Genomic DNA, 101,871 nt, shown 5'->3' with positions numbered 1-101,871 from the left:
TTTGACCCTCAGTTTAAACATCTGAGAATTGGGTATTGTTACTACCTCTGAGAAGGACTGGAAGTATTAAATAAGACAATGCATGTAAAGTATCTAACACAGAGCCTAGCATATAGGGAATGCTCAGTAAAAGTCATTTCCTTTCTCTTTCTAAAGTGGCTTTAATGAAGACAAATTGTAGCTGCCCTAGATAATAATTCAGAAATCTGGCTGGAGTTGCTAGAGCACATTCCCAAGGAAGCACTGTAACTCTCATGGGAGTGGCAGGTAAGCAGCCAGAACCCCGTGGGCAAGATGAGGGAAATTGATAGAGTGGGAAATTGCGGGAACTAAGACTATCTGTAATACTGTATTTCAGAGCAAGAACTCTGTTCAAGATCTGCGTTGGGCTCCTGACTCCAACTCTTACTAGCTATGTGATCTTGGACAAGTTACTTAACCTCTCTATGCCTCAGTTTCCTCATTTATAAAAGAGGAATAATGATGGTATCTCCATCACAGGGTTGTTAGGAGGATCAGGTGGGTTAATATAAACAAGGTCCCTAAAGGGCTTGGCACAGTCAAGTGCTGTTTCAGTGTTGGCTATTGTCATTAGCACACAGGGCTTCCCTGATGCTGAGGCAGCCCAGCAGAGTGATTACTGGCCAGGCCCTGGAGAGGGCCCCTTGGGTACACATTCTTTCTTGCTATGTGCTAGCTATGTGGCCTGGAGCGATTTATGTAGCCTTCCTGTACCTAGATTTTTTCATCTGGGGAAAGTGGAGGTGATAATAATGGCAGCTCCCTCAGAGGGCTGTTGTTGGGACTAAATGTGTTAATACATACGAAGTGTTTAGAAAAGTGTCTGGCTTATATTAAGCACTGAGTAAATGCCAGTTATTATTATTCCCTGGCTATAAGGAACCCTGAAAATGAGATGGTTCCTATTTTATTTTTTAATATTTTTTTCCTTTATTGATTTTTTTAGAGAGGAAGGGAGAAGAAGAGAGAGATAGAAAGTTGATGAGAGAGAACATTGATTAGCCGCCTCCTGCATGCCCCCCACTGGGGATTGGGCCCACAACCAGGGCATGTGCCCTCACCGGACCTCTTGGTGCATGGGTCCATGCTCAACCAGTGAGCCACACCAGCTGGGCTGGCTTCTATTTCTTTAAAGAAACATTGAATCGAAAAGATTTTATTTTCTTTCCTCAGTTTTTAGATTATTTATTTCTGAATTTTAGAAAGGAAGGTGTGCCAGCCAGATAGAATTCTTTACCCCTTGAAGACAAGAAAAATATTTAGGTACCTTTTTGACACTCTCCTCAAGTCCTGTCCTCCTTATAATACAAGAATAGAAAAGGACCCCCTCCCCAGGCCAGGTAGCCCACACGACAGCTTCCAGACAGGGCTGCACTTACTACAGACAGCATTTCTAACAGAGGACCATGATGCTACCATATTTTCCTCTGCCATTTTGGTAATCATCAGCTCAAGGCAGAGTGGCCTGCTTTACATTTTATCTTGCTTTTGGGATTTTAGGGGAAAACTTTAGAAGTGGTCCTCTAAAGGGAAACAGAAACCTTCAGGCTTGGGGCAAGAGACTTGAGAACTTATATGCATATGTGCACAACCAATCAACATGACATTAGGTTGGGGAAAGCAGGAGGGGGGTGGAAGCGGGAAGGAGGGGGTCAATGGGGAAAGAAGGGGGACATCTGTAATCTTTCAACAATAAAAAATAAATTTAAAAAAAGAGAAAGACTTGTTTTTCTTTCTCCATGCTGTTTATCTGTAGACACACTGCAAATTGAAGAACAAGGGGCTAGTTATCCTACTGTGATTAAGTGAGTTTTGCTACTGCCAGAGGACAAAGGCTAGATTGACTCTAGATGAGTGTTCCAGAGGGCAGGTCTATCTTTTTGTTATCTTTTCTAGTCCCGTTTCTCTCCTGGAGGAGAGGGAATGGTACATTAGAACACATGCTGAACAAAACTTCCAATGTAAGCAATGTTCTTAGGAGGAAAGACTCAGTGTACTAGACAAAGAACTTCTAAATACTGACACTTGCCTCTTACAAAGGTAAAGTAACAAGAGCAGACAGGGAATAGGGTGGTGATGGGAGTAGGAAAGGTAAGTCACTAAGAAGGAAAAACAAAAGAAAAGAAGAGGCAGAAAAAGAAACATCATAAACACTTAACAAGGAAGCAGTTCTGAGCCCAGGAGTCAGTCTGGCAAGATAGGTCATCATGAGTTATACCCACACATTTCAACGCAGAGCCAAGGTGCCTGGGCCCAGGGCCTGAACTCTCTGTCCAACCCAAGCTCCAAATTCTCAGAATCACAGACTGTTAGAGTTGGAGCAATCCTCTGAGTTCATCTATCCCACCTAGTGCACTAGCCCCTCAGCACTTTCCCCAAATCTTTCTGTGTAAATGTCTCCCGTGACAGGAGACTCATTATATTTGTTCACTGGGGCACTCCAAACATTCCAAAATCCTTCTGAACACTATACTGAGGTAAAATCTGCCTCCCTGTCACTTCAGCCAGTTTTGTCCTCCACTGGATAAATGGGGTTCGAATGATATTTTCTGGTGGTTTCCTGAGCAACAGAGGCATCTGCTAGATCTCCTGCCTTTGGGTTTTTCCAGGTTCAGCAACCTGCAAGTTGTGTGTCTATTGGCAAGTTACTTAATCTCTCTTTGCCTCAGTTTCTTGTCTATAAAGTACGGATAATAATTGCAGAAACCCCTTCAGTGCTGTTATTATTAGGACTAAATAAGGTAATCTGTAGAGAATTATATATGACATGAACCGGTCATATATTAAATGCTCAGTAAATTTCAGCTGCTGAAATTGTGCAATAGGTTGTGGGTTTCTCCAAAACACAGACTGGTTCATATCTATCTCTGTAACTTTTTTGCCTACTCCAGGTCTGGCTGAGTATTTGTTACAAAAAAAAAAGTTTACCGAATGACTAAATAATTAATTGACAAGAGCTTTATTCTGGCGTAAATCCCTACATATGATGTGTTGTCTGTGACAATCTTCTCATAAAAATCCATCCCCCAACTCTTCCTATGCCCCCAACTTAGTCACTATTTGTTACTGGTTAATCCAGAAATACACAACTTCGATTCCCAAGATGAGATGAAGAACCTCGGCTAAAGGCAAATGTCACAAGAGTCACAGTCTAGGTATCAAGTCCAACCCCGTGGAGAAAGTCCTGCACTGTGTCCTTGTAGGTAGTTACAAAGTATGATTGATGTATTATGGCTTATTTGGTAAGGACATGTGGCTCCATGGGCTGCAGGCCTTCCAGAGGGCTGGAGCCTGAGATAGATTTAAGCAAGAAGGAGTATGAAAGCTCTTCTGCAGAATCTTGATCAAACAGCAGATAAATGAGAAGATATGGGACAGGATGAGGGCAGACAAGCTGGGGGGTTGGAGGGTGGGGGGAGGATGGGAACCTAACCTGGGCCCTGAGTCTAGTTGAAAAGGAAAGGTAGAGCCTTCAGGGATGTCAGCAACACCCTGAGAGCACAATTGGACTAGGATAACACCTCCTGTCACCAACAGAAATGATGTTTTCTGGGGAATGAAGAGAAGCATTAAGGGAAAACTTTACTGGAGCTGGGGCCAATAGCAAAATACTTTACTAGGAAATTAGATATCATGGAACTGCTTGTTAAAATGCTGAGCACTTTTCCACCCATTAACTCATGTCTACCCCAGTCTCTTGCAAAATCAATAATAGCACATGCCTGGTCAATCCTGAGCCCAGGACCCATAGTATTCCAGGTTCCTTAGGTGAACTTCCATCTTTCTTGTGCTATACACTACTGACCAAGTGCCTGCTTGCTCTGTTTAAGATACACAAAAGTGGAAGCAGAAAAGAAGGTGGCCAAATTTTGACCTAAAAAAAAATTTCCCCCTAAAAATACACAATGCGTTCCTATGGTGGGGTCGGGGAGCAGCCCCAGAGTTCGCTACCTTGGGGACCCCTTTACTAGGGGCTCTGTCCTAACATTTGGCGTCTTTCCACCCCACCGGCAGCACACGGGGTGAATGGCAGGGCACGCCGGCAGAACAGAGGTCCCTCACAAGCCCCAGCATCCTAGAGGACAGCAGAGAGCCTTCCCGCGGTCTTCACAGGAAGGGGTACGGGGTGGGATTGGAGGGTGGGGGAGAGATGGGAGAGGATTGCTTATTTATTTGTTTCCTGGAACACCCTGTTAAGAATCTCAGCAATTGCAGTTAGCGCCGGATCGTTTGGCAAGCAGAGTAGCTTCTCGTCGTTCCCAGCTGCACGGGATCTAATTCGCAAATGCACCATCTTACATTCAACACTTAAATGGAAAACAAGCAGTCCCGAGAGGGAGGCAGGCAGTCTAACTCTGCAAGCCCTTTTCGGAGGGATTTATGTTTCTGGGTGGATTGAGTGGATGGTGCTGTCCCCAGAGAGGATTTCATTGAGACCCTCTCTCATCTTGGATCCAAACCCCACTCTGGCGGAGGTTATAAACTGCAATTAAACATGGGGAGAAAACAGAATTTGGTTCGGCCTTAGGCCTTGCCGGTATAAAATAGTAACTAAAATCTGTTTGAGAGCTGCGATTTTTAAAGGGAGATACTGCTTATTCTTCCCCCACTGGAAACCTGGTTAAAGGAAATTAAGGCCTCTCTTAAAGGTAACTAAGATTAGAGGGCTCGGTTTCCGTTTTCTGTGTTTCTGTGGGCCGAACGCCCAGGTCGGTCAGCGAGTTTCTCTCCGGGTGGAATGACAAATTCCTCTCGCCTGAATTCTAAAATGATAATTTTGCTTGGTGCCGCAACTGTGAATGTCTGTTGCCCAGCGGCCCAATCCTGGCGGTAGCGTTGCTAGTGGGAGAAATGGGTGGATGGGGAAGAGGAAAGGGCCGTGCCTCTGTGAAAAGTTGGGAGAGCTGCGAGGAGACAAGTAACCGCAGTTCCTCCGGGCCTCTGCCCCTTTAAGTGCTTCACTGACTCAGCTAAGCGTCCCCCTCAGGTCGTGTTTTTTATGAATGAAAAACGTCCTTACATTCATTATATAAACAAGCCTGTGCTGATTGGTCAATGGCCCCCGGTGCATAGATTATGTAAAACAGATCCCTGAGGGGTGGGGAGGGACGCGCCGTTGGCCAATGAGAGACAAAATTTATGGGGCGGCTTGGCTGGATTTGCCCACAGACAGGGTAAACAAGAGGTGATGGACAGCTGAAGGTGCAATCTTGGGCCAATGGAAACGCGGCAGGGCTAGGGCTATGGGCCAATGGCGGCGGGCGGAGCAGCGGACCGCGGGGGGCCGGGCCAGCGTTCTAGCCTGGCTGGCAGCTGCGGCGCAGAGTCCAGAGGCTTGTGTGCGGAGCGGTTCACTGTCCCCAGAGCGGTTCAGCCCAGCCATTTGCTTAGGCGCCCAGGCCCGGTGCGCGCGTGCGTGAGCGCGCCTGCGCCCCGGGGCCGCTGCAAGGCAAGGAGAGCCACCGCCTCAGGTGAGGGGGCGTCGAGGGAGCGAGGGTGGGGGTGGGGGCATCCGAGGGGGTATCCAGGAACGGGTCAGAAAGGCCCTAGAGTTTACGGGCTGATTCAGAATCTTCAAATCGGGGTGCACTTTTTATTTGGGTTGAGCCACCCGGGGCTGACCGCCCTCTCCTTTAGCGGCCCGGTCCGGTTCGGTTTCTGGGAGGCGTCGGGCGGGGGCGGCTAACGGTTCCGGAGCGTGTGGAGAGCGGGTTTCCGCAGGTCCCGGGGGAGGCGCTCGGGAGCGCGAAGTGCGGGGGCTCCTGGTGGGGATGGGGGGCGCGGAGTTGCGGGGCTTTACAGTCTCTGGAGATCTGAGAGACCCGAGGGGACTTGGAGGCTCGCGAGAAGAGACGCTCGGCGGAGCCTTGCAGTGGGGAAGAGGGGGTCGAAAGCAGCTTAAGGGGAATATTTGAGAGGTGATTTCCCCAGAGCACCAGGAGTTAAGTGACATTAGGCTTGTGCAGCTTGCAGGGTTGGGGGTCGGCTCGGAACTTATGCAGGCCCTGCAAGTTTCAGGTTGTGGAAAGTGGACATTCAAGCCCCCAGTGGACTGAGAGCGTCAGGCTGCACGGCGATTCTCGAGAAATCCGGGAGCATCAGAACAGCGGCCTGGGGATGGAGGGGAGAAAAACGGGTGCGGTGGGGGGGATGGAGAGACGCTGGAGCCTCACGCAGGATTAGGGATCTAACCTCATTTTTAGAGGAGAGGTGACCTCTGCGGGAAACAGAACTACTGGTTGGGGAGGGGTGCCAAGGAGGGATATTTAGAGGGTCTTGAGGGGTGGGTAGGGGAAGAACGGGGGGTTTGGTAGCGTCCGGCACCGCAGCTCGTTTTTATGAATGTGAGTGACTTTATGAATGAAGCGGGTTTCTTTCGTTGGCTCTTTGATCCCTGTGGCTTTTTTTGTTGTTTTTTTTTCTTTCCCTTTTTGTGAATGAAGCATTGAGCGTGCTTCCTAAAACGCTGGGGTGAGGGGCCTGCATAGGAGGCTGGGCGTGCGTTGGGAGTGGGGGTGGGGGGTGCATCTGAAGGAGTTTTCATGAATGGAGAAGGCTGGGAATTGGGTGGAAGTGTGTCTTGTTTTGTGAATGGGGCCCAGCGCGAGGGATCCAGTTACAGCCTTTACCTGATGTGGCTGCTGCGGCTCGCTCTCCCATTCATAAAACCAGGCCCGCTGTGCGCCGTGCGGGGGAGGGGCCTCAATCGCTCCGCTGCGTTGTGTTAAAGTTTTCCTGGGGGCACCAGGAAGGGCGGGAGGGGCGGGGGAGCGCAAAGGAAGCGGTTTAAACTCCTGGATGAACTCAAGCCTTTCCTTCAGGTTTAAATATATATACTTTGAACACGATTTTTCTAGCCCTTGAACTCTGCGGGCTGCTTTAAAGATCCTCAGTGTCTCTTGGATTCGCTTATGGCACCTTCTTTCTTTTAATTTAAATATATATATGTATGTATATATATGTATATATTCTTCATAGTGAAGTGTTTTGCAACGTATTTAATCATGAGACTAACAATATCTCCCCCTCCAATCTCCTACCCGTTGTCCCCTTCCCCAGTAGACACTTACAGAACTTATAAGATCACGATTTAATCAGACAGGTTTTTGAAGGGCACAGAGGATTCGTTTCAATGCTCATGATTTTGTATACGAGTTGGTGACATTCGAGAAAGGCTTTATTCAGAACGTTTTAGCTCTACTTGGAAGGCACGCAAGCAGACTAGCGGGAGTGTTTTAGTAGGAAATTATGAACTGTGTGTGCAGTTTTGCTCCTCTCCCTTTCTTTCTTTCTTTGACTTTGAAAATAATCTGATTACTTCGGCCAAAGCTCTGAGAGGAGGCTGGTCGTGGAAGGTTTGCTTGCATCCTTCTTGCTCACCAAAATTTGATATGCTCCACAGTGTGAAAAGCAAATTGGATGGAATTGTCCACTGAGAAAAAGTTCCCTATTTAAAATTTACATACAAGTTAAATAAAAGAATTAGCCTTAAGCATTTTACATTGTTTAAAGCTGGAATGAATGGAATTGTTTTCCCCATTTTGTTAACTGTGTTATCTTATTTGGAGAGTAAAACAAAGTGTTCAGTAAGATGGTACCTTCCTAAAATTGTTATTTTATTCCTCCCAAGTTAGAAAAAGTTTCCTCCTCTCTATTTTGACCCCCAATCTCTCTTCTCAGCCCCAAGACTTGACAGTACTGAAACAAGTTTAATTTTATTTTTTGGCATGTTTGGGAAAAATGGACATCACTATAAGGAAAAAACTGAATTTTTTTCATGTATTTTTTGCTTTTTAATGCTTTTTAAAAAGATCTGTAGTAGCGATGCATTTAAAATGTGTGCAGTGGGAATTTAGTTTCCTTTATCAATTACTTTTCATAGCCATTTTATTCTTTTAGATATCATAAATATCTCTGTAAGTTGCCATGGAGATTTGTGACATTACAGACACTACACCTGTTTGGACAGAAGGTTAAGTTTTAATAAAGAGAGTGTGAAGATAAGTATACTTCTGATCGATATATTCATGGAACTATATATAGTGTTTTACCACTGACCTACAAAATACTTTTAGAAACACTATGTATGTCATTTTCTTAATTGCCAATAATTTGGAATGCTTAAACCCAGTTTTCTACTTCCTGTCACTCTACTGTTGAAATTAAATTATGTCAAAAAAAAAAAAAACCCTAACACTACAAATGCCCTGGAGTATCTTTTATTGGAGAGAACTTGAAATCACACTTTCATAATGAATAAGGGCCCCCCTTTTTTAATAGGGGACAGACGATAGCAAACCTATACTCTAATGGTAGAGAGAGAGAAAGAAAAAGGATGAGTAAATGGATTTGGCATTAAGTCCACTGTGAACCTTTGATGCCCTTAAACCCAGCGTTAGTCTGTAGAGCTAACACCTTGAGTGGGCTGTAAGTGCCTCAAAGAAAGGTAGTGATTTACATAGGCCCTAAAGAAAGAACAGTAAAAAATTATTTCATTTCCCTTTTTTCCTTCAGTTTAAATCTCCTAAATTTGTATTACAGGAGGACCCCTTTCCCTCCAGAAATTACTCAATGCTGAAACCTTTCAAAGTGATATTAGAGACGTTGGAAGCACCATGGATGGGTTTTATGACCAGCAAGTCCCTTTTATGGTCCCAGGGGTAAGTGTATGTGGCTTTTGCTTTGTTTTGTTCTCCCTCTTCAAATTCGAGTCTTCTCCTTATTGATTTAGTAATACCACCCCCTTTCAAGACCCCTTTGTTACACTTGAGTCTTCACTGTTTGCCTTTTTCAGAAATCTAGATCAGAGGAATGTAGAGGGCGGCCTGTGATTGACAGAAAGAGGAAGTTTTTGGACACAGATCTGGCTCATGATTCTGAAGGTAGTGTAGCTTTCCCCTTTGTGTTGTGGCTTCCTCAAATGGCCCCCAGTGAAAGCAAAGCGGAGACTCTTCCTCTTCTCCCTAGCAAAGGAATTCTCATTCTGGTGTCTTCTGTTTTCAATTCCAGAGTTGTTTCAGGATCTCAGTCAACTTCAAGAGGCTTGGTTAGCTGAAGGCAAGTTTCTTGGCTGTCCTATTTTCCATATAAAACATTTTACTGTGCTTTTTAATAAAACTTAAAGGTCTAAAATAAAAATCTCTTTTCTAGCACAAGTTCCTGATGATGAACAGTTTGTCCCAGATTTTCAGTCTGATAACTGTAAGTACCTTTCTGGTGGTGGCTTATTTGCTCCAAATTGTTTGATCTTGGATTGTCCGTGTCTAGATTACTCTTTTCAGCTATAGTCAGCATATTTGGACAGTAGAATGCATTTTGTTTATTTTAATAATTCAAAGTTAACCCCAAAAACATTTGTTTCATTCCTTATTGAAATTATTTCTAAAGTACTTTTATTCGATTGCGGGTAAGATTTACTGAACATAATTTAACCCTAAATTTGTTTTTCCCTAAGAATATTGCAAATCTTCAAGCTCAAAGTTATAAATTAATTGACATTGTATGCAAATATTGGACCAAATATCCATTAACCAGACATTATCTTACAGTGTTTTTGTTTGTTCTATAAATTAAATCTTTGATGCAAATCATGAACCTGACATTTTATTTTATTTCAAAGGTGCAGAAAATAGTTAATGGAAGATTCAGTTAATTGTGGCTTCACCTAACTTGCCAATTTTGTTTCTTCTTTAAATTGAAAAAGGGTAGTCACAGGGTGATCTAATTTATTTCTAATTTCCATGTAATTGTCAGGACTTGATTGTTCAGAGAAGAGTTAAAAACTTTTTTTTTTAAATGGTCATTAAGTGCTCATGTCGTTGAGATAACAAATGTAGTGGCAAGCTCAAAAGACAGCTCTCCAGCCTTGCAGGGGTGTGGTGAGCTCTGCACTGATCTTTCCGAGCTGTCCTCAACAGGTTTGGGGAGCTTTTATGGTCCAGGCAGAGCTATCAAGGACAAAGCTGGCTGATGAAATTTGAGCAGCACAGGGCAGCTCTAGAGAGCATTAGTCACTGGCGAATGAGCAGGTTTAAGAGAGGCCTGGAGAAAATGCTGCCTCTCTTGAGAGTTGCATCATAGAGAAATTCATGTCTCTTAGTCATAGTTTATAATAGCAAGCACCTGAGCCAGGCAAGGATTCGATTTCTCATTCTTCCCAACAAATTCTTCCCAGCTTTGTTTGAGAGAGAAAGAGAAAATGAATGACATAGAGAAAATGCCCTGGGAGAGATGGTGTCTTTAGGTCTCAGTAAAATCTGGGTGTTCTAAATCATTAAATAAAAGATCAGAGGTGCCAGCTAAACATTATTTAATGATAGGTCTCATATTCAAGATCCAATGCCATAAGACTTTAAAAGGGAATAAACTGTAACCCACAGATGCATGATTACCTTAGCTTTGTCACAGCTTGCTGTGGATGATTTCTTAGGAAAATAAATGATGTTCATTTTTGCCCTTTTATTGCTTTTAAGTGATTGGGAAACTTGCCACTGAAAGACTAAATAAAGATAACCCAAAGTGTTCGTGTGTGTGTGCTGTGCTTGTGTGCATGCATGCGTGTGTAAAATAAAAGCAGGATTTGTAATCCCACTCTGTTCTGTGTTGATAATTTGGCCCAGCCTTTCCAGTTCTTGTTCAGAGCAGCATAAACTGCAGTCTGTTTGGGAGGTGGCTTTCTTGGCAGAGGTTCATTGAAATGCTTTTATGACACTTTTGTTTGTTTCACTATAACCCAAAAGACTTAAAGAGAGGTGAGATGACTGCATTCAGATTGATTTCATGTGCTGAAGCAGAGGTATGTTCTTTAGAGAAAGATGTCAGCAAATAGGATTTATATTTGGAGAGATATTTATCTGCAGGAATAAGCTAAAAGGAAGGAATCAATAAATGGGTTTTGGCTCCTTAGAAGTTATTTCTACTCAGTGAATAGAATGTGCTAAATTCTTTAATTAAATTGCCATACCTAAAATGGAGGTGCTTTGGGAGATATTTCTGCTTACCAAGTGTGCTATGTTTTTTACTTTGTTTGCTTTTTGCTTTAACTTCTTAAGGTTGAGCTTTTCTGTCTTGTAAGGATAAAACAGATGATTGAGTAGCCTCAAAAGGTATTTTAATAATTCTTTTCTACTTTCTGACTGTTATTTCTGGAGATGGAGCTTCAAGAAGAATAGATTTAAAATAGATTCACGTGGCCCTGGCCTGTTTGGTTCAGTGGTTAGAGCGTTGCCTCAAGGACCAAAGAGTCACAGGTTCAATTCCGGCCAACAGCACGTACCACGATTGTGGTTCGTCCCTGGCCCTGGTCGGGTCGTGCAGGAGGCAACCAGTTGATGTGGCTTTATCATATCAATATTTCTCTCTGTCTCTCTCTCTCCCTCCCTCCCACTCTATCGAATGATAAATGGAAAAATATCCTCGAGTGAGGAATAAAAAATAAATAATAAAATAAAATAGATCCACTTGCCCTAGAGGTTAGGGAAGAACACAAATGTGGGATGGTATATCAGTCACCCATTTGTCCTTGTTGTTTTGTGTGACTAGTTTGACTTCTGTTGAAACTGACAATATAGACCATGAATGCTGGCAGAGCCCAGGACTGGGCCCACTCTTGTCTGGGTGCATCTCACAGCCTTGGGCTGAGGATCAGCTTCTACTCCTGTCACCTTCTTGAAGAGCCTTTGATTATTCCAGGGGAGGCAGAGAAACTCATTTAGAATTAATGAAACCTTATAAATTGGCTTGAATCCACCAATCTAAAACTATAAAACAAACTTACACTTGCCTGGTAAAGCAAACCTTTACCCTACAATAGCAGAAGCATTGGAAACACTATTCTGTGGCCTCCCACTTATAATGGTCTACCTTTCCTGTTAATGCTGATTTGATTAATTTTCTTTTTAAATTTTTTTGTTCCTTTATTGATTTTGGAGAGAAAAGAAGGGAGAGGGAGGGAGAGAGAGATAGAAACATCGATGAGAGAGAACATCGATTGGCTGCCTCCTGCATGCCCTCCACTTGGGATTTGGCCCACAACCTGGGCATGTGCCCCGACCAGGGAATCGAACCAGCGACCTCTTGGTGCATGGGTCAATGCTCAACCACTGAGCCACACCAGCCGTGCTGATTTGATTTTTTATCATGCATGTGTGAGAGTGTATGAGAGAGAAAAAGAAATATTAAGTAATGTGGGTAATTGTTTTCATTTTAGAATGTCAGTTTTGGAGATTATGGCATACTTTTTTCAGTAAGCACTTATAAGGTCAGCTTTTAATGTGATTATATTTTGTAAGTGTTCCAGATTTAAGTTTCTACCCATAGGCATCCATCCATAAGTGTGATTCAAATAAATGAAATCATTGTTCTTAGGTTTTATATAAATGTCCAGCTTACTTCTAGCTGCGTAGATTCCACCTTACCTCACAAATACATTAGTAAAGTATCTCCCATCTAGAAACTCTTAAAGGTCAAATTCAAGGGAATAAAAAGTACAACCTATAGCCTATGGACTTCTGCCATTGCCCCCCAATGACCCTTGGTCTTGAGAAGTAGCCCTAAAGATCCCAGATTGTTTGAGCTGGAGGTTCCTTGTAGAGAAAAGTCTTGTCCAACCCCTTCATTTTACAGAGGGTATAATATAAGGTCTGGATAGCTGGAGAGATTGACTAGTGATAGCGGCAAACAGGACGGGTTAAGTGAAAGGAGAAGAAGAAATGATGAAATATGTCCTTAAAGCAGCTCTCACAAAGCTGCAGAGGCAGGGGGTACTGCGTGTTCGGGTGTGCTCAGGGCTTTCCCTCATTATTTCAAGTACCTTGAGATGGCCCTCATGAAAGCCTTAGGGAAACTGTCAGCTGCCCGGTTCAAATCCCCAGTTCTCTTCATTTTGTGATCCTGAGAAACATATTAAATATTTTGATGCTTTGAGTTTTTTCCATCTAGGACTTGGAAGACAGAGAGAAATTATAAAACAGAAAAATTATGAAACTGACATGTTTCCTAGAAGACATATTAGTGTGTGTTCAGATAAAACTATAAATATACATATATATATTATAAATGAATATGTATATTATAAATGAATATGTGTATGTGTGCCTATCTATATAAATGCATATGTCACTAAATATGTGAATTAACACATAGAGCTACCAAACCAGGGAATCTGGGTCAGTAGATAGACGTGTACACATTTTTACTACACATTTTCACAGAATTAACTACAAATCAAAACCATAGATAATATTGGAACTCAAAATCCTTAGATTTGTGGTGGGGTAGGGGTTACGTTCATTTTTCTGAACTGAGTGCTTGGGCACTTAAGAGTATTACTGGATTTTAGCATATATAAATAGTTGGGTTCTTTGATGCAGATTTCAGGTTTCTTAAAATCTTACTCATTTATTGCAATTGTGATATTGTGAATGTGTACCAACATCTCAAATGACAAATATTTTATGCTGGGGAGAAGGCATGATAAACTCTTATTTTAAATCCATGGCCCCCATAACCAAATATAATTTAGAGAATGGTTTTAAAATCCAAGTGACTTTATTACCCCGTTGAAATGTTCTTTTGAAATATGTGTTTCAAAAAGAATGACTGGATTGGAGAAAGTATGAGTAGCTTTCTAAGGACTGTCCAATTAACTGATGAAATTGACTTTTCATAAATACATTGCAGTAGATGGGTAGGAAAAGAGGATTAACAGCCCTCGAGCCTAAAACACATTGATCTTCATCCTGTTTCAATATGAGATTGTTCAGTTGGATTTTTTTTTTCTTTTTTACTTTGTATGAGGTTGATATAGTAGAGGTACTGCCTTCCTTTTGGAGAGGATACGTCATTTTGGACCCAGAGGTGCTGTAGCAAAACCCTAGATTTACTTACTCTGTGGGCCATTTTGATTTGAAAGGATCATCCTAAAGTCTTTTTTGTTATAGAAGGTAAGAAAGGAAACTGTAGGCACTTTAGAAAGAAGAGTGTTGAATGAGTCGAGGCTATCAGTATATCCTTTCGGGAGCCAGGGTTGGGAAGGGGGAGAAGGAAAAAGAGTGCTGAAGAGAGCCGGGGAAATGTGGGGAGAGATCCTTTCACCCCAGGTTCAGAGTGTACTTTCAGAGTCTCTGAGCCAGCCCACTACCTGACCACCAAGAGGGTGCTAAATGATTGGAAAGTCTTCCTGTTTTGATAGCCTCCAAGATCCTTAGACCCAAGACTCTTGAGAAACCAAGACCTAGAGTTCCCACTTAACTAAAAGAGCCATATGTTTATACAAAATCTGTTTTCCTCTAACTAATTCAGTTAGGTTTATTAAAAAGGATGGATTTTTCACCCAGGCTGGTATGGTTTAGTGGTTAGAGCATCAGCCTGTGGTCCAGAGAGACCCGGGTTTGGTTCCCGATAAGGGCATGTACCACAGTTGCAGTTTGTCCCTGGCCCCGGTTGGGATGTGTGGGTGGCAGCCACTCGATGTGTCCCTTTCATGTCGCTATTTCTCTCTCTCTCTCTTCCTCTCCCTCCTACTCTATCTGAACAACAACAAAATGGAAAAATGTCCTCGGGTGAGGATAAAAAAAAAAAAAAAGAATGGATTTTTCTCTGCCTCTTAAATGTCTTTCTGCTCTTAGGCCTCTAGTAAAACCTTTCCAGTCCTTTGTGTTTGGTGAGAAGGACTTGGGATGGGAAATTACATCTGGGTCTGCCAGGTAGGTCACTTAGGTAGATTCCAGGGGAAACAAAATCCTGGCATCAAGTAAGAAATTCCTATCTATCCCCCATTTTTTCATCTTTCTTCACTTTTACAAGATTAAGACAGGTAGCGTGATAAAGCTGAGAATTTGTACTATCTGCCATTTCTACCCTCTAGTAGTTTCAGTGGTGGTGGGGTTAGGTGGGGGTGTGATTCTCTACCAAGAAACTGTTTCCTCCACATGTTTCTCAGGTTTCAATAATGGTAAAGTACATCCAGGCTCAGAGGCTGACAGCCCCTGTTGGGCACATGGCTGCCCTTGAGGCAGCTTGGGCCCCATCTGTGCCCTGGCACACACACAGTGCTTCTCCACTTGGAATCCGAGGAGCTGAGTCTTGTCATGTTGCAGCTCCCAGCTCTTGGACAAGTGCCAGGCATGCTGATGCCAGTACCGGATTAGGTTGCTTTTTTAAAAATTCATTTTGTGAACTCATCAAGCTCATTTATCAGAGACTTTGGTCGTCAGTTTCTATCATTGTCCCATCCCTCTTAGAGGCTCAGCTTAAAGGAGGGGCAAAATAGTAGGCCCTAGTGTGTATGTGGGTGGGCCTGTGTGTGAGTGTAACCATAATGTAAGTACACCTGTGGGCGTGGCAGGTAGATAATGGACTAGCAATTCTTCTCTGGGAGAAGAGCCCCCACACAAAAGGACCCTGCATAGTAAATAAAGGAGGCCCCCCTGCCTAGAAGAAGGAAGCATTTAGGGGAAGTTAAGGCAGAGTGCAAGATGCCAGGGAGCAGGATAAGATCTAGCTTTAAAAAGGCCAGGTGTTTGAGACAGATCCGCAGAACAGCCAAGGCATTGAACCTTATTCTGTGGTCAGAAAGACTTAAGAGAAATGCTTCCCTAGTCACCGCCTGAGTTCACTTGGGGGTGAGGGTGGCGGCAGCAGTGAGAAGAGGTATAAACATAAGACATTTGAAATAGCCAAATATTTTATAAAAAGAGGAAACAACTACAATTTACTCCCTGGATTTAATTTTCACAAAAGTAGTATGCTTTTTCTTGAAATAAAGTCTGGTTGTCAGACTGGCTTCATCAGATCTCTCTCAGGGTGATTATTGAAGGTTTGAAAAAATTTTTGAAGAAACCAAATCAATTTTTAGCCTTGTACTTTACATTGTCCTTGGAGTAGATTTCACCCTGCAGCCCTAGATCTCCACTGCTCTTCCCTTTTGATGTCTCATGGGCATCAGGGGAATTATAGACCTTACAGGCTGGATGCAGAGGCAGGAAAAGGAACTGGGAATCTTTTGGTAATAGGTAGCTTGCCTCCACCCCCTCTGCAGCCAGAGAATCTAGTAGTGTCTCCAGAGACCCTCTCCCTTGGGGAGGAAGCCAGGTGGCTCCTGATGTAGCAATTGGCAATGAATGTAAAAGCTTAGGAGTCTGGAAAGGCCAGCTTCCAGAGAAAGCTGTCCTCTAATACAAACCAGCTCACCCCCGGGGGCAGGAGAAATACCACTGAAGTCTGTTTCTCTCAGCTGGTAGCTACAGTTAGATTCTGAATCAGTACAAGACAGTTTTCTTTTGCCTTTCCCCCTTTGCCAAAGGGCACTTGCCGACCCCACTTCGAGCCGACTTGCACACCCTTGCAGATTTCAGCCAGAGTCTTGGCCATCTGAAAATTAGGGAGGGTGCGGAGCAGGCAGGCGCCTGCAGTGTCTGAATTTCTTACATAAACACAGCTCGATGGGCGAGCAAGCATCCTGCAGCGACAGCTGGGCTCTGCTCAGCCCTGTTCGGACTGCCCCAGTGAGCTGAGCAGCAGAGTCCCCCTTTTGCTGAATGGAGCATTCCAAATTGGTTGTGAATGGAGGGCGGGGCTCCCATGCAGACTTTTTCAATGAATAACCAGACCCCATTGTGTAGCCTGTGGAAAAACAACCAACTCAAACAACACTGGGACTGTTAGAAATATGCTTGTGATTGGCAGCTTGGAGAACCTCCAAAATTAGTTTCCTTTGGCTTCCCTGCTGCTCCCTGTTCTCTGAGCCTGGGCTTAATGGGGTTTAAGTTTTCTTTCAAGTGCTGACTTTAACCCTCCAACTGCCAGGCTGATGGCCTCAGTTCATGGGGGAGGGCTACTACTGACCAATTCTCCCCACCCCCTATCTTGGTGTCCCATTATAGACAGTAGCTGTCTAAAGGGAGTGATAATAGGAGAGAGTGGTTTAGCTTCCCAGGAGAGAGAGGTGTTGAGACTTGATCTGAGGATATTACCCTTTTATCTCCTGCTTCCCCCCCGGGGCTGTGGCTTTAGCTTCCTATTGAAGATCCCCGCCTGCTCTTCTGCAAGCTCTGTCTTTCCTCCAGGCCTGGAGACAGGCCGTCAGCCTGCACAGTGCAGGTACTTCTTGTTCAAGCTTACACTTTAACATGGTGGGGACAAAGCGGTACTTTCTCTACGCCTCGGACTTCCTCTTCTGTTTAATTTCCCACTGTGGTCAGATATGTGTCATTTTAAAATGACACTTCCCAGACCCATACTCAGCTATAGGGGAGCCTCACTATGGCTGCAACCCTTCCAAAGGGTACTCCTCAAATGTATTGCTTCTTCAAAAGAACATCCTGGCAAGTACCAGAAAGAACCCAGCCTCTGAGCAACCCCAAAACCAGAGTAGCCCCACCCCAGAATGAGGCCAGATTCTAGGGGTACACTTGCCTCAGCAGCACCCACCCTAAACATTCTCCAGCATCTTGGCTAACACCTGACAGACAACCCCAAGGCTGAGTGGGCTAGACCAGGGCTGGATGATGGGCATAAAAAGAACAACTGGTTAAAAAGCAAAACAAAACTTAATAGTAATCCAGTGCAATTTCCTTAGCGTTTTTTAAAAGAGCTCTTCTTAGTCCCTAATCCTTATCCTCACAACCAAAATCAGGCTGTTTGCATTTGTGTTTTGCTGTGGGAGTTTTTTTCTGAAGTAGTTCCTTTGCTATAAATTGGTCCTTCCCTATTAAAAAAAAAAAAAAAAAAAAAAGAACAGGCCTGGACAGATTGTCCTTTTGTGAGAGAGTTTGAAACCTCTCAGGAGGTAACCCTAGATATCAGCTGTGTAAGAGGATGCTGATATTTGTGCTTCACCCGAGGGGCTGAGGAGGACTTCAGCTTACATAAACACTTTTCAGCCCAGTGCCTGGAAATGCTTTGTAATTGCCTGAAAGGACACTTAATGAGGGTCTTTTCTACTTTCCCCATAGAAAAGGTAGAATAGAAGAGGGAGGAGGTCTCTGCTACCATGTGGCCATCCACAGTAAAGACCAGATCCGGGAATGCCTACCCTAAGTTTCCTAATCTGAATTTTGATAGAGAATAATTTAGTGGTCATAACTTCACTGCATTGAAGGGATACCTCGAGCCAGAACATTTCTGCTCCTGCTCAACAACACTTTTTATTCCTTTCCTTCCCCACCAGCCATGGAATCTTGTTTCTTGAGGAATGAAGAGAAAGCAGCATAGGGTTTTAATGTGCAGTATTCGATATTTTGACAAATGTTAAACTTAGTCCCTACTTCCCGATTTCCATTCTGTTTGCATAGGAAACAATTTCTCTTTGGCCTAAGTGTCTGCAAAAGCAGAGAACCCCTGCCTTATGTTACCTAGGTCTGTCTCAGACATAGCACTCTGCTCTGCACAGAGCCAATACTTGGTGAATGTATTTTGCACCCCACCACATTCTCTTTTATGTCCCCTTCCCAACCCATCTTTCAACAGCCGCCAACACCAGCCTCTAGCTGCCAGGGAAGTAACTCTGCAGAGGGTCTCAAGACCTGAGTTCTGAGAGTCCTTGGGATGACCTTAGAGATAAATAAAAAAGAATTAGTTAGGGCTGTTTCTCATTTTTTGATTCCTCTCTGAAACACACACACTAGCCAAGTCTTCCTGGGCTGCATTTAGACTTTATGCAGCTAATGCTATGTTTCCCAGAAAGAGCATGTGCTAGAGAACATACCACTGTTTAGGCACCCTTGACATACTTGCTCAGTGTCTGCTTTTAGGAGGAAGGCTATAGATAGAAGGAATGGTCCTCCAGAGACGCCGATTTCTCTAGAGTTTGGATTTTCTCCTGTCAGATTTTAAAGATGAATTTAAAATTTTCTGCAGTGCTTACATCCTATTTCAAGTATTGTTAACACTTCCCTTTAATGCCAGTTTAAATGAGAATTATATAAATTGGAAATAAGTTATAGAAGGGGTGTTAGAGGTTTAATTTAGTATTTTTTCCCCATTCAGGAAAAATGCCCTGTTGCTCCTTTTCCCGATGGCGTATTCCACAATGAGCAGCCCTTCGTGGTAAAATCAACGGTTGACGTAGGGCCCATAGTAGAGGAGGCCATTCTGTCATCTGAGTTGGGTGGACAGAGCTCTCGGTAGACCTTTCTCAATTGTGAAAATTAAAATAGTTGTCTATCATATTGGTAAAAATTGAATATTAAAATTTTTTGAATAGCTGCCCCAAGGAAGTAGATGGTATGAATGATACTCGGATCCTCCTTTTGGCATAATCAGGTCAGTCAGTCACCGTTTCATCCACCAGTCTCTTAAGCTAGAAGGTAACTAAATGCCCCAGGTGGAAGCAAGGTCTGCAAGCGGTAGATCTAAAAAGATCCACCCTGTGTATTCAAAACCAGAGGAACCACTTATTTTTATCTCGCCTCGCCTCACAGTCAGCTCTGCACACTCAGACAAGCCTTTCACTTGACTGTCCAATGCTTTGGTTTCTCCATAGCCCACAAGTTTGGGGATGTGACATCTTACGCAATTAGAAATATTCATTCTGTACAAACTATTTTTATGAAAGAGCCCCATATCTATTAATACACAAGCCCTACCTCCATCAAAGTTGGGCCAGTTCTTTTCTAAGCTCCTTTTTCTCCCTTTAATTTCTAACCCTAACATTCAAGGCCTTGGGTTTTTTGTTGTTGTTGTTGTTGGTTTTGTTTTTTTTTTTTTTTCAGAATTCTAAAGTAGCAAACCTAAATTGTGAGGGTAAATGAGTCCTTTGAAGAAAAGGAACTGCAAAAATCCAAGCTGTTTCAAAAATAATTCTGAAGTGTGAAGAGAATGTGCACTTAAAGGAAGTAAATCTGAAACTAGTTTATCTGGGTCAAACCCCCCCCCCCCCCAAACCTCCTACTATCATTAGTATTACATTATCTTCTTTAATTGATAACAGAGATTTTCTGTTTGGAAATGACTATTTGAAAGAGTTGCAGTTTTGTACCAAGAATAAGATTCCATGGTAGACACTCGCTTTTACTCAGTTCCCCATCTGTGAGTCAGGACATTCTGATTTGGTACATACGTCCTAGTTGAGCTTCTCTTGCTAACACGACCTCTTCTTTTGGGAGGAGGAGAGAGGAGCATTAATACGAAGAGTCTCTGTCTTTCTATTTTAGCCAGACTTAGAATAGAAACCTTTAAAAATCACCCATGTCATTATTGTTAGTACTGATAGAGGTGAAGAGAGGACAAGGCCAGTATCCCAAATTCCATTTAGCAACTGGCCCTCCTAGTTGATGACCGAGGATATGACCAGCCAAATTCTTTACCCCGATAGACTTGTCCTTGAACCATACGTCGGCCTTGAGGACTCTTCTGCTCCTACAGCCTACAGTAACAGGGCAATCTGCCTCCCTGTGCCTACACCTGTTATCACCCTGAGCTCTTCTCAGGGCCCTCTTAGCCTTTGGTGAGTGGGAGCAGCTTCCAGCTCCTTGCAGCTGAAGAGGTAGTAAATAGTCTTGAGGACCACTTTTGCTCTTCTTAGCCAAAGCTATCCCATCACTGTCCTTTAGGACCTGGTCATCGTCTTCGAGTTGGATCACATGTTCTCCTCTCTAGATGGGGAGTGAACAGGTAGGGGAAGCCTTGAGCTCCCACGGAGGGTAGGATACTCCTCCCACCTTCCACATTTCAAGTGGTCAGTTGGAGTGGTACTATCCCACCTTTTGGGTTGTAGTTGTACATTATACAGTGACTTCCCAAATTGACTTTCATGGGAAAAATTTAGTTTCTCACCTTCTGACCAATAGCATTTCAGTTGGTAATTTGATTTTGAGATACCATGTCGTGGTTCTGCCGACCAGCTGCTGCCAATGTTGAAAGAGGCAATGGAAGGAAGAGGGAAGGAGGGAGGAAATTATTTGTGGGGTATTGTAATCATTGAGCTGGGACTAGCAGAAGCAGACCTCTAAATCACCTCCTCTCCTCCCCATCATATGAAGCTACTAAATAATAAAAACATTATCCTGTAGTTCAAATAATATGATCCTGGCAATGTAAAAAATGCCCCCAATAAAGCCCTGTAAAGTATAACCCCTTGTCAAGTCAATTCCCCCTTCCCACAGAGAAATTAAAATCCCTTTATAAGTGTAAAACCATTATTTTCATCTTTTACTGTAGCCAGAAAGACTTTGTTTTGGGGTCTAATGGAAGCTACAACCTGGGGGGCCCTTAAGCCAGAACTGCTAATGTGCTTTGTCATCTTTGGAGCTGGATTTCTCCATCGTTGAGTCTATCTTGTAGTGTATATTCCATTTCAGAGAGCAGTAAGGGCATAAAATACTGTAACACCAGCCCCGTGCAAACAAAATTTACAAACACTTCCCTCTCCAGAGCCTATGTGAGCACTGCAGCATCTTGTCATCGAACCACCAATCCTGTGTACTGCTGGCATTTCCCCAGAGAAAGCAAAGTTCTACAAGCCCGGTGCATTCATTATCTGTGGCTCCACCCAGGCCCCTGTTGCTGCTGTCAGCTCGAGCCGAGCCTGTAGCAGAGATTTGGGGTTATCCGAGATAAACAGAAAATGGAAGAGAGGCTTACAGAACACAGCCTGGTGGTTTTAACTTCTCCATGGTATCAATTCTATTGTCTAATTTAAAACCCAGGTGGGAGAAACTCTATCAGTAATTCTAATTCCTATATCCTCAGGGAAATTCCACTGCCTTTGCAGGTAGCCTCTTAGAGATGTTTCAGATACCACTCTCTACTAGAGCGATTTATTCAGGGGTTGGCAGAAGTAGGTTTCTGGTTGTGAGTATGCAAAACACAGTGTTTGTTCTTACATTATTATTTATATACTTATTGTAATATTTGTCTTATTATTGTTGTTATTATTTTTATTCTTATTTATGATTTATCTTTTAGGTAATATGGCTGGTAATTTAATCTACTTACACTTGCCCCCAAATATTTTCAACATTGGACCCGTTTTTTTCTAAGCTCCCTCTCCTCCCTTTAATTTCTAATGCTGTATTCAAGGCGTCTGGGTTTTCATTTTCAGAATTCTGAAATAATCTTCTGATGACCCTGCTAAGCCCGTTTTTCTACCATCCCCTTTGTGAATTGAGAGAGGGCTCTCTGGAGACACAGTCTCCACACTATCAAGTAAGTGCCTATCGTTTTTAACAGGAGCTCACCAACGCAGTATTCCTGGGCTTGCATCCTGGAACAGGCTCCAGCTCTTGAATTCCCAAATACTTGGTATAATTCATCTACTCTTATGGGCAACAAGGTGTCTACTTCCTTACCTCTTTTCTCACTGTACCAAGACCTGGCTCTAGTCTCAATGGTTATTATTTCACCCTGGTATTTCCCAACCATTTTTGTGCAGAGTCATCAAGACTTAAGTCTCACCCTGGCCGGTTTGGCTCAGCGGTAAGAGGGTCTGCCTGCGATCCAGAGAGACCCGGGTTCGGTTTCTGCTAGGGGCATGTACCACAGTTGCAGTTTGTCCCCGGCCCTGGTTGGGTCATGCAAGTGGTAACCACTCGATGTGTCCCTTTCACGTCTATGTTTCTCTCTTTCTCTCCCTCCCACTCTATCTGAACAAAAAATGGAAAAATGTCCTCGGGTGAGGATACAAAAAAAAAGACTTAAATCTCACTCTTGGGTGGGGCCTGTTTCTATACCAATGTAACCCTAATCCTATTTGTTGGATCTGTCTTTTCCCATAGTTTATGTCATAAGTTCAAAGCCGTTTTTCTTGAGCTAATTACCTTACCCCAAGTTACTAGCTCTGAATCATAAAAAATAAAAATAGAGTGTTTTGTTGTTGTTGTTCACGCACCAACTCCTGAAGCCTCTCTTCTGCTGACTAGTTTTTTTGCCACTGCATAGGAGAAATCTGAGTCCTGGGGCAGGAACTAGCCTTATCAGCTGCTAATTTGGCTCTTCTGTTATTTATTGTACAGATGATATTGACCATATAGGAAGGACTTGTACAATTGTTAATTAAAGAATACTGCTACCTCATGGTTGATCCTAAACCCTAGGGCCCTGAAATACACCACTAGGATGATATTCAGTCTTTTGGTCCTTGCCGAGAAACAGGACAAGTAGGAAATAACCTGGAGTAATCAACACCATAACCCTACCAATAATCTCAAACTCTGAATACTGCTGCTGTGTCAATCCTGAAGAAATCGTTTCCTGTACTTACTGATACCAAATTCTTTCCCAGAGCAGAAGCCTTGCTTTCTTCTTGTAGGACTTTGCCCAGGACAAATTCAGCTATTCTTGTAGTTAGAGATTGTAGAATGAGCCTGCGTGGACATCTCCGCCCCTGTGTGTGGTATATTCACCTGGGGATTGGCTGCACCAGATGTTTGTCATTTCCCAACTCTCTATGAGTTGATTCTACACCAGAATCCTACTGCCATCCTTGCGTCCCAGAATATAAACGTACAGAGGATTCTCCAAGCCAACATACATTCTTGTTTTTTTTAATCCTCACGGGAGGATATTTTTCCATTCACTTTCAGACAGAGTGGGAGGGAGGGAGAGAGAGAGAGAAATATTGATGTGAGAGAGACACATCAATTGGTTGTCTCCTGCACAACCCCAATCAGGGCCAGGGATGAAGTGCAACCAAGGTATATGCCCTAGACCGAAATAGAACCTGTGACTTTTTGGTCCGCGGGCCGATGCTCTAACCACTGAGCAAAACCAGCCAAGGCCAAGCCAACATACCTTTATTGACATGATGTTGGTTTCCAACTCCACATTCTTTTTGATCTCCTAGCCTGTTAAGCTAGATTGGACAGGTTGGAGCCATCAGAAACTCTTGCGACATTTTTTCCTAAGGCTCAGAACACCAAAAACCTAGGTCACCAATTCTGAGCCTCTGGCTGTGGCCCTGTTCAGCCTTTATGAGTGGAAGGAGCCAAACCAGCTGCTCTGGAGGGAAGAGCATGAAGGAGAACCTCAAGGAAGAGAACTTTAATTCTTTTTAATTTAGCCAGCCTTCACAGGTTAGGACTTTGGGAATGAACTATAACGAGTTGTCTAGCTGTTCGGGTAATGTTCCAAACCTGTTGTGCATATATGCTCACAAGGAGTAAACATGTTTTAGTTCCTATTATATGTATATTAATATCTATATGGAATCACTGACAGGTTTCAGTTTTGTTAATATTTGTACTCGTATAATTGCCATTGTTTTACCCAGTCAGTGGTAGAGGAGGCAGTGGGCACTAGTCATAGTGATAGGAGAAGCAGTTTTCATCTTGCCCCCTCTGGGTGTTCCCTTCTTTCTAGGTGGGCCAGAGCCAAAAAAAAATTTTTTTTTTTTGAGAACCACTGGCTTAGATGTTAGAGTATGACAAACATTATCCCCTGTGTAATTTTAGATTCCTGAGGCTCTGTTATCCAAACATGGTAAATGTGCAGGATAAACAGGACAGTATCTCTTCAATTTGGTAATAGGCCAGGGGTGACTTTCCTCACGGTTTGGAAGTTCTTTGCAAATCTACTTTCGACCTGTTGAGTCAATCGTAAGGTAGAGGGATTTTTTTCCTCCAGGTATTGCGGAGATGGGATATTACATCTGTTTTACTGATTTTTTTTTTTTTTTTCATCCTCATCCAAGGACATTTTTCCATTTTTTGTTCTGATAGAGTGGGAGGGAGAGAGAGGAAAAGAGAGAGAGAGAGAGAGAGAAACATCGATGTGAAAGGGTCACATCGAGTGGCTGCCACCTGCACGACCCAACCAGGGGGCTAGGAACAAACTGCAACTGAGGTACGTGCCCTTAGTGGGAACTGAACCTGGGTCTCTCTGGACCGCAGGCCGGCGTTCTAACCACTGAGCAAACTGTCCAGGGCTTACTGATTTATTTTTAAAACATTGCTACATTTGCTTCATTTCTTTATATATAATTTTTTTTTCCCTTTCTGGATCGGTTGAACTCAAGTTTCAGACATTTTGATATTTCACATCCAAGTACGTTAGTGAGTGTGCATCTCCAAAGATTAAGAACAGTCTTCTACATAGAAAACTAACTTTTATTCATGAATATTCAGAGTTCCCCATTTGTCTCCAAGTGTCTTTTATTACTGGTATTGATACTGTTTTTGATCTAGGATTCAATTAAGAACCACGCATTACATTTATTGTTATGCCTCTTTCATCTTCTTCAATCCATAACAATCTGTCTACCTTTTTTTTTACTTCCTAACATTGAGGTTTTTTTAAGAGGCCTGGTCAGTTGTTTTGTAGTTGTTGACTTTTTTTAGAGTACATTTTTAAAGGCTATGTAGAAATGCAAACAACATACAGGAATGTTAATCTTAGGTCTGGAAATCTGTTGTCAATTCTCTCACATCTAATGTCCCTGTTATTGGATTGACCTTAAAACACTGATAAAAACAGAGTGAGACAGATGGAGACACATGGGTCAGAAATCATTGGTGCATGCTTGAGGAGCGGGCTTTTGAGGGACTCATTAAAAAAATGTTAGCACAACTTGCTAAATAGTTGATTTTATTATCTATGTATGGATGGTTTTTGAATCTATGCTTACAAATCTTAGCTGTGTCAGATATTAAAGAAAATGGCACATTCCCCTATACCTCCTCCAAGTCTTCTTTTAGAACCTGTTTCCCTAACTAAATTTGATAACACTTCAAATTTTTATTTTTGGAAACTGTTTCCAGGCAGAATCAGTGTTAACCATTCAAACAGGTTTGAACATGTCTCGTATTTGGTTTGGAAATCCAAAAGGCATTTCCTTTTCCAGATGTTCTTTTTCAAGTTCCAGAACCACTTCATCTTCCGTGAACCTCCTTGTTTCCCAGAACAGGGCGTCTTATCCTTGCCATTCACTAGTAGTACTGCTATAGCAATTACAAAGAACATCGAACTATTAGGAATATACTTATGCTTGAAATGAATTTCTAATCTTCTCGACCCTAGAATAAAAATATATTTCTGACCTCTACTGGTAATATGGTACAACTTAAAAAATAAGCTTCAAACTATCTACCTCTTTTCTCTTACTAACGAGCTATTTGAGCTTTGTCTCAAAATGTGACCAAACAAGGGCTAGAGCCAAGGGAAGGCAGCAGTGTGTTGAGAAGTAGTCCTTTTGGCTTTGTTGTACTCTTCAAACCGAAGAACCCAAGAGACACTGCAGCTGGTGACTTAAGCCCTTGGATCTCTGGCAGTGGGTTACTCTGACAAGTGAAGGGTAAATCAGGAGAGAAGCCACACCTACTTTCCGAGTGACTTCTTCAGTACTGTGTTGCAAGTGTCATTTTTATTGTTGTTAATCCTCAGCTGAGGATAATTTTTAGAGAGAGAGAAATGTCGATATGAGAGAGAGAAATCGATAGATTGCCTCCTGTCCTCGCCCTGACTGGGGCTGAGGATCAAACCTGCAACCCAGGTATGTGCCCTTGACTGGGAATCGAACCTGAGACCCTTCAGTCCACAGGCCGATACTCTAACCACTGAACCAAATCGGCCAGGGCAACCAGTGTCATTTTTATATTCCCATGTCCCCTCTGCTTGCTTGATTGTCTTTCGTTCTGCCTTTCTTCCTCATGTTCCACTCACTGCCATAACTAAAGAACGGTATGGGCAAATGTCTTAGCCTAGGAATAGACCTTCACTTTAGGATTAGGGCTCTGGAAGCCTGAGGAGTCCGTGACCATGACTACATACCTTCCACATCATGTTTGTTGAGAAGTGTTGTGAGAGGTCTGGAGACATACGTAGGCTGGCCACCTGAGACACAGCCTCATGGACATGCCTTTCTGGTCAACTTCCGCATGAGACACAACTTTCCATGTAAAGTAAGAAGATCATGGCTGTCGAGTGTGACCAAATAAGGTCCTCCCTGAGGTCAGGCTTGCACAGCTGACACGGGAAAGATGAGTCTGCCCCAGATGAAAGTAATGAAACTGAAGAAGAGAGGAGGAAAACCCCCAAAGTCTGAACAACCACAACTGGTGGAAGGTAGGAAAGCTTGTGTGTGAAGCAGGAGAAATAAGGACGGGCTTAGTCTTCCTCCCCTCAGACCGCAGTATAACTGATTGGCAACTGCTTTAACGCTCAACAACTGCGTAAATGTTGTACATACTTACAACAACGTCTGTGGCACATTGCAACTTAGATGGTTATGAAGCACCAAGGAAAGGTTTATTGGACAAGGTGGTGGTTTTTTGTTTTTTTTTTGTCTTTCTAATCAAAACAATTTCTTTGACTTAAACTGTTGTTCATCATAACATTCAACAAAAGTGTTTTCCTTTGTTTTGATCCTCGGTGCTGTAATAGTGAAGTTCTCCAGCACTGGCATGGGGTAGCTTCCTTATTCCACAGGGCTGTACTTGTGGGCAGGAAACAGATTTTGTCAGCAAAGGGAATTATTATTTCTCTTGAATGGGCCAATTTGTCTATTTTTCTCTTTTAAAACAAGTGGGTTATTTCTTTGGAAGATTGCTCCTATGCCATCACAGAAGAAAGATTTGCTAAAATTTTAGACATCTTAGTAACTATTAACTCAGTGATACTATTTGACCAGGATAGGACTCCTTAAAACAAAAAGAAAAAAAAACTTTATTGAAATAATATATAGCAATCATAAGTGTACAGCTTGGTAAATTTTCACAAACTGTATAAGCGTTTAGATCAAGACCCAGAACTTACCAGAATACCAGAAGACTCCTTGTGCCCCCTAAACAGGCACTACTCCCAGACCTAAGAATAACCTCCATCCAACTCTGGCCGGTTAGTTCAGTGGTTAGAGCATGTGCCAACAGACCAAAGAATCTTGGGTTTGATTCCAGTCAAGGGCACGAACCTCGGTAGTGGTTCAGTCCCCGGCCCTGGTTGGGGTAGTGCAGGAGACAACCAACAGATGTGTCTCTCTCACATCAGTGTTTCTCTCTTTCCCTTTCTCTCTCCCTCCCTCCCACTCTATCTGAAGATAAATGGGAAAATATCATCAAGTGAGGATTTAAAAGAAAAAAAAAAAAAGAATAACCTCCATCCTGACTTTAAACACCTTAGATTAGTTTTGTCTCCTTTTGAATGTTATATGAATGGACTCATATGGTATGTACCCTTTTGTGTCTAGCCTCTTTTGCTCAACATATTTATGAAATTCCATGTTGAGTGTAATTTAAATTTCATTCTGTGCTGAGATTTTATTTGTGGTTACCTTGAGCCTATACATACATTTGGGGGAGAATTGAGAGCTTTATAATCAAGTTTTCCAATCCATAAACATGCTATATCCTTCTGTTTATTGAGAGTTCTTTCATTTTTCTTACTGTTTTGTAGTTTTCAATTTAGGTATTACACATTTTTTACTAGATGTATTCCTAGGTATTTGATGTTATCTCTTGCTATTGTAGATGTATTTCTAAATTTTCCTGTTATTTTAGTTACAGTGTATAGAAACCGTTCTTTTTATATATTGGCCTAATTATCTTGATAAATTCAGTTACTGACTCTTATATTTTTATACTTTTTATGGATACTTTTATATTTTCTATGTACACAACCAGGCTACCTATGAATAATAACCATATAGTTCTTCCTTTCTAATTAATCCTCCTGCTTTTCATTTATTTTGCTTTACTTATTGCTTTGGCTAGGATCAGGCCTGATTTTTTATCAATTTGTCAGATAGAAAAATCTTCTATGGAGTTCTCTAGTAAAAAAGTAATTATGAAGTTAAGTTGAATGGTTTGTGAATATCATATCTAAATTTAAAATGGTGTTATGGTGGCCTACAAAGCGATACATTGTACTTTGTGGTGCATATCCACAGATACAGATTTAAAATCTTGTCAGCCAGCCACCTTGGTTTTTCTTACCCTGACAAGAAGAGTGTCTCATTTGTATTTGTGCATGGGTCCTCAACAGAGTTCTGATAGTCAAATAGGGGTCCAGACAGCTTACCAAGAATGTTCTTGCCTCAGAGATGGCATTAAGAGAGTATTGTCAAGAAGCAATTCAGGAAGGGCAGGCATTTGGAGAGGTGGTATCCATGGCAACAGTGTGGTGTCTAGCTAGTCAGTGACTGGCTGTAGAAGATACTGAGTCTTCCAAATTGCCTACAGTTTGTCTAAATGAGCAGAAGACTTTGGTCAGCTAGAATGTGGAAGGGATCCTGGGCACTTTGATGGCCTAGAGATAGAGTGGAAGTCCTTGTGTGGATTCAGGTGTATCAGGTGTACCTCCAACTGGAGAGTGCAGATTTAGTAAACGAGGCTACAGACTCCGAGAGTTGGCAGAATGTATTCTTCCACTCTCTTCTTGGGTGTTGTCTTCCTTTTCTATCTCTTTCCCTATTTCTTTTAATACCTTTTTGATGTAGTCATTTTCTCTCAGATTCCTTCCAGGAGGCAATATGACGGATTGACTAAGAACTGTTTAGGTAGGAGTCCTGACCACTTATAGCTATGCACCCAGGGCAGATTACTTAACTTTTTAAGCCTTGGTTTTCTTCCCTATAAAATGGAGACAGTGGAAGTAACTTTCTTTCTTTCTTTCTTTCTTTCTTTCTTTCTTTCTTTCTTTCTTTCTTTCTTTCGTGGAAGTTGCTTTCTTATTGGATTGGGAAGGTCAAATAAATAATGTGTGTAAGAGCAACTTCACACAAAGTAAATGCTGAGGGGCCTGTCTGGCTGCCTCTTTCTTAATCTGTCCACCTTCTTCTTTACCAGAGGTATTAGTTCTTACACATTTCCCTGTTGTTCTGGAGCATTTTCTTTCTTTTTTTTTTTTTTTCTATCCTCACCCGAGGACATTTTTCCATTTTTTACTCAGATAGAGCGGGAAGGAGAGAGAGGAAGAGAGAGAAACATCGATGTGAAAGGGACACATTGAGTGGCCGCCACCCACACAACCCAAGCAGGGCCGGGGACAAACTGCAGCCAAGGTATATGCCCTTAGCGGGAACCGAACCTGGGTCTCTGTGGACCGCAGGCTGACTCTCTAACCGCTGAGCCAAACCGGCCAGGGCTGGAGCATTTTCTTTCAACTAGGTATAATGTAGTGTTTTTGTTCTTTTAGTTGAAAAAATATTTATGTCCTCTACATTTAATGTACAGAGTGGGTGAGTGAAATACCTTCCATTTCTGTCAGTGTGGTAGATTACCAAAATGGGGAGTTCTTGCCTTTTCCTCTCTCTTCTAATAGCAACTGCTCCAAGACCTTGAGCAATTCCTTTGGGCCCCAGGGTCCTTATCTATAAATGTAAGAGCCTAGATTAAGTGGACTGTGAGGCCCTAGTCTAACTCTAATTGTATCTATGAGAAGATGCTAAAAGTCAGATTCCTCACTGAATTATACATGCCTTGAACAAACATGTTTGTTTTGCTTATCTTCATATCCCCAGCACTTGTAGGATGCCTGGCCCATAGAAGATGCCCAGCAAATGAATGACTGAAATGTTTACAACAAGGAAGGTGGTTATATTCACCAGAAGTTGTTGTCAGAGCACCATCGGCTTTGTGGGCCCATCTTCTGTAACTCTGAGCTTAAACTCAAAATTTCTAATTGTAGATAATGCTTATTAACTCAACTAGTCAACTTTTTTTAGCATTTCTTTTTAAACTTATGTATTTAAACTGTATACATTTCTTAGGAGTTCATGATCCTTTCTCAATTTCAATTTGTTGCCATGCTTTATAGCCCTAGGTCTCTGTCATCGTTTAGTAAGTCTCCTGTGTGAAGGTAAAGACTATTTTTGAAAGCACAGTGTATAATTACACAACATCATAGCACCATCTGCAAAGGTGCTGTGCCATTTTCCTTCTTCCTCAAGGCGGCATCACATATCTCATTTTCCAAAGGAGGAGACAGACTAACGGCAAGGAGCATTCCTTGAGCTTCTTCGTTCCTGTTTTAAATATGCATCTCTCTCTCTGACTAACCTGTGCCAAAATCAGGCTCCTTTACACATCCTCTGGCCCAGCAGTCCCTTTCTTCCGCTCGCAGGGCCCCTAGCGGCTTTCCTATCAGTGATCTGTGAAACTTTCAATTCTCATTCCTGCTGTGTTCTACTCTTTTTTTTCCCTGTAAATGGTTGATTCCTGGGAAGAAATATTTATGACTAACATTGTGCCTAGCCTTGGAGGCTAGATGTGGTTAAGAATTCATTGAAAATATAATCCATTTAGTCACTGGTTGTCTTAGTCCATTCAGGCTGCTGTAACAAAAATACCATAGATTGGGTAGATTAAAAAAAAAAAAAACAGCCCTGGCCGGTTTGGCTCAGCGGTTAGAGCGTCCGCCTGCGGTCCGGAGAGACCCGGGTTCGGTTTCCGCTAAGGGCGTGTACCTCGGTTGCAGTTTGTCCCCGGCCCTGGTTGGTCATGCGGGTGGCAGCCACTCGATGTGTCCCTTTCACATCGATGTTTCCCTCTCTCTCTCTTCCTCTCTCTCCCTCCTACTCTGTCTGTACAAAAAATGGAAAAATGTCCTCGGATGAGGATTAAAAAATAATAATAATAAAAATAAAAAAACAGAAATTTATTTTCTACAGTTTTAGAGGCTGAAAGTCTGAGATCAAGGTGCCAGCATGGGCTCTCTTCCGGGTCTAGAAAGTTGGCATCCTCATATGGCTCTGCCCTCATTACCTAATTACCTCCCAAAGTTCCCTCACCTTTTAATATCATCACATTGGGCATTAGGATTTCAACATATGAGTTTAAGAGGGACACAAACATTCAGACCATAGCACACATCAGATATTTCTTGAATTACTCCTTTGTGTAGAAAACATAAGATTCCAGGTATAATACACTTTGGAGGTCATAGAAAGTATATAATTTAGAGCCTAAATGGTGTAGTACACAGTAACAGTATTGTGTAGAGTTAAAGAAATCAAGACTTTGGAATTATCTGGCAGTTTAGATTCTCCTAAAAACAGGGGTACACTGTTCCTGGAGCCATTACAAAGTTTTTCTTTTCGGGTAGCTTTGGTTTACCCTCTGATGTTAGTCTTATCAGTGCAAGTAATTTTTATAATCATGTGAAAATGTCAAGACATTCCTAAAACCCAAAATGAGAAAATTGAATCGTGCTATAATCATTTACTTTCTGAACCTAGGTAAAACAGTGATTGTAAGTTATTTTCTTCAGATAAAGTAAGAAAAGTAGACTTTTCAAGGACACAGAACCTTTGTTCACATTGGGACATCACCTTTCCTCATTCTTTTGCCAAAACCTTGATGGTAGAAGACTGGTAAGAGAAGAGGCAGTGATACAGGGGCAGTGCTGAGAGGCACCAGAGCATCCGCTGCGTTGGGGAAATGTTTTCTGTGTCAAGTTGTCTGACTCTCCCTTCTCATTTACTAAAAACATGCTAACAACAACAAGCCTAGCCATTTTCTGTGTCTGAATGTCTGACAACATTTGATAACAATTGAGAGTTGGCTGCCATGATGTCACCATCAAAAAATCATGAGAGAGACTCTAATGACTTCTAAATATAATCTGCCAGTTCTGAACTCATTTCATGTAGTCAGGAATAGCAGTTGGCATTATGCAGGAAAGAAATTCTGAAAACCTGTCCTTTCCAGTCAGTCACTGGCAGGACTTTGCTTTATAAACTTGTCATGTGTGATAGACTCATCTGTCTCATTTGTTCACTCTGAGACCAGAATTCAGGGTTGGAGGAGGCATGGAGAAACCAGTTGGCCTGAAGATTGTTCAGTCTTATCAGACAGAAAAGGGATGATTATTTAGCTGTAAGTCTACCTAGTTTAGTTACAGAGAATTTACCAAGCTCCTGAAAATATTTTAGGGAGTAAACATTGAGTCAAACAAAATTGTGGTGGGTTACCAGGGCATTGACTATGGTTAGCTATTTAATGAGACCTTTGATACATTGGAAAGAGGCTGACACAAATGCTTACCTCATTCTCTTTCCCCACCCTCCAGGATAGCTGGACAAAGTAGCAATTCTGACCTATAACTAGAAGAAAACAGCCCTCCTAGTGCAGCTTTTAGAGTTTGTCCTTAAACTTTGTGTAAATTGCCCCCTCTGAAGTGAGTTAGCACCTAGACAAGACAAAAAAGGCAAACCTGGTTTGGTTTGGTTTGGTTTGGTTTGGTTTGGTTTGGTTTGGCCACTGTATGTAAGTCACCCTGATTTGAAAACTCTTGTTACTTTGCCCTCTCAGAATCACATATGGAATACAGTATGCAGTTGACTTCCAAATGTAAAGCAACAGCTCTGTGCACTATTTTGTCAATTCAGGAAAAGTAACTGGCACCATCTATGAAAGGATTAGTTATAAAAACCTGCCCTTCCTGGTTGGTCACTAGGAAAGGCAGACATAAGCACAAATTTTCCAGGACATTTCCTGTATAGAGTTAGCTTTTCCTAGGTTGTGGTTTGGTCCTTTGTTGTATTCCTTTGCTTTTAAAATTTTTGAAATGCCCCTAAAGTTGAATGTCTCCTACTCAGTTTTAAAAAGTCATGTATTTAATTTACAAATATGCCTCTATATATGAAATATATTTGCCAGAGGAATATCAAGCCTTTGATAAGCTAATGTATAATATCTACCAATATATTTTTGGAGTTTAGTCCTTTTTGGATACAGAATTCTTCATGCTTGAAATTCTTAGTTTTCTATCACACCTGCATTTGGGGGTGGGGGAATCATCACCTGCAGGACTTTTAAGGGTTTCAGAGCCTCTGGGAAACAGACTCAACACCAAAGAAATTTGGGGAAAACACTTGGCTAATAAAAGTGTCAGATGATGGCCCTGGCCAGGTGGCTCAGCAAGTTGTAGGTTCCATCCCTGGTCTGGGCACATACAGGAGGCAACCAATTGATATTTCTCACATCAATGTTTCTCTCTCTTGCTCTTCCTTCCTGTCTCTGAAAATCAATAAAAACATATCCTTGAGTGAGGATTAAACAATAATTTTTTAAAAGTGTCAGAAGATGGATGATTTCTGAATTTAAAGAACTTTTTATTGGTTTTGTCCTTGGCCGGTTTGGCTCAGCAGTCAGGTTCGGTTCTGGTCAAGGGCACTTATCTGGGTTTCGGATTTGATCCTAGCTCCAGCTGGAGTTGTGTAGGACACAACCAATCAATGTGTCTCTCTCACTTCATTGTTCCTCTCTCTCTCCCTCCCTCCCTTTCAGTCTCTCTGAAAAAGAAAAAAATAAATAAATCAATGGAAAAATATCCTCTGATGAGGATTAACAAAAAAAGAACTTTTCATTGGTTTTAGATGGAAGGCTCTATATTTAAGTGCTTAGCTTTCTCTGGCATGTGACTTGACATGAGTTCCAAGAACAATCAGCTCATTTCAGGGTTTGCAGAAGAAAGCATTGTGCTCCCTGTTAATCTGCTGTCCTCCCTCTTCTCATTTCAGTGGTGCTTCATGCCCCACCCCCAACCAAGATCAAAAGGGAGCTGCACAGCCCCTCCTCGGAGCTGTCATCCTGCAGCCACGAGCAGGCTCTCGGTGCTAACTATGGAGAAAAGTGCCTCTACAACTATTGGTAAGTGGAGCCAGAGAAGGCTGACCAGAAGGTAGCTTTCAAGCTGACTGTTTCAAATACTATTCAGCAGACACTCGGGATACCACACCTCATCTTTCCCAGCCATGTAATCCTGTAGGTGTAGGCCAGTTCAAACGGGGACTTTGTGCTGAACATGAAATGCAAAACTGTTAAACCAGCTGGAGGGGTGGGGACTGAGTTCTTGGGGTACTGAGCTCCCTAACAGGAAAAACCTTGAATACTGGGATATTTGATCTGTGGCTTCCAGGGAGGGAATATATACTTCTTCGTATCTATCATATGTTAATGTGAACTTTAAGCACCAAAAGAGTAATCTTTAAATCAGAATATATGAAAAAGTCCTGATGCTTGTGCCCTTTACTTAAGAATATCCAGGCCCCAGGAATGAAACTTTAATTTTAAATCATTCTTTGCTCTAGAAGATAAACATAGATCTGCCTGAAAGGGAGGAGGAGAAGTGTTGTTAATTCAAGCAATGTTAACCGCAGAAATTAATCTTCAACAAAGATTTTGACTAATTTCTGGAAATCCTGGGATACTTGGGAGAGGGTGTAGAAAACTCCTCCCAACGCATAAATGCTCCCCCCATCCATCCACCTCCACACACATGCATGGAGAATTTTCTGTTGGAAGGGGGGAAAAAGGAAACCGGAAGCAGAGGCTAAAATTATCTTTGAGAAGAATCACTAGAAGTGTTAAATAAGTCCCTGTGACGCAGTGTGTTTGTCACTTTTCAGAGGTACAAATATTCCCTCAGGGCTGCCAGCAATTTAACTATGTTAATGCTGTCATTTCCTGGCAACCGAGGGCTGCAGCATTCTGCTGGACCTGGTGACCAAGTTGATGGTTTCATTGCAGCTTAATGGTTCCTTCTCTTTTTCTGTTTACAGTGCCTATGATAGGAAGCCTCCCTCTGGGTTCAAGCCATTAACCCCTCCTACCACCCCGCTGTCACCCACCCATCAGAATTCCCTATTTCCCCCACCACAGGCAGCTCTGCCCACCTCTGTGCACCCTGCTGCAGCTGGCCCAGCACAGGGTGTGGGCCCTGCCCCCACCCCTCATTCGCTTCCAGACCCTGGACCACAGCAGCAAACCTTTGTGGTCCCCCGGCCACCACATCAGCCCCTGCAGATGCCAAAGATGATGCCTGAAAACCAGTATCCATCAGAACAGAGGTGGGTGCTGATCTGGGCTTCCTTCGCTGCCTGCATTCCCCTCCCCTCTTCCTCACTGGGAGAGGGGAAGCAGTTAGTCATATTTACCAGTATCTATAAAGTTCTCAATCCATTGCGGCATCGTGTGTGGTAAGACTAATAATGATATGAATATGACCTATTTATGGATCACCCTGTCCCTGAAGTACTCCAAATAGATATTAAAACATCCTTATGAAGTAGGAACAGGGAGCTAATTAGTACTATGCACCCATTACAGAGCTAGGGCAAGAGTGACTTTCCCAGCATACACAATCTGTTGACCCTCACTCAGGGCAGATTTCCTGGCTCCTCACTGGATTCTAGAATTGAACCTTGGTTTATGCTACCCATAAATACTTTACTTTCTTATTAGGCAAGCTTGCTGATAGGAAGTATTATTACTCATCTGATTTTAACAGATTTTAGCAGTAGGTGAAGAACTAGGGACTTACTTATAATTACCTACTTTTGAGATAGAAATCTCCTGGTTTCACTCCAGCTAGTTCTACATTTCTAATAGGGAAATGAAGGTGCCAGGAGTAAGTCGCCCAGAATCATTTATTCATCAAACAAACTAATGTGTGAAGGGAACCTACTCTGCAAACATCAAACTTAGGTCCCAGCCTCCTAAGCCTGTTATCTGCCGTGTTCTAGACTTTGGGGTGTGTAAGGCCTTCCTTTATGTAGGGCATCTTGGGGGCCTGTCTTTTTTAGTTCAAGTCTCTGGGATAAGGAGATAATGTAGGCAGGAAGTTGTCAGTGATGTTACCAAGGGCTACAAGATGGTGCCATTGTATTTCCTTTCTGTCTTTCTTGTTCTGCATTGAGTGGGTATGAGGGCAAGAGGCAGGAGAGGGAGACCTATGAGTAAACTTTTCCCAAGCCTGGAGCAAAGCAAATGCCTCCTAGTATTTATTCACAGGTCACTTTCTTTATTTCCAGGTAAAATGCAGAAAAACATTAGCACTCTTTCTTATCTGGTTCTGATCCCCTTACCCCCTTGCTGTATAAGTCACCATAAAGAACTACATAATTTGGCTGGTTAGTGTTTATTCCCCTGGTGAGGCCAGATGCCACAAACACCAGTGATACATAGGGCCCAAGGGGTGAGTATTGACTGGGGGCTGGCTCGGTAGTGGGCCTCCATTTAGACAGAGAACTCATCTAAAGGAAGCAGCCACTGCTAAGCTCTTGCCAATTATTACCTTGTTAACAGCCTTGCACTTTTTCAGGAGAATTTGGAAACTTGGGTTTTTATGTAAAAATTTCAGGTTGCCTTTTTTAAAGTTGGCAACTAATTCAGATTAAAAACAAGAGCAACACTTTGCAGACTAAACAAAACCTCTCTGTGGGCAAAATTACCCTGCAGGCCTGCCAGTTTGCAAACTCAGACCTGGATACCATTTTTATTCCAATAGTTTTTTGTGTTTTTAAACAGTATCCTCCTGATTTTCTGCAGAGATTATATATATATATATTTTTTTATCCTCACTCGAGGACATTTTTCTATTTTTTGTTCAGATAGAGTAGGAGGGAGAGAGAGGAAGAGAGAGAGAGAGAGAGAGAGAAACATCAATGTGAAAGGAACACATCGAGTGGTTGCCACCCGCATGACCAACCAGGGCGGGGACAAACTGCAACCGAAGTACGCGCCCCTAGTGGGAACCGAACCCGGGTCTCTCTGGACCACAGGCTGATGCTCTAACCACTGAGCCAAACTGGCCAGGACTCTGCAGAGATTATTAATTGAGGTGGAGGGATGGAGTGGAGCCTATACTCAGTATTTCAAATACTTAATAAACGCTGTATTTGTTAATACCATGTGTAAAGGAAAATTGCCTCATGTTAAATCTCCTTTATTTATGCAGTCTTGCACTGCTCAACCACAGATATGTTCTGAGAAAGTTGATTGTACGAACATCATAGAATGCACCTACATAAACCTAGGTGGTATAACCTACTGCGCACCTAGGCGGTGTGGTATAGCCTATTGCTCCCAGGCTGCAAACCTGTACTGTGTGTTACTGTGCTGAATATTGTAGGCAGTTGTAACACAATGGCATTTGTGTATATAAACATCTAAACGTGGAATAGGTCCAGTAAAAATAAGGTATATAAGATTAAAAAATGGTACACCTGTCTGGCACGTACCATGAATGGAGCTTGCAGGACTGGGAGTTGCTCTGGGTGAGTCAGTGGTGAGTGGTGAGTGAATGTGAAGGCCTGGGACATTGTCGTACACTACTGTAGACTTTATAAACTGTACACTTAGGCTACACTAAATTTATAAAACAACACGAGATTAAATCCAGCACAAGAAAAATGGTGCAATCCAGAGGTGTGGTGAACACAAGATGTATGAAGCTGCTGCTGGTGTGACACAGCACACTGTTTCACAACTAACTGCTTTCTTATAAGTAGGGTACACTCTGAACTAGGGATAAAAAGTATAGTAAATACATAAGCCAGTAACGTAGTCAGTCGTCTATCGTCATTTTCAAATCTTACATACTACGTAATTGTAGGCACTATACTTTTATAAGCCTGGCAGCGCAGTAGTTCTTTAACTCCAGCATCACCACAAACATGAGTGATGTGTTGCACTGTGGCGTTACAATGGCCACAGCATCCCTAGGTGATAGGTCTTTTTCAGCTTTATTATAATCTTAAGAGATTGTCATCTTTTGTGTGGTCACATACCTTGTTGACGACATTGTTATGCAGCTCATAACTGTATTTCCCCCTCAATCCCTATTTCTTATCAGATTGTGTCAAAGGTTAAGTGAACTGAGGGAGAAATACCCTAATTCTGCTGCAAGTTATTTGTCCTCAGGCAGGCCTGGCTACCCAGCCTCCTCCCCAAAGGAGGAGGTTTGATCCCTGAGATTTGTAAGTTTCTGCCCTCAAGTGTCCAAAGGGAAAGAGGCAGACACCAGAAAGTAGGTATTTCTTTTGGGGGGTGATTCCTCCCTGAAATCTGTCTGTCCATTTTGGACTTACTTCTCCTTCCCCTCTGCCATTAGAAATGGTGAGTCTAAAATAAAAAGACCTCACACATACTGGGTGATACAGAGATCCTTGAGATAACTGGGGTAAAGGTGAAGTCCTGAATCAATAAACAAAATCAACACTGGGGCGCTTGGGCTTATACCCTAGAGCACTGTAATCTCAAAGCTGAGAGTACACAGGAATTCCTACAGGGGCTTATTAAAAATGCAGATTCCTTGCTGCACCCCAGAGATTAACTTGGTGGGTCTGGAGTGAGGCCTGGATATATTATTGCCACACTTTGAGAATCATAATTCAGCCCTCTCTATTATCCTACTCCAACTCACTTATTATTATTATTATTTTTTTTTTAATCCTCACCCGAGTACATTTTATGTTCAGGTAGAGTGGGAGGGAGAGAGAGGAAAAGAGAGAGAGAGAGAGAAATATCGATGTGAAAGGGACACATCGAGTAGCTGCCACCTGCACGACCGACCAGGGCCGGGGACAAACTGCAACCAAGGTACATGCCCTTAGCGGGAACCGAACCCGGGTCTCTCGGGACCGCAGGCTGATGCTCTAACTGCTGAGCCAAACCGGCCAGGGCTCACCTGTTTTTTTAAAGCATCAAGTACTCATTACTCGGAATTTTATTCTGTTGCCCTTGTCTATTACTAATGAGATAATGTGATATCTGTGTGGTGCAAAATACATTTTAAAAACAACAAATATTTTGTTTTTAAATACTGGTTAGCACACAGAAAATGAGACAAACTGAAATCCCTGGTCTGATTTTGTAAAAGTAATAGTAATTGCAATCATGTATGCTAACAAGCTTAATAATCACTTATTTATTAACTTTTATGCCTGCCCAAAAGTGGGGCGGATTACTCGTTAGTAACTGTAGTTTGTTCTCTGCTAACTTTTTATTTAAATTAGAGGGAATATTACTTCAAAAACTAACCCTCTTAACAAAAATACATGGTATTTTGTGGAATAGAAGGAAATGCAGGGTTATTTGAGCCTTTTAACAGATTTGTAAACAAGAGTAAAAAAATCTATTTTACAAATAAGAAAATCAGGCCGCAGAGTAGCTAAAGGACTTCCTAAATGTCCTATAGCCAAGTGTGGGGTCCTACATTTAGAAACCAAAACATTAACTTACAACTACGCCATATGTTTTGGTTAAGATTTGGTGGTGGTGCGAGGAGGTTGCTAATGTCTACAAAAACTGAGTAAGTGGCCTTGAGAAACTGATCTAACCTTGAACTTGATCCATCTCTTAAACTACCATAATGTTAGCCATCTCTTAAACTATAAAATCCTACTGAATTCCTCCGTCACTTACTGAACCCATGTTGTAACACAGGTGTCTGTTTTGTTTTGCTCATGGTGTGCCTTAACGCTTCAGTTGAATAGATAAACCCTTTGAAGTTTAAAAACCATGATTCTGACCTTTTTCTTTAGACCACACTTAGTCCAGTATCTTACTTGTCTTCAATGTGTTTGCTAAGATTATACTTTAAACAACTAAAATATAATCTAGTCAAAAGTATATTCTTAATGTTTTATACAGTCTTAGTATATAATTCTTCACAACTCAAAGTTTATTTTTAGAAGATAAATACTTGTTTGGAAACATGATTTATATTCATGATTTCCTCCCCTCGAGGGGGAAAAAAACCCATGTAATTTGGCATGTTCAGACATGTTCCATTGATCCTTAAAGGCCACAGCTTCTTGGAGAGGAGGAAGCTCTTCGTCCAGCCACCCCAGTCTCACAAGATTTTCTGTGGTGCTGTTTACCATGTTACATGAACTAGGTGCTGGAACTCAAACAGTATCATACGTTATGCCCACAGTACTGGCCAGATGCGTTTTTGCCTTTTACTGTACCATTTCTCATTACATCTTGAGTTAAGGCTTCACAGTCCAACTGAAGAAGCTCAACTGAGAAATGTATTATCTAAGAATCTTGAAATACGCTGCTCTCTCGCTCATTTGACATCAAGAAGCAAAAAATCTCAAGAAAAGACAAAATTTTTTTAAAATACTACTGCTGGTGGGAAAAATCCTGTTTCTTGAATGTTCTTCCAAGGGCATCAGTATTGTAATAGGCTATACTGCTGGAACTGATAGTCAGAATACAGTGCCCCAGAGTCTAGAGGATCAGTAACGTGTAGCACCCTCTGACGGATGAATGGCCTAACCTGCTTACGTTTTCTCCCTCAGTGGTTATGATCAAAACTTCAGAGCTTAAAAGGATGAGCTTAAGTTTTCTGGAATTGATTTACTAGGTGCTAATCATTTTCTTAAGATGCTGGATATTAAGAGAATTAATATATTCTGCTAATCATTTTCTTAAGATGCTGGATATTAAGAGAATTAATATATTCAAGTTTTTCTCTTGTCTCTGCTTCCTCTCTTGAAGTCCATCCCTAATCACTTGCTCTTCATTTTTGTCCCTCAAACTGTGTAGCTTTTAGAGAGGGAAGAACTTGGCTGTTAGTCACAGTTGTAGCCTGGACCGGAATGAAGTGAATGTGTCTGATGCACCTTTTCCCTATGCACTCCTGTTAATAGCATGTTACACACGGCAGCACAAACTCACTTGGGATCTGAAACTGAGTTTCATAGATGCTTAATGGAACCTTCTTTAGCAGACTCAATAATGTACTTCTAATGGTTAGAGTGTGGGTGTTTTTAGTTCTGAATCTTAAGAGAGCTTGTTTTCAGTGTTTCACCATGTTTACTGTAGGTTTTTTGTTACCTTTTAATCAGGCTACTGGAAATTTCCTTCTATCCCTAGTTTGAGAGTTTTTAATAGAATGGATATTGACTTGTATCAAACACTTTTTTTCCCTCTGTTCCGATGATCAAAGGAATTTTTTCCTTTAATTCCCTAATGTGGAGGGTTATGCTGATTTATATGGAACCAACCTTGTATTCTTGTGATAAACCTAACTTATCTACTATGTATTATCTTTTGTACATTGCTGGACCTGGTTCTCCAATATATATTTAGGACTTCTGCATCCCTATGATTGAGAATAACGTATACTTTTTCTTATATTGTTGTTGTTGAGTTTAAGCATTGAAGTTATATTCATCAAATGAGTAGAGGGTGTCCTCCTTTTTATATATTCTGGAATAGTTTGTGTAAAATTGTCATTCTTTATTCCAAGAATTTTTGGAAGAATTTATCAGTAAAACCATTTGGACTTGATTTTATCTTTGTGGGAAGATGTTTAATTACGGATTTATTGTCTTACCTTTTATAGTCTTGCTCTGGGATTTCTATTTACTTGAGTGAATTTAATAAATTATTTTTTCTAGGAATTTTTCCATTTTGTATGAGTTTTAAAATCAACAGACACAAAAGGTTTTATAGCATCTGTAGTTACCCCTTTTTCACGTTTGATATTTATCTAGATCTCTTTTTCTTTCTTAGTCTTGGCAGAGAATATCATTTGTCTTTACTACAGATCAACTTTGGCTTTACTTGTCCTCTTTATTGGATGTTTTCTATTTCATTGATTTCTGTTTTTACTAAAATATCTTATTTTTATTTTCTTTTAGTTTATTCGGTTTTTCTATTTCTAACTTATTTGGTTGGAGGATTAGCTCATTAATTTGTAGCTTTTTTTCTTTATAATATAAACATATAACCAAATAAAACTTCTCCTAAGTCTGGGTGACCATACATTTAGTTTTTCCTGGGTCACATGTGGTTCATGTCTTGTCTGAATGTAATTGCTAATAGCCTCCCTTTTCAGTCCCCCAAATCAATTTTTCATCTCCCTACTCAAATCCCGCTTAAGCTGTACCCCACAAGTTCTCATTTGTGGTAGTTTAAATTTTTAATTCCAACTGTTTTCCATTATTTCTTTCAGTCTTGGAGTTCTTTAAAAATAGATTTCTTAGTTTCCAAACATATGAGAGTTTTCTAGTTGCCTGGACTATCTGATTTTTATTTAAATGTCATCAAGATAGCATTTAAAGACAATTATAGAAACAATTGTAGAAATGGTATAGGCCAATTGCTCTGAAGTTGGACAGACAGACCTGGGATTCAATCCCAGCTGTACTACTTCCTATCATATGACCTCAGGCAGGTAGTTAACTTCTCTAAGTGTTGGTTTCTTCGCCTGCAAATGGAGAATAGTAGATACCACATAGTCATTGGGTGGATTAAAAGAAAAACCATACTGGCACATAGAAGGTACTTATTAAATGTTAACTTCTATGACAATTTTACTTTTTAAAAATCACTTTTATATTTCATAAAGGAAACTATATTTTAGGAATCTTCCTAAAATCAGGTAGATACCACAATTTTTAGAAATCGCAAGTTTTGAAAATAATAAAAATATTCTATTTCTAACCTTTTCTCTTTCTCATCAGTTGTACATATAAAACTAATACTTTCACTATTTTATATTGGGGACATCTCATATTTATATCACCTTTCTTCTTCCATATTTGATCTTGAGAAATCAGACAAGCATCTAGGCCTTTAAAGTTTTATCACTCAATGTTTTATCACTGTTTAGATGGGCCAATTTGAGTCTAAGCACAACTGACAGGCCTCACAGAGCCCTGAGAGCTGTTTCAGAGTTCTGGTGTGCTTTTAGGCAGTGTGTTTGGGTTTTGTTTTGCAACCGTGTCTGGCTCTTGGTATATGGCAGGAAAAATAAATATTAAGGTAAAGTTAGGTAGCACATTGCCACCCAGAATATAAATCAGCCTTCTCTTTCTGATAAAGGAAACTGGATATTGGATAGGCAACTAGTGGACTCTTACATTTTGTGTGTATGATAATATTCTCTCCCAATCCTTAAGATCTTGCCTTATATTTGCATAACTTCTGAATTTGGCTTGTTTTGGGCTGAAAGAGGAGGTGGCACAGTTTTGGTGATGTTTGAAGGTAATCTATGTCAAGAACCTAGCAGAGTGCAGGGCTCTGTTTCATGCATTATCTTATATAATCTTTACAACAGACTTTTGGGACAGATATCCTGGTTGTCCTTATTTTACTGATAGGGAAACTGAGGCCCAGAGCTGTTACATAACTCGGCCAAGGTCACACAGCAAGTAAGTGGTAAAGGTTGGATTTCAGCCTGGGATGTTCCGACTTCACAGCCAGAGCCTCTTACCCAGCTATGCTGCTTCTCTGTTTCCTATCTTCTCAGCCTCAACGGAAATACTAAGTACTTCGTGTCTTGGCTGATCTCATGTGTCATCCCTCAGGTGACCTCTGAACCATCACTGCTTCACCTGGCTCCCACAGCCGCTGTGCAGCCTTCATAGAATCCACACTGTTCTCCTTTTTTCCTCTAAGCATTGTGTTTACTCTGTGTGTTGGCAGCAGAAACCGAAAAGGAAATGCAGAAGAAGCATCTAACGGTTTTCATAATGTAAACCAAATGTTGGTAGCGTGGGTGAGCTCTTGGGAGGAAAGGCGCTATATAAATCTGACAGATAAATAAATAACTGGTTCTTTAAATAAACTGGCACTGAAAAAGCCTTAATCTGTAACCTATTGAATTTAGGCTCCCTCGGTAGTCAGAATTCTCCTTTTGCTCACCAACTGTGAGTTCACTGCCGCCTGAGCTCTGTTTGGATGTGAGTGTGGGGGTGCGGGTTCTAGAGGGTGGGGGTGGAGGTGGGGAAGAGATTTGTTAGGAACCAGGCCAATCTCTCATTGAAAATGACTGCCTGCCTCAGTAAACAAGAGGCATCTTTGTCATAGCTGTATTATGTATACAACACATTCTTAGATACTTCAAAAGGATTGCGGAGAGGGGGAGGGGGTTCAAATGAAGGTCAGTGAGTAAAGTTCACAGAATGTATTTAGAGGAGAAGAAGTGAATTACGTTACTAATCTCAGCTAATAAAAGCCATTATCAGCAGCAACCTATGAGAGGATCTTTCTTCCAAATATGTTGGCTTTGTGACCTCCCCTTAAGATCCCCTTTGTCACTTCCACTCCCTCAAAACAAGCCAAGACAGAACAATCCCAATTATAGAATCTGTCTGCAGGTCCCAGGCTCCTAAGTTTTGTGAATCCTTAAAGTGATGCTGGGGGGAGGGGTGGGAGTTGCTGGCCGGTGTCCATATGGAAGTACCTTGCCTTAAGGGGCTATACCAGGACAGCTCTAGAGTTTCATCCTGGAAGGTGAGAAGATGAGCACCGAGCGGAAGCGGAGTGATTGGGCCTGCCAGCTGCAGGGGCTCTGGTTACAGAACTGAGTGGTTTGTGCCATCTCGGAGCCATCAAAGGAAGTGGTTTGTGGAGGTCACCTTTGAAGGTGATAAGATGGTGGCAGAAGGAAAAGATGGAGAACAGTGCCCTTATTACTGTTCCTTCCTGCTGCATAAGGTCTGGCTGCTTTATAAAAACAAAGCCTGAAGACGATCTTCATCTTTCCTTTCAGCCCGTTTCTTCAACTTTTTCTTCAAAAATTCAGGTTTGCAGTGTGCTGCTGGTGCCTATATTCTGTTTCTTTTCTTTTTTATTTTTATGTCTGTATTCTAAATGTCAAGTCTAACCCCAAGTTTTAAATTCACACTTCTTCAAAGACTATACAAGGCTTTCCTTAAATAAGACCATCCTAGAAAATCTCATTCCTGATGAAGTTACACTATAATGCATTCGGTACCTCAGTGAAAGGCTCTCAACTCACTGAACTTTATATAGTTTATAAAACTTGTTTAATACATTGGCCAGGCAGATTCTCATGCATTTAGTATCTGGGATGAAAGGATGAGTAGATGTAAAATTGTTGGTGATCTTTATGTTATAAAATGATCTTAGGGTGCTGCTTTGATAGGGTAGTAAAGACTCAGAGTGAGAACCATGCCATATCCTGATCTAAACACTGCTTTATCTGCACCCAATCTCTTCCGTTTAAGATTTTAAATCTTGATGTCCTCGAAGACTGTTGGCCACCTGTCGGCATGGATTGATTCAAATCAAGTTCAAATCATTTGATTAAAGCTATGAATAGGATTCAAGCTAAAACTAGAGTAAGATCTTAATATTAATGGGTTATATTGTTATTTTAAAAACTTACTGGCCCTGGCCAGTTTGGCTTAGCAGTTAGACCATCGGTTGGCAGACCAAAGAGTTACAGGCTCCATTCCGGTCAAGGGCACGTCCCTCAGTTGTGGTTCGGTTCCTGGCCCTGATCTGGGTGTTGCAGGAGGCAGCCAGTCGGTGTATCTCTCTCACATTGATGTTTCTCCCTGTCTCTCTCTCTCCCTCCCACTCTATCTGAAGATATAATGGAAAAATATTCTTGGGTGAAGATTAAAAAAAAAAAACTAACTGAAATTAGTTGTTCTAAAACCCTTTATTTTCCCCCTGAATCTTGGCTTGTATTTTTTTTACCTGAGGGCATATATTCACAAGTGCTTTCCTTTATACACATAGATGAGCGCCTTGTGCCTGTTTCATGGATTGAGGCCTCACATTGAGGGTTCCCATCTAACTTCTGCAGCCACCCTCCTGATTTCTACCCCAGTCTGCCCGTGACTACAGCTGTGCCAGAAAACCATGCTTTTGTAGACATGATTTTATTTCATCATTCCAGTAGCATTTGGATGGCTAATACACCCCCATGTTACAGACGAGGACACTGAAACCAAGAAAATTTGTCCTTTATCACTTCCCGAGTAAATAGCTTCAACACAGGACCTCAGGCTTCCGCCTTTACTACTCTGCCTTCCCAACAGGGCAAGGGCAGTTGGCACTCCTCGGGATTTCTCTGACAGCTAATGGATGTTAATAATACTCATTAAATAGCAATAACAAAAGGCTTTCATTGTTCTGTCTTATTATAAAATAATACATATTTATTAAACTGTAGATGAACAAAAAAAGAAAATCACCTAAAATCATAACCACCCAAGGATAAGCAATGTGAACATTTAGATGCAAACCTTTCCAGGATTTTATATAATACTATAAATACTTCTCTTATTTTTGCATAAATGTGATGCTCTTTTTACTCTTTCACAGCCTGCCTTAAAATATCAAAAATACCTTTGCAGGTGCTTACATATTTGTCTATTACATCATATTTTATGACTCCTTTCAACTAAATGGCTATATGACCACATTCTTAGCCAGTTCCCTTGTTAGACATTTGTATTGGTGACCATTTGTAGCTAAATCTAACCATATCTATGATTTCAGTGTTTTTTACGTGCCAGACACAGATTTATTAACTGCCTGCTTATCCTCTAAGTAATCAGGAAAAACTGCTTCTCTCCTTATGATTACTAATGAAGTTAAACTTTTTATTTGTTTATGAGTATTCATATTCTTTCTTTAGTGATTTTCCCAATTTGTATCATTTACCCTTTTTTCTGTAGGGATGTTATCTTTTATTGATTTTTAAAAGCCCTTTCTGACAACAATATTAACATTGCTATATTTTTCCGAGAATCCCCCCCCCCCCCCGCCTCATTAGTTTAAATTTGGGGTTTGTTTCTGGTGTTTTCTGACTGTTACAGATTTTCCCCCTAGTTTGTTGTTTCTCTGTTGATTTTGTTTCCCGTGTTTTTTGACTTATAGAAATTTATACAATAAGGTGTATTCATATTTACTGTGATGATTTCTGCTGTTGGTGTGATGTATAAAAAGATTTTTATCTCCAACATTATATGTTTTCATGTATATTTACTTTACTATTATGGTTTCACATTTAATCTTTATTCCATATGAAATTTATTTAAGCATATGGTAAAAAACAAAAGTTCAACCTTTTCCCCCATTGATTTTAAAATGCCTACCTTAACAAGTAGTAAATTTTGGAATATATTTGACAGCATTTGACTTTCCATTTGGTTCCTTTGGCATGCCTATCTTTCAATTCTTGTATTCCTGTTTTAATTATTCTGGCTTTATAATATTTGTCAGTATCAAATAGATCATTATTTCTTTTCATAAATTATTTAATTTTTAAATAAGGTTTAGGATATTTTTGTCAGGTTGGTTGGGAAGGCATTGCTTTTAGAATAATTTTCAGTGAATTAACAGATTCAAAATTGTAAATATTTTTTTTAAATTAGATCTCTCTTTTTCTCAGAAAACAGGTATAAGGTTTTATTTTTATATGGTTTACACATTTCTTGATTATTCCTAGGGATTTTATATTTTTTATTATTATATATAAGATTTTTAATTTTTTTATTCTTACTCGAGGACACTTTTGCATCTATCTCCAGACAGAGCGGGAGGGAGAGAGAGAGAAACATCGACAAGAGAGAGACACATCAAGTGGTCGCCACCCACACAACCCCAACTGCGGCTGGGGACAAACTGCAACCTCAGCGAGAACCGAACCCGGGCCTCTCTGGTCCCCGGGCCGACGCTCCAACCGCTGAGCCAAACCGGCCAGGCCTATATGAGATTTTTTAAAATGATATTTTCTAACTGATTAATTTATATTCTTTGGTCTCTAAAAATTAGCCTGGCTGGTGTGGCTCAGTGGTTGAGCGTTGACCCATGCACCAAGAGGTCGCCGGTTCGATTCTCAGTCAGGGCACATGCCCAGGTTGTGGGCCCAATCCCCAGCAGGAGGCATGTAGGAGGCGTCCAATCGATGTTCTCTCTCATCGATGTTTCTCTTTCTTTCCCTTCCTCTCTCTCTAAAATCAATAAAGAAAAAAAAAAGTAATTCTGTCTACAGGTGAGAAAATGAATGAACTAGTGAAAAAAACCCATATACGTTAGATCCATTTGCAAGTGATTGATTTTATATATTCAGATATATAATGTGACCCCAGATACAGCAGACTGTGTATGAAATAAATATGCGGGAAATAAGAGGCTATCATGTCATTGCTCTGATTGTTTTTTGCCAGTCCCTCACTCAGGAGGTTTGAAATATGTGATATAATTTTGGGATGAGGGTAAAATATTCAGAAATAAATATTAATAAGTACTTTGCAAATAAGTTCATTCATCTGACCATCTAACCTTCAGTGCTAAATTATAGTATGTATTCGTGATGTCCTTAATTAAACAATATAACTACTTTCTTTTTACAGATTTCAGAGACAAATGTCTGAACCCTGCCACCCCTTCCCTCCTCAGTCAGGAGTTCCTGGAGATAATCGCCCTGGTTACCACCGGCAAATGTCAGAACCTATTGTCCCTGCAGCTCCCCCACCCCCTCAGGGATTCAAACAAGAATACCATGACCCACTCTATGAACATGGGGTCCCAGGCATGCCAGGCCCCCCAGCACATGGGTTTCAGTCACCAATGGGAATCAAGCAGGAGCCCCGGGATTACTGCGTTGATTCAGGTTAGTATGAAGTCATGCCATAATCATGCCATTTCCTTCTTCATTCTCTCATTCATCTCTCTGGGCCTTATTTGAATGTCTTCTATGTATAGGGCTTTGGGGAATAGTTTTATAAAATTAGCCCTCAAAGAACTTAAGAGCTAGTAAAGCAGACATGTTTATGCATAACTGAATACAAAACAAAACATGAAAGCCATGCAAATGGTAGGAAGTACTGGAGGCATTCAGAAGTGCTGGGGCAGTTTCAAGATGGCAGCGGAGTAGATGGAAGCTATGCTCACCTCCTCCCAGGACCAAACTGGAATTACAACTGAATTAAAAGTGGTGCAGAGTATACATCTGAGGCCAAGCCTGAAGATTGCTAGGGTCTAGTATTGGTGATACTCTTTTTAAGACCTATTATCTTAGGGTTGCTGGTCACAGGCAATATTATTTCTGCATTTTAGTCTTGCCCCTATTTCTGTGGCTTTCTTTTCAAATACAACAGACTCATATACTTTCAATATAAGACGGAAGGCAGCCAACATGTAGGATGGGATTCTTTCCATTCTTGAAATGAACGGTGTTCTGACACCTGGTGTGTCATAGCTCTATGGGGTGCTGGGTATGCTGTGGAAAAGGTGTCCTGTTGTTTGCTTCATGGGAGTTGCTGCTCTATCGCAGTGCTTTCATCTGGAAAAGCTCCTGTGTCCTTCGGTGGCTGCTGGTGTGCACAGGGAGAGGTATAACACAGTAGGGCACCTAATATTTGGTTATGAGTTACTCTTGTCTAGAACCTGAAGCATATTAAGAGTTTAAGCTGTGCTTGGGGGCCCTTTCCTGTCCCCCCCCCCCCCACACACACACACACACAGACTCGTTCACTGACTACGCATCTTATAGACCAGGCTTAGCCGAGTAGATGAGATCTTAGGGGAAAGGAGGGTGGGATTGCAGCTTGCACATTTAGAAACTGTTCCTTCCTCTTCATTTTTCCTTCTTGCAGAAATGACTTAAGTTTTTTCACTCTTTTGTTTGCAGTTGGTGCTAAAGGAATTTTGGGGTTGGTGGGTAGGTTTTCAGCCTTCCCGGAGCGTGCTTTTCTTGAAGACCCTAAGAAGGGGTGGGTGGGGTGGTATGTACATGAATGGCTTTTGCAAATGGAAGAGGAAGTAGAATTTACTCTTGGCCTTTTGTGAGATAATACATAGGTTGCTAAATTCAGGCAGAAATTGGTTATGGAAAAGGCTGGGGAGGTAAGCCGAAGGGAGACATCTGTTTCTTTATGATAGGAAAATCACCAAGTGTAGGTATCGATAGCTTGTAAAATTCCCACTGGCATTCCTCCCGAAGCTTTGATGTATTATTCCCAGGAGTAGGCATGACCAGCAACATTTTTTCTTTGGGATTGACATTTTAATTTGTCCTGACGAGTTTTTCACCCTACCCCTCTCCCTTAAAGCAAGACACTGAGCAGATGTTACCATATCTGTAATTCTTTGATCTGAGTGGTGCTCCTGGTGCGTAGGCTCATCCCGCATGGGCAAAACTCAACTCGCTGTCTTTTCTCTCAGTGGAAATCTTGAAAACATGATGCCAGAAGAAGAAATCACTGTGCGTGGGTTTCATTTTAACAGCTCCAGCAGGGTGAAAATATTCTTACCAAACCTATTCCTGCCAGTTCTTGTCCTAGCTTCATAGCTTCAGATCCCCTAGTCTCTTTGACCTAAAAATACCTTCACCTCTTGCAGCAGAATTGGATGTGACCATCAGCTGTAAAGAAGAGCAAACTGGCCCTGGCCGGTTTGGCTCAGCGGTTAGAGCATCGGCCTGCAGTCCGGAGAGACCCGGGTTCGGTTCCCGCTAAGGGCACATGCCTCGGTTGCAGTTTGTCCCCGGCCCTGGTTGGTCGTGCGGTGGCAGCCACTCGATGTGTCCCTTTCACATCGATGTTTCTCTCTCTCTATCTCTTCCTCTCTCTCCCTCCCACTCTATCTGTACAAAAAATGGAAAAATGTCCTCGGGTGAGGATAAAAAAAAGAGCAAACTGGGGAGATCTAAAGTGACCCTCCTTTCCCTCCAGACCCTAAAGCCTCAGAGTCATTACAGGCAGAAGGCCAACCTTGGTCTTTTTTTTTTCCTTTATTGATTTTAAAAAGAGAGGAAGGGAGGAGGAGAGAGAGAGAGAGAGAGATAGAAACATCAATGAGAGAGAACATTGAGTGGCCACCTCCTGTGTGCCCCCCACTGGGTATTTGGCCCACAACCTGGGCATGTGCCCTGACCGGGAATCTACCCAGCGACCTCTTGGTACATGGGTCAATGCTCAACCACTGAACCACACCAGCTGGGCCAACCTTGGCCTTTTAAAAGCCTATTTCTTCTACCATAAACTCTCTCACCAAGTTTGGTGTTAAACCAATTTCTAAAAATGAGTAAGTTTTGAGAATGAGATATCATTTTTTTCTCTCAGTTCTCTTGATTAGGAGTTAAGAGTCCTACTTTCAGATGGTAGGTTATATAGTATTTTCCATGTTGCTTATTAGGATGGTACCCCTTTCCCAGGACAAGACCAAAAAGACATGATGCTGGAGCAGGAGAAGTTTAGGGGCTTTGCTGCAGAGCTGCAGTTCAACTGATTGCTGAATCACCTGCAGAAACTATTAACCAGAGTGTCTGTGTTTCTCTTTCAGAAGTGCCTAACTGCCAGTCATCCTATATGAGAGGGGGGTATTTCTCCAGCAGCCATGAAGGTAAGTAGCTTTAAACACACACACACACACACACACACACACACACACACTATTCAAGGAAGCTTAAAATTGCCCAGTTTCCAGGCTAAGATTTTAGATCATAGGTTAAACCTTCATCAGCTCGAGTATGAGAGCTAATTGATCATATTCTTCAGTTATTTTGCATACGGGTTGAAGCACACTCCTGAGCACTGTGAGGGCTGCCATCATTTTCAACAGCAATGACTCTAACTTTTAGGAGTTCAGGGGGTAATATGAAGAAAGAAATGAACCAACCTGGTTTCCACATTTCCATACAAGGAGGTTGTATTGTTGTGTATAACACTATCGGCCTATACTGCAACTTAGGAATTATTTCATGACATGAGATGGTAGGTTCAGAACTTCTCTTCTGGACATTGAAACAGGGGAGGGCTTTTTTCTTAAAACAGCTCCCCCAGAAGTATGTCTAATTTTCTGTCATATTCATCTCTCCATAACTGTCTAGAGCAGTGATACTCCAGACCCAAGGCATCAGCTTTACTTGGAACTTGTTAAAAAAGCAAATTCTCGGGACCCATCCCAGACCTCCTGAATAAGAAACTCCCAGAAATCCGTGTTTTCACAAGCCTGCTGATCGGAGGCACACTCAAGTCTGAGAACTAATATAGAGTAGAGAGTCTCAGCTTAGGCTACACATCAGAATCTTCTGGGGAGCTTTTAAAACATTTGCTGTTTAGGCTTCACCCAGATCAATTAAATCAGAAATTCTGGGGTGGGACCCAGGGGTTCGTAGTTGCTAAAGCTCCCAGGTGATTTCAATGTGCATACAGAATGACAACCATGTTGCTCTCAAGTTTTTAGAGGAAGGTTGAAAGAGCTGATAAAACCACTATGAAGCATTGGCTGGTTTTTGTAAGTGATTGGTTCACAAGAGTGGTTCTGCTGAGTAAATTGTTTCCCACTGACTTGGTTAGAGGGGGGACCAGGTGTTGTTGCACTGGGCACTAGCAGTGTTCAGAGTGTCCAGCCCTGGGAAGGAAGGGCTATCTAACTGATAGCACAGCTGTGTGGGGCTCTCTTCCAGGTTCCCAAATGAAGCCATTGATGTCTGCACCAGGCAAACTAAGAGGGAGTGGGGGAAGAGAGGGAGGAAAACATTTTGCATAATTACAACATTTAGAAAGGAGCATGCTCTTAAAGGAAATATTTTTAGTAAGGTATTGGGCCGCGTACTACACACAGACTATCTGGCAAGTTTGTGTGCTCTCCCCCCCAACTCTTTCCTGTTCCTTTCCCTGCCCCCACACAGAGTGATGAAGTTCCTTTCAAAGAGACCTGCATTCTTAATTGCTTTAACTTACTCTGACATGGTTTTTCTTTCCATGCACAGGCTTGACCACAGATGCCAGTGACACAGTTGGGGAAACAAGTGTTTCGATTGGCATCTGTGGTTACTAAGATAGCCATCCTGCCTTAGCGTTCACCTGGAATCCTTGCATACTGTTTTGAATCTCTGATTTCTACCTTGCTCTTCAGATAGGTCCTTCCTTCCCACCACCTTTATATCCGCGTGATTAGATAGTTGTAGCCACAACTGATCTGACTGTTGGCGCAAATTCAACTGACTTAAATTTCACTTTAAACCAACAGCATCTTCCAGATGTTTTAGAGAACCACATGTGGTGATATCTAGAAACCACAGAATACATCAAAATGATACTCATGAGCAGACTTCATCTGATTAGTTTGAAAACCAAACCTAGAATGTAATCTAGTTTTGCATTTTTTTCTCTATGTACTATCTTTACCTTAGGAAGAAAAACTCTAAAAATAACACAGCAAGTGTAACAGGTGTGTGAACTTTGAAGTAGTATACTTATAATGACTATAATAAGGCCATTCAAACATCACTGGAGTTGTCAAAATCCATATGGAAAGTCAGGAAATATATAGCTTTCTGGCAGCCAAGGCCAAAGGCATGAAGCATGATGGACTATGTAATTCTTACTGATGATATAAAGAATTACAGTTTGTCATAAAAGTCAATTTTCTAGTATCAAATTAGAAAATGAATTTATCATAGGAGTCATTGAATCCCTGACTTAAAAGTTAGCATTGTATTCTTAAACCTTTTTTAGTGGAGACTAGATTCTCTCATTTATTCAAATATTTATTGAGCATTTATTATGTACCAGCTGCTATAAGGATACTAAGATATTCAGGACATGGTCCTTATCCTCAAGGAATTTAGAATCCATGCAAGAGTATGGAAGATAAAGCTCTCACATTATCCAATTAATTTCTTTTTTTTTTTAATTAACTAATTTATTTTTGTTACAGATGTTTCTCAATTAATTTCTTAATAGTACTTATCACAATGTGCAAATAACTATCTTAATTTTCAAAGCATCATTTGTTGCGCACTTATCTACCAGGAGCTATTCTTGGAGCTCTGGTGTAAAGATAAATAGATCCATGGAACAGAACATATATTAACTCATGAAATTCTCAAAACCCTATAAAGTAGAAATTATTATCTTCCCTAGTCTTAGATGAGGACACTGGAGCACAGAGAGATGAGTTAATTTGTTCAAGGTCGCACAGCTAATCTAGGTCCATCAGTGTGGCCCAGGGCCCACACTCATTAGTGTTCCACACTACACCATGTCTCATTTCTTTTCTTTTTTTCCTACTTTATTGTCTGTCTCCACCAAGTGGGATGCGAGCTCCATGAAAGCAAGCACCAAGTCTGTATTCTCATTGTCTACCTCCTTCTAGCACCGTTTCTGGCAAAAATATTTATTGAATTAAATAATAAATAAATGACAGTAAAATATACTTCCTTTGAGGTAGTTATGCAAACAGAGAAACAGTGCTTGGAGCTGAGGAAACAAAAATGAATAATGCAAACCTCAAAACAGTCTCAGTTTCCTTTAAGTTGGGCAGTGTTTTCCCAGTCCCAGGCCTCTTAAAAATGGTGCTGGTCCTGCCAAGAACTTAATCTGGACTGATCGTGAAGAAAGTACAGCAGATTGTTTCTTGTTGCCTTTCCCTTGGATTTTTCAAATTATAGCGAATCCCTCTCAAAGTCTAAGGCTAGCCCTTCACTGCAGAGTGTCTTTTCCTGCTTGTCCCGCTACATACCTGACACACATACACCTGTACCACCCAGCCAGATGAATGGACCAGAGAACTAAGCGCAGGAAGCATCGTTTACCAGACAGGAGCTCCTGGTGCTTTCTCCTGAGAAGTGTGCTAGTAGAGAAGAGTACACTGTCGTGCTCACCCTGAAGCAGGCTAGACCACAGGGAAGGATGTGGTCCGCGTCAAGCCTATCTGTTAACTGGCTTTGATTTGAACCACTGATCTTTTCTGGGTGCCTGGTGACATGGTGGTCAGCATGGAATGCATATTAAGGGTTTGTAGAGTGAGAATGCAGGACCGTCCTTCCTTCTTCTTGGCCCCTTTTCACTTTTTGCCCTAGTTTCCTTTCATTTCCACATACATGTGTTGTTGGACCAGTCGGTTCCCCTTTCTTAGTCTCCATTTTGTTATCTATGCAATGAATGAGTTTTATTGCTAGAAAGTCTCTTCAAATTCCTTTCATTGTATCTGGCGATAGTAACTCCAACCTGCTTTTAAAGTTATTGCTCATTGCAGTCCTCCACAGGCCCAAGTCTACTCATTTTGGTGACCCTCTCTCTCCTCCAAGCTCTTTCATAATTGAATAAGGTATGCAGGCAGCCTAGACAAGTTGTAGGAAAGATTGAAAATGGCAAGACTATGTATAGATCAACCAAATCCATGCAACCAGGCAAACTGAAATAGATAAGATGTCTTTTAAGATGTAAGGGCTTAGCCACAGCAACACTGATCCATGCAGACATCATAAGTGAGCTGTGAAGGAACTTACTGGTGACTCAGTGCTTCCCTGCAGCCTTAGCTCTGATAGCAGGAATCGATGCCACTCTGAGGCTCCAGTGGTTACATCAGAACTCAAACACCTAAGTCCCTTTGAAGTCCCCCAAAATTCAGTCTGGCATCGATATTGCAGTTAATATAGGGCTTAGGACCTGAAGTGGTAGAATCCCATTTTAGTTCTTAAATCCAGAGTTTTAGTAGAACACAGCATTTGTTAAGCAACATGGTCTTTCTCTTTGAATTCCCCTTCAGGTTTCTCATATGAAAAAGATCCCCGGTTGTACTTCGATGACACTTGTGTTGTTCCTGAGAGACTGGAAGGTAAGTAGCCCCCTCCAGTTTGTTGCTAAGCAGGAAGGTTGGAGATGTCTGTCAGTCTTATTAACATCAGATTGGCATTAACTCTTTTTTGCCCAAATTACCTGAGAAACTTAAGACTAAAGTTTTGCATATGTATCTTTGTCCCAAACAGGCAAAGTCAAACAAGAGCCCACCATGTATCGTGAGGGACCCCCATACCAGAGGCGAGGTTCCCTTCAGCTGTGGCAGTTCCTGGTTACCCTTCTTGATGACCCAGCCAATGCCCACTTCATTGCCTGGACAGGCCGAGGCATGGAGTTCAAGCTGATAGAACCTGAGGAGGTGAGCCCTGGATGCTGGACCCACATAATGTCTTTATTTGTTGGTGTTGATGATGTTTGTTCTTGTTTAGTTCTCCACTGAGGCTTTTTACTGTGTTAAATATGCTCTTCTCATTCAGATTCTGGCCTGGTCAGTGGGCTTGGCAGTGTCCTTCCTATTAATGGGACAGGCAGAGTTCTCCACTATGAAACACATTAAAAAGTATTAGTAACACTTCTGCAAATTCTGAGGAGTGAGGCCATAAAGACATATCCAAATAGAGTCTATTGTTCCTCCTGGAAAGTCGTTTCCAAGTGTTGTTTCAGTGATAAACTTGTTTTGGAGTCAACCCTCTCATGCCATAGCCTATATGTGAGGCTACAGAACATCTATATGATACTTTGGTAATATATTACAGAATACAACTATCCCACTACATATTTCAAATGGCACTAACCTAAAAAAAATGAAATTATCAGAGATAGGTCAATCTTATGAACTTAGACTTTTTTTAAGTGTATTATATGACATAACAATAGTTGAGAGATGACACAAACCTTCATTATTTTGTTAATAGAAAAAGAAACATTGTTAACATTATTACTGTCTGCCCAGAACTCTTGGAAAAAAAGGCCTATGGACAGAACCAATACCATTTCTTCAGAGGGGAAGACACATCACAGAACCATTTTCCTGAATATTATACAATAAAGTAAATTAAATTAGACTCTCCAGTCAGCATATTCCAAAGGGGTTAATTTTTAATTTATATTTGATTTAGAATCAAGAGAGATTATAAATGAAAAAGAAATAACAGCCCTGAAAATCTGACACATGCTTCTTCTAGTAGCATGTACTTTGTTTGGCTTTATATATTAAACCAACAGAGCAAAAGATATCTTTGGGTGTGTGTAAATGAAATGGGAAAATGTTCTTAGAAGACATTTGAGCAAGAATTGCAGTTGTAAATGTTGTTCCATTAACCCCAGGACTCACGTTAGCACACTGATGGGAGCAGTTGGTGTGAGGGTTAACAGGAGGATGTAACAGCCAGGCACCTGGTTTAGAAGAAGAAAATGATCCTAAAGTAAAGAAGAGTAAGTGGATTAGAGGCAATTATAAAAGGAGATAGATACACGTGTGGTGTTCCTTACCTTGTGTCATTCATGAAAATGGAACTGTGTCAACCCTCCATATTGTAAACAGTTTCTGTTAAGACTCAGTCTACCTTCAAAGCCAGAGTTCAGAACTGTGGTGTTTTTCTAAGCGTTTCTTTATGGCTAAGTCATGCAGAAACGGAGCCACGTTCTTGGGGCCCAGCCTTACTGGAGAGCCATCGGCCCTGCGTTCTGTTCCTCGTAATGCGGTCTGGTTTCTGTGAGGCTTGAGAAAAACATGTCGCCTAGACTCACTGAGGCTTTGTGACAGTAAATTTGTCATGTGGGCAGCCCTTATTGATTTATCCTGTTTCACAAACAGGAGCTTTTATTACTTTATTGCCACTGCCTCAGGCCTAAGCACAGGCTGTACAGCTGCAGGTAAACCTGGTTATGACCCTTTGTAAAGCTGTTATTGAATCTTCTGCTCTCCTACCAGTGGTAAAGAAAATGATGAACAGATGGCAAAGGGCCCCTGCTTTCTTACTTAATAAAGAAACTAATATTAATCCAGAATGCTCATAAATGCCAAGCGTCCAAGTCACGTGAGAGGCCTGTGGCGGGGGCATGGACCTCCCTCCGCTGATTGGACAGCTTTGTTTCTTCAGGAAGTGCTTCTTTCCACCCCACCTCGAAATCCCCAGCATTCCATGAACCCTGAATGTTCCATTCTCTCAACCCAGGACGGTTCTGGTCCATCTGTGCACTTTAACCTCGGGACGTGCAGCATTTGTTGTGGGGTTTTTTTTTCTTCTTCTCTACTCCTCACGGGCCCTTTTCCTGTTAATGTCAGGAAGATACCAACTCCTCGAAAAAGCTGTAAGAAGTCGTCAATGGAGGGGAGCTTGAAGGGTGAAGTGGAGGAGGAAGCTGTTTGGGACGTAATTGTAGGCAGCTGTGTGGCTGAGTAGTGCACTCTGGGTAATTATCCATAATATCCATTACACTGTGCATGGAAATTGTGGTTTTAGAACTGCGTTTTGGCAGGCCCCCTAATCAAATGTCTTTTGATAGTCATCCAGCTTAGCACCCTCTCAATTATGACTGACTCGGCTTTAATCTGGAGCCATTTTAACTGTGAATCTGCATTAATGAATATTTTGGGGGGTAGGGTTGTTTGTTGAACATGTGGCAGATAACTGATGCCATGGGGAGGTGTGAAAGGATGGGTTGCAGAAAGAGCCGCTCCCTGTGCTGTGGCTGCTCTCTCTTGAAAAGGGAGGAAAAGATATGTGGATTTTTTTTTTTTTAACTCCTTCGGCATCCATCCTCAAGATGCCTGCTATCAAAGTAATGGTTGGGAAAGATGAAAGGCAGAAAGAGCTGGTAACAAACCATTCTCTGCTCCCCTCACCCCAGAAATGAGACAGCCCTAACTTCCAGCTGCTCTGCAGTTGTGCCGAATTATGCATTACTGTAGAAGGAGCAGCCCTAGTAAGGGCTACTGAATCATAGGGCCCTGGCCCAAGAGGATGAGTCAGTAACTATGGCTACCACAGATGCTTTGAAGTCTGGGCATATACAAAACCTCTCTCCAGTAAGCTATTGCATAAGCAAGTGACTGCAAAGAGACACTGTGACAGAAGTGGAAGAATATTCAAGAATGTTTTCCACCACTAAATATACTAAAATGATGAAGCTGGGCTTCTTTTAAGGGTCCCCGCGTCACTTGTGGCTAATAGTAGCTTAAGTATGGTTTCACAGTGTCATTACTTTTGAAGCAGGGTAGAAGGGCATTATTAGTTTAGCAGGTTTCCCTTATACTACTATTTCCAGACACAATTTTTGGTTAATTTTACCCTTTTGGCTATTACAAAGATAGAGTTGAATGGGTGCATTATGGAGAAAGGAGGAGACCCAGGGACATCGTGTGTGCCATAGGGGCATAAAGTAAACAAATGGAAATTTAACTTTCACACCGTTTCTTACAAGGCAGAGTGGAATCATGGCTATTAAATTATTCTAATGTAATTAGGACAGATGCATTCCTCCTTATCAGATCATTTCTGGTATTTATTAAAGGTCATTTTATTTTTTATTTTTTTTTATCCTCACCCGAGGATATTTTTCCATTTTTTGTACAGATAGAGTGGGAGGGAGAGAGAGGGAGAGAGAGAGAGAGAGAGAGAGAGAGAGAGAGAGAGAGAGAGACATCGACGTGAAGGGACACATCGAGTGGCTGCCACCCGCACGACCAACCAGGGCCGGGGACAAACTGCAACCGAAGTACGTGCCCTTAGCGGGAACCGAACCCGGGTCTCTCCGGACCGCAGGCCGACGCTCTAACCTAAAGGTCATTAGAATCCTGAATTTCAGATGTTGTTTTCATTCTGCCCAAATACTTTAAGCAAAATGCTATTTTATGACCTACTTTTCTACTTGCAATCTCTGTACCTCCCATTCCATATTTAACTTTTTTTTTTTTAAGAAACAAAGGAATACAGTTATTTTTTAAATATGTCTTTATTGATTTTTTTTTAGAAAGAGGAAGGGAGAGGGAGAAAGAGATAGAAACACAAATCTGTTGCCTTCTGCACACCCCCTACTAGAGGTCAAGCCCACAATCCTGGCATGTGCCTTGACCAGGATTCAAACCAGTGACCTCTTGCTGTATGGGATGATGCTCAGCCAACTAAGCCACACTGGCTGGGCCAGTTATTCTCTTTTTTTTAAAACTTTCTAAAACTGGCTTAAAATGTTCAAAACATGGCCCCTGGTTTCCATACATTTAAAGACCTCTGAGAAGACTCACATTTCCAGGGTTGTTCTTTTCCTACCTTGATAGTTATCTTTATAGGTAGGATTTGGGTGGTTGAGATAAACAGAAATTGCTTGGCTTTCCTGAGAATTAGGTAGACTCTTCTAGGAAGTTTTCTGGCAATAGGCTTCTCTGCCTAAAGCTCCAATTAGTTCTCTTCATCCCTGCACCTCAGGTGGACTGGGTGGGTGGAATGCACTTCAGCACTGTTTGGGAAACCCTGTTAATTTTTCATTAAGTGGATAATGGTGCTACATGTTTTAATGTCCATTCTGTAAGTCTGCTGGGAGCAGGGGATTGGATGGCAGCAGGCTGAAATGATCTGATTCCCTCTTATTCCATGATCTGCAATAAGTGAACATCTCCCAGCCCCTCTCCAATCTTATTAGAATTGAACTTTTGCTCTGCTGGCCCATTAGCAACTCACTAGTGTGTTTCTAATGTTTCAGGAATGACCATTCTAATTATTCCTTATTGACTGTTACAGAAACCATAGCGCTTAATGGCAACATGTTAATGGTCTATGGGTATTGGTCAATAATTCATATGTGGAGAACAGTAGAGAGCCTGCTTCCTCTGGGACATTAGCCAAGCCCTCTGTAATATTACATTACTAGGATTCTTCCACCTCTAGGTCCTACCTCTTAGCAGTTGTGACTGAATCATCACCTTTGTCGAATGCGTAGTCTTGAGGGAATGAAATACTTTTCCTTCCAGATCAGGGAAGTGGAACATGGACCAGAGCAGTCAGGTTACAGAACTGGCTCTCCTGGGATCAGGGAAAAACCACTAGGCCCAGGGAATGAGTTTCCGTTGCATTCCTGTCTCTTCAGGTTGCTCGGCGTTGGGGCATCCAGAAGAACCGGCCAGCCATGAACTATGACAAGCTCAGCCGTTCTCTACGCTATTACTATGAGAAGGGCATCATGCAGAAGGTGAGCAGTTACGAGAGACACTTTGACCACTCTGACCACATTCAAAGAGTATGTCAAGGGCTTCTGTAATAAGACTATTTATAATGGCTGACTGGAGAAAATGTCAGCCTCATAAGTGATTCTGTGGTAGGAGAAAGTATTGGAAAAGCAAACTTAAGACAAGAGTCAAATGAGATATAAAGAGTACCTTTAATGCTCTTGGTTGTACATGAAAACCAGAGGTTTTATGTGGAGCATACCATAGGAAAATCAGGCTCTTCTGCTTTACTTAAACTGCCTCTAATTACGAAAATGTCCAGACACTTAGACCAACTATTGTATCCATAAAGGAACGTGTGTGGGAATGGACTTGAAGGTCTCCACTCTCATAAGAGTTTCATTGAAGTCTAAAACTTCTAGACCTCCAAATATGTTGGTTTAATACTCTCAAAGTGTTAGAGGAATTCGAAAATCTTATTTCTGTTTTAGAACCTATAGAAATTGGGATTCAACTTAAAAACCCAAGATTTGGCCCTGGCCAGTTTGGCTCAGTGGTTAGAGCATCGGCCTGCAGTCCCGAGAGACCCGGGTTCGGTTCCCGCTAAGGGCACGTACTTCGGTTGCAGTTTGTCCCCGGCCCTGGTTGGTCATGCGGGTGGCAGCCACTCGATGTGTCCTTTCACATAGGTGTTTCTCTCTCTCCCCCTTCCTCTCTCTCCCTCCCACTCTATCTGTACAAAAAAATGGAAAAATATCCTTGGGTGAGGATAAAAAAACAACAACAAAAAAAAAAACCCAAGATTTGTAAAATGACAACAGAATCACCTGGTAGCAGGTGGTAGAATAAAGAATGAAGTATATTTTGAGGAAGACAGCACAAAGTCTTTACTGGGATGGTGGTGAAGGACTACAACCTCAAAATCCTCTGGATGGACAAAAGATGGGAATAGCAAATCTTTTTTTTTTTTTTTTAATCCTCACTAGAGGATATGTTTCCATTATCTTGAGATAGAGTGGGGAGGAGAGAGAGAGAGAAAGAGAGACACTTAGATCAGTTGCCTCCCACACAACCCCGACCAGGGCCAGGGATGAACCACAACTGAGGTACATGCCCTTGACCGGAATCTAACCTGCGACTCTTTGGTCCACAGGCCGACGCTCTAACTACTGAGCCAAACTGGTGAGGTCTTTAATTGGTCTTTCTTAGCCACCTGATTTTACACTGTACCCGGATTCCAGCGTTTACACATTTAGACATTCTATATGCGGTAGCTGCCAGCATGCACTTGGCAGAGGCATATGGCTCTTGCTGCTGAGAACTTGTCTACACTAAAGCCAGGGTGATCTTTCTCATAGGCAAGTGGTAATGTGACCCCATACTCCTGTTACCACCTTAGAAAATATTCAGCAGATTTTCACGGATAGTCTTCTGGATAAAATCAGACTTTTAAGTGCTTTATACAGGCTCTAAGGGAGTTTCCAGTCTGGGCACCACCTAACCCCCATTTCCTCACTCATGCTTGACTGTTTTCACTAGCATAGCATCTGTCTCTTAATTAAAGAGTAGTTATTTACCAGAGACAACGTATCACATTCATATAGGTTACCAAGCATACTATAAAAATGAAAAAAACACCTATTATACTACCATCCTACCATCCTACTTAAGAATTAGAACATTCCTAATGTCTTCATCCCCTGGCTAGCTTCTGGTTGTTTTCTGTCTCAGTAATCACCTTTTCACTCCAAGCATCTGAAGTCCTCAGGCTGAGTCCCATGGTCCCCCGTTCTGATCCTGTGAGCACCGTAGTCACTTCTCACTGCCCTCTTCTCTGTATTATAAATTCTTCCATTACTTGTTGGGTCTCTTCCACAGGAGTGTAAGTGCCTTTGGGCAGAATTGGGGGTTTATCTCTATTGTTGGCACAGAGATAATAGATATTATATATAGGATAGGAGGTCACTCTCTACCTTACATCCTCCTTTTTGTAAAGGTACAATTTAGTGATTTTTAATGTATTCACAGAGTTGTGCAACAGTCACCACAATCAATTTTAGAACATTTTATCACCCCAAAAGAAACCCCAAATCCATTAGTGGTCATCCCCCAACTCTATCTCTCTCTCTCTCACACACACACACACACACACACTCTCTCTCTCTCTCTCTCTCTTCCCCCTTTTTTAGTGTTAATATTATCAGGTAGAATCCTAAATTCAGAAAGGAGAGCCATTATTTCTTTATTTTTCTCAACTCCAGCTTCAGTCTGAGGGAATGGAACCAAGACACAAGGTCCTGAACTAATAGCAATGAATTCTCCCGATGGCTAGTTCCTACGTTTTCTAAGGAAGTAGAAGAGAACTTTATTTCCGAGACTAAAACAAACAGAATGTGGGAAGGGACTGGAATAAGGCTCTGGTGGGTTCAAATCCTAACATTCAAATTTATTAGCTGTGTGCTTTGAAAGAAGTCACTTCACCTCTCTAAGCCTCTGTTTCCAATACAAATGTAGATAATAATTACTGCTCTAATCTTCCAGGGTAATAAATGTGAAAATGTTCCAGAAAAATAATAATGTGCTATCCATTGTAAGGGATTACTGTTATATTTATCATTTGACCTGTGAGTAAATGAGAACTAAATAAAAGGTGGACGGCAGCATGTGAGTGTGGGAGGGACTTAGAAAAGCTATAGTCCCACACCCTCCGTTTCTGAAAGGGAAAATTGAGGTTCACGGAGGTTAAAGACTTGTTAATGTCTGAACTAAGACGAAGCCGTCCACTCTGGCAGCAGATCTAGTATTTCCACTATGCCCTCCTGCCACACTTCCACGAACTGACTCTTGAGGTGGCGAACCAGAGATCTGATGTAAAACTGTGGCTTAGGAAAACTAAATAGGAAAGGTTGATAGTATGTGTCTGCCACCCTTAAGACTTGCTCGGTGAAGATGCAAATCATCCAGCTTCGTGCACTCAGCCCTGACTTCTAGTGCTTGAGTTCTAAGGAAAACTGGAACAGACACCCAGCTTCTGGTGACTGGACATAGAAGTGTCACCACAAAACAAGCTGTAAGACCTATTAGCACAATTATACCATTACCTCCACATCCTGCCACTGTAACAACAGACTTCTTAAACTCAAGATTTGGAAGCAAAGCCATATTTCTATAATCAGAAAGATTGTAGACTAACAACAGAATGACTAAAAGGCAGGATTAAACACAACATTTTGAATTTTTTAGTCTAAAATCAGTAATGTTAGCCACTTTCCCTTGCCCCTCTGCAGTACCTGAGCCAAGTTGATTATCGGGTTTGATTTTCGGTGGTATGTGATGCTAAACAACCAGCAGAGAATGGGTTCCCAATGACCTAGATTGCTCATCAGCTATATCACGAGGCCTTTGGATACTCCAGACGTTTAGGTGCTAATCGTATTATGATGCATAGAATCCATATAAGGTAGTTATCAGTTCCTCAATGTGACAGAACATGGAATGAGTAATTTAAGACTGCAGGTGAGCCAAGAAACAATTCTATTTGGCTTTGGAATAAACTTAAAATTTCCACACAGGCTCTCTAACCCTTCCACACAAATTCCTAGCCCTTCACAATAACAAAGTTTACTGTGGAGACTGAACCATGGAGGTGACTGAGTCCTGGCCTGGCTCCAGCATTGTACCTCTCAATCCATTTACCTTCTCGTAACACCAAGCACCAGCCTCAGATACCCATGCTTTGTAAGCTGTGACTGTAAGACAGTGAAGTTTTTCTTCTGAAAGAGCCTATCTGGTATGAATTTGAAACTCAGATATCGCAACTGCTGAGCTGTGGTGGCAACACAATACCTGGCAGGTAGCAGGTCCCCGAGATTTATCAAAATAAATCTGAATGATTTGGATAATCAGTTACTAATGAGCCTCCTTTGGTCCCTGGCTTCCTGAGAGCTTGGTGACTTACAAATATCTCGTTATTCTTCCCTTGGTTCCCACCATGCCCTATTCCAGCTGGGCCTCAGTAGGTGTGTTTTCTCTCTCAGGTGGCCGGGGAGCGGTATGTCTACAAATTTGTCTGTGACCCAGATGCCCTGTTCTCCATGGCCTTCCCTGACAACCAGCGTCCGTTCCTGAAAGCAGAGTCCGAGTGCCACCTCAACGAGGAGGATACGCTGCCACTGACCCACTTTGAAGACAACCCTGCTTACCTCCTGGACATGGATCGCTGCAGCAGCCTCCCCTACGCTGAAGGCTTCGCTTACTGAGTTTCTGAGTGGCTGAGCGGCCAAACCTTAGAGCTAGCAGTTCCCATTCAGGCAAATGAGGGCAGTGGTTTTGTTTGTGTTTTTGGCTGTTCCTAAAGCTTGCCCTTTGAGTATTATCTGGAGAATCCAAGCTGTCTCTGGACTGGCACCCTTAAAGACAGATACCTTGGCTGGGGAGTGGGAACAGGGAGGGGCAGGAAAACCACCAAAAGGCTGGTGCCTCAGCTCTGATCCTGACAAGGTTTCTGGGAAGAGACTGCAGTGGAGCCTCCTTCCCATGGACAATATAGGCGAAGCAATACCTCGGTCAGGTTAGCACCCACAAACCAGGAGGGAGTGTGACAATCTGCATCGATCACGGACTACTAAATGCCTTTACTTGGAAGGGCTCTGATTTGCACAATTTATTGAAAAAGAAATCACAGACCCAAGGACAGTAGGCAGGCTAAGTTGGGGAAGCTCAAACCATGAAGGGTTAAAAATATATCTTAAAATTCAGAGAGCTCGTCTAGCTCAATCTGAATTGTTTCCCCTTGGTCTAGAAAGAAGGGGGGAAGTCAGAACAGCTGTTACCCATTCCATGGTTCTCAAATAATAAACCATCGCTACTCCTGGGAACCCTCTGGCCATGTGGTCACCGCGTAGAACAAGCCCCCTTTTCTCTTCCCAGTCTCATGGCTGTGTGTGGATGGCTTTAATTTTAGGAGAAGGGTGATTAACACTTTGACAGTATTTTGTTTTGATTTGATTCGGGGGATTGTTTTGTTTTGGTGGTTGTTTTGGAAAAACAGTTTATAAACTGATTTTTGTAGTTTTGGTATTTAAAGCAAAAAAAAAAAAACCACAAACCTTTTGGTAACTGCACTGCGTCCCTTGGTTGGGGCAGTGCCGACTTATGAAGACGCTGCAGCTTGAAAGGGGCTTTGTGGGGGCTTCCCCGGCTGTGTTCAAGCCCACTTCACTGCCCGCTCTGTGCGTTCCGCACCAGACAGCCTGACGGAACACTTGCACCTGAGTTGTACATTTTTGAGGTGTGCAGGGAGCCTGGACACACCGCCTAGATTCTATGTGTATAGTTCCCCATGGTCTCTAACACGCCCTCTCTGGAAAGCAAATGTACATAATACATGTCATGTCCATTTGAAACCCGGTCACCTGGTGGGAACCCCGGAGACTCGTCCCTGGGTATGACTGACGACAAATTCCGTTTCATCGGTTTGTTTTATTTTCCTTTTTCTTTAATTCTTGGACTTGGAACCCTGCATATGATTCAATAGGGTTTGAGACTTACATATGACACTGACAGGTAAAACAGTGCTAGCATTTTAGTTTCCTGCCACCTTAAAAAAAATAAAAAGCTTATCTAATTGCTGTATTATATGGACAAAGTTTCAACAACCCAGCTAAAGCTTTGTGAGAGTTGAGCTCAGAGCAGAGGAAAAATGCAGTAGAAAGGGTGGCAGTGTTCTGTGCTCACGTGACACCTGGCACATCGAGAGACCCTGTGCTGCTCTGCACACGTGAAGGGCGGCGCTCGCTCGGCGAGGGTGAGACACGTGCTTCGCGTTGTCTTTCTATGAATGGAGTGTTCCCTGGTCTCCAATGGCCCCCCTTATGACCAGCAGCACATTTTTGAAGAGGGTCCCTGGGATAAGGGGTGTAGTTTATAGCTATGGAAACATAAGGTTTTCCTCTGTTGGAAGCTAATTAGCCCACAAAGGTGTTGAACCTATAGTGTGGGCCTTAATTAGCATTGTACTCTAATCAAAGGACTCTTTTCAAATCATATTTATAGCTTTCTAACCTACACATAGTCTATACATAGATGCATATTTTATCCCCGGCTGGCTAGAAATTTATTTGTTGTAAATGCTGTATAGGTTTTTCCTTTCTTTACTTATCCTGGTTTGGGTTTGGGGTTTTTTTGTTTGTTTGTTTTTAATGAATTAATGCTCTCTTAGCAAGAATGACAATAATCCTCGTAGCCTGAGCTCCCTCCCGTCTGCTGTGACTACGTGGCCTGCACTGTTGTGGGACGTAGGGTGGACGCATCACCGCTGCATTCCCATCGGACTCACCGGATGGTTTTATTTTGTTTGTTTGTTTTGTTTTGCTTCTTTTCCAGAGTGTGGAAAGTCTACAGTGCAGAAAGGCTTTAACCTGCCAGTTGATTTGAAATACTTTACCCTGCGCAGGGCCGTATGCATCCTGCCAAGCTGCGTTATATTCTGTACTGTGTACAATAAAGAAGTTTGCTTTCAGTTTACCAAGTGCCTGAAACCTGCCTCTTTCTTGCCCTCTGTGTCTGATTTCAAAGCAAGCAGAAGCCACCTGGCTTTCCCTCTCTTTTTCTCTCTCCCCCTCTCATTGCCTCTCACCTTTTGAGCCTTACCCAGGACTGTGGAGGTGGAAGTAGTTTAGGGAACTGTTACCTAGAAATAGAGAACACAGCTGCTCTTTGGCCTCACCTCTTAAACTCTGGCTGAAAATTTGATCCAAAAGAGTGAAGATAGAGAGGTCCTCTTCCCAGCCAGTGGTGAGCTGAGACCATCCCCTTGAGCTCACCTACTCTCCAACACTTAGCATATTGTAAAGCATAGCTCATGTTTGGGCTCTGGGTTGTGTGAAAAGATCCCTAACCAGCTAGGACTTGATTCTAGCTCAGCCTCTTCTATGGATACTTTGATAACCAGTAAGAACTTGAGAAGACCATTTATTTCCTCATTTTCTCCCAATAAGTTTTGATCATAAGTAAACATTTTACTAATGGTTGGTCCCTTGAGAACACCAGCAGCAAAATCTTAGGGAGGTCTCGACTGTTTTCTTTTTTCTAGCCATGCGGCAACGCAACAATCTTCCAATTTTCTCTCTTTCTCGTGGGTTCACCTGGGAAAAGTCTAGAAGAAAATAAAGTCTGCAGGTCTGTGTGCAGGTTTGTGCCTGTTCGTGTTCTTATTTCATCCTTTTCCTGCACCTTAGCTTGGGCTTTTCAGGACTCCTATTACAGTAGAGAAATAAGTAGAGCCCTTTTCAAGCCTATAACAGAAGGCTTTCTGTAAGTTTATCTACTATCTCTCTTTGACCATTTTACAAGCCCGTAAGTGTAAAAACATCTGAGACCAAATCGGTGCACAGCCGCTTGAATGGGAGCTTGTGAGGAATGAATGTCTGCCACATAAACCCATTAGCTTGGACAGATTAAGATGCCTGGGGAGAAGGCAGGGGAGCCCAGGACAAAGCCAGCTCTGCCTCTCAGCTTCACCAGGATAAGGCTTTGACAATCAGCGCCCCATTATTCACAGGCTCATTATCCAGCCTGGGCCCAGGCCCAGATCGTTAACCTAATGCGGAGGTCACCAAACACTGGGCCGTCCTTCTAGTGCTGGGCACTGGGATAAGGAAGCCCAGAAAATGTGAAGTTTACTCTTCATCGAGGTCCCTTTTCACCAGCCAAGCCAAGGAAACAATGCTTATTCAGTTGTTCAGTGACAAAGAGGTAGTGTGAGGGCAAAAGAATGTGCTTCTGAAAGCCAGAGTATGTGCAGAATCTAAATTCTGATGCAGCTGGGACAAATGTAAATGAATGTGGAAGGAAAACACTCATGTTTCCAGTCGGTAGGAAACTTTGGACAGACAGTTTGTTTCCCAGTGGTACAGGTGGCTGGAGCTCAGTGTGTGGCCTCAAACATAAGGAAAAGGGGGTGGGAGGGGCAACATAGAAAATCATCAGTTCTAACATATAATGTAAGCATTGATTTTATTCAGCATAAGTATATTGTACTTAAAATAGAAGGTTGGGATGAGAGGGCCACACAGATAAGCCACCGAGTCCTTTGGATCTCAGCAAATAATGCTGGTGTCCTATTCAGAAGGGGCCCCTTGAATTACCAGCCTTTCCGTAACTCCTCCAATTTAAGAGCTGGCTCTACAGCCAGCTGGGTTTGTTGACCTTGGCAGTGAACCTCAGATAGCTAACCTTTGGACAGCACTTTACAGTTTACAGAGCACTTTCACATTCCTATTATCTTTTTGGCAGGCTTTAAATGGTAACACTTTGTTGAAATTGAATCTGAAAAAACTCACGGCTGTGAGTCTCCAAAAGTGCTTTCTTGGAATGCTCATAGCGGCTACTCTGGAGAGAGGACCAGACGCGGCGATGGGACTCGGATTCTTGCCCCAGCCCTGAGACTGATTGGATTAACCAGATGATCTCAGGGCCATCCTGACCTAAGCTCCTGAGTTGAAAAGAGATTGTCGGGGAGCAAGAAAAGAAGCAAGACCAAGTAGTAGGCTATTACAGAAATCCGGGTGGTGAGATGGTGGCTTGGTCCAGGGCATAAGGAGGTCATAATCTGGTTATATTGTTATGGTAGAGCCAATAGGTTTTGGGTGTATAGAGACAAAGAGATCAGTTGTGGCTCCAAGGTTTTTGGCCTGAGCACAAGTGTTGAAGTTTCCATTTACTGAGAAGAAAAAGACTGAGGAGGAAAAATTGGCAGTGGGAGTTGGGGAAGAACAGGCATTCTGTTTGGGACGTATTACCTTTGAGGTGCCTGTTGTAAATCCAAATGGGAATGTCAATTTGGATATGCAAGTCTGGAGTTCAGGGGAGAGATCCAGGCTGGAAATAGAAATTAAGAGTCATCAATGTGTAAAAGAGTATTTATAACTGAGACTGGATGAGATCACTAAGGGAATAAGTATAGATGAAAAAAAAGTTTCCAGGACTGAGCTCCAGGGCACTCCAAGATTAAGAGGCAGGAGAGATGAAGAAGAACCATCACAGGAGACTAAAAAAGAGTGGCTAATGAAGTAGGAATAACCAGGAGAATATTTCCAGAATAATGGCGAGACCAAGTGTGACAGACATTTCTGATGTGTCAAGTAGGGTGAGGACTGGGACTGAATTAGAGACATGGAGTTCATGGGTTACTTGCACAAGCCATATCCATAGAAGGAGAGAGATACTAGACAGACTGATTAATACTACTGGGATCCAAAGGAGGTTTGAGTTTACTCTCAGTTTGGGCCAGGGATCAGAGAAGGCTCCATGGTTCCAAAATCCTGGGTTTGAGTTCCGCCCAGCGTCTCACTAGCCCTTCCATCTTCCCCCTCAAAATCTGCAAGAGGCCCAGGAATCCCTGCCAGGTATCCTGCCCAGAAGGTGTACCTGAGCCTTTTGAGGATATATGAGCAATGTAGAGGCTGTTATCACCAACTTTTCCATCCCTATGGGACTCGATTTTTGTTTTATGCTCAAATTTCTTTTTTCAAAATGTTGTATTTTTAAAATACCTTTTTTTTTTTTTCATGTTACACAATTAGCATATGCTCCTTGTAGCAAAACAGAAAAAAACCATGGCCTAATTTTAAAACTATTCTGAAAACTCAGCCTAGAGATCACAGTTAACACGTTACTGTACATCTTTCCAGATGGTTTTTCTATATTGTTATTTAAATTTTTTAATGTGGTCATATTTATATCATACATAGTTTTGTAACTTACTTTTTAAACAATGTATTTGAACATCTCTTTATCCTAAGAAATATTCTCCTACAATACCTAACTGCATGCTATTCCAAAGTACATATTTAATATAATATATTTAAGCAGTCCCCTTTACTGAAGATTTAAGGCACCACAAATATATATCCAAAACCAAACCAAGTGATCTTCATCCCCCAAAATCAAACAAACAAAAAAATAATAATGTGAGCCTTTTCTAATGTTTCCAAGTAGCAACCAACTCCTATTAATTTTACCTTCTAAATATCTTTTGAATCCCTCTCCACCATCACTACCATAACCAATCCACCATCATCTCACCTGGACTATTGCCGTCACCACTCAGCAGGTCTCACCACATCCTCCTCAACCCCTCTCCATAATGTAGTCAGAGTGACCTTTTTAAAGCTTAAATCATTCCCCAGCTTGAGACTTTTCATGATACCCACTGAAATACCTAAAATTAAAAAAAAAACTAACAATACCAAATGTTGGCAAAGATACGATACTGGGGGAGTATTAAATGAAACAACCATTTTGAAAAACTGTTTGGCAGTTTCTTATTAAGGTAAACACATATCTACTCAATGATCCAGCAATGTCAATCTGAAATGTTTACCCGAGAGAGAGATAAACGTGTATTCATACAAAGACCTCTACAATAATATGTATAGAAGCTTTATTCACAATTGCCACCAGAACAACCCAAATGTTCATCAACAGGAGATCGATACACAAGCTGTGGTATCTATACAAGAGAATACCATACTACTCAGCAACAAACAAGGAACCAACTATGGTGATAGAAATCAGAAAGCAATAGCAGGGGCAGGAACTGGTTGGAAGGGGTAGAGGGAGGTTCTGGAGTGATAGAAATGTTCCACGTCTTAGTTTGGATTATTGTTACATGTCAGTGTTTGTCAAACTGAACACCTGAAATCTGTATATTTTATTTTATGTTAATTATTCTTCCAAATAGTATCTATTTTTTGGCATAACACCAAAATCCTTAACTTGGCCTTACAGGGTTGAGTCCTTGCCTATCCCTCTAGCTTCATCATGCTTTGTTCTTCCCTTTAGGTTATATTTCTAGTACCTGCCTTCTTCTGGTGTCTCAGCTACACCTTGCTTCCTCCTGATCCAGCCTTGACACAAACTGTCCCCTGAACCTGAAATGTTACACTGACTTGAGTTCATCCCTAACTCCAACCAGCTCAACCCCACACATTCTTTTAGAACCTCAGTTCTAAACCCCAGGGAAGACAATCAACTAATCCTGCAAATAAGTGAGTAATTTCAATTTCCTGGCCTTCCTAGATATTATCTTATCTCTCATTGTATGAGTGTTCTTTTTCAGTACTCACTAGCTTTTAGTTTTTTCATAGCACTTCCCACAATTCTTAATTATTCACTTACTTGAAAAGTTAGTTGATTGTCTTCTCTAATAGGCTGTAAATTGCATGAAGGCAGGACCATATCTCTTATGCTAACTGCTTTATCTCTAATACAAAGTAGGTAATTAAAAATATCTATTGGATGAATAAACATAGTAATGAGCATCTTTATTTATTTATGACTTTCAGGACAAATCCCCAGAAGTTAGATTGTTTAGGCAAAGGGTAGACACATTTTGAGGCTGTTTATATGAACTGCAAAAGGCCCACCAAAAAGACTGTATTAATGTGTACCTCTACCAGCAGGAAACTACTGGTTCTCTGGACTTTATATTTATTTGCCATTCCTTCCTTCTCTTATTTACTTTATTCAAATATTATTTATTGAGTACCTGTTAATACCACGTACCAAGCCAGATGTTGAGAATTCAATAATGAATTAGATCAGTAGTTTTCACATTTTTGGCTTACATACCCTATAAAAGAATTTTGAAAAGCTAGGTACCCTTTAGCACTATTTTAAGTTGACATTGAATATTTTCCATCATATTATTAAAAGTTGAAAAAGATAGCCCCGGCCAGGTGGCTCAGTTTGTTGGAGTGTCGTTCCATACACTGGAAAGGTTGCAGGTTTGATTCCCAGTCAGGGCACATACCTAGGTTGTGGGTCTGATCCCCAGTTGGGGCACATATGGGAAGCAACCAATCAAAATTTCTTTCTCTCTCTCACATTGCCTTCCTCTCTCTCTAAAATCAATGAACATACCCTCAGGTGAGAATTTTTTAAAAGTTGAAAAAGATATAATTTCCAATTTATTGCAAATTCTGACTTTTAAAACATAATTTTTCCAATTTAACAATGGATTCTATATACATAGCAATTTAATTACTGCCATCACTAAATTATCATCATTAATTATTACCAAATCACGGTCTCTTTTTTAAATGTATTTTTTTCACTGTCTCTTCTTTAACAGACATTTATGTCACTCCTTGTTATTTCCATGCTTGTCCTGAAAAGAATTTTATCCTAATACAATATGCTTTTGTGCTTGTAAGTCTTTATCCCACTTCTTAATCTTATCCTAACATACTTATATACAACAGATTATTCTAAATAATTTCCTTTGATAATAAGACTGTACATGTTAAATATTATTATGTATTGACTGATGATTAGTTCACACTTGATTTTTTAAAATTATAAATCTTTAACCAAATATATGCAATTATTAAACATAAGAAGTAGAAATTTGACAGAAATGTATCTCTCAATGATCTCATTGGGATGGGAGTGTTACTAGTTTTTCCATACGTTCACTATGAGAATGAGATAGGGCTTAGCATCAGTTCTGTTCCTAATTTCAGTTTTAAGTGCTAAGATATGCCATGTGACAGAGATTGCTAGCTGTTGACCAAAATCAGTTTTCTTTTCTCCCTTGGACATAAGAGTGTAGCCAGATGTGTGACTGGCCATATTCCCCAGGATCCCTTGCAGTGTAGCTGTGCTGCTTATCAATATATTGCCTCTCAGCTAAAATTCACCCTTTTTGTTTGCTCTGAGAAATGGATCTGGGCCCTTTAAACATTTTCTGTGCTAGTTGGCACTGAAGGTCTGTTCATGGAGGGCACTGGAGTGAGTTTGAAGGAGAAAAGTGTTTTACTTCCTCGTTCCTGTGTGCAGGTTCCTGGAGTGACCACAGCTTCTCCAGTGTCCAGCTCCTGCAGGGCCCAGCAGCCCACAGCTTCCCTTGGCATCATCCTCGCCCAGACAGTTTTGCAGCAAAGCACTTTGAGCAGCTTGGATTTCCAGCGAGTTCCACCAGCCAGGCAATGCCTCGCGGTGAGCCATAGCCGCGCCCTCTAGTACAGTAAAGGATTAACTTAACAGGCTTACATTGTCTACATCTTGCACATTAACACACACACACACACACGCACACACACACACAAATTCAACCTTTGCCTGGCTCCTGGGGGATAAATTTTAAGCCCTTGGAATATCCTACCTGAGAATAGTATCTTTGTTTACCTAGGACCTTGGGCGTATGCTATGTTAGTCTATGCCAACAATTGATTTATGGTAGGGGCCTTGCACCACATGGTATCAATTGACCTCTGGAGGGAGCTGGAGACTAAGTAAACTAAGGTCAGCTCGGTGGGCAGTAAGCCATGCCTACAGGACCAACCCTCAGTAGAAACTCTGAACACCAAGGCTCGGGTGAGCTTCCCTAGTTGGCAATACTTTATGAATGTGTTCCCACATTACTGCTGGGAGAATTAAATGCTGTTTATATGACTCCACTGGAAGAGGACAACTGGAAGTTTGCAACTAGACTCGGCCCTATGTGCCTTTTTGCTTTGCTGGTTTTAATCTGTATCTTTTCACTGTAATAAACCATTGCTTTGAGTATAAAAGCTTTTCTGAGTTCCGTGTGTCCTCTCACAAACCATTGAATCTATAGGTGTTCTTGGGGACCCTCAAATACACCTCTCCATAAATCTCGTCCGTAGAGGAGAGGAGACAGTAGAGACTTTTCCTTAGGCACTCTATCCCAGCCGTACCTGCAATATCCGTTCTTTACATCCTTTATTTCTGAACTGCCAGTTCCTTGTCATACCAATCTCCTGTTACAGTTAATAATTCCTCATATTCAACTTTCCCTATTCAAATTACTTTGTGGTTTCCCCTCCTGATTGAACCCAGATAGATACAGTGGTCGAGTTACTTGGTTCTCTCTAAACAGAAATAATGTGTACTATTTCTGGGCTATTAAGGAAGCCCGTCCAGCCGGTGTGGCTCAGTGGCTGAGCATCAACCCATGCACCAAGAGATAGCCAGTTCGATTCCCGGTTGTGGGCTTGATCCCCAGTGCGGGGGTATGCAGAAGGCGGCTGATCGATGTTCTCTCTCATCGATGTTTCTATCTCTCTCTCCCTGTCACTTCCTCTCTCTCTAGAATCAGTAAAGGAAACAAAAAATTTTAAAAAAATAAAAAAAGAAAGAAAGAAAGCAGGTGTGCCACCTGAATGGTCTCTTCCGGTTGGATGTAGATGATGACAAGACTCTGAGGGATTGTGGAAGCACAAGCCTGGGTCTCTGATTCACCATATGCTGGAGAGTAACTGCCAATTAAGAAATACACCATGTTTGAGTCTATTTGTAACAGCAGTTTAACCTGCCCTAACTAATATACCTTGTTCACTTAAATAAGTGCTTAGGAATGGAAGGAGTGCAGTGTCTGTGTTTCTAAATACAAATGACACTCCATTCTTGGAAGTCCTTCCAAGTTCTGTGTTGAAATTCACATACTGATCTTTCATTAGAAATTATCTTAAATGATGTATCAATTGACAACTCTGTTAAGTCCCCCTTCAATTTGTTGAAAAAAAAAAATGAAGAAGATTGGAAGTGATTTAACTTACAAAAATAGGAGTTACTAGTCATTAGAATCTAATCATTTTTTTAGTTTCTGAGATGTATACCAAAAAGATTTTAACAAGTCTTAGCTACCAAATGACTCTACATCAGTGCTTCTCAAAGTGTGGATTCCAGGCAAGCTGTGTCAGTATCATCTAGCAATGTGTTAGATGTGAAAATTCTCAGGCCCTACCTAGGCCTACTGAACCAAAAGCTCCGGGGGTGGAACCAGCAATCTGTGTTTTATGAACAAGCCCTGTAGGTCATTCTGACACATGCTCAAGTTTAAGAATCACTGCTCTACATTGTGCCTGTAATTCTTTCACTTGGATTTGTATTTAATCTGACATTTTCCAAAAGTGTTAACATAATTACATACATCACATCACCTTTGCCATGTTCTTTAGTTCAAAGTAACTCTTAGATTCCACCCACACTCGGGGGGGGGGGGGGGATAATACAAAGGCAAGAATAACAAGAAGTGAGAATCATCAGAAACACCTTAGACTCCGTCTGTCATACCACTAAGCCGTTTTTGTTTAAATGCCCTTGTTTTATCACACGCTTTAACTCTATTTTATCAAAACTTCAGAGGATCCATTTAGAGCATTCAATAATAGACATTCTGGAAAATGTTTACTAGAACATTTTTGGCAAAACTGGGCCTCATGTTCAAACCAATCAGCCAAAACAGACCTTGACTTACTTTCCATCAGAAAGAGTTTGCTGTTATTTTTTTACTTTTTTTTTTTTTTAATCCTCACCTGAGGATATTTTTCCACTGGTTTTTAGATAGAGTGGAAGGGGAAGAAGGGGGAGAGAGAGAGAGAAACTTTGATGTGAGAGAGACACATCAATTGCTTGCCTCCCGCACGACCCAAACCAGGGCTGGGAATTAAACCTGCAACCTAGATATGTCCCCTTGACTGGGAATCCAACTTGCTACCCTTCGGTCCACCAGCTGACATGCTAACTGGTGAGCCAAACCAGCCAGGGCTGATGTTATTTTTCAATTCAAATAAATATTTTAGTATAAAGAATAATACAGCCCGGCTGGTGTGACTCAATGGATTGAGCATCATTCCATGGACTGAGAGGTCCTGGTTTGATTCCCAGTCAGGACACATGCCTGGGTTGTGGGTTCAATACCCAGTAGGGGACATGCAGGAGACAGCCAATTTATGTTTCTCTTTCACACTGATGTTTCTATCTCTCTCTCCCTTCCTTTCTTTCTAAAAATAATCAACAAAAATATATTTTTAAAAGAAAAGAATAGTATAAAAAACTTGAAATAATTCATTTGCAGTATATTATGTAAGAAAGATTATTAAAAGCAGTCAGGTCAAGATCAAACTGATGCAGATCTAATATAATTCATCATATTCTAGTTACCAAAACGAGATAATAGTGGTAGCCTTCATTATTTTATAATTATCCCATGTGATGTGTAGCTAAAGTTACAAATTATTATTAATGTTATGAGTATTACTGAAAGCAAGATACTCCTTCAGTAAATGTGTGTCCATGTGGGTATTAAATTCTGGTGGACAGCTTTTGGGGATAATATATTTAAAAAGCCAAAATAGCTCCATTAATTCTATTAGACATTATGATTAGATTTCCCATGATTTAATGAAAAAGAAAGGTATATACTGCTAAAACTAATTGGTCCAGCAGCTAACATATAATTTTATTTTTTGTTAATAGGAACTGGAAAATCTCATTATAAGCTGAAATAAGATGAATATTGACTATAATTATAATGCACATTTCATAATATGATTTGACCGAATAGGTTTGAACTATTTTATTGAATGATGTACAACAAATTCAAAAGCACGTGAGATTTTTATATAGTACATACTGCGTGAGCTTGTACCAAGGATAGTTTATTTTGTTTACAGATTTATTTTTTTATTTCAAGTCTGTGAAAGGTCGAAAGAATAATATAATGAACACATAAACATTTTACTTAAATTCATCTATCCTCCTATTTATATACTTTTTAATGAAAAGTATAGAAAATGCAAGCTCCTAAGTGCAAAGATGTTTCTCCAAGTCTATTGTCTAGCAGAATGTCTCACAAGCTGGATTTGTCTGATATTTTCTTATGATTGGATTCAGATGAAAACATTTTTGGCAGGAATATGACTTAAGAGTTATTGTGTACTTCCTAACACATCACTTCAAGAGGAATATGATATCAATTTGCCCCAATATTACTGATGCTGAGTTTGATCCCTTGATTAAGGTGGTGATGCCAGATCTTTCTATTATAAAAGTACTCTTCCCCCATGTCATTAATAAGTAACCTGTTCCCCTACTAAATTTTACCCAGTAGTTTTATCATTCTCGGATGATGTTGCCTGAATAAATAAATATACATATTTATTTGCTCAATGTTGATTTTCTGGTATATCTTGAAAAATAAATTAATCCAGAAAACTTTGCACATACAGTTTAAAGAATCAACACCCTTAATCTGCATTATTTCAGTTGTTAAGAGAGACCACTCATTCTAGTGAGTGGCAGCTCCTGGGGATGAGTGATGAGAATAGATGAAAAGAATGTCTTCCCTTGTAGGTCAGATTCCCCAGAAGCAGAGCCTGAGCCTGGGGTTCTACCCAAGTGATTTATTGGGAAATATTCTCAGGAAAGGGGAAATAAAGGTAACAGGAAATTTCAAGGAGTCAAAACTAAGCAAGGAGTCTCTAGAACACAGTCCCGATTTAAGAAGAGGGTTGACTTTTTTATCCCATGCCAGTCAGTCATTGGCAGAGTCCGGGGTAGTCAGGGGTTGTGCTTCCCTTGTGGGAAGGCTCCTGTATGGGCAGCAGCAATCCCTGAAGAAGTGGGCAGCTAAGAACCGTTATCAGCCAATACTCAGAGCAGCATTCAAATTCAAAATGTTTTTAAACATCGAACTAACTAAACAAAAGACATCTGAAAATCAAGTTTCTCTAATTTATGACCCTTGGAATAAATAAATAGGTTAATAAAACAGATGTAAAGAAATAAGTTCATATGAGAATTTTCCATATAATAAAACATTTCAAGTCAGTGGACATTTTTCCAGTGAGGGGGTGTTTTGATAGCAATAGAAAACCCTAAGTGTGTGTGTGTGTGTGTGTGTGTGCGCGCGCGCGCGCGCGTTGGGGGGGTGTACAGGGGATGGGCAAAAGTAGGTTTATAGTTGTTTGTATGGGAAAAGACATGCAAGTTATGATTACTAACTCAAAAGAATGTCACAATGGCACAGTGCACTTAGGTACAATCTCTTAAGTACTCAAGTTGCCAGCCTTCATTATTTATACATTCTTGTGGCATACTTGCTATATTCAAGCTCACTTTAGCATAGGGTTCTTAATAAATCTATTTTTACCCATCCCTGTGTGTGTATATACATTTGGCTAACATCACTGAAAAAGTCATAGGTAAGAAAGATATAGTTGGATCCAAAGATTCAGATGATTTCACCAATACCTAGTGTCTTTCCATTACACAAGGTTCTGCTTTTCATTGTGTTTGTTTCATTCTTGAGCTACACATGGCGGTGATCCCTGGAAACCCAAGCTTATACTCTTATGATTTCAAGTCCAACAGAAAAAAGTATCTCCTTTGAAATAATACTAATAAAAGTCTTAGAGCCGAGTCTTCTTGACTCTGACTGTCTTAGCTTTGGTTATGCCCTATCCTTGAACCAATGACTAACTATGACCAGGGAGATGATACCAAGGTTTATTTGTATATCTAACCCTGGAGCAGGAGCTAGTAGTGTCGGTTCCAAAAACCATATGGCCAGAGAGGTGGTTACTCAAGGAAAATAGAGGGACTGTTATTAAGAGAAGAGACAAAGGTGTCTGAGCAGGAGGCAAAACCAACAGATGTCTCTAACTGATTATTCAATAAAGATGCTTAGACATCTGATAAGCCAACTGAAAAGACCAAGGTTGGACAGTGGAGAGTGAAGCTAGGCATCTACTCACTCTTTATATCACAATAGATTCCAGATAAATTTAAAAATTTTATGTAAAAAAACAAAACCACAAAAGTACTGGAAGAAAGCATGACTGAAAAATTTTAAAAGCTGGAAGTAAAGACAACCTCATTAAGCATGACACAAAATACAGAAATCATAAAGAATAATATTGATAAAATTTAACCACATAAAATCTTAAAAGCTTTTCTACATCAAAAATACCATACTGAGTGAGATAATGAAGATCTACAATGAAGATATAATAGTTATGAACATCTATACACCAAGCAATGTAACAATGACCATCATGTAGCATAAACTATAAAAGATACAAGAAGAAAGAGACACAAACACATTAGTTGGAGACTTTAATTCACCTCTCAGTCTGTGACAGGTCAAGTGGATAAACAATGAGAGAGATTTTATCATTATTAGTAAGGGAGTTCTGATAGATAAAATTTCAACTCTGTACCCTGAAAATAAAATAAAATAAAAAAATTCTCCCGTCCTCCAAGGGCCCTTGAAACAGTCACAAAACTTGACCATGTATGAGGCAATAAGAAAACATTCTCAGACCAATGTACAATAAGACCAGTAATAACAAGAAAATCAGAAAGCAAAAAGATTCTTCCACCTTCAGAAAATAAAAGAAAATGTTAAAAGTCTGTCTCAAATATTTCTTGGATTTAAGGAAAAATAACTAAAGTTGTGGTCAATCTAGAAATAATAATAATGGAAAAATATATCAAAACTTATGGACAGTGTTCAGAAGAAATTTTGTATCTTTAGTTATACTGATTTAAAAGATAGAAGAAAATACTTAATTAAGCATCTGGCTCCAAAATTAGAAAAGATACAACAAAATAGGCCGCCTTGCAGACACCGTCGTACCGGAACCGCTCAAGCCTAGCCATGGTGAACCCCATCGTGTACTTCGACATCGCCGTCGATGGCGATCCGTTGGGCCGCGTCACCTTCGAGCTGTTTGCGGACAAAGTTCCAAAGACAGCAGAAAACTTTCGTGCTCTGAGCACTGGGGAGAAAGGATTTGGTTATAAAGGTTCCTCCTTTCACAGAATTATTCCAGGATTTATGTGCCATGGTGGTGACTTCACACGCCATAATGGCACAGGCGGCAAGTCCATCTATGGGGAGACATTTGAAGATGAGAATTTCATCCTGAAGCACACAGGTCCCGGCATCTTGTCCATGGCAAATGCTGGACCCAACACAAACAGTTCCCAGTTTTTCATCAGCACTGGCAAGACTGAGTGGTTGGATGGCAAGCACATGGTCTTTGGCCGGGTGAAAGATGGCATGGATGTTGTGACAACCATGGAGAGCTTTGGGTCCAGGAATGGCAAGACCAGCAAAAAGGTCACCATTGCTGACTGTGGACAACTCTCATAAATTTGACTTGTGTTTTATCTTAACTACCAGACCATTCCTTCTGTAGCTCAGGAGAGCCACCCCTTCACCCCCATCTGCTTGGAATGTCTGTAATATTCATGCTCTTGCCGCAGTTCGTTGAGTTCCATATTTTCTTTACTCTTTCCAAGTCTAGCTGGGTTGCAGAGTTAAGTTTATGATTATGAAATAAAAACTAAACAATTGTCAAAAAAAAAAAAAAGAAACAACAAAATAAACTATAGGAGAGTGGGGGAAAAAAGAATAAGTCAGTGTTAGAAATATAGTAGGAAGAACAATAAATAAATTAAGGAAAGATTATAAGATATATACTTATTTGTTGTTATTAAATAAGAGAGTGCATGAGCATAAATGCAGTACAATGTAAACATTTGAGAAAACTGGGTGAAAAGTATGTGGGGGAAAAAATGTTTTTAAATCCTCACCTGAGGATATTTTTCCATTTATCTTCAGATAGAGTGGGAGGGAGGAAGAGCGAGAGAAACATATATGTGAGTGAGACACATCGACTGGTTGCCTTCCACATGACCCTGACCAGGGCCAGGGACTGAACCGCAACCAAGATACGTGCCCTTAACCAGAATTGAACCCGGGACTCTTGGGTCCATGGGCCGACACTCTAACCGCTGAGCCAAACTGGCCAGGACAGTATGTAGAAATTCTTTATGCCATTCTTGTAATCCCTTAAACAGCTTTTATTGTGATGAAAAATCAGAGAGAAGATGGCCAAAGGTTTGTAGGTTTGGGGGTCTAGGTTTTTTTTTAATGACAGAAACTTGAGCATACTTAAATTCTCATAGAAAGATGCCAGTAGAGGAGAGAAGGTGAAGAATGGGGGAGAGAGAGAGTGCAAGAATGAGGGAGAATCGAAAGCATGAGGATGTGAGAAGACGCTTGTGATTATAAAGCAGTATATATTCAATGCAGAAAATTTGGTACATATAGAAAGGTGTAGCCCTGGCCGGTTTCGCTCAGCCGTTGGCGAGTCAACTCACAGACCAGAGAGATCCGGGTTCAGTTCCCGCTAAGGGCATGTACCTCAGTTGCAGTTTGTCCCCGGCCCTGGTTGGGTCGTGTGGGTGGCAGCCACTCGATGTGTCCCTTTCACATCGATGTTTCTCTCTCTCTCTCCCTCCCACTCTATCTGAAAGTAAATGCAAATATGTCCTCGGGTGAGGATAAAACATACACACACACACACACACACACACACACACACAACTATAAAGGTATATATTAAAGAACACAAATCACGCGTCATACCAAGACCTAATAGAAGGTACATTGCTGGAGGCACTTCAGGTACAGGCAGACCAGAGGGCGGCCTGGAGCACAGAGACCAGAAGAGACCTCAGAGGCCCTCTGGATTTGCGTACTCATTTCATAAATGAGGAAACTAAGGTTAAGAGACATGTAAGTGATTTCTTTAGATTACAGAGCTACCTAAGGGCAAACATCGTTTTCTAACGTCTGATCCAATGCTCATTCCACTTTACAGGACCTATCACTGAAGTTCCCAGTGATTGTCGACCAGGGGAGACACGATCACTGGAAGCAATGGCAAATGTGTGGGAACTTTTTGATCATCACAGGACAAGGGGATGCTATTGTCATTGAGAGGTTGGGGAGCAAAGAGGGCAAGCTTGTTCAGTGGTCCAGGAAGTCCTGCACAATGAAGACTGTACTGTCCAAAAACACCAACCGCTCTTCTGTTAGGAAACCTTATAGGAGCTGTGCCCAGAAATCAGGCTTCTGGGGTCAGGTCCAGCCCACTATTATTGAGCTATGTGACTGGGCAAGTCACCAATACTCCTCATTCATTTCTAAAATCAGCATTTTATACCAGATGGGAACTCACGTCCTACAGCCTTTGACTGGCCCAGATTCTGTCATCACATTTGGTTGGCCCCTCAAAGGAGGCCAAGGGTGGTCAGGAGCTGATGCTGCCAATGACACACAGGTGCATGCAGAGTAAACCCCCAAACCCTTCACTTGTCAGTTCCTTGGGCTCAGCTGATTCACAACTTACTAAGCTAGATATCTAGCATCTTAGATGATAACTATGCTCTTGTAAAACTCTTTAGAGTTACAAAGCATTTTTGCCTGCATTATTTCATTGTTCTCCCATTCGCCCTGTGAAGTAGTTACTACAACTGCAATTTTAAAAATGAGAGAAACTAGACTCAGAGTACAAATGACTTGCCTCAGATAACTGGGTCACCAATTGAAAAATGGAGTTGGGATGAAGGCCTGTCTTCTGAGGCCAAATCCAAAGCCCTTTCAGCCCCTCTCCATTGCCCTAAGGGCAAAGGCCAGTTTTATATCTGCTCCCTCTGGCCCCGGCTAGGCAGCGATTTCCACTTCCTCATCCTCTTTCTCTCAGACCACTCTGTCACTTGGATTATAAATTAGCTCAACAAGCAAGAGGACCACAGGCTTACTCTTCGCTTCCTTAGGAAACAGCTAACACCAACAATGGACGGTTAATTGGTTTAAACGGTGGTGAGCTCTGGGTCACTAGGGGTGTCTGGAAGGCAGTGGATGACTATCTGGCAAAGACATGGTGGAGGAGATTCCTGATTTGCAAACAAAAGATCTCTGAGGTCCCTTCCAAATCTGAGAGCCGAGGACCATGTGCTTAGGGAGACACATGGTTCAGGAGCTGACTGGGCAGAGGCCCAGGCTGTGGAACAGAAACAAGTTTGGAGAAGGAAAGAAGGAAAAAAGTCTTAAAGTGATTGTGAAGCCTAAAGCAGATTCTTTTCTTCCAAGAAAGAGGCTGGAGCCCCAACAGGGATGGAGAGACAAATTGGGTTGATGCCTAAAGAGGAAGTTAGGGGAAATGTCAGTATTTCTCAAATAGCCTTGTACAAAAAAACGTGTCAACAAACACCCAGCCAAACTTCCCTGACTACAACTCAAGCATCACAGACGAGAAACAGAGGAGCAGTCTCTTGAGAGAAAAGCACTTGAATTGAGTTAAAAATATATTAAATTCACAATCAGTCAAAAATGCTAAAAGCCCACAGAATATCTTTAGACCAGACTTCTTCTATTTCCCTGAAAGCGGGATTCTTTCTAAAGCATTATCTGAATCAACATTTGGGGTGAAGGGGGAGAAGGACTGGCCTTGCAGTGGGAAATCAGCAATTAACAGAAATCATCATTTAACTAGAGCAGTATTTTGAAAGCAATTCAGAGGAAATTCTGGGACTATTACTTTTCTTACAATGGAAACCAGGTCTTTGCAGCCTGGCAGCTTGATGAAATAAAGAGTTCCAGGTGAAAAGGGGACTCACATTTGCAGTAGCCAACAGAATGACTTTTTTCCCAAAATTCTTTAGAAATCTTGTTCAACCCCCCTTTTCAAGCATGGGTACATCTGAGTACATTTAGAAAAAAAAAAGTGTTAAGATAATATCTTTTCTTATACATGTAAAACATGGAGGAAATACACATTCTCCAAAAACAGAAAATAAACATTACATGTTTCTCCACCACCCCAAAAGAAGCATTTAGTATGTCTAGTAGATTTTCTAAAATTTAATTTTAGGTCATTGAATGGCTCAAAATCTAAGGTATTCTTTAAAAAGTGTTGTCTCACAATGCTTTGGGGTGGGGTAGGGGGACAGGGAGGAGGGTGTCTGCCGGGGAAAAAGAAGAAACATCTGTAACAAAAATAAATTAATTAATAAATGAAAACAAACAAACAAAAACATTTAATTTTAGGTCATTGAATGGCTCAAAATCTAAGGTATTCTTTAAAAAGTGTTGTCTCACAATGCTTTGGGGTGGGGTAGGGGGACAGGGAGGAGGGTGTCTGCCGGGGAAAAAGAAGAAACATCTGTAACAAAAATAAATTAATTAATAAATGAAAACAAACAAACAAAAACATTAGCTTAAAAAAAAATGTCCCCACTTGACCCCCGTCTACCACTCACTTCCAGGTGAACTTTTTTGGGTTGGTTGTGTATCCTTCCAGTGTTCCTAATACAATTATAAGTACAAACGTAAATTTTACTTCCACACCTTTCTTACTACAAAAGGTTACATACCACATATACTACCTCTAGCTTTTTGCACTTGAAAATATATCTTAGTTTGCATTAAAATGGGATCTACTTGTCCAGCCAGTGTGGTTCAGTGGTTGAGCATCGACCCATGCACCAAGAGGTCGCCGGTTCGATTCCCTGTCAGGACACATGCCCACGTTGTGGGCCTGGTTCCTAGTGGGGGGCATGCAGGAGGTGGCCAATCGACATTTTCTCTCATCGATGTTTCTTTCTCTCTCTCCCTCTCACTTCCTCTCTCTGTAAAATCAATAAAGAAAAAAAAATTGAAAAAGAAAATGGAATCTATTTTTTGTAATTTTCTTTTTTGCTTAAGAATTTTTTTTATTCTCACCTGAAGACATCTTGCATTTATTTTCAGATAGAGCAGGAGGAAGAGAGGGAGGAAGAGAGAGACAGAAACATCCATGTGAGAGAGACACACCACATCAACTGGTTGCCACCCACATGACCTCAACCAGGGTGGGGACGATCCACAAAGAACGTGCGTGCCCTTAGAGGGAACCAAACCCGGGACTCTGCTTAAGAATGTTTTATGGATATGGTTGTATATCATCAAATAATGTTCTAGAGTATGCTTTTGAAAGGATACGATGTCAGGGAAAAATGGTGGGATACTAATATGGCTGGTTTTGTGCCTCCCATGGGATAATCTCTAGAACAGGGAGGAAGACTCTCTGGCCCCCAGAGCCCAGGTCTGTGAATGAGTTCCAGCTCAGCCGGTTGCCAGCTACGTAAACGTAGTGGTGGAGGCAAGACAGAGACTGTGAGCCTCAGTTCCCAATATATTTTCACTGTCTCACCCACGATAATGCCAGCTTGGCCTCTAATCAAGACTGTAGTGAGAATTAAAAGAGACAATGGTTAGAAAAAGACCATCCCATGTGAGGCAACAAGGTGTTAAAATATTAACTTACCGACACCATACACATAAGCATAAGCATACACCAACGCATGCACACACCCATGCATACACAAGTACTTGCATTGTAATAGGGAGCTCTTTTTGGTTACTGTTTTATGACTTTTCAGTAAATAATTTTTCTCAAAATTTAAGTCTTCGAAAAACATTTATCTTGTTACATATTTAATGTATATGCATTATAGAAAAATTAGGAAAAATAAATAAACAAAAAGGAGAAAAGTAAACTAATCTATAATTTATTTGCAAAAATCCTCCCCAAATTTCCATAGTTATGTGTATATGTGTGTACATGTGCATGTGTGTGTGTATATACACATATTTATAATTTATAAAATGGAATTCTTATTGTATATTTTATCTTTGTAACCTCCTATTCCCACTCAATATATTACATATATTGTTCTATATTCATAAACATCTTTATTGTCATTAATAGTTACATAGAATTCTATTGTATTAATAAATATACCATATTTTGTCTAATCAATCCATTTTTGTTGGAAATTTAAATTCTTTTGAGATTTTTATTATTACATATACTGTTATACCGGACATCTTTACAGCCAAATGTTCACATACATTGAAGAAGTCAATGTAGAACAAGTGCTGCATGTTTTCTTTCATTCATTCAGCAACTGCTCTGGAGCACCCAGGATTCACCGTGAGCTGTCTAGGTGCTAGAGTTACAAAGATAAATCTGTTTCAGGACCCGTTAATTTAGAAAAGGATACTGAAAGGATTATGATTACATCTTGGCTCCACTGAACTCCTTCAGGCTCCTGGTGAGCCTGCAAATACTTTTCACAACACTACATCTTATTCATGAAGCCCCACCATATTCTCTAACCTAAATTCACCCTTTCTCTGCCTGAAAAACTTCTAATTATCTGTCAAGACCCAATCCAAATATCCCCTGCCCTGTGGAGCCTTCCCAAACCACTCAAGAAAGAATAAGTCTTTCCTAGAGAACTTTATGGACCCAGAACTCCTGTCCATATACCCTCCTATGTTATCTCTCTCTCAGCACTGTAGGTCCCTTGAAGCTGGGGACTTATTATCTCCAGTTATGCCCATCACATAGATGCTCTTACTGAATGCTTATCGAGTGAATCACTAGTACCATGTGCTTAGTAAAATAATAAATCAAGCAACAGAAGTTACATTATTGGCAAAGAAGAACTGTTAGCAAAGGCTCATGGCCAACAACCAGTTTAAGGAAAGGCTCAGCTGTCCTGGCCCATGGGGTAGGCCAGCTTTTTCCTGTGTCCTTATTTTGTTACTCTCTCTTGACCCTGACAATGGAAGACTTTATTCCTAAGTGTTTTGGCTCACTTGGGCAATCAAGGGAAACCAGGGGCTCCCTGGGGCCTAAAATTGTTATAATTGGGGGGATTTTAAAATATATCTAATTAGGAATAAATATCCAATTAGGAATAAAATCATAATTATTTCAACCAAGAAGTCAGCAAAATACAAATTTTAAAAGCTGACCAACATCACAAAAATGCCCAATTCACTTCTCTAATACATTTTTACAAATTTTTCAATTATTCTGAGAAAAATATACATTAATCTTAAATTAAGGGCTACACAGGACAATTCAAATACATTTTTCAATGGCTACAATACGGGGCAGGAAATGGGCATGATGAGCCTTAACCCGTTGCAGTGCCAGAAGGTAAGGAAGTGCTAAAACCCGATGGCACATGTCAGAGGGACACAGGAGCTAACTGAGGCTCAGAGCACCCAGTGGCCAATGCTGGAACAATTTATTTTTTTTCTTTATTGATTTTAGAGATAGAGGAAGGGAGAGGAAGAGAGAGACAGAAACATCAATTGGCCACTTCCTGCATGCCCCTCACTGGGGATCGGGCCCACAACCTGGACATGTGCCCTGACCGGGAATCAAACTGGCAACCTCTTGGTGCATGGGTTGACGCTCAACCACTGAGCCACACCGGTCGGGCCAAAGCTGGAACAGTTTGAGCAACAAAATAAATAAAGAAGTTTGCATTATAACCCAAAGTATAAAATAAATATACAGACTCCATACTCATTGAAATAAATGACAGAAAGAAAGCAAGAAAGAAAAGGGGAGAGAGAAATCTTTCAAGTAGAAGATTTCCAAATAATTTATGTAGATACTGCCCCCTCAAGGAGGGTTACATAACTCCCCATCCCTTCAGTGTGGGCTGCACACAGCCATTTCCTTCCAAAGACCACGGCAGAGAAAGGGGGGGTGGGAGCTGCGAGCACAGTGGAGAAGCCTGGCAAACACTACCTCAGCCAGGTGATCAAGGTCAACATCAAGTGATAAGTCACGTTGATAGTACATACCTTTGATATGATGTGATGAGAATGGCACTTTACCTCTGTGGCCTTCTCCCCCAAACCCCTAGCCCCAATCTAACCGTGAGGAAAACAAATTCTACAAAACCTGACAAGTTCTCCTCAAAACTGCAGTCTTCAATGAAATGAAAATTTGAGAAACTGTCACAACCAAGAAAAGGGTAAGAATGCGTGACAACTAAATGGAATGTGCTATCCTGGATAGGATTCTGAAGCAGAAAAAGGACATTACGTGACAACTTAGGAAATATGAATAAATATAAATGTTAACTAATGATTATGTGTCAGTATTGGTTCATTAATTGTAACAAATCTACCTTACTAATGTAAGATATTAATAGTAGGGGGAAACTACAGGGTATATGGGAATTCTGTACTGTCTTCACAATTTTTCTGAAAATGTAAAACTGTTCTAAAAAAGAAAGTCTACTAAGAAAAAATGGCTACAATGTCATATTGAACTCCACAAATGTATAATGAGATTATTCCTAAACTATAAAATTTAGCTTTTAAAACAATTTTTTTCTTTTTATTGATTTTTTTAGAGAGAGAGGAAGGGAGAGGGAGAGGTAGAAACATCGATTGGCTGCTTCCAGCATGCCCCCACTGGGGATTGGACCCACGACCTAGGCATGTGTCCCAAACTGTGCCCCAACTGGGAATCGAACTGGTGACCTCTTGGTGCATGGGTTGATGCTCAACCACTGAACCACACCGGCTGGGCCAAAATTTAACTCTTTAATAAACGTGTGTTGAGGTTTTATCATGAGAACACTTGTTCTCAGGCCATTTGGGCTGCATCAGGAGACATTTCCCTATTGTTTTGTCTAGAACAATCATACTTTATCAGTAGATGAGGGGTTTCCACAACTTACCTGGAAGGAGATATTAAAAAATTAATGGCCCTGGCTGGTGTGGTTCAGTTGTTTGGTGTCGTCCAAAAGGTTGCTAGTTCAATTCCCAGTCAGGTCACATGCCTGGGTTTCCAGCCCCATCCCCAGTGTGGGGTGTACAGGAGGCAGCCCATTGATGTTTCTCTCTCTCCCTAAAATCAATTTTTAAAAATTACCGGATAAAAATGAGTGCTCAGGTTGAGGTAGGATGGAGGCCCAGCAAAGCAGCCTTCCTCTCCCAAACCTCCATGGCCTCCGGGAACGGCCCAGGGATCTGAGACGTAAGTTGGATCAGGTATTCAACAAACACCTGTGTTGCTAGAAGATGCAGTGGTAAACAAGACAGACACGATCTGTCTTCAGTAGGAGGTGTTCTGAAAACCCTGGACTGGTTCTCCATTCTGCCTGGACTTCAGAATGGCCTGTGAAACTTTTCTTTAAAATACCAAAGCAAGGGCTTCTCTCCAGAACCTCCGAGGGCGGGACCCAGGAATCTGTTCGCTTTAAAAGCTCCCCAAGAGATTCTGAAGCATAGCCAAGATCGAGAAGCATTGACTAAATGTTGTAAGAACAACCCACTCCAAAATGGGTGTTCTGCGATCGCTCTCGTTGTGGGAAAGTGGGAGAAAAGGACTGAAGTACAGTCCCTGGGGAGCGACCCCTCCCCGAGGGAGTCTGGGGGCAAGGAGCAGGGGTGGCAGGGGCCCCTCGGCTGAAGGCAAGGCTGCCGAGGGCGGCGTTGGGGGCGAGGGGCAGCGCTGCGGAGCAACGGGGTGCGGTGCAACCCACGCACTGGCTCCTTTTAGAACAAACCAGCTCTTCTCAGACATATGTACTGAAGAAGCCTCCTCCTGGAATTTTCCAGCGAGAGCCGAGAACTGCTCTCAGCAATAAAAGCATCAAGAGCAGATTTTGTTTATCTTGATATAAAGAATCTCAACACTGGAAGACCATTAAGGGGTCACCAACACCGACCCCCACCCCCATCTCTCTCTGCCTCTCTCTGCTTCTCTCTGTCTCTCTCTGTCTCTGTCTCTCTCTCTCTCTCTCACACACACACACACACACACACACACACACACACACCTCAACACTGTTAATGCCATGAGTGGTATGTTTCAGAGCAAGTTTTTGTGCTGTGTCCGTACATACCATGCAGCTATTTGATTTGTCTTTTGGCATTTCTATAACCGCAAACGAGAACTCAGTTTAAGGAGGGCCTGGAAAACATGACTGAGGAATAAAGAAAGGGAAGAACAGTGACCTAGTGCCTAGAGTGGATCAACTTCCCACCCCCCTATAACCTTATAGGGAAGGTAAGACTCTCCCCAGTTTACAGAGGAGGAAACTGTGCCTTAAAGTGTCAGATGTCTTCCCCTGGGTCATTTAGCTAGCATGCCAGAGAGCTAGGATTGACCTCATCTTCACAACTCCAGGAGGTAGGTGTTATCCTCTGGGGTTTCAGATGAGGAACAGTAGGCTGGAGGTGCGTGGCAGAATTATACTTTAAGGTTGGCCTCCTGCTCTAAGGTCAGAGCTCCCTCCAAGGTATCACAGCTGCTTGTTGAGCTGGGAGGCACTGTCTGCTCCTTCCCCCTTCTCCATCCATACCAGGAAAGGTTCTGAAGAACTTTGTGTGCTAACTTTGCAACTTTTCTGAAAATGTAAAATTATTCCAAAGTAAAAAGTTTTTGTAAAAACAGCAAATATTAACAAATTAATAAATAAAAAATAAAAATAAATAAAAACAGCAAATCGTCAATATTGTTGCTCCTAAACTTTTCGCACACTATAAATGAACAAGATAAAATAATTTCTTAAACATTAGCTTTTTCGTCTCGACACATTTTGCAATATCTATTTCTGTGTATGTTTTATAATGTGCACAATACGTCAATACAATAGCACATATACAAGTTGTATTACTTTCTTAGGGCTGCCGAGACCAAGTTCCACAACTGCATGGCTTAAAACAACAGAAATTTATGGTCTCACAGTTCTGAAGGCTGGAAGTCTGAAGTTGAGGTGTCCTCAGGGCCATGCTCTCTCTGAAGGCTCTAGGGGAGAATCTGTTCCCTGTCTTTCTCTTTGCTTCAGGTGTTACAACTTCAGGTGTCCTTGGTGTTCTTTGGCTTCTAGACACATCATCCCAATCTCTGCTGTGTTTGTCACATGGTCTTTTCCCAGTGTGTCTCTGTGTGTCTTCTCTTCTTATAAAGACACCAGTCACATTGGATTATCAACCCACCCTACTCCAATACAACCTTATCTTAACTACATCTGCAATGACCCTATTTCCAAGTAAGGTCAAAATCTGAGGGTCCAGAAAGGATATGAATTTTGCAGGGACATTAGCCAACCCAGTATGGTAAGCTTTTTGGTCCCCCCAAATTCACATCTCTCCCATCTACCAAACATATTCACTTGATCCCAATATCAAAGATTTTAAGTCATTCCAGCATCAACTCTGAAGTCCAAAATCTCATTTAATGTCATCAATTCATAAAGGCCCACATTTCATCATCTAAGTCATTTATGGTTGATACTTAGGGTATGGTACAACTTGGAGCCAAAGTCTTCTTTATCTGTGGACCTGTGAAACCAGAAAACAAGTTATCTGTTTCCAAATACAATGGTAGGACAGGCATGGGGTAGATACGCCCAGTCTGAATGACAGAAAGAGGAAGAAAAAGGGGGTCATGGATCCCAAGCAAGTCTGGAACCCAGTGCACATATTTAGGTAACAGTCTAGGTTTATTGGTCTAGTCTTGCTATTTTTATATTTGTTTAAATTTTTCCAAAATAAAAAGTAAAGGAAAAATAGTTCCTTTTCACCTAATATAAGAAGTGCAGGCTTATTGCAGAAAAAATACAAACAATAAATAAATATCACTCCTAATTCTATAACCCAGAAGTAATCCACTGCTCACATTTGGTATAATTCTACATATTCATTGAATTTATTTTTCATGTTTTATCATTTTTCAACATGATGCCTGTACTACACATGTGGAAAAAGGGAAACAACATATATGACATCTATAGGATTCTAACTGCTTTGCCCAAGTAGGTTATGTCTCTGCCATGTTTCCCAGCCATTGTTACAAATAGCATCGTTGGAAGAGCAGTTGTAATTTCAAGTGTGGTCCAGCCACCAGCCACTGATCACCATTAACGGGATCTAGCAGGATGAGGAAGATTTATAAGAATAGAATGAAATGTCATCTTTTCTAGATGAAAGTTCAGGGTTTTTTGGGTTTTTTTTTCGTTTTTTTTTAGGCTTCCCGTACAATCACTTGTATTCTTTCTTTTCTTCTTCAGTTGCCTAAAATGGAGGTGCTAGAGAAATTAAACTGTGAAATATATTCTCATTGTGAAGAAAGAGGACCACAGAAATCATTCTCTGAGCTAAGGTATACACAGCTGTCAGATCTGTAGAGTTGTTTATTTTTTGTTTTTAAGTCTTGACTAAAATTTTAGAACTGTGCATAAATTCTGAAAGGAATATTACTCCAAAAAATAAATGTGAATTAAAAAGAAACAAACTGGATTGGATTAAACTGGCTGATAATACAATGTTGAAAACTATTCAAAATACCATCTGCATATTTATATCTCCAAATACTTGCTCAATAAATTCATTTTGGGGGGTTAGGGTTAGTAATAATATGTTCAATTATTTAATAAAATGTTTTATTTCCATTTAAAAATAATATCAGTTAAATGCAACAATCCCAGCAACGCAGCATTAATCAGCTCCCCTTCCGTCAGACCATGCATCCTCCGCCCACGACTGTTTTTATTAACTGGGATTCCGTCCATCTCTGTGTAAGTTTATGAAATGTGTTTTGGCTTCGAGCACAGAAAATCCATTTAGACATTAATAGTCTAGTTGCAAGTTATGTTATTCATTCACAAGAGTAACAACAGTGTGCTGTGATTTTTTTTCCAGCATTTTTCCCTTAATTTTATTGGCTAATAAAATCCAAACACTGGAACCTTTTGCAGAGAAAGTGGCGCCAAAGGAAAGCAGCTGCCCACCCAGACCCCCCAGGGGCTCTCCGAGTAGGACCTGAGTCGTGGGGGAGGCCCCAGGGAAGCGAGGAAGGCCTGCTCTCCAACTGCTAGGCCTCCCCACAGGGTCAGCCAGAGGTTTTCCTTATGTCTTCCTAACTGAAGGACGAGAACTCCGGTCTCTCTCTAATGCTAGACATTCAAAATGGTGGTATCACTGTGGCATAGTCCCTCATTCAGTTGTTCACTCAAACCTTCTGTACCCGATTCTATATAAGGTGTTGGGCATATAGAAAGGAGCTCATAACTTAATAGGAAAGAGAGAGACATGTCAACCAATCACTGTAGCCCAACCTGATGAGTACCATCATGAGGCAGGAACAAAGTACTCCCAATTCCACAGAATTTATCCTAAGGAAATAATTGTAATAAAGAAAAAAAACTATAGGTATAAAAGTATTTGTCATTGTTATTTATATTATTACTTAATATTATTGTCACTCTTATTTATCATCGTGATAGACTGGATATATCACATATACTAATAGAAGAGTAATGCTTCAGTAGATTTGTTGTTCCACTTATTTCTGAATTCATTGGTTGATCCTTTTTTTGTAATCCTCACCCGACGATATTTTCCCATTGACTTTCAGATAGAAGTGGGAGAGAGGGAGGGAGAAAGGGAAAGAGAGAGAGAAACACAGATGTGAGAGAGACACACAAATTGGTTGCCTCCCACACAACTCCAACCAGGGCTGGAACCGCAACCGAGGTATGTGCCCTTGACTGGAATCGAACCTGTGACTTTTTGGTCCACGGGTTGACGCTCTAACTTCTGAGCCAAACCAGCCGGGGCCATTGGTTAATTCTTGTATGTAACTTGACTGGGGACTGAACCCACAACTTTGGTGTATCAGGACAACACTCTAACCAACTGAGCTACCTGGGAAAGGCTGGTTTACTTCTTAATATAAAATTTAATAAAAGGAAAACACAAACTTCCCACAGTAATAAGTGTAACTCTATCCCCCAGATCCAGTTGGGACTCCCACATTAGAGATCCTCTTCTAGAATGGGTTTCAAAGTGATGTAGGAAACCTGAGGCGAGATCATTGCATAGGCAGAGTTAACCGGTCCTTCTCCTTTACTCTTCCTTTCTTTTTTTTAATTTTTTTATTTTTTTATCCTCACCCGAGGACATTTTTCCATTTTTTGTACAGATAGAGCGGGAGGGAGAGAGAGGAAGAGAGACAGAGAGAAACATCGATGTGAAGGGACACATCGAGTGGCTGCCACCCGCACGACCAACCAGGGCCGGGGACACACTGCAACCGAGGTACGTGCCCTTAGCAGGAACCGAACCCGGGTCTCTCTGGACCGCAGGCCGACGCTCCAACCGCTGAGCCAAACCAGCCAGGGCTACTCTTCCTTTCTTTAGCCACCTCCTATTTAAGTCATCCTCTGTTTTGCTGACTCCGCTATAAGATTCTTCTTTACCTCTCTGTCTACCTCCCTCTGAATGTAGAAAGTGTCCTACTCATTTTTTTAACTACTACCCCTTCGCCAGCTGCTAACAAATTCAGTGAAATCTTGAGTACTTAATTTACTTAGTATACAAACATATATGAGAGGGAATGCGAAGAAATGACAATAATTTTGTTAAGCTGGTGGAATTGAGAGAGTTTTTCTTTTGGGTTTTTTTTTCCTCACCTGAGGACATTTTTTCTATTTTTTTTGTTCAGGTAGAGTGGGAGGGAGAGAGAGGAACAGAGAGAGAGAGAAACATCGATATGAAAGGAACACATCGAGTGGCTGCCACCCACACGACCGACCAGGGCCGGGGACAAACTGCAACCGAGGCACATGCCCCTAGCGGGAACCGAACCCGGGTCTCTCTGGACCGCAGGCCAACGCTCTAACCGCTGAGCCAAACCGGCCAGGGCGAGAGAGTTTTTAAAATTTTTTCTTTTATATTTTATTTAAGTTAAAGGTAGTACCAGTTGTGCCCTTGCCGGGTTGGCTCAGTGGTTAGAACATCGGCCCACAGACCAATGAGTCATGGGTTCAATTCCGGCTGAGGGCACGTACTGCAGTTGCAGTTCGTCCCGGGCCCTGGTCAGGTCGTGTGGGAGGCAACCAGTCGATGTGTCCCTCTCATGTGGATGTTTCTCTGTCCCTCCCTCTCTCTCCCCCTCTCCCCTTCTATCCAAAGATAAATAGAAAAATATCTCCGGGTGATGATTGAAAAAAAAAAAGATAGTACCAGCTGCTTGGAGAGGACTTCACCGTGGTATCTGAAATGAGGCTCTGGGCACTGACGTCCCATATGAGTAAGCAAGTTTATCTGGATAAAAAAAAAAAGACAAGCCAAGACATTTTTGGAAAAAAGTAAGGAAAGAGGCCTTATTCTATAGATACTATAACTTTTTTTAAAGCCATGATAATCATGTGAGTAAGAAGCCAATAATCCAGACACCTATCTGAGTGTGAATGTGTTGTTTTATTATCACTGAAAGGTCTGACTTTCAGAGCTAGTACATCCAAGTATTCAGTATTGCTGGATAGCCACCCAGTTTTCTTTGGGAGCCAAGATGAGTCTGAAAGGCCACACTTGGCAGAATAGCATAGGACCTACCTTGGACACGACTCAAGTTCATAGTGAAGCATCACTTATTTCCTTTTTTCTCTTGTCAGTAATTCTCCAAAATGCTCCAGTTTTATGATATGACTTTTAAAGGAATTAAACTTGGATAGTACAATTATGTTACAATTCAGTTGCAGTTATTAACGGATCCAAGTCTGCTCTATCGCTATGAAGTAATAATGATGATGACAATAACAATGATAGCTAACATCCACAGTCTGTTCACCATGTGCACGACACAATGCTAAACAATTAGCAAGATGAGTCGGCCCACCAGCCTGCTAGTTCATGTGTGCTAGTTATTTGGCTTTTAAAAAATTCTAAGAAGTTCATGTAAGCCACAGTCTGGAGGCGGATGGGTCATACTGAGCTTCCTGAAGACACATTGGAGGCACAGGCCCTAGAGCAGGGCCCACATCCCCGTGTGGCAACAAGGGCAGAAGCTGAATTTCTAGGATTCCCTTTAGACAGGGCAGCACTTCCACATACACGGCAGCCCCACTGCCCCACGCTAGGCTTAGACCCAGCCTTCTTCATCTAGATGACTTGCGCACCTCCTATACATTTGAGTTTTTGACCCCTTCACCTTGACATTATGACTGCAAGCCAGGCATCTGCCACTAATTGTACAATGCCAATAGCCAAACAAAAACTCAAAGGGACTTTGGCAGTCATATAGCCTGATAGTTTTTCCAACTTTTTATTTATTTATTTTTATATATTTTTTTATTATTGATTTTTTTAGAGAGAGAGAGAGAGAAACATTGACCGGCTGCCTCCTGCACACCCCTACTGGGGATCGAGCCCTGACCAGGAATTGAACTAGCACCTCTCAGTCCATGGGACAAGGCTCAGTCCACTGAGCCACACTGGCCAGGCTGTCCAATCTTTTTATAGCAATGAAGTGTTTCTTCTAATAAAATCTTACACAAAGACCTGCTCTCTAAAGACAAAAGAGGAGCTGTTCTGGCTAAGGGTGGGGAAACCCCAAGACGTGCCCAACCTACTTGGCTCCTTCTACTCCTCATCCTTCTCCCTTCCACCCCCTGTGGGATCCCTTGACAATCTAAGGGTGCTGGCAACAGGCCAGTGTCCTCATTCCAAAGCAGAGGGCACAAGCAAGCGCAGTCATCTGTCCTCAGTGACACAGCTAGTTAGTGGTGAGAATCCAAGTCTCTGATAGATCATTCAGTGCGACAGTTTCTTCCATTAAAGTTGTTGCTTTTGTGGAAAGGAAAGAACGAAACAGAGAGAGAGAGGACAGAGAATCTTTTTTCAGGCCCTCTTGTTACTTCATGTCACATGCTAGCAGGTACCTTTATTAGAAAATTTTTAAACTAAATAGTCAAGCACAGGATTATGAAAGCACATGGTGTTAGAGCTGAAAGGAACAATGAGAGTATTTTTTTTTTTTTTATCCCGCCCCTTCATTTTACAGACCAGGAAAGCAAAGACTTGCTTGAAACCAATTCCCCCTCTTAAGTGTTCCAAGTCACCCTCCTATTCAATGTGTCAAGTACTGTTACAGCTTGACTTGATGGTCAGAAGCCAGAACTTTCTATTTTAGCCAGTTTCTTTATGAAAAGTATGAAGTTAAGATATAAATTAAAGTTGTGATTTCTTTCTCTTTGTGATTCTCCTTAATCTTTGAGAGACACTCTACAAGCTGGGCATTCAAACCTCTCCTTACTCCAGAAAGTGCATATACAAACTTATGGGAAGAGTGTTTGTTTCAGACTGAACTTTTCCAAGAGAATTCATGTCAAACTATCTGACATCAAAGAGCTTTTATTTTAAAAGTTGCAATTCATTGCAGTGTAAAGCAATAATTTATTCAATGCAATGAAATCCATTAATAAACAAATGAAATTTTTAAGACTCACAAAATATAAACTCATTTCTCATTTTTTGTTTTTAGGTTCTAAGCAAAAAAAAAAAAAAAAATTTACCAAATTGCTCCAACAGTTTCATTTTATTTTCATCTTTATTGCTGAGAGTATTACAGATGTCCCCCATGTACCCTGCCCATTGCCCCCCTCCACCCAGTTCCTGCCTCACCTCAGGCCTTCCCCGCTCTCCTGCTCCAACAGTTTCTAAATGCCTACTTTCTATTCCTGTACTCACCCTATCATGAATCAGTAACAAACACTTCGTGGGCCAGTCTTGGAGCTACATTGAGTAGCTTCAGCTTAAAGCACCTCTGAGGTGGCTGGTCTGGATATGGATTGCGTGAGTAATGCTGCTCATGTGCACCAGGCAATGTTTCCCATTTCTGTCCCACCTCGGTCTGCCACTTGGGGAATATGGCTGTGGTCCTCAGAAGTCTGGGGCGTGTTCCCTTTACGGCTCAGGGAAAAGAGAGAAGTACACAGCCTCCTGACTGCACCACTTGAAAACAAGCTGGGCAGGGTTCTTGGACGGTTTGCAAAACAGACTAAGGAATTTGGGGACTTCATCCTGAAAGTAATGGGAAGTTGTTAAAACACACGAGTCATATCGAAGTGTGGAAAAGATATGAATGCCTGCAATGGGGAGCAGGGTTTAGAGGGAAACAAGGTCCATTAGGAGGTTTCTGTAATAGTTTTGAGAAGAGGTGGTATGGCCTGAACTCAGGCAGTAGCAGTCAGGTTTCAAGAGCAGTTTAGGAGAACTTGATTATTGATTGAATGGAGGTGATGAAGGACAGGGTGGAATAAAAAATGATGCCCAGACTTTGGCTTGAGTTACTAGATGGCTGGTGGTACTATTCAATAAGATGGAAACCCAGAAGGAGGAGGGTTCTGAAAACAATGAATTCTATTTCCGACAGGCTGTGTGTGACCTTTCCTGACCCTGTGCTATGATGGCTCATGGTGGTCTCTAAACTGGAATGCCCTACCTTTATATTCCCTCGTTAAATCCCAACCATAAAAGGATTTGCAACCATAAAAGAGCTTATTAAGAACATTAAAGCAAGATGGGAAAATATTTATTAAGTAATGGTAGGTAAAGTAATAAAAATGCAAATTAAAACAAGGTAAAGTTCTCCCCTGTTAAATTGGCAACAAAAAAATTTTTTTTTCTTTTAATTAAAATGCCCCAAACTGCCAAGGATGTGGAAAAACGCATTCTCACACATTGCTGGTGGTAATGTAAATTGGTATAAACCTTTTGGAAAACATTTGGCAAAATGCATCAAAAACTATAAAAGAATTTGTATCCTGTAACCCTGTAATTCCACTTCTGGAAATCTATTCTAAGGAAATAACTCATAATGTAAGAGAAAGCACTTTATTCACAAAGATGTTTATTATAACAGAAACTAGAAACAACCAAGATGTCCCATAATAGATTGGTTCAATAAGTTCGAATAAATGTATTTTCTCGCCTAGTGTAAATAATAAACTGTTCAGTAATGGATAAGAATGTTTATGCTATCATGTAAAGGAGATATGTATAATCTGTATCTGCTATCATTCTAATATGTAATTAACTTTCATAGAAAAAAGACTAGAAGGAAATGATCATAATGATTGGGTTGGGGTGGTGAGTCTAGAGATAGCTTCTAAAATTTTTTTTTTTTTTTTTTTTTATCCTCACCCGAGGATATTTTTCCATTTTTTGTACAGATAGAATGGGAGGGAGAGAGAGGAAGGGAGAGAGAGTGAGAAACATCGACGTGAAGGGACACATCGAGTGGCTGCCACCCGCACAACCAACCAGGGCCGGGGACAAACTGCAACCGAAGTACGTGCCCTTAGCGGGAACCGAACCCGGGTCTCTCCGGACCGCAGGCCAATGCTCTAACCGCTGAGCCAAACTGGCCAGGGCGCTTCTAAAATTTTTAAGTGAATTTCCCCAAAGTCATTGTGAATGGTCAGAATGCTTTCATAGAAACCATAGTGTAGAGGAAGAAAGCTGTTCAGTGAAAAAAGTAAAATGGAAAATTTTATCTGTTAGTTACCAAAAAATATGTATCTTTTTTCTTGGACCAAAATGGGAAAGACCATAGGTAAAAGCAAAGTTTATTTGTTTGGATAAAAGATTTTAAAAATTCTTTATTGTAATTACAATAATATGTGTGAACTTATATTCATTTCGAGCAATCTATCCAATCTTAAAAACCCATCTCTAAGACCTCGTCCTTTCTTAAGCCTTTCCTCGTCCTTTGATCAAACATTATTGCTTCTTTTTTGAACCACTATGGCATTTGGTTTAGGTTCTTGTACAAGTGTGGCCCGTAGTTCTCAAACTTAAGCTTGCATCAGAGAACCTGGTGCTCATTGCTGGGCCTCACCCCCAGAGTTTCTGATTCCGGAGACCTGGGGTGGGGTCTAAGAATTGCATTTCTGACAATTTCCCTGAGATGCATATAGTAAACATTGAACTCAAACCATGAACAAAATGAAAAGAGAAGTTTTTGATAATTCAAAAACTATCTCACATAAGATGAGATAAGATGGGCCCTGTGTCTGGCTGATACAGCCACTGAGCAGTGTCACCGAAGACCTGGGTTTTTTCCATCACTCTGCTCTTACTATTTGGATATCATATTGGCCTAGCCTAATCACAGGGGTTGATCATTAAAGGATGTCATCTAAAAAAGGAGTTAGACAGGCAAAGGCAGTGCGTATAACCAACACAGCCTCAAGCTATGTCATGGAGTTACTCACAAAGACCTCCCTTAAATCTAAGAGCTAACCTTCTGGAAAATTTGTTGTTCAATTCTTTTTTTTTTTTTTTTTTTTTTCCTGATTTTAGATAGAGAGGAAGGGAAAGGGAGAGAGAGATAGAAACTTGGATAAGAGAGAACATCGATTGGCCACCTCCTGCATGCCCCCACTGGGGATCGGGCCCACAACCTGGGCATGTGCCCTGACTGGGAATCGAACTGCGAACTGGCACCCTCTTGGTGCATGGGTCAATGCTCAACCACTGAGCCACACCGGCCGGGCTGTTGTTCAACTCTTTATTTGACCCTGTAACCCCTATCCCTGTATCATCATCATCATCATCATTCTCATCATCATCATCATCGTTATTATTACTGTTTTTGCTTTATTTGCTTTGGGTTGCTGTTCATGGGTATCTGAGCCCTAACTATTATTTTAGTCTACCTTAAGGTGTCTCATTTTTGTCACCAGTTCCTAATCAACCTTCAGGTAACCACTACCCTATTCCCCTCTCTAACCTTCAGCATATGGTTTTGACTGGGGTCCCACCCTTGGCTCAGAGATGAAGCACATAACCTAGACATAAGCTCAGCAGTGCATCCATCATATCTACTCCCCTACACACAGTGGGTTGAGAAATGGGCCTGTGACCTGTTTACAGCTAGTGATGCATTATGAGGCCTTTGCTAATAAATCAGGGAAAGAAATTCTTCTCATTCTTATTCTACATGAGCCAGATAGGTAGCCCCAGTAGCTGGTTGGAGCCATCTTGCAACCACAAGGGTAAAGCCGGTCTGAGAATGGAGTCAACCCAGAAAGCAAAAACTGGATCCTGAGCCCCTGGCCAGTGTTGGGCCTGTTCTCCTTCTTTGCTTAAGTCAGATGGAAGCAGCACTGTCATCACTTGCAAACCAAAGGGTCATCACTGATAAATCCTATTCCCCATTCCTCCTGCTGCAATTAGTGTGAAAGTAGAGACTGAGTCTTATCTGCAGCTGTGTTCCTACTAGGCATATTAGTGTCTGGCATACAGTAGACACCAAAGCAGCGTTTCTTAGATGAACTTGAGCCTGCCTTCATTTCTAATAGGGTCCCAAGGTGCCGGGTAGCAAGGAGAGCCTCTGTCCCTTCCCCAGGCAGTTACTAATGCAAAGCCAGAAATGCTCCTGAGTCATCAGCAGAGATG

At 41.4% G+C, this 101,871-nt stretch overlaps 2 protein-coding genes across 2 annotated transcripts; both read left to right on the top strand.

Annotated features, from left to right (window-relative positions):
- The first annotated feature begins 5,349 nt into the window (after positions 1-5,349).
- On the top strand, positions 5,350-67,676 carry ETV5 (ETS variant transcription factor 5). The gene is made up of 13 exons (XM_036243676.1): positions 5,350-5,492; positions 8,563-8,681; positions 8,816-8,903; positions 9,031-9,078; positions 9,172-9,222; positions 34,412-34,541; positions 35,453-35,740; positions 48,809-49,068; positions 51,741-51,800; positions 55,956-56,024; positions 56,176-56,345; positions 61,073-61,174; positions 65,189-67,676. Exons 2-13 carry the CDS (start codon positions 8,637-8,639, stop codon positions 65,408-65,410), a joined length of 1,533 nt encoding a protein of 510 aa, XP_036099569.1. The 5' UTR covers positions 5,350-5,492; positions 8,563-8,636; the 3' UTR covers positions 65,411-67,676.
- A 12,918-nt stretch (positions 67,677-80,594) lies between these two features.
- Positions 80,595-81,324, top strand: LOC118617377 (peptidyl-prolyl cis-trans isomerase A-like). Its single transcript, XM_036243283.1, has one exon. The coding sequence runs from the start codon at positions 80,623-80,625 to the stop codon at positions 81,118-81,120; it is 498 nt and encodes a 165-aa protein (XP_036099176.1). The 5' UTR covers positions 80,595-80,622; the 3' UTR covers positions 81,121-81,324.
- The last annotated feature ends 20,547 nt before the right edge of the window (positions 81,325-101,871 follow it).

The sequence above is a fragment of the Molossus molossus genome, unplaced genomic scaffold, assembly GCF_014108415.1.
Source record: "Molossus molossus isolate mMolMol1 unplaced genomic scaffold, mMolMol1.p scaffold_m16_p_5, whole genome shotgun sequence".
NCBI classification, from domain to species: Eukaryota; Metazoa; Chordata; class Mammalia; order Chiroptera; family Molossidae; genus Molossus; species Molossus molossus.
Note: the sequence above shows the minus strand (reverse complement) of the source record. Positions and strands in the feature narration are given on the sequence as shown.

What these genes read in the sequence shown, in the direction of transcription:
- ETV5 (XM_036243676.1), top strand. Translation starts at nt 8,637, where the DNA reads ATGGATGGGTTTTATGACCAGCAAGTCCCTTTTATGGTCCCAGGG. An exon ending in AAGTGCCTCTACAACTATTG is followed by an intron (nt 34,542 to 35,452) that starts GTAAGTGGAGCC and finishes TTCTGTTTACAG; the next exon opens with TGCCTATGATAGGAAGCCTC. An exon ending in TGTTCCTGAGAGACTGGAAG is followed by an intron (nt 56,025 to 56,175) that starts GTAAGTAGCCCC and finishes TGTCCCAAACAG; the next exon opens with GCAAAGTCAAACAAGAGCCC.
- LOC118617377 (XM_036243283.1), top strand. Translation starts at nt 80,623, where the DNA reads ATGGTGAACCCCATCGTGTACTTCGACATCGCCGTCGATGGCGATCCG.